Genomic DNA, 144,179 nt, shown 5'->3' with positions numbered 1-144,179 from the left:
TACAAGCAGCAGTCTCACCATGTACTGGCCTCCTTGTCGTTCCACATGCTGTAACTATACTGAAAAAATATAAACACAACATGTAAAGTGTTGGTCCAGCATGCAAAGTGTTGGTTTCATGAGCTGAAATAAAAGATCCCAGAAATGTTCAATACGCACCAAAAGTTTATTTCTCTCTAATTTTGTGCGCACGTTTTTTTTACATGTCTGTTAGTGAGTCTTTCTCCTTTGCCAAGATAATCCATCCACCTGACAGGTGTGGCATATCAAGAAGCTGATTAAACAGCATTATCATTACAAGGCTGCACCTTGTGCTGAGGACAATAAAAGGCCATTGTAAAATGTGCAGCTTTGTCACAGAACACAATGCCACAGATGTCTCAAGTTTTGAGGGAGTGTGCAATTGGCATGGTGACTGCAGGAATGTCCACCAGAGCTGTTGCCAGAGTATTTAATGTTAATTTCCCTACCATAAGCCGCCTCCAACATCGTTTTACAGAAATTGGCAGTATGTCCAACCGGCCTCACAACCACAGACCACATGTAAGCAGTAGCGGTGCGTGGGTACAAACACTGGAGAAAACATAAAAAAAGCCATATTACAACCTATGTGTTGTGATAATTGCGTTGTTTGCTCTATAACCTGTTAATTCATATGCCTTGCGAACATGATATATAGGCTTAAAGGCCGAGACACAATGGCAGAATAAATTCAACCACACCTTTGTTTTAGCACAAAACTGGATAGCAACCTCTGTCCAGTCAAGTCCACAAAGCATATTGCATGTAACAGACAAGAGAGAATACAGTAGACGGCATGCGTCAAACGTTTGATTTATGACCCTATGTCCGCACCCGGTCAGGACATCCTGGCGGGAAGTTATCACGTGGTCATGCCCATATAAGGGCATACTGTTCCTGTTGTCACGTGTTAGAGTGTGTGTTAATTTATGCATATATTGCATCTATTCCTTTGAAGTTGTCATGATGATTTATGTGTAGGGACCTCATTGAACTGGGGGTGATGTGTTTGAACATTTCAAAGAGGATTGCCCCACACCACCTATTTTATTGCCCTTAGGGCTGTTGTCTATGAAACAGGAATGTCCGGGGGTATTGTGTGGGGGCAGAGCATTATAAATAAGACCCAGAACAACACAAGCGACCACGATAAACCACTAAAGAAATTAAACATGGATTTTGTGATCAGTGGCAAAGCAGTAACAACGGAAGCAGGACCACGGTTGAAACATAGAGAAAGGTCTGAGTATAAAGCAACAATATACGATGCTCCAAAAAAGCGGTTTCTAAATGTGTATAGAACCCAAATACTGCCCGCAACTGCGCTGAAAAGATCAAGTGATGATGTCTAATGTACAGCAATGGGGTTATCAGTTTGATTACCAGGCCTGTAGAGTGAAACTCTATACCGTAGCCGAAGGAGAAGAAAATACAGACCAGACTTTAGGACTGGACTACGGGCTTGAAGACTGGCAGGTTTTTCGCAAGGTGGTGTGTTCCGAACTGAGAGTTATCACAAAGGGGTATAGCGTGTTCACGGGCTACGAGACCCGTTGGGAAGGTGCCCCTGACTCCTCAGGAAGAGTATTTCACACGGTGAAAATACAAAGAAAGAAAGGACTTCCATGTGGGTGCGTGGAGTTCTATATCAGCAACGAGGAAGTCCGCAACCAAAACATTCATGATGGTGGCCTGACTGGGGAGTTTAGGTTGCGCATGCTTATTCCTTTTAAAAGTTGGGATCTAATGGAATTGAAAATGTTAGAGTTGTTGGACGCTCTTTTTGTACAGAGCCAACAACGGCAGAGCATTGTTCGGCTAAGGAAGTGCATAATATATACAAATCCTGAGGATTATGATTCAAAGGAACCCCAAGGAGGGTCATCCTCAGAAAGGTCAGCCCCCGAAGAAAACTAAGCACGAGGCTGCGTTAACCACGCCCTGATACCAAAGGACTGGTTCAACAATAAAAGGAGGGCCCTTAAAGCCTCCAGTTCTTCATTTCAGCATATACCATGGATATTCATACACCATACCAGGACTCCGATACGTCATGGGTGCCAGACCCTAAGGACTCTATGCCTCGCAGCCCACCATTCTACTCCCCCCAGGCAAGACCCCCGACACCCCCTACATGTACACAGCCTGAGGATGTGTTTGATGGGGTGGTTAGTACTATTTTTGTGGACATCATCAAGGCTTCTGTAGCCACACTTTTAGACGTGGTGATTGGAGAGTATATAAGAGAAAAATGCATAGGTTGTGAGATCAATCACCCCAGCCAACGACGTCATCCGTGTTTATACGAACCCCCAAGGTACTACTTCTTCAACCATTTTGAGGAGCTGGTGAAAAGACTTTGGTCCAGCCGGTTTATACCTTCGCTGGTCAGTGCCCTGGAGTCTATGGGTCTTGTGCCGTCTATTCCCAGAGTTTACGGGTAACCGAGGCTTTCCTACATGAACTGAAGGAGGTGATCTACATCCATGAGAAACTCAAAGAAATCCGACACACCCTGGTGGACGACAACAAATACAAGGAAGCTGTGGTGGCTGATGTGATGACTTTCTGGCTCAACAAACCGCAAGAGACCGAGTAACAATACATATTTTTATTTAGATGTAAAGCAATGGGTAACTATATGCATACGATGGTAGAGAGAATAAATAAATAAAATATTTTGAGAGAACTTACAGATGTTATGCAGCAAATGATTGAAAATAAAGTGAACAATGTATCGTTCTACACAACACACAATACCTGGGCTAATGCAGAGCGTGTGCTAAAAATGGAGCAAATCATGAATCATGTACGACATACGGGGAGAGCCTACAATGGACACAACTGGTATCCCGTCTTGTGGATGATTCTGAAGAACTAGAAACAACGTTGTCTAAGATTCTACTTTATTTGTTTGAAACACTGTTCAATTGAAACATGTATCATATTAGCTGTATAAATACTTATATAGCGGATGTGTGTGTTTTAAAAATTCAGCGACACAAGCCTGTAAATCTAAACCCAAATATACAGGGTGTTGCATGCTTGGATCGTTGAGAAAATGGGGACTAGTATCCTGCTATCCTACAATCCTGAATTGTCTGTATACATAATACTTGATGTTTGCAAAAATAAAAAATGAAAATGAAATGTTGTCGTTATTTGAAAGGGGCTCATTAATGTTATTGTACCTCAGAGAGGCAAGAAGGATGGCAGAGCAGATGTTGAAAAACATTTATTATACCCACTCTAACCCAGGGTCTTATGGGGGTAAGGAGCGTTTACAGAGAGCTATAGCCGAAGAAACAGGTAGCAGGTTAGGCGCTGCTCAAGTGAATGAATAGTTAGCAGAGCAGGATGCTTACAAGTTTTTTCTACTCATCCCTTGTCCCAGTTTCAGGCGGATCTATGTGACATGCAGGCCCTTGCAGATAAAAATGATGGAAATCGCTACATGCTAACGGTTATAGATATTTTCTCTAAAATAGCATTTGTAAGGGGCTTAAAAAATAAGAGTGGGGCAGAGGTGACCCGGGCCTTTGACTCGAAGAAAGTGCAGACTGACGGCGGAAAATACTTTTTTAATAATACTTTTCAGAAACTCATGAAGAAGCACAATATAGTACATTTTGCTACAGGCTCGGATTTAAAAGCTTCAGTTGTTGAACGCTTTAAAACCTCTCTAGGATAGGGGGCAGCATTTTCACGTTTGGATGAAAAGCATACCCAAATTCAACTGCCAGCTACTCATCCCCAGAAGATAAGATATGCATATTGTTAGTAGATTTGGATAGAAAACACTCTGAAGTTTCTAAAACAGTTTGAATCATGTCTGTGAGTATAACAGAACTTATTTAGCAGGCGAAACCCGAGGACAAACTATTCAGATTTTTTTTACCTAAAGTTGTATTACAAAAGTAGTTTGACATTTTTTGGCAAAGTTTACAGGTAACCTTTGAGATATTTTGTAGTCACGTTTGAGCAATTTGGAAGCCGTGTTTTTCTGGATCAAACGCGCCAAATAAATGGACATTTTGGATATATATCGACGGAATTAATCGAACAAAAGGACCATTTGTGATGTTTATGGGACATATTAGAGTGCCAACAACAGAAGCTCGTCAAAGGTAAGGCATGAATTATATTTTTATTTCTGCGTTTTGTGTCGCTCCTGCAGGGTTGAAATATGCTTTTCTCTCTTTGTTTACTATTATGCTATCCTCAGATAACAGCATTGTTTGCTTTCGCCGAAAGCCTATTTGAATTCTGACAGGTTGGCTGGATTCACAACCAGTGTAGCTTTAATTTGGTAACTTTCATGTGTGATTTAATGAAAGTTTGATTTTTATAGTAATTTTCATAGTAATTAGTTTGAATTTGGCGCTCTGCATTTTCTCTGGCTTTTTGCCAAGTGAGACAGTAGCGTCCCGCCTAAACTCAGATTTTTGGATATAAATATGAACTTTACTGAACAAAACATACATGTATTGTGTAACATGAAGTCCTATGAGTGTCATCTGATGAAGATCATCAAAGGTTAGTGATTCATTTTATCTCTATTTCTGCTTTTTGTTACTCCTCTCTTTGGCTGGAAAAATGGCTGTGTTTTCTGTGGCTATGTACTGAGCTAACATAATCGTTTGGTGTGCTTTCGCCGTAAATCCTTTTTGAAATCGAACACTGTGGTGGGATTAACAACACGTTTATCTTTAAAATGGTGTAAAATACTTGCATGTTTGAGGAATTTAATTATGAGATTTCTGTTGTTTGAATTTGGGGCCCTGCACTTCCACTGGCTGTTGTCATATCGATCCCGTTAGCGGGATTTCAGCCGTAAGAAGTTAAGTACAATTTCGACACATTTCTTTTGGTTTTGTTGACCTCTATTCTGTCTGGGTCAAGAAGTATGCCTTCTCTGTCGTGATAGTCTTGAATGTACTTGTCTTTGCTCTCTTGATCTGTGACCGATGCAGGATAGCCTGAAGCCATTTGCTTGCATCTCAAGAAGGTCTTGATGTACTCTTTAAAAAGAGTGTCTGATTTCCTGGAAAAGTTTCACACTTCAAAGATTTTGGCCACGCGGTACCCCATCTCTAGAGCCTTAGAGAATTCAACTGTGACCCATACACCTGTCAGGGCTCTTTCTTGATCTGAGTGATCACAAGGCTTTTCATGGTTGTTGTTTTCACTGCAGGGGAAAGAAACATTTTTCTTGAGGTCCCTTGTAAGGCCACACTGGTATAAACAAACCCCTAGGAGGGTAGACAGTTGCTTTGATCAGACCAAAATAGTTTTGGGGTAAGTCAAAGTCGTGGTGAATAATTTCAGGATGCCCCATAGGATAGCATGAGGAACTCATTACATGAGGATAAAGGGATGTAAAATCTACATATCCTATTGTCTCGTCGGGTTGTGCTACATATCGCAATGTCAAAGCATTGGTACAGCCTCCATACAAGGCCTGTCGTGGTTCCTGTCACGTGTCAAAGCCGGAAAGGAAGGCTCGAACATGAGGATCAGACTTTTTGAGTGCGGTACACTCATGCTCCCACATCACATTCACTTTCAACCCGTAAGTAGCCTATAAAGATTCCAATTTGTCTTGGAACTCTTGGTACATTTCCCCAAAAGTCTTTTGGGTTAGGACACAGGCACAAAGCAAGATTTACAACCGTGGAAGAAACAACCGTTGTACACAAACACGTTCTCAACACCATCAATCTGTGTGTATCCATCTACATGATAAGGCCCAAACGCCTTCTCACCCCTATTCAAAGCATGTTGAATAAAAATAGCTTTATCCTGGGCCAAGTACTCCAACCATTGAATGGACCCACTAGAGCAGGGGTCGGGAACCTATGGCTCCCGAGCCAGGTGTGGCTCTTTTGATGATTGCATCTGGCTCGCAGATATTTTAATTAAATGATACTGGCCTACGTTGGCCGTTGCTAGGTAAAACAGGTAAACGCCTCCTTTTGAATCAGTCTGCTCGGTCAATAGCTCAAAGCTAACCCTTCGACGAAGAAGATGGCGAAAAGAAAAAAAGATGAGTATCGTACATTTCAGGACGAATGGACCGAAGAATTCGCCTTTGTGGAGAGAGCAGGTTCTGCGGTGTGTCTAATTTGCAATGACAAAATTACATCGATGAAACGGTCGAATGTAAAGCGGCACTTCGACACGCGCCATGCTACCTTTGCATCAAAATACCCTGCGGGAGACAGCAGAAAGAAAGCGTGCCAAGAGCTACTGAGCAGGGTGCAAGCTAGCCAGCAGCAACTCCGCGTATGGACCCGGCAAGGTGACTATAATTCCGCTAGCTTTGCTGGATCTTTAGCAATAGTGAGGAACGGAAAACCATTCACAGATGGCGAGTATGCTAAAACGTTCATGCTGGATGTAGCCAATGAACTTTTTGATGATCTTCTGAACAAAGACAAGATAATTAAACGGATACAAGACATGCCTCTGTCGGCAAGAACTGTTCATGATCGTACCATCGTGATGGCAAACAAAGTGGAGGAAACGCAAGTGAAGGACATAAATGCAGCGCCGTTCTTTTCCCTGGCTTTGGATGAGTCAACAGACGTGAGCCATTTGTCGCAGTTCAGCGTGATTGCAAGATATGCTGTTGGTGACACACTGCGCGAAGAAAGTCTTGCAGTTCTGCCATTAAAAGGGTCCACAAGAGGTGAGGATTTATTTAAGTCTTTCATGGAGTTTGCTCAAGAAAAAAATCTACCTATGGATAAACTTCTCTCAGTGTGTACTGATGGTGCTCCGTGTATGGTGGGGAATAAAAAAGGATTTGTGGCGCTTCTCCGTGAACATGAAAATAGACCCATCCTAAGTTTCCATTGCATTCTACACCAGGAGGCACTTTGTGCTCAGATGTGTGACAGGCAGTTTGGGGAAGTGATGTCGCTGGTCATTCGTGTGATCAACTTTATTGTTGCTCGAGCCTTAAATGATCGCCAGTTTAAAACACTGCTGGATGAAGTTGGAAATAACTATCCTGGTCTGCTTTTGCACAGCAATGTGCGTTGGTTGTGCGTTGGTTGTCAAGAGGGAAGGTGCTTAGCCGTTTTGCGGCTTGCCTGAAAGAAATAAAATATATTATATGGCTCTCACTGAAATAAATTTCAATTTTTTTTGCTTTCATGGCTCTCTCAGTCAAAAAGGTTCCCGACCCCTGCACTAGAGTATGACTTGAATTGGCGTCGGTAGTTATCTGGCGATGGAATAGCGATACATGCTGGAGGTAAAAAGTGTGTACGATAGGTTTTCATGCATGCCGATGCAATAGTTGTACAACTCCAGGGGTCAATGCCTGCATCTTTGATTACCTCTTCTCTGAATCTGAGGCATCCTTCACGAAGTATAACTACATCGTTGTCACAGTATGACTCCATCTCTTTGTGGAAATCAAAAGTGCTGTGACATACTGTCTCGTACCATGTCATGAATCTCTCTCGCTCTTTGGGAGACATCTGATCACACCCGTACATTTCGGGGCTGGGATAAGATCCAATATAATGTAGATTCTCTTCAGATGTGAAGAAATGAGGGAACCAACCTTTCAGAGAGTTTTCAAAACCCAAAGCCTCAGGCATTTGAGCCAATCTCATGGGTAAGAAGCTTAAACTGTCAATGTATCTCTGGTTGAAGGCAGGGTCTAAAAACACAAGATTTGACTACCTTGAGCTATGACACTGGGTGCAACGCCTTGTTGTATCAGAGGGTTCAAAAGAAGATAGGAGTCATAGGCTCTAGAATTGTGAGCTATAAATGTGAAGTTTCTGTTCTGGGGTTTTCTGAAGTGTTTTAGAAAGAGGAGTGCACAATTGGGCCCCTCTGCCGACCACTTTTCACCCTTGAAAGTCATGGTAGATACAAAAATAGGTAAATGAACACCTGATTGCTGATTCTCAAAATCATAAAACATGTATTTCTCTGAATGTTCATCTTCAGCCAAGGGCTGAATATAACACTCGTGTGGCACTTCTTCCTCAGCGTCTCTGCTTTTCAAAGGCCCTTTACAGATTGGGCAATGTATGATTCCACACACATGAAGTTTAGGACGGTCTATTTTAAGGTTGTAATTGCAATGGCATTTTGCACATATCTTGTTAACCTCTCTAGGGTACGTGAGATGGTAGCGTCCCACCTGTTCAACAGCTAGTGAAACTGCAGGGCGCCAAATTCAAAACAGAAATCCCATAATTAAAATTCCTCAAACATTTTTTACACCATTTTAAAGATACACTTGTTGTAAATCCAGCCACAGTGTCCAATTTCAAAAAGGCTTCACGACGAAAGCAAACCAAACGATTATGTTAGGTGAGTGCCTATTCACAGAATAACACAGCCATTTTCCAGCTAAAGAGAGGATTCACAAAAAGCAGAAATATAGATCAAATGAATCACTAACCTTTGATGATCTTCATCAGATGACACTCATAGGACTTCATGTTACACAATATATGTATGTTTTGTTCGGTAAAGTTCATATTTATATCCAAAAATCTGAGTTTACATTGGCGTGTTACGTTCAGAAGTTCCAAAACATCCTTTGATTTTGCAGAGAGCCACATCAATTTACAGGAATATTCATTATAAACATTGCTGTTATGCATGGAATTTTAGATGCTCTTCTCCTTAATGCAACCGATGTGTCAGATTTCAATCAAAAAAGCTTGACGGAAAAAGCAAACCATGCAATAATCTGAGTCGACGCTCAGAGCCCAATCAAGACACAAATATATCCGCCATATTCTGCAGTCAACAGAAGTCAGAAATAACATTATAAACATTCACTTACCTTTGATGATCTTCATCAGAATGCACTCCTAGGAATCCCAGTTCCACAATAAATGTTTGTTTTGTTCGATAATGTCCATCATTTATGTCCAAATTCCTCCTTGTTGTTCTAGCGTTCAGTACACTTTCCAAACTCACGACACGCGGGCAAGTCCAGCGGAAAGTACGGACGAAAAGTTTAAAAAGTTATATTACAGTCCGTAAAAACATGACAAACGAAGTATTGAATCAATCTTTAGGATGTTTTTAAACATAAAATATATTAGACAAAAATATCAAATACATTTCAGATATAATACTATATATTAACAATATTAATTAATTTACAACGGCTTTTTTGACGCTGGCTGTTCTGACGAATCGTGGATACCGTGGGCTCTAGACTTTTTTCACCAGGCATTCCAGATTCTACCTGGCGTGTATCGTTGGAGTCTGAAAAAACATTATTTGTCATTGTTTTAACATATTCAATCATAAAAATTTATAAATAATAATAAAAAATGTATAACTAATGACATATATATATTGGCTTCATACCATGTCCATAGAGCGTCTGTTCTTGAAGCCGTACGTTTTCCGCCCAGTAACACTTCTCGGGCCGGGGTGATTCTGCGCAGTGCACTTGCACCTGAGTTGTGCGTTGCGTCTTGGGTTCGCGAATATGGCGTGATTGGCATGAGGTTCTCGGGGGAGTTGATGGGATGGTTATAGCATCGGTTCTTGGTGTGTTTGAAAAAAACTTTCGTACAGAACGGGAGAATATTGTCTGTTTCATCGGCTCCTCCGTAGTCGTTCAGAGTCCATAATGCAGCAGGGATCCTTCTTGGCGGACTGTCAGCTGTAAACACAAAAATAGATTTTAATATAGAGTGCACACTTTTTGTTTTTAATGTATAAATATTCTTATGGATTTTATTTTTGGACTTACGTCGAAAATAGTGTGATGGTGAAGGGCTTCGTAAATGATCGGGCGCAGTTTGCTTCTGAGAATCCCCATCTAACGCTGTCGTTTCCAAATCAATTATTCCCGGTAGCAACTGGCTAAAGGAAGCATATCCTACAAACGTTAGATAATATTAACATGTATTTATACGAAATATATACATTTTAACTTATAAAAATATGTGCATTTGACATATTACCTAAAAAATCATTGTCCACCCGTTTTAGAATATCTGTAAAAAAAAACATAACTCCTGTTTAATGTTAGAACAATTTCAAATTGCAAAATTCAAACAATTCCCAGAAAAAATACCTAACGCCTCCAAATCTAATATATTATTTTCACTAACTCACCGTTAAAAAGCTCCATTAGGATGGATTCACAGATGATCTTTTAGATGCTCGGTATTCCGCTGTTCTGGGCTGTTGGCCTGGGGTTTGGAGTTGTGCTAAAGCCGTTCCTACAGAATGGATAGAATACGGTCTGTTTCATCAGGACCTATGGCGTGACCGAGAGATAGTAGGGAATGAGTTTACAGAGCGGGGGTGATGTTTTTTCGGGCGACATCCTGTATGCAAAAATGGGCCTGTAGTACCCCATAATGTTTAGAGAACAAAACAATGATTTAAAACAACAGGAGGGTGTCTCGACATGTTGTCTGGCTGTATTGCCTTTATGCTTCATAGCACCTCAGGGGAAACAGCTTGGGGGGTGTCTGATGTAAATTTATAGACCGAGGTGGGGGGACCGTTAGTATCTGTGTTGATTAGAAATAACAATGTTTTAAAACAACAGGGGGCGGTCTAGACATGACATATTCCAGCCTGCGGGTTTTGACTTTTACGCCCCACACATCCTCTGGGGTGAGATAAATACGGATTTGAAAGGCTTGTGTGGTAATGAATCGAAAGTGCCGTTATTGTTTCAAGAGCAATTGAAGAGAAGCCCACACACTTTTTGATGGGGGTAGACAGATATCTGTACATACAGTTTGCATGATAGTGCAAACCTTGGTTTCAAACGCCCCATGCAGAGACACACACCCCCCACTCCCCTTTGTTTTTGAAACACCCACATACATACACGCCCGCAACGCACGCACACACACGTATTTCCCGAAAGCCTTTTTTTTCTCAGACACCAAGGGGAGAGAGGGAGTGTGAAATTCCAGGCTTTTACGGTGAGATACAATTTTAAAACCATTTATTTAATTCAAAATATTTAGTACACGCCTCCCGGGTGGCGCAGTGGTCTAGGGCAATGCATCGCAGCGCTAGCTGCGCCACCAGAGACTCTGGGTTCGCGCCCAGGCTCTGTCGCAGCCGGCCGCGACCGGGAGGTCCGTGGGGCGAAGCACAATTGGCCTAGCGTCATCCGGGTTAGGGAGGGTTTGGCCGGTAGGGATATCCTTATCTCATTGCACGCCAGAGACTCCTGTGGCGGGCCGGGCGCAGTGCGCGCTAACCAAGGGAGCCGGGTGCAAGGTGTTTCCTCCGACACATTGGTGCAGCTGGCTTCCGGGTTGGAGGCGCGCTGTGTTAAGAAGCAGTGCGGCTTGGTTTGGTTGTGTTTCGGAGAACGCATGGCTTTCGACCTTCGTCTCTCCCGAGCCCGTACGGGAGTTGTAGCGATGAGACAAGATAGTAATTACTAGTAATTGGATACCACGAAAATTGGGGAGAAAAGGGGGTAAAAAAAATAAAAAATAAAATAATATACAGTGGGGAGAACAAGTATTTGATACACTGCCGATTTTGCAGGTTTTCCTACTTACAAAGCATGTAGAGGTCTGTAATTTTTTATCATAGGTACACTTCAACTGTGAGAGACGGAATCTAAAACAAAAATCCAGAAAATCACATTGTATGATTTTTAAGTAATTAATTTGCATTTTATTGCATGACATAAGTATTTGATCACCTACCAACCAGTAAGAATTCCGGCTCTCGCAGACCTGTTAGTTTTTCTTTAAGAAGCCCTCCTGTTCTCCACTCATTACCTGTATTAACTGCACCTGTTTGAACTCGTTACCTGTATAAAAGACACCTGTCCACACACTCAATCAAACAGACTCCAACCTCTCCACAATGGCCAAGACCAGAGAGCTGTGTAAGGACATCAGGGATAAAATTGTATACCTGCACAAGGCTGGGATGGGCTACAGGACAATAGGCAAGCAGCTTGGTGAGAAGGCAACAACTGTTGGCGCAATTATTAGAAAATGGAAGAAGTTCAAGATGACGGTCAATCACCCTCAGTCTGGGGCTCCATGCAAGATCTCACCTTGTGGGGCATCAATGATCATGAGGAAGGTGAGGGATCAGCCCAGAACTACACGGCAGGACCTGATCAATGACCTGAAGAGAGCTGGGACCACAGTCTCAAAGAAAACCATTAGTAACACACTACGCTGTCATGGATTAAAATCCTGCAGCGCACGCAAGGTCCCCCTGCTCAAGCCAGCGCATGTCCAGGCCCATTTGAAGTTTGCCAATGACCATCTGGATGATCCAGAGGAGGAATGGAAGAAGGTCATGTGGTCTGATGAGACAAAAATAGAGCTTTTTGGTCTAAACTCCACTCGCCGTGTTTGGAGGAAGAAGAAGGATGAGTACAACCCCAAGAACACCATCCCAACCGTGAAGCATGGAGGTGGAAACATCATTCTTTGGGGATGCTTTTCTGCAAAGGGAACAGGACGACTGCACCGTATTGAGGGGAGGATGGATGGGGCCATGTATCGCGAGATCTTGGCCAACAACCTCCTTCCCTCAGTAAGAGCATTGAAGATGGGTCGTGGCTGGGTCTTCCAGCATGACAACGACCCGAAACACACAGCCATGGCAACTAAGGAGTGGCTCCGTAAGAAGTATCTCAAGGTCCTGGAGTGGCCTAGCCAGTCTCCAGACCTGAACCCAATAGAACATCTTTGGAGGGAGCTGAAAGTCCGTATTGCCCAGCGACAGCCCCGAAACCTGAAGGATCTGGAGAAGGTCTGTATGGAGGAGTGGGCCAAAATCACTGCTGCAGTGTGTGCAAACCTGGTCAAGAACTACAGGAAACGTATGATCTCTGTAATTGCAAACAAAGGTTTCTGTACCAAATATTAAGTTCTGCTTTTCTGATGTATCAAATACTTATGTCATGCAAAAAAATGCAAATTAATTACTTAAAAATCATACAATGTGATTTTCTGGATTTTTGTTTTAGATTCCGTCTCTCACAGTTGAAGTGTACCTATGATAAAAATTACAGACCTCTACATGCTTTGTAAGTTGGAAAACCTGCAAAATCGGCAGTGTATCAAATACTTGTTCTCCCCACTGTATATATATATTTAGTACAGACATTTTAAAACATGCTATAATTAATACAAAACATTTTTACTATTCCTTTCTTACAGAAAAATTGGAAGCTATAGGGTTGTCCCCGACCCCCTGCCCGTCTCTAATTCCCCCCGTTAAAAGGTGAGATACAATTTTAAAGCCATTTATTTAATTCAAAATATTTAGTACATACCTTTTAAAACATGCTATAATTAATACAAAACGTTTTTACTATTCCTTTCTTACAGAAAAATGGGAGGCTATAGGGTTGTCCCTGACCCTCCGTCCGTGTCTAATTCCCCTTTGTCAAGACAGGCTCTCTTGCTCGCTCCAGCATGGTTCCATAAGTTTTCACTCCATGGAGAGATCAAACGTCTTGCATGTAGACCCTGGGTATGTCTTAAGGATAGAAGCGGCCAGCGACGTAATTGTTCACGATTTTGGAATAGACTGTCCAGCTTATTCATCATGGTTATGAATATATGGTAATCACGCCACTTAAAAGCTAAACACTGACATAAAAGTTAACATCCTTGCAGGCTTTGGAAAATACATATGAACTGACAGATTTTGTCGCATTTGTACTATCATATTGTTCACATGCTAAAATTGTCACTTCGGAGTCGGGGCTATACGCCATTAAAGAGATTCTTATGGCTTTCAAATCATCGCGCCTGCACACCAACTCTTCCAAAGCGTAGCCTGGTAGGGTTGTACCACTCAGGGCCTGTTCAATTTGACAGAGCGCTAGCTGTATCTTAAGCCATTCTCTCATATGCAACGCAGGAGAAAAACTCCCGGGTTTTGCTTGATAAAGGGGGTTGGGACCGCTGTCTGTCAAAATCTTCACAGTTGAATCCTCAGGTTGGAATATGTAAGCCATATGTCCATCACTCACATCCAAAACTCCTTTAAAACATTCAGGGGCCTCACACAAAATGTCCTCAATGCTTTTATTATTGGGTTCTTGACAAGAGGTGTATAGTACCCCCAGAATTGGCCTAGTAGACATAATTCTCTGTTTAATGTTCTGGGTTTATTTTTTAAATCGTGTTTAGTGGTCTGGGGCCGCATGTGTTGTTCTGGGTCTTATTTTTAATGCATCTGCCCCCACACAATACCCCCGGACATTCCTGTTTCATAGACAACAGCCCTAAGGGCAATAAAATAGGTGGTGTGGGGCCATCCTCTTTGAAATGTTCAAACACATCCCCCCCAGTTCAATGAGGTCCCTACAGATAAATCATCATGACAACTTCAAAGGAATAGATGCAATATATGCATAAATTAACACACACTCTAACACGTGACAACAGGAACAGGGTGCCCTTATATGGGCATGACCACGTGATAACTTCCCACCAGGATGTCCTGACCGGATGCCCAAATATGGGCATGCACACGTCATCCGGACATAGGGTCATAAATCAAATGTTTGACGCGTGCCGTCTACTGTATTCTCTCTCAGACAGTTACATGACCTACAACATGGTCAAGCAAGTTAATGTCTCTGACATTTTCGGACCACGAAACAACGATTGGTTTAGAACCACAGAGTTACCGCAAGGTGCAAACAAAACAGGAGCTGCCTCCACTATTCCAGCACCATTTCAACATCATCAAATCACCTCTGCTTTGTCTAATAAAGTGATAACTAAAATATACCAAAAACAATTTAGTCCAATCAACGTAAGCTAAATATGATGTGGCTGTCCATGGTTCTGACTTCTGTGTGCGTTTGTATGCGTGTGCTTGCGCGTTCGTACAAGTAGAAAAACATGTTGACTCACCCTACATGTAGAGAAACGCCAATGCCAACCTTCTGTCTTCAATCAATCAAATGTATTTATAAAGCCCTTCTTACATCAGCTGATGTCACAAAGTGCTGTACAGAAACCCAGCCTAAAACCCCAAACAGCAAGCAACGCAGGTGTAGAAGCACGGTGGCTAGGAAAAGCTGTCTAGAAAGGACAGAACCTAGGAAGAAACCTAGAGATAAACTAGGCAATGGGGGGTGGCCAGTCCTCTTCTGGCTGTGCCGGGTAAGATTATAACAGAACATGGCCAAGATGTTCAAATGTTCATAGATGACCAGCCGGGTCAAATAATAATAATCACAGTGGTTGTCGAGGGTGCAACAGGTCAGCACCTCAGGAGTAAATGTCAGTTGTCTTTTCATAGCCGATCATTCAGAGTACAGCAGGTCTGGGACAGGTAGCATGTCCGGTGAACAGGTCAGGGTTCCATAGCTGCAGGCAGAATAGTTGAAACTAGAGCAGCAGCACAGCCAGGTGGACTGGGGACAGCAAGTAGTCATCAGGCCAGGTAGTCCTGAGGCATGGTCCTAGGGCTCAGGTCCTCCGAGAGAGAGAAAGAAAGAGAGACAAAGAGAGAAAGAGAGAGAGAGAGAATTAGAGAGAGCATACTTAAATTAACATAGGACACTGGATAAGACAGGAGAAATACTCTAGATATAAGAACCCCCTCTGCAGTTTAGAAAATGCTGTCATAATGCTGTGCTGATAAACATTTACAATACATGTTTAACTTGTGGTGGTTCTGACTTCTGTGTGCGTTTGTATGCTGCAGCATAAATACTGGCGGCTGAGACAGGAGGGGTTGGGAGACATTGTGGCCCCATCCGACGATACCCCCAGACAGGGCCAAACAGGCAGGATATAACCCCACACACTTTGCCAAAGCACAGCCCCCACACCACTAGAGGGATATCTTCAACCACCAACTTACCATCCTGAAACAAGGTCGAGTATAGCCCACAAAGACCTCCATCATGGCACAACCCAAGGTGGGGGGGGCCAACCCGGACAGGAAGATCACGTCAGTGACTCAATCCACTCAAGTGACGCACCCCTCCCAGGGACGGCATGGAAGAGCACCAGTAAGCCAGTGACTCAGCTCCTGTAATAGGGTTAGAGGCAGAGAATCCCAGTGGAGAGAGGGGAACCGGCCAGGCAGAGAGAGCAAGGGCAGTTTGTTGCTCCAGTGCCTTTACGTTCACTTTCACACTCCTGGGCCAGACTACACTCAATCATAGGACCTACTGAAGAGACGAGTCTTCAATAAAGACTTTAAGGTTGAGACAGAGTCTGCGTCTCTCACATGGATAGGCAGACCATTCCATAAAAATGGAGCTCTATAGGAGAAAGCCCTGCCTCCAGCTGTTTGCTTAGAAATTCTAGGGACAGTTAGGAGGCCTGCGTATTGTGACCGTAGCGTATGTGTAGGTATGTACGGCAGGACCAAATCGGAAAGATAGGTAGGAGCAGGCCCATGTAATGCTTTGTAGGTTAGCAGTAAAACCTTGAAATCATCCCTTGCCTTAACAGGAATCCAGTGTAGAGAGGCTAGCACTGGAGTAATATGATAGCATTTTTGGGTTCTAGACAAGATTCTAGCAGCTGTGTTTAGCACTAACTGAAGTTGATTTAGTGCTTTATCCGGGTAGCCGGAAAGTAGGGGATTGCAGTAGTCTAACCTAGAAGTGACAAAAGCATGGATTAATTTTTCTGCATCATTTTTGGACAGAAAGTTTTTGATTTTTGCAATGTTATGTAGATGGAAGAAAGCTGTCCTTGAAACAGTCTTGATATGTTCGTCAAAAGAGAGATCAGGGTCCAGAGTAACGTGAACAAGTTGAACATGTGCTCCTTATGACCGAATGTAATTTTTTGACCAAGTTACACTTCTCAAAAGTCACCGAATTGGTCGAACGACCCAGGACTCAATTCAACAGGCAGGCCAATGTATTTATTTACCACTAGATGGCAGTTTTTACCGAACTGTTGCAGGTCCACTCATTCATTCAATTCAATTTAATTTCTGTGCCTGTACAAGTTGAGGACCATCCTTATTTGTGTGAACACATCTGTATAATTTAGTGCTTTGGTGCTCACATCATTGCCAATGTATGTACATTGCATGATTGTCATATTTATTGACCCATAACTCCTCCTGCCCTGCAAACTCATCTGTCCTTCTAATAACATGGATGACTAACTGCCTGGCTGGCATGTCATGCTGTGGTGAGCATGCATGTGGGAAAAAAATTGATAGATTATGGTCACGCTCTGATATCCACCAGGCTTAAGCCACTCTGGAAATAAATAAATAAATCACAACTTTTGTGTTGAATTTTCCTGGCTGGTAATCCCTTGGACCTGGTAGCTGCTTGCAAGGTAATTATTTCTGGTAGGCAGCTTCCTGTCTCTCTGCTGTGGGCAAACTGGGTTTAATATTAGAGTCCTTCCAGTTCTACAGAGTACAGTAGCTTCTCCCAGTGAGAGGATGAGTCCAAGAGAAAGGCCTGGAATGAACAAGTTTTTGGTGTACAAGTACTACGGTAACTGAGTCCAGTTTATTTAAAATGAAAAACTGCAATGTCTCCATCCAGTTTGTGTTGCTGATAATGACAAGTAGCCGCTGTAGATGACAAACATATCTACTTAGCAGGAACATATGAGAGTTAGCGTATGCTCTTGCATGTGTACCTGTAGTCTTCTTTCTTACTTTGTCCAAAGAGTGATCATCTGTTGCAGTATTGAGGTTATGGATGTGTATCCATGGGGATGGCAGGGCCTCATGACTCTCTCCATCATGGCCGACTCCGTCCATCATGGCCGACTGTCCCCTGGAGGGTTAGGGAAAAGCTTATCTGTCTTGTCGCTTCGCAGCACGCAGCAGTCAAATCTAATGCTGCAAACTTAGGATGCAAACACATCACTAATGGAGCTACCGCCAGACAGATCTGCACAGGAATCATTATGGTCAGCAATGACATACTGTCAAATCATGAGAAATTACCATATACAAGTGTTCTATACATAGCCTAGGCACCTTTGCCTTGATGGAAAGGAATATTTTTTAGCATTGCCCAGAGGTGGTTTATTCAATTCTTCAAATGTATCATGACCTTGTCAATCAAGTTGTTCTTAATAAATCTATATCATTGTTTAACGTGTCTGTATCAACATCTATTTGAAAAAAGGTAGGTCATTTTGACCCCAGCCAAAAACACCTAATTATGCCGATAGTAATTTAATAGATAGGACCTTTATTTGAATCTACATTTCTCTGGAGACATAATAACAAGTTACCAATACCAGAGGGTGTGTAACAGTACTATTCTTGTGTTGTGCACAATCATCAACAAGGACTCCAGCATGTAGCACCAGTCACCGATTTATTATCTGATGGCAAACAGCAATTTATTCAATGTAGCCACCACAGATCCTCATCCTACTCTGCATGCATTGGTGTGGTGCTTATTGACTGGGGTAACTATAGTTAACTAAAATAATTTGTTTACAACAGGAATACATGAAAACTACAATACGCTAATCATTTCACAAATATACCTGATGGGAAACAGCACGTTATTCAATGCAGCCACCACAGATCCTCATCCTACTCTGCACGCACACAATACATGGAAACCCCCGCAAGACACAGTAAATAACCAGCTATCACTAGCTGAACTTATACTCAACAAAATGCACCACAAATATTCACAAAGGAAACACCATATCATGTACAATATTCCAGCAATGTTTACACACAAATTGATATAACTTGTACATTCCGATCTGCTCTTAGGAGTATAAAAATCATTATTGATGTAAAATGCTTTGCAACAGTTAACTTACCGCTCTGTTTGGCCCTTGTTGACTGGGATGATTCTAACTCAGACACTGCCCCTCTGTAATGATGGGGCGGTGAGTCAGAAGCAGGTGCAGGTGAAACGTTTTAATAAAACAAAAAAACTAAGAACATGACACTAACAAAAGGCAGTACGCCGATATACAAGAACAATGCCAACTGGTGAGTGAACATGGGAGAGTGATATATAAAGGGGAGGAAATGATGAAGATAATGGAGTCCAGGTGTGAATCAATGATTCACAGGTGCGCGTAATGAGTGCTAGATGTGCGTAATGATGAATTGGGGAACAGTAACAGCTAGGGGACTAGGAACCACCGGCCTGAGAAGAAAGACATGAAAAGAGGGTGAGATACGGTAGTGACTGGGTAATTGTAACCTGTATGTCACCTCATTGACCCTCCGAAGAACCTTGAACGGCCACACAAACCGGTGGCTCAGTTTCTTGCCGGGCAGGCGGAGTGGGAGGTTCCTGGTAGAGAGCCAGACGCGATCCCCAGGATGGAACACAGGGGTCTCACTGCGGTCCTGACAGTGACTCCTCAGGAACCTCCCCAGCTCCTGATTCATCCTCTCCACCTGCCCATTAGATTGAGGCCGGTACCCGGATGTGAGGCTAACCATGACCCTGAGCTTCTCCAAGAAGGCCTACTATACTATGGATGTGAATTGGGGGCCACGGTCCGAGACAATGTCCTCCGGAAGGCCACAATGCCGGAAGAGGGCCTCAGCAACCTGGAGAGCAGTGGGAAGACCAGGAAGAGGGATTAATCGACATGACTTGGAGGATCTATCCACTACCATCAGAATGGAGTGGAAACCATCAGAAGGGGAAGCTCAGTAACAAAGTCAATGGATAGATGGGACCAAGGTCGCTGAAGCACGGGAAGCGGAAGGAGTTCCCCTGCTGGAGCATCGGGGCGACTTGGTTTGAGCACACACGGAAAAGGAGTTGACATACCGCGTAACATACTGCATCAAGGTGGGCCACCAGTATTTCTCAGTGATGGAATGGATGGTGCGAGAAATTCCTGGATGTCCAGCGACAACAGCTGTGTGTGCCCAGGTCAGCAGCCGATCCCTTATCCCTGTGGGAACGTATATGCGTGCGGGAGGACAATTCTGGGGTGCAGGCTCCCTCTCTAGAGCCTGGCGGATGTCCACATGACATCTACTGAACCCATGATTCGGGAGGATGGGATTATGGGTGCTCTCTGGACTGGAGCCTCTCCCGAATCGTAGATAGGGGACAGGGCATTGGCCTTGATGTTCTTAGAACCTGGGTTATAGGTCAGCGTGAAGTCAAACCTGGTGAAGAAGAGGGCCCACCTGGCTTGGTGCGGATTCAGTCTCCTCGCTGTCCGTATGTACTCAAGGTTCCGATGGTCGATGAGGATGACGAATGGTTCCTTGATACCCTCCAGCCAGTGTCTCCACTCCTCTAATGCCAACTTCACCATCAACAGTTCCTGATCGCCAACGTCGTAATTCCTCTCTGCGGGGGACAGTTTCTGGGAGAAGAAAGCACAAGGATACAATTTTTGTGGGTCCCCCTGTCTTTGTGACAAAACTGCCTCCACATCCACCTCCAATGCGTCTACCTCAACCACAAAAGGTAGCGTGGGATCTGGGTGTTTTAGCAAGGGGGTGGAGGTGAAACGCCCCTTGAGGAGATGAAAGGCCTCGTTGGATGCTGGAGACCAAATCAACCTATGAGGCCCACCCTTGAGGAGGGAGGTGAGAGGGGCAGCGACGGCGCTGAAGTTCCTGATGAAGCGGCGGTAAAAGTTGGCAAACGCCAAAAAACGCTGTAACCCCTTGATGGTAGTTGGGACTGGCCATGACCTTACCGCATCTACCTTTTTGTCCTTCATCCTCACTCCCTGCGGGCTGATTTGGTAGCCCAAGAAGGAGACAGCCCTCTGGTGGAATTGGCACTTCTCCGCCTTGACGAACAGGTGGTTAGCCAAGAGGCGTTCCAGGACTGCTCGAACGTGAGTGATGTGATCTTCCAGGTTGGTCGAGAAGATCAGGATGTCATCGATGTACACAATCACCTGACGTCCGAGCATGTTCCTGAACACCTCGTTGACGAATGCCTCGAACACTGACTAAGCCAAAAGGCATAACCAAGTACTCGTAGTGACCAGACATCATGCTGAACACCGTCTTCCACTCATCCCCCTCCCGGATGCAAATGAGATTGTAGGCACTCCGCAGGTCCAGTTTGGTGAAGAACCGGGCCCCGCGGAGCTGCTCGATGGCTGATGGCACCAGCGGGAGAGGGTACTGATACTTCGTGGTGATGTCATTGAGTCCATGGTAATCGATACAGCGGCGTAATCCTCCCTTCTTCGCCACAAAGAAGAAACCAGCCGATTCAGGGGACGTGGACCTGCGGATGAAACCCTGTTGGAGCACCTCTTGAATGTAGTCATCCATGGCCTGGGTCTCAGCCACCGACAGAGGGTAGATGCGTCTGCGTGGAGGTGTAACACCGGAAAAACACACAGTTCCAGGGGCGATAAGGAGGGAGACAGTTAGAGTGGGTCTTGGAGAATATCTCTTTAGATCCTGATATTCCTCTGGGATGTTGGGCTGGAGGGCAACCACAGGACTCTCAACCGACGTGGAGCCACAGGGGACAGGAAAGCAGGTTTTCCAGCATTCAGGTGACCGGTCGGTGATTCTCATCCTCGACCATGAGATGGTATGGCTATGGCGCTGAAGCCAAGGCAGGCCGAGAATGATCTTGTGAACTGGTGCACTGGTGATGAAGGGGATGTTTTCCTGGCAATTGGGCTCCACGGTGAGGGTGAGTGGTTGGGTGATGTGTGTGATGGTTCTGGATCCTAGAGGCCGACAGTTAAGACCTTGAACAGGAAATGGAGAGGAGAGCGGGTAGGTAGTAATATTGATAAAGAAGGCAAGTGTCTGATCATAAAGTTCCCCGCGGCGCCGGAATCCACTAAAGTTGTAGACACAGGGCATGAGGGACAGTCAGCCAGAGTGATGGGTACTAAAAAAAAAAGTCTAACAGGAAGAGCAGTAGATGGAATACTCACTCTGGATCCTGGGGATGTAACATCACGTGAAAAGTCCCTCTGCTCTAGTGGATCCCAAAATCGGAAGTAACGGACACCTGGTTCTGGTTCTGTGTTTCCTAGTCTGCCCCAGACTAAGTGCTCCTGCATAGGCTCAAGAGTCACAGCCCCCTTTAGTCTAACAGTTCCAACTTTGTCAGGTACTTCACAGTCTTTCCATCGCCCCACGTTAGCCATCATGCTGATTAGCTTACCCTCCTCACCACTGTCACTCTCAGCAGTGGACACCTTTTTCCAGAAGTCACCAGGTGTCTTCAGCTGGTGAAGGAAATGCTTTAGGATATTACTGCCTAAGATGAGGTCTTCAATCTAGCCTTCAACCACCAATGAATGCATGGCGACACTATAGCCGTACACCTCTTATCTCCAGCTCAAAAACTCCCAAAGGACTCGTCTTCGACCCACCACAACCAACCAAAACCGCCTCTGTAGGACTCAATTAAGAGCTTCCCAACACTATTGCATGCAACAGCTCAGGTAAGACACTAGAGCTCAGGGTACAGGCCATCGACCCACTGTGAAGCATAGCTCTCACTTCCACTTTGCCTCCTATTAACACTTTGACATAAAATAAATCATCATAATGAGAGAGTCTCTGTGTGTTCCCATAAAACCTCACTTTGTTCCTATTCCCTTTTTGGAACTGACGGTTAGACAGTTGTGGCCTCTGCTCCAGCACACGCTCCAGCATTGCAAGGATATGGTCCATCGGCTCAGCAGAGCCCTGAGTAGCCTGGGCTGGGGAAGGCACCGGGTTAGGTGGTACAGTGGCGGGTCTAACAGCAGGCATGGTGGGAGGCGTGACAGCAACAACCTCTTGCTTCAATGTTTTGATGACTGGGGCCACCTTAGATGAGTGTGAGTACCTCTGCTCCCTCCTGTATTTGTCCAGCGTCTCGTGAACATCTGCAGCGGTCCACCGCTGTAATGGCTTGCAACTTAAAGATAAGCGACAGTTCGGCATCAGGGCAATATCTGAGGAACATGACTGAGCTCACGAGATAGGTCTAAAACACTCTTATTCTGTCTCTTCAAACAGTCCTCAGCAACCTCCATTGCCCTGTTCAGTCTGAGCCAACAGTCGAATGGCTGTTCCCGTCAGAGGTATCGGAGGTAACGTGGCATAAAAGTCAGCGAGGGGCATGCTTGAGAAAGCAGTGTCACAGAAATGTTTCAGTATGTCAAAGACAGGACTTGGGCAAGTGCCATGCTCTACCAACTGAGCCACATTATCAAATCACATCACAAACCACTTGATGTCTCAATGTTCTCAATTACTGTATTGTGCATCGTTTTTCTCCATGGTGATGGAAAGTCTACACATACAAACCTAGATGACCAGCCTATGCACAATACAGTAACATGCATTTATGTTAACTGGTTTGTAAGGATGGTAAATTAATACTGCACAAAAAGTGGATGTTTTCCATGTTATTTGATTAAGAAAAATATGCAATTTTATGTGGATGTTTTGTGTCTTTGCCCATAACTTTGCACCTTTTGATGAAAATATTTGAGGACAGAATTGTATTCTTTCTGATTCCATTAGAATGACAATCGCAGAGAAAGGGACAGGGCAACACATCTTAGAATTCCAACTATTGAATCCTGCATAATACTGTTCTTAATTATACAACTACATTTTGGGCCAAAGCGGAGATGCTGATTATTTTTTTGTTGCCAGAGGTACAGATGTCTATATCAGTTCGCTAATACTAGTAAAGGCCCAGTGCACTACTTTTGTTTTATGAATATACATTTTTTATTCAGATTTATCAGGGGGTGTTGCAGCACCCTTAGCAGCCCTACTTCCCGTGGCTATGGATATAGCTTGCATTGTACTTTCCTAAGATTTTACTTTTCTATACTGTATAGCTGTATAGCTGTGTACAAAACCAAAATAACCTTATTTTTGTGCATTTAAAAATCTGTCAATGGTATAGAAAGTCTTCCAATGGTATACATAATTGATAGAACTGCAATACATAACTCAGATATGCTCTGAATCTACACAGAGAGCGGAATTGGTTTGTATTCCACCCAAAAGTTATTCTAGGTCAAATCTAAAAAACTATTTATTTGAATCAATGTTTCTCTGGAGACATAATATTAAGTTATAAATATCCTCAGAGGGTGGGGAGGGACCTGTGTCAGTGATCTCGAGATAGAGATCACCTGCAGAGGTGTAGTACTTTGTGTACTCGCATATGATTATTACTGGTTATTGTTGGTATGACCTTGTACAGAAGTACATACACTGCCGGTCAAAAGTTTTAGAATGATTACTCGTTCAAGGGTTTTTCTTTTTCATTTGACTATTTTCTACATTGTAGAATAATAGTGATGACATCAAATCTATGAAATAACATAATAATCATGTAGTAACCAAAAAAGTGTTAAACAAATCGAAATATATTTTATTTTTGAGATTCTTCAAATAGCCACCCTTCGCCTTGATTAAATATTTCTACTGTAAATGTTATATACAGTGCATTCAGGAAGTATTCAGACCCTTTGACTTTTTCCTCATTTAGTTATGTTAAAGCCTTATTCTAAAATTGATTAAATGATTATTTTTTCCTCATCAATCTACACACAATAACCTATAATGACAAGGCGAAAGCAGCTTTTTAGAATTTTTGCTAATTTATTACAAATAAAAACAGAAATACCTTATTTACATAAGTATTCAGACCCTTTGCTATGAGACTTAATATTGAGCTCAGGTGCATCCTGTTTCCATTGATAATCCTTGAAATGTTTCTACAACTTTATTGGAGTCTACCTGTGGTAAATTAAATTGATTGGACACGATTTGGAAAGGCACACACCTGTCTATATAAGGTCCCACAGTTGACAGTGAATGTCAGAGCAAAAACCAAGCCATGAGGTCGAAGGAATTGTCCGTAGAGCGCTGAGACAAGATTGTGTCGAGGCACAGATCTGGGGAAGGGTACCAACAAATGTCTGAAGGTCCCCAAGAACAAGGTGGCCTCCATCATTCTTGAATGGAAGATGTTTAGAACCACCAAGACTCTTCCTACAGCTGGCTGCCCAGACAAACTGAGCAATCGGGGGAGAATGGCCTTGGTCAGGGAGGTGACCAAGAACCCGATGGTCACTCTGACAGAGCTCCAGAGTTCCTCTGTTGAGATGGAGGAACCTTCTAGAAGGACAACCATCACTGCAGCACTCCACCAATCAGGCCTTTATGGTAGAGTGGCCAGATGGAAGCCTCTCCTCAGTAAAAGGCACATGACAGCCCACTTGGCATTTATCAAAAGGAACCTAAAGACTCTCAGACCATGAGAAACAAGATTCTCTGGTGTGATGAAACCAATATTGAACTCTTTTGCTTGAATGCCAAACGTCACATCTGGAGGAAACCTGGCACCATCCCTACAGTGAAGCATGATGGTGGCAGCATCATGCTGTGGGGATGTTTTTCAGCGGCAGGGACTGGGAGACTAGTCAGGATCGAGGGAAAGATGAACGGAGCAAAGTACAGAGAGATCCTTAATGAAAACCTTCTCCAGAGCGCTCAGGACAGACTGGGGAGAAGATTCACCTTCCATTAGGACAACGACCCTAAGCACACAGCCAAGACAATGCAGGAGTGGCTTCGGGATAAGTCTCTGAATGTCCTTGAGTGGCTCAGCCAGAGCCAGGACTTGAACCCGATCGAACATCTCTGGAGAGACATGAAAACAGCTGTGCAGCGACGCTCCCCATCCAACCTGACAGAGCTTGAGAGGATCTGCAGAGAAGAATGGGAAACTCCCCAAATACAGGTGGCCAAGCTTGTAGTGTCATAACCAAGAAGACTCAAGCCTGTAATCGCTGCCAAAGGTGCTTCAACAAAGTACTGAGTAAAGGGTCTGAACACTTATGCAAAGGTGATATTCCAGATTTTAATAAACAAATTGCTGAAATCATGAAAACCTGTTTTGCTTTGTCATTTTGGGATATTGTGTGTAGATTGATGAGGGAATTTATTTTTAAAATACATTTTAGAATAAGGCTGTAACATAACAAAATGTGGAAAAAGTAAAGCGGTCTGAATACTTTCCGAATGCACTGTTTGCATTGAACCCATCTTCTTGGATAGATTCAATAAGTGTTGAGTGTGAGAGAGAAAGAGGCTTTCTCTGGCAGACTATCAGCTGTGTGTAGCCTTGTCCTCTTTGCCTCGGTGTGGATGATTTCTCTGTAGTCCAGGATTACCCCAGGGATTAGCAGCCCTGCCGGGCGGCACACTGGCAGCTTCCATCGATGGGAGAGATGACAGTTTCCATCATCATGTAGTCCCAACTCCAAACCTCCGGTACACTGGGACTTAAAATGAATCAACATCAGATTACATGGGCAGGACGGCAGGGGGAGAAGGAGTCACCCATCACAAACACAGTACAGATTAAGAAGTTGAACAAGCTCTCTCCTCAGCTCTCAGGGTGTGTACAACTAGACTAGAGGATGGGGACTGTCTTCTTATGGCCCAGTTTGGGTTAGTTCACAATCACATAGCTATAAGAAACCCCTACTGTAAAGGGTGAGTAAAATAAAACAACATGCTCGAATAAATATATAAGACTCATAATCGTCTTCATATTCTGTATTGATGGATCCACTCAGTATTTTTGATATATGAGTTTGCCCAAAACAATACAGCCAAGGTAGACACCCCTCTCTGTAGTCAGTGACAATGATAGTTAATGTGTCTAGTCTCTGACATTGACACGAAAATTAGTTTCAACACTTGAACAAGGTGCGTGGGAAGGCACTCCCCAACATCAGCTACCTCCATCTGTCAAATAGAATAATGATATACTGTACATTGAAAACACATTGTTTCCCTTGGCATCCACATCTATCAGCAGCTTATGGACACTATTCTATTCCCACTCTGGCAGAGCTCTGCTGCTATAGCTTTGACATCCATCAATGACAACAGAACCCAACTAAGTTATAAGTTGTATTTCCTGAGGCACTGCTGTTCTTGCAAAGTTTTTTTCTCCAGTGTTGCTTTTTTCTTATGCAAGGATGTGAGGTTGACCATGCGCTAGGATTTTAACAAGGAGTAGGCTTACGAAGTAGATGTGTTTTTTCTTGCCCAGAGTGAGGCTTTCATTTGAAAGGTGATGATAATAAGACCACTGTAACGGCTGTCGCTCTCCTCATCCTCGGATGAGGTGAGGAGAGAAGGATCTTCAGACCAAAATGCGGTTTGCGGGAAATAAGCCATCTTTTTATTTATAAACGAAAACTGATGAAGAATGGCAATACGAAAAAACAAACACTTTAACAAACTTACAAAATAACAAAACGACGTTGACGAAACCTGAACATAAACTTACATAACTAAACATAAACTTACGTACAGGAAACAGACGACATCGAAACGAAAACGAAAACAAACAAACGCTACAGTCCCATGTGGTACGAACATAACATACGGACACAGGAGACAATCACCCACAACGAACACTGTGACAACGCCTACCTAAATATGACTCTTAATTAGAGGAACGCCAAACACCTGCCTCTAATTAAGAGCCATACCAGGCAACCCAAAACCAACACAGAAACAGAAAACATAGAATGCCCACCCAACCTCACGTCCTGACCAACTAACACACAAAAACTAACATAAATAGGTCAGGAACGTGACAGTACCCCCCCCACAAGGTGCGAACTCCGGACGCACCAGCACAAAATCTAGGGGAGGGTCTGGGTGGGCATCTAACCACGGTGGTGGTTCAGGCTCGGGGCGCGGTTCCCACCCCACCATAATCCATCCTAACTTCCTCCCTCCAAGAATGTCCACCCTCTTTTGACCCCCACAAGATTCCCTTAACAACATATCTAATAGGGACAACCCCGGGACAGAGAGATAAATCAAGAAAGAGGGATAGATAAGAATATAGAGATAGATGAAGATAGAGAGGGAGATTAGGATAGAGGGGCAACTCCGGACTGAAAGGCAGCTCCGGACAGAGAGACAGCTCTGGACTGATGGGCAGTTCTGGGTATCCAGCCTTTTCAGGCTGAAGGGCAGCTCATGGCTGACTGACGAATCTCGATGCTCATGGCTGGCTGACGGCTCTCGACGCTCATGGCAGGCTGACGGCTCTCGACGCTCATGGCAGGCTGACGGCTCTCGACGCTCATGGCAGGCTGACGGCTCTCGACGCTCATGGCAGGCTGACGGCTCTCGACGCTCATGGCAGGCTGACGGCTCTCGACGCTCATGGCTCTCTGACGGCTCTCGACGCTCATGGCTCTCTGACGGCTCTCGACGCTCATGGCTCTCTGACGGCTCTGGCTGCTCATGGCTCTCTAACGGCTCTGGCTGCTCATGGCTCTCTGACGGCTCTGGCTGCTCATGGCTCTCTGACGGCTCTGGCTGCTCATGGCTCTCTGACGGCTCTGGCTGCTCATGGCTCTCTGACGGCTCTGGCTGCTCATGGCTCTCTGACGGCTCTGGCAGATCCTGTCTGATTGGCGGCTCTGGCAGATCCTGTCTGGTTGGCGGCTCTGGCAGATCCTGTCTGGTTGGCGGCTCTGGCAGATCCTGTCTAGTTGGCGGCTCTGGCAGATCCTGTCTAGTTGGCGGCTCTGGCAGATCCTGTCTGGCGGGCGGCTCTAGCGGCTCCTGTCTGGCTGACGGCTCTAGCGGCTCCTGTCTGGCGGATGGCTCTGTAGGCTCATGGCAGACGGGCGGCTTTGCAGGCTCATGGCAGACGGGCGGCTTTGCAGGCTCCTGGCAGACGGATGGCTCAGATGGCGCTGGGGAGACGGATGGCTCAGATGGCGCTGGGGAGACGGATGGCTCAGATGGCGCTGGGGAGACGGATGGCTCAGATGGCGCTGGGGAGACGGATGGCTCAGATGGCGCTGGGGAGACGGATGGCTCAGATGGCGCTGGGGAGACGGATGGCTCTGGCCGGATACGGCGCACTGTAGACCTGGTGCGTGGTGCCGGAACTGGAGGCACCGTGCTAATGATAAGCACCTTCCTACTAGTGCGGGGAGCAGGGACAGGGCACACTGGACTCTCAAAGCCCACTCTATACCTGGTGCGAGGTACCGGCACTGGTGACACCGGGCTGAGGGCAAGCACATCAGGATTAGTAGGGGGAGAAGAAACAGTGTGTACAGGGCTCTGGAGACGCACTGGTAGCTTAGTGCGTGGGGCCGGAACTGGAGGCACCGGGCTAGATACACGCACTACAGGGAGAGTGCGTGGAGGAGGAACAGGGCTCAGGATACGCACTGGTAGCCTAGTGCGTAGTGTAGACACTGTAGGTACTAGGCTGGGGCGGGGAGGTGGTGCCGGAAATACCGGACCGTGGAGGCGTACTGGCACTCTTGAGCATTGAGCTTGCCCAACCTTACCTGGTTGAATACTCCCGGTTGCCCGACCAGTGCGGGGAGGTGGAATAACCCGCACCGGGCTATGTAGGCGAACCGGGGAAACCATGCGTAAGGCAGGTGCCATGTATGCCGGCCCGAGGAGACGCACTGGAGACCAGACGCGTTGAGCCGGCCTCATGACACCTGGCTCAATACTCAATCTAGCCCTACCAGTGCGGGGAGGTGGAATAACCCGCACTGGGCTATGCACTCGTACAGGAGACACCGTGCGCTCTACTGCGTAACACGGCGCCTGCCCGTACTCCCGCTCTCCACGGTAAGCCTGGGAAGTGGGCGCAGGTCTCCTACCTGCCCTTGGCCCACTATCTCCTAGCCCCCCCCCAAGAAATTTTTGGGAATTACTTACGGGCTTTTTTGGCTTCCGTGCCAGACGCGTTCCCTCATAGCTCCGGTTCCTCTCTCCGGTAGCCTCTGCTCTCCTCAGTGCCTCCACCTGTTCCCATGGCTTTTCGGGCTTCCAGCCACGTCTCCTTGCTGCCTCCTCAAACCACCGCTCCTGGGCTTTAGCTGCCTCCCTCTCTTCCTGGGAACGGCGATTTTCTCCTGCCTTAGCCCAGGGACCTTCTCCATTCATTATCTGCTCCCATGTCCAGAAATCCTTGTTTTTCTCCTGTCCCTTACTCCGTTTATTTTTCCCTTGCCGCTTGGTCTTAGCGTGGTGGTGGGTGATTCTGTAACGGCTGTCGCTCTCCTCATCCTCGGATGAGGTGAGGAGAGAAGGATCTTCAGACCAAAATGCGGTTTGCGGGAAATAAGCCATCTTTTTATTTATAAACGAAAACTGATGAAGAATGGCAATACGAAAAAACAAACACTTTAACAAACTTACAAAATAACAAAACGACGTTGACGAAACCTGAACATAAACTTACATAACTAAACATAAACTTACGTACAGGAAACAGACGACATCGAAACGAAAACGAAAACAAACAAACGCTACAGTCCCATGTGGTACGAACATAACATACGGACACAGGAGACAATCACCCACAACGAACACTGTGACAACGCCTACCTAAATATGACTCTTAATTAGAGGAACGCCAAACACCTGCCTCTAATTAAGAGCCATACCAGGCAACCCAAAACCAACACAGAAACAGAAAACATAGAATGCCCACCCAACCTCACGTCCTGACCAACTAACACACAAAAACTAACATAAATAGGTCAGGAACGTGACAACCACGAAACTGTACAGGTATTTTCAAAGCAATAAACAGGACAAGAAAACTTAAGGGCAAACTGAACTTAATCAAATAAATTGAGCTCTATCAAAAGAAAACCCAGGCTACAATAATACCTGAACACCCGGCAGCATGCCAACCTTACCCTGACACACACACACACACACACACACTCTCTCTCTCTCTCTCTCTCTCTCTCTCTCTCTCTCTCTCTCTCTCTCTCTCTCTCTCTCTCTCTCCAAGATATGACAGCACACATCTCAATTAAGTTGTGAAACCATCAGTGGCAATTTTAGCATGTAAATCTTGGTGGGGCAAACAAAAACAACAATTGGAGGATGCATGCCAGCAAAGCTACAACACAACACTGAAAAATACATTAATTGTACTATAACGGTGACAAATGGTGCCCACAAACTGTTAGGGCCTACATAAAGCTGTCCCAACAGCAGAGTCCCAACAGCAGTCCCAACACCTTACCACTGCTACAACTGAATATCAGCGGAGCCTTGTCTAGCAGCGAAACAGTTCATTCAGCCTCATTTACTTCCTTTAAAAAAAACATGGCTGACTTGCTTAAACAAATGTGGTTTCTACCGACAATTGAGATTTACAAACTATGGCATAAGGGGACTACGAGCGGATAAGAGGCAATCCGTAATTTCGATTAAGACATTAATGAGCTAGCTGTCACATGGAATGACGCTGGAGAGACGAAGCAGGTACGGGGAGTCAAACATTTAATACGGAACGGACATGGAATGAGACAGGAACAGCATCAGCAAACAGGTAACACAAACAAAAGACAATTAATGCAGCAGCGGGGAACAGAGCAAGGGAACTGACAAATATAGGGGAGAAAATAAACAGATGATGAGTGAGTCCAGGTGAGTCCAATATCGCTGAAGCGCGTGACGAGGGAAGGCAGGTGTGAGTAGTAGATGATAGGAGTGAGTGATGCGTAGTAGATGATAGGGGGGGCAGACGTGACACGAGCTAGGACGGACGTAGTCAATATAACTATTTGTTCAGCACTTTTGAAATGTACAGCGAGAGAATTCAGAACATGGGCCATTCTTACAACGTTCTCTCTGTACACCAAGTCAGAACCGTAGGATAAATAAAGGGGGCATGTAAGCAGACGATGAAAGCTCTTATAATATTCAACGATTATATTTCTCTAAAACCGGTTATAGGCTACATGTGCACCATCAAGTCAGAACAGGAAAATAGACCAAATTATCAGGGTGAGGCACATGGGCTACTAACAGCTTACTACACAACATACACTTACTTTTACTTTCTTAGCTACAGTATACATATATCCCTGGCATATTACATAATTTATGCAGTACCATACAAGACATTTTTGGACTCACCTTGTTGTGCTGTGCTCACTTGAACAGGAAGGTGGTGCGGCGGTCCTTCGTGGGAAAATGTTGTCATCAAACTTTGTCATCAAAGTTTGGCATTCTCTGAATTTATGGTGCTTTCAAAACAACTGGGAACTCTGGAAAAAAAACAAGGTTGAATAATGATGACGTCAGTGATCTTCAGGTCGTAGCTCTGAGTTCCCAATTTACAATTCCGAGTTGGATGACCAGAACTCGTTTTTTCCCATGAGTTCCCAGTTGTCAGATTTTTCAGTTCTGAGTTAACAGTTGTTTTGAGCACGGCAGAAATAATGCTCGATTGACAGCATGGACAATGTTAAATGTGTATAATTTTAAGCTTGGAAAAGAGACCCTTCAATCCAGAATTGGGACCACACATCCACTCCACTGAATAGCAGGCTAGTGATTGCTTTGCAATGCTTCCAGTTAGCCACTGATTCCTTCCAAACCACTCATTGCTGAATTTGCAATTTCCAACTTGTTGTGAAATGTTTATGTTCAACGGCCGATGAGCACCGATATGTTTTATCTATAATTTCTCTTCATATGAGGATTGAAAAGGATTATCCACTAGATTGCCGACGTGATTCTTGATCATGACTGCTTGCTAGCTAAGATTTTGAAAGTATGATGTTGACATGATCAGTCCAATCAAAGCTACGGTAGATATAACGTGATTTGACGTTCTTATATCTGTGGCCAATGACCTTGAGCCTTCTTGGATGGTCACTTCTAATGTAAATCTATGGCAGCACGCAAGGGGGCTTGAACTTTCTAGCTGTAGATTTTGCAGTGAAGTAGTGACCCCATGAGTGACAGAACACTGAGCCAATCACTGCGCAAATAGAGAAGATCACCTACCCCTACACTCTGTATTTTCTGCTGGCTGCCCTTCCAGCACAGAAAGCACTGAGCTAGGCTGAAATACCTGCATTTTGGAGCTGCCTTATTCAAGAAAGCAAAGAAGAGACCATGTTTTTTATGCGGCTTTATTAACTCAATATAATTGTTTTTACATTGTTTGCAAACTGATATGTGACACGTATTAATTCACAAAATAACATGCAAAACAGGCAAATAAAAACACATTATTTTAAATGTTTTGCTAAACAGGTGGGTCTCTGTCTCTGTTTCTTTAGCTTAACCTTCACAATGTAATAGATAAACATGATCACATTTTCTGATCATCAAATTAATCAAAATAAGGAGTTATTTTAACGGGAGACACACAACAGTAGGTTCCGGCGCCAAACCAATTACTGACGTGCCTAAATCAAACTTTTAACATTTTTATTTTCTCTTTTACGTTTGATTCTATCAACACATCCATAAAACAAATAAATGTTATTCTCATCCTAAACCATGTACCGTTTGTCATGTATGGTCATTTATAATAGGCTTTAGATTAAGTGACGGAGGACATAGGACAATCGTCACAAAGGGTCATCTCATTTTCAATATTTTTCATAGAAAACGTGCGATGTGCTAGGAACACAAGCATTTTGCTACACCCGCAATAACATCTGCTAAATATGTGTGTGTGACCAATACAATTTGATTTGATTTTTGTCAGTGTGTGTGTATTTGTTAGTGGTTGTCTGTTTTCAGAAGCTGAGAGTTTGTGAAAGTTGTGCGTAGTTAGCTTGTACTCCATGGTGCAGCTTTAGGTAAATAGAGGATCTAAATGACCCTACGGCACCACAGCACTACAGCAGCAGAGCCCAGGTACTGTACCATCATACCACCACCACACAGTTTATCACAGAGCTGCAGCGAGGGGAGAGGTGTAGCTCAATGTAGCTTGTGGCATCTTCCCCCTGACTCTCTATCCGTGAAGTCTAGTACACAATTAATTAAGCGTGACCATAGAGAGTCTGTTAGCTATTGCCATAGTGGAGCACCTCAACCCCAACCCAATTCCTGAATAAATATGAAATGTGTGTGTGTGTTCCCTGGCATCTGCTTTGGATGCTTGACTTGAACAAGCCCCTCACTGCTCACAGGGTGCTCCAATACAGGGGAGTACAGCTGCAAGCGACAGCAGTTACAGCAGTGTTGAAAACATCAGTACCTCTTGCTGCAAGAGCTTGCCAGAGTAGGGAAGATTAATCATAACATGAGAGGTACGGAGTGCTTTTGAAGCTTTGTTCACTTTGTTACATATCCTAATCCAATATCTGCACACCCCGAGCACAATGTTTGTTGGGTTAACCCACAGTCTAAAACTGTTGCCAAAGCTTTAGGAGAATATCAACATTACTGTGGTTGACACAAATATTTAACTTCCATGCAGTATGCCATAGACCTGTCTTACTCTTGACAACTTTGTCAAAATCTAGAGTTCTCTGTATTCTAATGAAATGACAACCCTTTAGACAATGAGCTCCAAACACTGATAATTGCTGATGTAACTGACTGCAAGGAATATAGGCATGTAAAATACTCCAAATCCACCAACATACAGTGGACTACTCTTATAATTCCTCATCTATAGCCAACAGGGGGCACTAGAATTCCACCACTATAGCATTAACAGTAGGCGTTCACAACAGCATGGTTTAGCCTCATTTACCTCATGCATTTACAGATGAGCCAATCAGAGATGGAGAGCATCATGTCCACCATGTCCATCACATTCGTATTGCCCCACTTATAAAAGTTTAGGAAAGTTATGGCAATATGTCATGATATATCCCACCCAGATTCAAAACTGGACAGGAAGGAAAATCTCCCCCTAAAATAATTGAACAAATAATTGGAGAAAAGTAAAATTTTTAAAGAGCACCCTCTACTCTAAAACCTACAATGGGATATTGTCAAAACCCCAAATAAGTAATTTATGTTCTGGTCTAACAGGCTATAGTCGACTGGTCAGTGTAATTAGCAGCATGTACAGTAGTCAGGCTATTTGTGTACATCATCCGTAGTCCATCTATCTCCTCATCATGGATGTGGAATCCCAAATTATCATGGTTTTGTTTTTAATTTACAGATGCTGTTAAATCCTGTCGCCACCGCATAGGACGTGCTCTGACCGGATGACATGATGCCTTTAGTGCCCCAAGGATTGTGCACAAGGCAGTCGATGATCTGTGAATCTCACTGTACATTGCAGCGGCGTCCCGACGATGGTCAAAGTTGGGTAGACGTCTGAGTCTGGGAGCGGATGCAAAGACTTCAAAATGAATCAGATGGAGTTTCTCTATCAAATAATCGCATTCAATACGGCGGCATAAGGGATAAAGTTCAAAAGAAAAACAAAGAAGAAACTACGTTGATCGCAATCTGATCAAGGACTTGGACAGGACGTCTCCAAACTCGTTACGCAGAACTTTTCCAAATTTGAGACCGTATCTGATAGCTCAATGCATAGTTTATGTGACACACGGAGTGCACACGACAAGGCTGTATTCTTCTTACAGGTGTGATTTTGTAGGCTACCCTAGGCAAGTTCACTTCCTGGGTAGAAATGAATGAAGTATACCATTATTCACTTTGTTGAAACTCCGAGCCTGGGAATTTACATGTAATAAAGTGACAGTTGGATGCCAAAATGAGTGTTTACTCTCATATCTGGAGGATTTTACAGATATTCCTAGCGACGATTGTCACAATTGTCACGCAAGGTATGTACCATACAAAAAGGGTTTACAATCAGCCTGAGTGACTATCTGCATATTCTATTCTATTTGTATGTTTTTGTTTGGTACATATTTAATTGCAGACTCTTTATGATGTTGAAATAGTATAAATGATTATTTAGGTTTATTTGTATTCCATTAGATAATGTGTAACAAACGAGTATATTATATGATCAAGGAGCTGATATGAGATAGACAGTATACCCGTGTGGTTAAAAATGTATTTAACTTTTATAGTTTCCTCTGAAATGTTATGCCGTACTTTTATGAATACAATACGCACACTGCCATCAGTCAATTGGCTTTGCAACATAGTTACAGACTGCAATTTCACCATGATAACTGGTCATTGTGGTCAACTGCCCTTATATGACACAAAAAGTCCCATTTGTCCAGTGAATAAGACAATGGCTTGAAATGAGTGTGCCTAGTCCAGTTTAGGTGCCACTCAGTTTTGTGAGAATACTGGTATACAGGTACAGTAGGCCAAGTAGATCCACCTTAGTCTAATTACTCCAAAGTGCATGTTAAGACTAATCGATCTTATTAAGTCTTGATTATTACTTAGAGTTTATGTTATTGAGGGTTAGTGCGGATGTAACTTGCATTTAGATTAGCAAACCTTATAAGGATGAGAATGTTTTTGATTATGTACTGTGTACCAGTACTTTATGGGACATTTGGCACTGTCATTAGGTTATGAAATGGACACACATTTCAAAATGTAAAAAAAAAAATCCTTAGTTTAGTCTCAGTGTGCAGCAGAGCTGAAAAGGAGTTTCAGTGCATATTAGCAGAAGTCCAGAACACATTATTGTACTCATTCACATCACCTCAGTAATGAAATGGACAGGACCCTGTGAACTTTGATTAAAAACCCAGCAAATATTCCACATCACAAAGGCATTTGCTGAAAAGCTTTTAACTGCCTTAAAGACAGCTATTTCCAGACGATGTGGCCTTCCTGAATTATAATAAACAGACTGGATAAAGAGGACAAAAAGGGAGAAATCCTGATAAAACCAGCTTTAAGAGTCTCATTGGATATAGCAATCCCTACCAATCCCCACACAGGCCTAAGCATCTCCCTCCCTTCCTCTCCCTTTCTGTACACATATGATCAGTGCTCTATCACGTTTCTATCTTTATGTAGCGGTTGCAGGGACATAGGGTCTTTTCAACAAGTAAACCATTGCTATTAGGAGAGCTTTCTCCCTAAAATACTTAGGTCATGCCTGACTTTTCCTCTGGGGAGAGGACACAGGCAATATGGAAGTAAACAACGTCTTTACCTAAAATTACAGACTCTATTCAACACTTCAAGTGGAATAAGTGAGACATCTGTGTCATGTCTCTGTCATGCCATTTGAAGTCGGATCACGTACAGGCTGTTCTTCACAAGTATAAACATTCATTATAGCACATTAGAATGCATGGAGTTAAACTGTTACTTTTCTTTCAAAACACCATGCAGCATAGGCCAGGTTTGTTTGGTTTGTGGTCCTCTTAAATCTGTGGGTTCCATCAAGACAAACTCAAGTTGAATAGCTTGTCTGAGCGTGATAGATAATTCTGTATTAAAAGAGACATTGACATGTATACTTGTTGGTCTCAATATAATGCTGCTGAAAATAGCATAGAATGACAGCATGGGTAATCTTTTGTTTCCTAGTAACAACAAATAGCCTACTGTAATTGCACAGTAGCCTACAGTAAGTACAGAGCTTATACTCTTAAGTGAGCAATCCTGTGCTGTCCAGACATTGGTCAGCTGGCAGCTTTACCACTACTGGGAACAATGCCAAGCAGACCTACATACACGTATAACCATGCCATTAATTAGCTTTTGCCTCAGTCTCCTCACTTTTCTAGCGGCCTTAATTGTTTGACTGTGTCCAGTGATCCTAATGGTACTGTAACCCTGTTGTTACCCCCAACTTTAGAACATCGGGCCTAATGTAGTCCTGTCCTTCTCCCTGTTCCTTGTGTTCTAATGCCTTGATTATTTTCTGTATCTAACAGGCCAACAAGTAGTGACTTATTCTGAGAAAAGGTACCTGAAGATTATGTTTAAAGGTCGCCTCAGTCTTGTTTAATCAGATCTGAAAATCTCTCTCCCTCTCCCTCGTTTCATTTCTAATATACTATATATAAATTGCTTAATGCAATTGCAGTTTCATATTCTCAAGAAATATAGCCTATCCTATTGTACAAATGTAACCTATACACAGATGTTTTCATTTGGAATCAACTGTAGAATTTGTAACATAGATTTGATTAACAGCATATTATGTTGTGCTCAGCATATGGATTCGGTTGTGCATTGGATGTCTCATAGTAGCGTGGGGAATGCAAAATGGGTCAACTTTGAGCAATCTTTATCTCCTAAATGTTTTGGCATTCAGGTCCAAAAAGTAACTTTCTGATCACTTCTACCATGGGCAAACATATGGTAGAGGGTTTCGTTCAAATAAAAAAGGGGTGTAGTCAAAAAGGGATTGAAATGATTTAGAATGATCCAAGAGGGAAAACAACAATGTCAATGGAGACAAGTGAATTTCTGCAGACCAGAATAGATATTGTTCTTCTGGACAGGAAAATAGAAAAGTCAAAGATGTCAGTCTCCAAGTTGGGGGATTGGAGCAGCTATGTACTGAAACAGCTGGTGGAGGAATTTGGCTCCTTCTTTATCAGCTGGATGCAAATCGTTTATCATGGCGAGAGAGGAAATACAGTACATACGCACGACATATACTGTAGCTTCACAGTGGAGAATCACAGTGGAGAATCAGTGATTATTGTCTCAGCAAATGCTACTGTTAACATACAGTATATACTCACTAGTGCATTATTTGCATTGAGCACAATTAGATTTCAGAGCTAACTCAAGTGTTCTTAAATACATTGGGGAGCACAGATGACCAGTCAAACCCAGCTTGAGAAAGATATAATAGCATGTGATATGTGTTGCCACAGTTGCAGCACATCACCCTCCTGCAGAGATGCCAAAGCAGAAAAGGCCCAGTGAGTGTTTATTCACAGTGGTGGGAAATACTGCCAGCTCTGGTATTAAACAGCACATCTGTCAATGGCCACTGGTGGAGCTAAGGGGGAGGCAGCCCCTGCCCCAGCCCAGGAAGATGATTGAGATACTGTACATGTCTGTGTGAGAAAAACAACAACATCCATTTGTGTTTCTCTTTGGGGGTCACTCCGTAGACTTGTCTCCGTTGTGACACACAAACTGTTTCCCTGACTACGTAAAGCTCTCCAACCACTGCACAGGTGTCTGCTTGGTGATAAAAGCAGGTCGAAGGAGGGATGATGTAGAGACCTGTCACACGCCACAGACCGTGAGGGACAAGACTTAGTTTGACTTAGTTTACAAAAAGCTCCAAGCCCTCCTCCTCCTCAGGAAAAATAACCATCAACAATCCAGTGACAGACATGTCATTCTCTCTGGCATCTTTTGTCATAATTTGACAAATGGAACAGAAAGGTGTGTCACTACACATGCAGATAACATTATAGGAAATTAATATTATGGACATTTTGGGGGGGAATCTCTCTAAACTCTGTGGTAAGGACACATATTTTTTTTTTTTTCACCTTTATTTAACCAGGTAGGCTAGTTGAGAACAAGTTCTCATTTGCAACTGCGACCTGGCCAAGATAAAGCACAGCAATTCGACACATACAACAACACAGAGTTACACATGGAATAAACAAAACATACAGTCAATAAAACAGTAGAAAAATAAGTCTATATACAATGTGAGCAAATGAGGTGAGATAAGGGAGGTAAAGGCAAAAAAAAGGCCATGGTGGCGAGGTAAATACAATATAGCAAGTTATACACTGGAATGGTAGATTTGCAGTGGAAGAATGTGCAAAGTAGAAATAGAAATAATGGGGTGCAAAGGAGCAAAATAAATAAATAAATACAGTAGGGGAAGAGGTAGTTGTTTGGGCTAAACTATAGATAGGCTATGTACAGGTAATATACAGTAATCTGTGAGCTGCTCTGACAGCTGGTGCTTAAAGCTAGTGAGGGAGATAAGTGTTTCCAGCTTCAGAGATTTTTGCAGTTCGTTCCAATCATTGGCAGCAGAGAACTGGAAGGAAAGACAACCAAAGGAGGAATTGGCTTTGGGGATGACCAGTGAGATATACCTGCTGGAGCGCGTGCTACGAGTGGGTGCTGCTATGGTGACCAGTGAGCTGAGATAAGGCGGGGCTTTACCTAGCAGAGACTTGTAGATAACCTGTAGCCAGTGGGTTTGGCGACGAGTATGAAGCGAGGGCCAACCAACGAGAGCGTACAGGTCGCAATGGTGGGTAGTGTATGGGGCTTTGGTGACAAAACGGATGGCACTGTGATAGACTGCATCCAGTTTGTTGAGTAGAGTGTTGGAGGCTATTTTATAGATGACATCACCGAAGTCGAGGATCGGTAGGATGGTCAGTTTTACGTTTGGCAGCATGAGTGAAGGATGCTTTGTTGCGATATAGGAAGCCGATTCTAGATTTCATTTTGGATTGGAGATGCTTAATGTGAGTCTGGAAGAAGAGTTTACAGTCTATCCAGACACCTAGGTATTTGTAGTTGTCCACGTATTCTAAGTCAGAGCCGTCCAGAGTAGTGATGCTGGACGGGCGAGCAGGTACGGGCAGTGATCGGTTGAATAGCATGCATTTAGTTTTACTTGCATTTAAGAGCAGTTGGAGGCCACGGAATGAGAGTTGTATTGCATTGAAGATCGTCTGGAGGTTAGTTAACACAGTGTCCAAAGAGGGGCCAGAAGTATACAGAATGGTGTCGTCTGCGTAGAGGTGTATCAGAGAATCACCAGCAGCAAGAGCAACATCATTGATGTATACAGAGAAGAGAGTCGGCCCGAGGATTGTACCCTGTGGCACCCCCATAGAGACTGCCAGAGGTCCGGACAACGGGCCCTCCGATTTGACACACTGAACTCTATCAGAGAAGTAGTTGGTGAACCAGGCGATGCAATCATTTGAGAAACCAAGGCTGTTGAGTCTGCCAATAAGAATGTGGTGATTGACAGAGTCGAAAGCCTTGGCCAGGTCGATGAATAGGGCTGCGCAGTAATGTCTCTTATCGATGGTGGTTATGATGTCATTTAGGACCTTGAGCGTGGCTGAGGTGCACCCATGACCAACTCTGAAACCAGATTGCATAGCGGAGAAGGTACGGTGGAATTCGAAATGGTCGGTAATCTGTTTGTTAACTTGGCTTTCGAAGACCTTATAAAGACAGGGTGGGATAGATATAGGTCTGTAGCAGTTTGGGTCTAGAGTGTCGCCCCCTTTGAAGAGGGGAATGACCGCAGCAGCTTTCCAATCTTTGGGAATCTCAGACAATACGAAGGAGAGGTTGAACAGGTTAGTAATAGGGGTTGCAACAATTTCGGCAGATAATTTTTGAAAGAGAGGGTCCAGATTGCCTAGCCCGGCTGATTTGTAGGGGTCCAGATTTTGCAGCTCTTTCAGAACATCAGCTATCTGGATTTGGGTGAAGGAGAAATGGTGGGGGCTTTTGGCGGGTTGCTGTGGAGGGTGCCGGGCAGTTTCCCGGGGTAGGGGTAGCTAGGTGGAAAGCATGGCCAGCCGTAGAGAAATGCTTATTGAAATTCTCAATTATAGTGGATTTATCGGTGGTGACAGTGTTTCCTAGCCTCAGAGCAGTGGGCAGCTGGGAGGAGGTGCTCTTATTCTCCATGGACTTTACAGTGTCCCAGAACTTTTCTGAGTTAGTACTACAGGATGCAAATTTATGTTTGAAAAAGCTAGCCTTAGCTTTCCTAACTGCCTGTGTATATTTGTTCCTAACTTCCCTGAAAAGTTGCATATCACGGGGGCTATTCGATGCTAATGCAGAACGCCACAGGATGTTTTTGTGCTGGTCAAGGGCAGACAGGTCTGGAGTGAACCAAGGACTATATCTATCCTAGTTCTACATTTTTTGAATGGGGCATGCTTATTTAAGATGGTGAGGAAGGCACTTTTAAAGAATAGCCAGGCATCATCTACTGACGGGATGAGGTCAATGTCATTCCAGGATACCCCGGCCAGGTCGATTAGAAAGGCCTGCTCGCAGAAGTGTTTTAGGGAGCGTTTGACAGTGATGAGTGGTGGTCGTTTGGTCGCAGACCCATTACGGATGCAGGCAATGAGGCAGTGATCGCTGAGATCTTGATTGAAAACAGCAGAGGTGTATTTGGAGGGCGAGTTAGTTAGGATGACATCTATGAGGGTGCCCGTGTTTACGGATTTGGAGTTGTACCTGGTAGGTTCATTGATAATTTGTGTGAGATTGAGGGCATCAAGCTTAGATTGTAGGATGGCCGGGGTGTTAAGCATGTCCCAGTTTAGGTCACCTAGTAGCACGAGCTCAGAAGATAGATGGGGGGAAATCAATTCACATATGGTATAGAGGGCACAGCTGGGAGCTTGTTTCTGGAAAGGTGAATTTTTAGAAGTAGAAGCTCGAATTGTTTGGGTACAGACTTGGATAGTAATACAGAACTCTGCAGGCTATCTTTGCAGTAGATTGCAACACCGCCCCCGTTGGCAGTTCTATCTTGGCGGAAAATGTTATAGTTAGCGATGGAGATCTCAGGGTTTTTGGTGGTTTTCCTAAGCCAGGATTCAGACACGGCTAAGACATCCGGGTTGGCAGAGTGTGCTAAAGCAGTGAGTTAAACAAACTTAGGGAGTAGGCTTGTTTATGACAGTTATAAGATCAACAGTAGTTGTAAAGAGGGACATTATTGATTATAGCTACAAACAGTTGACTCATCACTGGCACATAAGATGCATGCATTGTGTATTAGTTCATAATTCATGAATTAATAAAATTACGTTATATTACAAGGCTCAGATGCTCTGTCCTCTGGGCAGAATAGAATGTGGCAATTTGTCATGAACAAGCACCTGATTTTATTTTGTGTCATTATACTGCAAAATCAAGCTATAGGTCTACACTTAAGAGGAGAATAGACTGTTTCATACTTTTTTTAACAGACAGTTTATTAGCAAAGCCAGAGTGCTGTTGAGTGCCATTGAGTATGAGATCATCTCAGTTAATGAGCACATACCAGGCTGCTTCTCTCTCTCTCTCCCACCAAGTAGGCCAATTAGCCTCCCATTGACAGTGCAGCCTCAGGTCAGCAGCCATAATGTGTAATCTATCAAAATGGGGGCAAATGAGAGTGGATGCTGGCCTGTGGACCTGCGCCTCAGTTCACTTCCAGAGAGACAGTTGTGTCATACCCCTCATGCTTTTATGCCGGATCAGAGGGCTCTAATGCTGTTGTCCCCCTCGACACCCTCACCCTACTCCAAACACACACACCATGAACATGCTGCCCTGTGTAGGACCAGATCAGCCTCCACCTAGGTAGGTCAAGTTGTTTTAAGGCATACAAGTCAATATAGCTGGAATTACATCATTTACAGGGAGTAATCCCATTTAATTAATCTCTGATACAGTAAAACCTGCCAATAAATAATATGTGCTTTCATGCATGTCATCGGATCATGCAGATATTATTGCTTGCTACTTTGCCATTTGGTTTTACATAAAAGTTTTGATCTGAAAGAAGAGGGAGGATGAAAGTCAAGTCACTTCTGCAAAGCACAACAGAAAACACACCTCTTTTAACAGGGAAATCATAATGAGTAATAGAACACACCTGAGTGTCATAATTGTCTCTAGGACAGTCTCTGCCTCCCTCTGGTGACAGGTGGAACCATGACACCAAGTGTTCATGACAGGTAGTCCGTCCCGCACTTTGGTCATTTTCACTAGAAATCACTCTCATTTGGGAATGGGATTGACTTGATTTGGATGATGGATGATATCAAGGGAATGTAGTCTGTTCTGCTGCTGTCCCACCAGTGCTCCTTTGCCACTGCATCACACACAGTAATACTCTTAGCTGCTCCTGGTATGATTTCTAATATAAAGACCCTCTTGTATACTATGGGAATTTGAAGATTAAGTAAATGGTCACTTTAATGATGATGTCCCATCTAGTTGATCAGCTTGCCTCAAGTCTAGTTCCTGGAAATCTCTGGATGGTTTCTTTTTGGCAATTCCCATTAAACTAATAATTTATTGGGATATCTTTGTACTCAGGTAATTATTATGATTTTGTACTTAATGATTGAGGCCAGCTATTATTCCTGTCCACTTGATATAACCATGAAACAATGGATCCTGTTATAAAACTCCTGACCCCGATTGTGGTAGGTAGCCCAGAGTTGAGAGAAACTGACCAGTAGCCGGAAGGCTTGTTAATGCCGGGCCGTAGGCTATTAACAGAGGTTAAGGGTCTCTAGTGACTCACTAGTCCATCCAAAATGATGAACATGAATTTCCTCTACATGTCATCAAAACAACACTGTCTGTTAACCTAAGGGTAATGTTTTGTCTTTTGCTTTCCCACAGAGATGGACAGCCGGGAGATGTCAGACAACACTAAGAGCTCTCTGCCATTCCCTGTGTTCCTTCCAGTGAACTACCAGGTGAAAGACGTAGATTACTTATTTTTGAAGGAGGCCGGTCAGGACATCATGAGGAACTCCAGCATGCAGACACAGACACAGCCATTTGTCATCCTGAGAGCCAGCCGGCCTCCTGCTGTCAATGCCAGCTATGGGCCCCTGTCCACAGAGCAGCCTGTCCCTCTAGACCTGGTCCAGTCTGTGCAGCTGTTCCGGGCCCCGGGGGTATTCACCTACAACTGGAAGGTCCAGTCCTTTGTGCTGACCCCTCGGGTCTACTCCTCCATGCCCAAGGTGCGGGTGTTGTTCTATGTGGCTGGGAGGGACTGGGACAGGGGAACAGATGGGCTAAAGGATGAGTTGCCCTGTGTTACGGTGTTTGCCTTCTGGCAGACTCAGGAGGTGAGGGGCTCCTGTGCCCTTGGAGGTCTGAGGGGCACATGCATGGCTGAGCTGGAGCCTGTAGCCAGCTGGTTCAGTCCCGCAGCAGAGAGCTCTAGCCCGGGGAGGTTGGACCCAACAGAGGTAAACACAGTAGAGCTGTACTACCATGCCCGGCCCAGTGCATATGGGGAGTGCAGGGAGGGCGATTGGGATCGCTGGGGCAGCTCAGAGCAGCAGCAGGCTGAGTACATCCCTGTGACTCCCATGCAGAGGATTAGCAGTGTGCGCCTCCTTCAGGTGCCCAAGGGAGCTCCATCTCTGTCTCAACTCAAGCTGGGAAAGGCTGTTGTCATCCAGACTTCCTCCAAACCCCTGAAGAAGACAGATATCGCCACTTTCTACATCCTCACGGCCAGCTCCTCCTCCCTGGAGAACTTCACTATGCGGTGAGTTTCAGATGTCATGTTTGATGTTTTCACTCATACTAACCTTGTCTTTTTATTACGTCGTCAATTATTATAAAACAATTAGTTATCTTGAATATTCAGAATTCCAAATGCAAATGCAACTATTTACCCATTAAATAAAGGAAAAACTATAGTGAGGTGCTTATCAGACCAATAATTGTCCTGCAGCGCACTGTGGTTATAATTGGTTAATAACAGTTAACCCTATTTGCTGAAGTACTGCCAATGTATTGCACAGTAGCCTTACTTATCTAGTCGATTTGGCCACACGTACCCAAACCCTGTCCGTTAGAAATATCCAATGGGATTTGAAGTGGATTAAAGTATTTCTCTGAAAATATGATAGATTTTTGCGTTCTTACAGGGAATTGAGGCAGATTATTGAAGTTAAATTGAAAAATAGTGGAGAGTAATGATATTCAGAGCTACAGTGGCAAGAAAAAGTATGTAAACCCTTTGGAATTACCTGGATTTCTGCATAAATTGGTCATCAAATTTGATCTGATCTTCATCTAAGTCACAACAACAGACAAACATAGTGTGCTTAAACTAAAAACACAGAAATTATTGTATTTTTCTTGTCTATATTGAATACATCATTTAAACATTCACAGTGTAGGTTGGTAAAGTATGTGAACCCCTAGGCTAAGAACTTCTCAAAAAGCTAATTGGAGTCAGGGGTCAGCTAACCTGGAGTCCAATCAATGAGGCGAGATTGGAGATGTTGGTTAGAGCTGCCTTGCCCTATAAAAAACACTCACAAAATTTGAGTTTGTTATTCACAAGAACCATTGCCTGATGTGAACCATTTCTAAAAGCCTTGATGTTCAACAGTCCACAGTAAGACAAATTGTTTATGAATGGAGAAAGTTCAGCACTGTTGCTACTCTCCCTGGGAGTGGCTGTTCAGCTAAAGACTTACAGAAATCTCTGGAACATGCTAACATCTCATGAAAACGTATAATTGTTTTTGTGTTATTAGTTTAAGCAGACTGTGTTTGTCTATTGTTGTGACCTAGATGAAGATCAGATCAAGTTTTATGACCAATTTATGCAGAAATCCAGGTATTTCCAAAGGGTTCACATACTTTTTCTTGCCACTGTATTTCAACTTCCCATGCAGTCATCAAGAGTCTCTGTGTCACTGTGATGGAGATAAAGTGTGCTCAGATGTAGCTTTCTAGTGGCTCATTATCTGACTGATGTAAAAGGATTGCGTACAGTGTGCTGTGCGTCTTATTATAATGACTGCATATGTGTATAGTGGGGATTACAGGCAAAGCCCAATTTCATCATTTCAAGGCAGTGCTCGTTCATTATGTTAAATGTCCTGGTTGTACTCGAGGACAGAGCACTTGCACACTACAGAGCTTCAACATCATAGTGTGACAGCCACGCATGTAGGGTTTATATCCATAATGCTGAGAATTTTTGTCTGACTAATATTTTTCTCCGCTCATACAGGAGCAATACAGGCCTAGTGCACTAATTTGGTGGGAAAAAATATTTGATTTAGATTTCTCAGGGGGTGCTGCAGCACCCTCAGCACCCCTACTTCCCGTGGCTATATGTTCACACAGCTGCCTGACCCTTTTGATTCTTTACACTAGGCATTGAAACTTATGGTTTCAAGGACTCTCAGGGCCGAGGTAATAAGGATGGAGTTGGCCTCTCTTTAGTTCCCTCGTTTATCATCTTTAGATTGAGGTGTTTCTGACAGCATTTTCATAGACTTGTCTATAATGTGTGCAATATAAATTATCTCCACACAGCCTTCAATATCGCCACATCATCCTTATTCACAGCCAAACCCCTGCCTAGACCAATGTATTTTCACTGATGAACACATACAGTTGAAGTCAGAAGTTTACATACACCTTAGCCAAATGCATTTTAACTCAGTATTTCACAATTCCTGACATTTAATCCTAGTAAAAATTCCCCTTCTTAGGTCAGTTAGGATCACCACTTTATTTTAAGAATGTGAAATGTCAGAATAATAGTAGAGAGAATAATTTATTTCAGCTTTTATTTCTTTCATCACATTCCCAGTGGGTCAGAAGTTTACCTACACTCAATTAGTATTTAGTATCATTGCCTTTAAATTGTTTAATGTGGGTCAAATGTTTCAGGTAGCCTTCCACAAGCTTCCCACAATAAGTTGGATGAATTTTGGCCCATTCCTCCTGACAGAGGTGGTGTAACTGAGTCAGGTTTGTAGGCTTCCTTGCTCGCACACGCTTTTTCAGTTCTGCCCACAAATGTTCTATAGGATTGAGATCAGGGCTTTGTGATGGCCACTCCAATACCTTGACTTTGTTTTCCTTAAGCCATTTTGCCACAAATTTGGAAGTATGCTTGGGGTCATTGTCCATTTGGAAGACCCATTTGCGACCAAGCTTCCTGACTGATGTCTTAAGATGTTGCTTCAATATATCCACATCATTTTCCTACCTCATGATGCCATCTATTTTGTGAAGTGCACCAGTCCCTCCTGCAGCAAAGCACCCCCACAACATGATGCTGCCACCCCCGTGCTTCACGGTTGGGATGAGGTTCTTCGGCTTGCAAGCCTCCCCCTTTTTACCCCCAAACATAACGATGGTCATTATGGCCAAACAGTTCTATTTTTGTTTCATCAGACCAGAGGACATTTCTCCAAAAAGTACGATCTTTGTCCCCATGTGCAGTTGTAAACCGTAGTCTGGCTTTTTTATGGCGGTTTTGGAGCAGTGGCTTCTTCCTTGTTGATCGGCCTTTCAGGTTATGTCGATATAGGACTCGTTTTACTGTGGATATAGATACTTTTGTACCTGTTTCCTCCAGCATCTTCACAAGGTCCTTTGCTGGTGTTCTGGGATTGATTTGCACTTTTCGCGCCAAAGTACGTTCATCTCTAGGAGACAGAATGCGTCTTCTTCCTGAGCGGTATGACGGCTGCGTGGTCCCATGGTGTTTATACTTGCGTACTATTGTTTGTACAGATGAACGTGGTACCTTCAGGCGTTTGGAAATTGCTCTCAAGGATGAACCAGACTTGTGGAGGTCTACAATTTTTTTCTGAGGTCTTGGCTGATTTCTTTTGGTTTTCCCATGATTTAAAGCAAAGAGGCACTGAGTTTGAAGGTAGGTATTGAAATACATCCACAGGTCCACCTCCAATTGACTCAAATGATGTCAATTAGCCTATCAGAAGCTTCTAAAGCGATGACATCATTTTCTGGAATTTTCAAAGCTGTTTAAAGGCACAGTCAACTTAGTGTATGTAAACTTCTGACCCACTGGAATTGTGATGCAGTGAATTATAAGTGAAATAATCTGTCTGTAAATAATTGTTGGAAAAATGACTAGTGCACAAAGAAGATGTCCTAACCGACTTGCCAAAACTATAGTTTTTTAATTAACAAGAAATGTGTGGAGTGGTTGAAAAACAAGTTTTAATGACTCCAATCTAAGTGTATGTAAACTTCCGACTTCAACTGTAGCTATCTTCATCAAGGGTTGCTGTCAACACAGGTGGAGATTTACGCTGTCTTGGTTAGAGATAGTACTTTTTCTCCTGCTACTGTATTTCCTCCACACTACTGTATGTGGTAAATTATGGCCATGTCAGGGGTTCCAAAACTCTATTTACTCAATATGTCACAATTATTTATTTGTGTTGCATGTATTCTGGAGTTTATTTGATGGTATCAGGAGTAGTGATGCACCGATATGACATTTTTGGGCGATACCGATATCTGATATTTTCCTTGCCCCCCAAAAAACGATACCAATAACCAATATTACATTTTTTGCATCCTTTAAGCATTCTAGTACAGTTAAATAGTTAACACACACACATGGACACAGAGGTCTAAGGCACTGCATCTCAGTGCAAGAGGCATCACTACAGTCCCTGGTTCGAATCCAGGCTGTATCACATCCGGCCGTGATTGGGAGTCCCATAGTGTGGCGCACAATTGGCCCAGCGTTGTCCGGGTTTGGCCGGGGTAGGCCGCCATTGTAAATAAGAATTTGTTCTTAACTGACTTGCCTAGTTAAATTGACAGTGTGAAATCACCTCCCCAGTCAGCCTATTGTGTGTATTGATGTTCATATTGCACTGTACAGCTTTACTTAATGATTGGGGATCAATGAAATGGGGTATCAGTCTACTCAAAACCCAATATAGGCGGGCTGAACAACAGATTTTTACCTTGTCAGCTCGGGGATTCAATCCAGCAACCTTTCGGTTACTGGCCCAATGCTCTAATCACTAGGCTACCTGCCGCCACAAAGATAAGCGATAAGAGCTACAACATTAATATTTGCGTAAACTCTTCACAGTTATGTTCTGTGGATGTCACCGGGTAGACTGATACCCCATTTCATTGCTTCACATTCCAACCTTGTTTAACATTATCTAGTCTAAATATGGCATGATTCCACCAATTGTAACCTTCTGCATCACTTTCAAAGAGGTACTTTTATTTTGAAGGCAAACCGCAAAGTCCACTATTGTGCCTAATCCTTACTGTGGCTAGCTTCACAGCTGGCTAGCTATTTATTTCCATGAACTAAAGTTCAACTTCAATAGGCGAACAACAAGTGGCTACCTAGCTAATACTTACTCACAAGGATTCCTAAATCATTGCTAAGAATAATGAAAATGACTGCAGTTTCTACTGGTCATTGTCTTCAGGCTGGTTGTATTGGTGCTAGCTAGGTACCAAGCTAAAGCTAGCTACCCCAGAAGTTGCTGTTGAACAAATAATGCTTTATTACCAACACGGTATTGTAAACACATCGTTCGTGGCCGGTATTTGCTTGTTTGTAGACTTTTTTGTACAGCTTTGACAGTGCTACTGATAGTAGTGGTGGTGCTTGGCTTGCACGTGCAAATTCAGAACACACAACATTCTATAATAGAACTGTGTTATTTGACGTGTCAAATTAAAAGCTTATTTAACGTGTCAAATAGTGTTATTCGACTCTTTTGTCTTTTTTGACACGCAAGACCCAAACAGCGTTTCATAGTATGTTGTAAAGCTAATAGCAGTGACGCTATTACTGTGTAACTCCGGTAGGGCAACATGTGTACCAGTGCTCGAACAGTCGGCGAAAGCCAACATCACCCACAACAGAGAACTGTTGATTGTCAAGGACAGTGAATGCTATTATCTTGGCGTTAATGGATTTCACCTTTGAGTTGTCTCACTGAAATTCTTACTCTTTCAAATGACTGCTCGACTTGTTGACTGCTCAATCCACACAGCAGACATTGTGGGCTAGGTTAGGAATGCTGTGTTGCACGTGTAGCGCAACATTTTACATGGCGGTATTATGTCATGTACCCACGTTATATAGGTATGCACATCAGCTTTGACATCGGTTTTGTACATCGGCGTTAAACTAGACATCGGGCCAATACTGATGTTGGCATTTTTAGCTAATATCGTCCGATTCCGATATATTCACCGATAAATCATGCATCCCTAACCAGGAGTAAATGTTTGCCAAAGTCCTACCTTTGCTGCTATAACAGCCTCCACTCTTCTGGGAAGGCTTTCCACTAGCTGTTGGAACATTGCTGTGGAGACTTGCCCCCATTCAGCCACAAGAGCAGTAGTGAGGTTGGGCACTGATGTTGGGAGATTAGGCCTGGCTCCTAGTCGGTGTTCCAATTCATCCCAAAGTTGTTCAATGGTGTTGAGGTCAGAGCTCTGTGCAGGTTCTTCCACACCTATTTCGAAAAACCATTTCTGTATGAACATTGTCATGCTGAAACAGGAAAGGGCCTTCCCCAAACTCTTGCCACAAAGTTGGAAGCACAGAATTGTCTAGAATGTCATTGTATGCTGTAGCATTAAGATTTCCTTTCACTTGAACCACCAAACTGTACGATTGCCACTATGCATTGGGGCAGGTAGTGTTCTCCTGTCATCTGCCAAACCCAGATTCGTCCGTCGGACTGCCAGATGGTGAAACGTGATTCATCACTCCAGAGAACGCGTTTCTACGGCTCCAGATTCCAATGGTGGCGAGCTTTACACCAATCCAGCCAAGGCTTGGCATTGGGCATTGTGATCTTAGGCTTGTGTGCTTTTTGTCCATGTAGCGTATCTCCCCCATCTCCCCCACAGAGATCTCATTCCCCCAGAAGTTGAGAGGTAAACTCTGCAGCAGTCGGACTCTGTTCACACCCTACAAGGTTCCCTAGCCTCCCTCACATTCACAGGGGCCTTCATTAGGCTGAAAAGGGGATGGCCCAAAAATTATTATTCAGCTGACCCTTCATTTAACCAGATGGGAATGGTGCCTGGAGGAGACCAATATTAAGTCAGTCAGTGCTGAGCGTTGCATGCATGCACCTCACTTCCTATTGGAGAATCTCAAATTAAGGCCAAAGTACAGATGGAAGGTGTAGCTGTGGGAGTTGGTCTCTCCCTCAGCTTCAATAGGTCCCTGTACACGTACAATGCTGCTATTCCCAGAGCACACTGACAGGAACATGCGCTGTTCTGATTTAATGCTTTAGGTGAGATTTATTAGAGTCAACAGTTGGTAGAGCATAGCGCTTGCAACACCAGGGTTATGGTTTCCCATGGGGACCAGTAAGAAGAAGTATGAAAATGTATACAATAATGTAAATCACTCTTTGCCAAAGCAACAATAGTATGTTAATAAGAGGGGGAGAAGAAAAGAGAGGAAAAAAGGAGAAATGTAGCATTCTTCTTCATAATTTAAGTGTTTATTATCTATGACGATAAGCTGGATGGAAATGTGTTTTTTTCCTGTGTTTGAGGAAGGGGATAAGAGAACCTCAAGGTCCCCAGTTCAAATCCCGCCTCAGCCAGAAAAAAAAATTTCTAAACAAACCCTATAGTCTCCAAAAGTGTTTTGTTTTTCACATAAGTGAATTTGAGATCACCTGAGTTAATGGAACGATTATGGTAGCATAAACATAACATATAGAAGTGTTGTTCTAATGAGGTTGGTTTATTACCATACTATACTCCTGTTACCTTGTTTATGCAATTACTATCTTAAATGATCAGTTATCTGTTATGGTTTCTTGTGGACTGCATATTACCTGATATAATTATGAATACATCACATCCCACTGGGCACAGATGTCAATTAAACGTCTATTCGACATTGGTTCAACGTAATTTAATTGAAATGACGTGGAAACAACGTTGGTCGACACCCGCTTAGAGTTTTTTTGGTGGAACTGCGTTAGAGCTGTCTACAAGCAGCTCCTTGTGTTACCTTATCGCCTACACTGCCTTCGGATGCAACGAAACCACCCAACTTTATATCTGACAAATTCCATAAAGCCATGTTAGAAGTTCCACCAGCCTCGTTGCAAGTTCAAACACTTGAGTGCATGAGGTTCAATTGTAGACTATAGGCAATGGTGGAAAATATTCCTAAATGTCATACTTGAGTAAAAGTATAGATACCTTAATAGAAAGTTACTCAAGTAAAAGTGAAAGTCACCCAGTAAAATACTACTAGAGTAAAATTCAAAATGTATTTGGTTTAAAATATACTTTAGTATCAAAAGTAAAAGTATAAATAATTTCAAATTCCTTATATTAAGCAATCCAGACTGCACCATTTGTTTGTTATCAAAATGTACTGATAGCCATGGGCACACTCCAACACTCAGACATCATTTACACATGAAGCATTTGTGTTTAGTGAGTCCACCAGATCAGAGGCAGTAGGGATGACCAGGGATGATCTCTTGAAAACGTGCGTGAATTGGACCATTTTCCTGTCCTGCTAAGCATTTAAAATGTAACGAACACTTTTGGGTGTCAGGGAAAATGTATAGAGTAAAAAGTACATCATTTTCTTTAGGAATGTAGTGAAGTAAAAGTAAAAGTTGTCAAAAATATAAATAGTAAATAAATAGACACCCCCCAAAAAACGACTTAAGTGTAACGCTTGTCGTGGTTGGAAGAAGAGGAGGACCAATGCGCAGCGTGGTAAGTGTCCATATTGTATTAATACGAAAAATGAACACTGAACAAAAACAATAAAACGTAAATCGAACACTCCTGTACTGTGAAACAAAAACACAGAACAGAAAAATGTCACCCACAAAACACAATGAAAAACAGGCTACCTAAATATGGCTCCCAATCAGAGACAACAACTGACACCTGCCTCTGATTGAGAACCATACTAGGCCAAACACATAGAAATAGAACAATAGAACAAAACATAGAAAAAACGACATAGAATGCCCACCCCAACTCACGCCCTGACCAAACTAAAATACAGACATAACAAAGGACCTAAGGTCAGAACGTGACATTAAGTATATTTTTACTTAAGTAGTTTACACCACTGGCTATAGGCCCTACTCCTGATTAGACTGATAGGCTTTAAATCCCCCCATTCAAATTATCATGAAAATTATGAAGTTAACTATACTTTCTATCGCCATTTTTTACTTTTAACTTCTAACGCAGTAGGGATAATAACCCACTGGGCACAGACTTAAATTCCACATTGGTTCAACATAATTTCATTGAATTGACGTGGAAACAAAGTTGATTCAACCAGTGTGTGCCCAGTGGGAAGGAACACACAAGACACACAAGGGCAACTACGGGTTAACGCTCGATCGAGCCCCTAATTTTAGAAAGAAGATAAAAAGCAGAGTCTATATGGAAACTAGTGACACGTTGCCACTTATCAAACCAAGTTTTTTGCATGGATGGATTTGGCTGGCAGCAGACTGGGCTGTGGGTGAAGCAGGCCTGGTACTGGTGGCAGCAGGCTTAGCACTGGAGGAAGCAGGTTGGGTCCATTGCATAGTCCTCAAAATCAGTCTCTTCCAAGTCAGGGTCCATGTCCTCCAGGCCTTCCCAGTCCACACACCAATCAGCTCTCCTGAAAACAAAAAAGGCAACAGAATGCAAAACAAGAAAAATAGATGAATATGATTACGCACAATATCTTCATCAAATCGAAACACTGACCCATAGTTTTGTTTCTGCCATGTTTTAGTGGATGTAATGATATTAGTTAAGAAATGACAGTGTGTTATGTACTGTCTCTTAAAGGCTATAGCAGAGGAGACCTGGTGCCCTGAGGTCTTCACAGTGGTGTGTGACGCTATAGGCTGTGTCTTTCTTCCAAAGAATGAGAAGCTATACATGATTGGGTTTTGAAACATGGACATGGAGATGGTGATTGGACATGGTTGACAGCCTAACGTGAGTAAAATAGAGCCATAAGAGAGCCTGCTAAATGACAGACGTGTAATGTAAATGTCTTAGTAATGTAAATGTTTTTCGATAAAAATGTGTTTCTCTACTACTTCTAATTATTTATTTATCTTATGTTTTTCTAATGTCGAACTCATTTGTGTGGCAACTCATTTGAATGAGATTAATTTAAATCAAGTTGACAGCTGCCTCTCTCTTCCTGTTCTACTCTCATGTGTTGGAATCTATGTATACTTAAGCAGTGGGGCTGAAAATAAGCCTTTTCCCTGGGTTCTCTCTCTCTCTCACCCACCCCAGTGCCCATGTATCTTAATCCCTTTTGCTTTAGTTTGAATTCAAATTGCCTCTTGCTCACAGTCTCTGCCTCATGGGGTCAATGGTCACATAACAACAACAAGGAGAGTAAAGGAACAGGAGCAATGGTAGGAGCTCCTCTCATCTACCTCATGTCATTTCTCCTCTCCTCTCCCTCAAGTCATTTCTCCTCTCCTCTCCCTCATGTCATTTCTCCTCTCCTCTCCCTCAAGTCATTTCTCCTCTCCTCTCCCTCATGTCATTTCTCCTCTCCTCTCCCTCATGTCATTTCTCCTCTCCTCTCCCTCAAGTCATTTCTCCTCTCCTCTCCCTCAAGTCATTTCTCCTCTCCTCTCCCTCATGTCATTTCTCCTCTCCTCTCCCTCATGTCATTTCTCCTCTCATCTCCCTCATGTCATTTCTCCTCTCCTCTCCCTCATGTCATTTCTCCCCTCCTCTCCCTCATGTCATTTCTCCCCTCCTCTCCCTCATGTCATTTCTCCTCTCCTCTCCCTCATGTCATTTCTCCTCTCCTCTCCCTCAAGTAATTTCTCCTCTCCTCTCCCTCAAGTCATTTCTCCTCTCCTCTCCCTCAAGTCATTTCTCCTCTCCTCTCCCTCATGTCATTTCTCCCCTCCTCTCCCTCATGTCATTTCTCCTCTCCTCTCCCTCATGTCATTTCTCCTCTCCTCTACCTCATGTCATTTCTCCTCTCCTCTCCCTCATGTCATTTCTCCTCTCCTCTCCCTCATGTCATTTCTCCTCTCCTCTCCCTCATGTCATTTCTCCTCTCCTCTCCCTCATGTCATTTCTCCTCTCCTCTCCCTCATGTCATTTCTCCTCTCCTCTCCCTCATGTCATTTCTCCTCTCCTCTCCCTCATGTCATTTCTCCTCTCCTCTACCTCATGTCATTTCTCCTCTCCCTCATGTCATTTCTCCTCTCCTCTCCCTCATGTCATTTCTCCTCTCCTCTCCCTCAAGTCATTTCTCCTCTCCTCTACCTCATGTCATTTCTCCTCTCCTCTCCCTCAAGTCATTTCTCCTCTCCTCTCCCTCATGTCATTTCTCCTCTCCTCTCCCTCAAGTCATTTCTCCTCTCCTCTCCCTCATGTCATTTCTCCTCTCCTCTCCCTCATGTCATTTCTCCTCTCCTCTCCCTCAAGTCATTTCTCCTCTCCTCTCCCTCATGTCATTTCTCCTCTCCTCTCCCTCATGTCATTTCTCCTCTCCTCTCCCTCATGTCATTTCTCCTCTCCTCTCCCTCAAGTCATTTCTCCTCTCATCTACCTCATGTCATTTCTCCTCTCCTCTCCCTCAAGTCATTTCTCCTCTCCTCTCCCTCAAGTCATTTCTCCTCTCCTCTACCTCAAGTCATTTCTCCTCTCCCCTGTAACTTGAATCACCTTGCCTCTCATAAACAGAGGAGTACATCTGTGTGTATGTGTATGTGTCTGTCTCTGTACTGTTCACCACCCTGCCAACACAGCCTGTGTTCTAGCCCTCCTTTTCATCATCATGCAGCCAGTGTCTCTTCTAGTCTGGGCCTAAGCAGCTGTCTGGCTGTTTTGTCACTGTTCAAGTGTCCCAATAAGTCAGGCTTAATGCTCAGTCGTCAACATGATGATCCCAGTGTTGGTGATAGCTAGTGACAAGAGGACCAGGGATCTAATCAGTGTGATAACATGGTCAAACCATACCTGATAGTTTCATTAGATTTCCATTAGATGTTATTTTTGCAGGTGTCAACTCTCTATTACAGCTTTATTACCGGTCATATTGACAATGTAATGCCATGCCATCACCTCCCTATGCTGCATAGTCAAATTATTATTATTGTTTTTAATTTTATTTAACTAGGCAAGTCAGTTAAGAACAAATTATTATTTATAATGACAGTCTACCCTGACCAAACCTTCCCCTAAGGTGCTGGGCCAATTGTGCGCAGCCCTATGGGACTCCCGATCACGATACAGCCCGGGATCGAACCAGGGTCTGTAGTGACGTCTCTAGCACTGCGATGTAGTGCCTTAGACCGCTGTGCCGCTTGGGAGCCCCAATTACATGAGGGGGAATCAGATTGCTATAGGAAATGTGTTTAGTCTGTGCACCATGAGCTAGCTAGTGTACAGATTGAGTTGGCAAACCCCAGATCACAGCCTCTTTTTTTAGGCAATGATTAAATGATTAAATCGTGATGATATCTGATCAAACACCATTTAATAATTTTTTCTCTGATAACATGTATTTTATTCAAAGACAGCCTCATGGATAAAAACCAATAAGCTTTGCTATCCGGTGGATGCAGTCAGTGGGCTACCGATCATTCATCTGTCTGACAAATAGGACTTTTTCATCCCATTTGCTGTGTTTTATTCCTGGCCATCTGGCGTTAACATTGCCCTAAAAGTCTCTCTAACTCCCTAAACTGCCCCATAAGTATGACAAGCACGTCATTGATGACTGGCGGAGCATCAGAGTGGCTGAACGATGGTTATTTGCTTGCATAATTAAAGATTGCATCTGTTTGAGATTGCATTTGCGTTCAGTATTGGCCCCATGTCTCTGCAGTGATTTATCTGTAGAGAGCCAGGGATGTGAAGGCAGAGTGAATCAGGGGAGGATTGTAACCCCTGGGCAGCAGTAGAACAGGTGGGCCTGCCTGCAGAATGGGTCTTACTGGGAACACTGCTCTCGGCTTTCCTCAAGACCAGGTCAATTCATGATGGGGAGCATCATGCCCATACTGACTGATGCTGTATTAGATGTATTTTATATTCATACAATCATCCATAGAATCATATACTTACATTTAATGATTGTGTTATTGGTATTTTAACAACAATATTGGTACTATTGGTCCAAGAGTGGCATTTCATTACTCACAAACAGCAACTAAAATGTTGAATTATATGGCAAACTATTCTACATTTAAGATTGTTTGCTTGATTTTCAGGGTCTTAGCCATTATTCACTCTCTCTGTTTTGTCTGAAACAAATAAGGCTTAGAGAGAAGAGCAAACAAGCACAAGGGAGGGGGTTGCTGCCTGGAGCGGACCAGGGGCCGAGGGCTGCCATGAGTGTGTGTGACAGAGGTGAGGGAGGCCATGGCTTCCTGTGGCAGTGTGGTTATGGGGAGGTTGGGTGGTGGGGAACCGGTATGCAAAATACACAGCGTTAGTCCGCCACCCAAACCTCACTTGGAGAGAAGTGAGATGGATGGTAGGTGCAGCACCTGAGAGCTGATTTTCTCACACACTGTCAGTTCCAGTCTATGGGCCAATCTATCTTCCCTGCCCTGGTGCCTCGGTGCCTCGTCCTCCTCCTGCCCCCCCAGTCAGCGTTGGCTAACCACAGCCACCGACTGCTATGGTTCCTGCAAAAAAAACTCCACCCTTAGAACCCAGAGGGCATGGAGGAGAAAAGGCTTCAGATAGGTAATCTTGTAACAATCTGTTTTTATTAAGTAAATCCCACACCAGTTTTTTTTTTACAAACTCCAGTCCTCAAGTACCCCCAACAGCACATATTTTTGTTGTAGCCCTGGACAAGTACATCGGATTCACCTTGTCAACTAATCATCAATCGTCAAATTTACTTTAGACAGATGGCAATGTTGTCAATAGCTAGCAAAGTTCGTCAAAAATAGCTGGCAATGCTAACGTTAGCTAGCTAAAATCCGGTGGTCAATCTTAGCTAGCTAGCTAAAGTCAATCTGGTGACATCACAATGACGACAAAAGGTTTTCCTACTAATTATTTGCCTCCTTTAGGAATGTAATTGTATTTCCAAGCCACCGTAATGGATTTTAGATTCAATCTTCATCAGCGCCAATTGACACTGCATTGAGTAGAATGCTCAGTCGTGCTTCAGTCCTATTAACTAATGTTACGAAACGTACAACCCATGAATAGCATGAGTGGGTGGATTTAGAATGCCATTACTAGATTAACTGTGCTCAGAGGTTTTCTAACTTCTTATTACAAGAAGTGTGTCATCAGTACATATTTTTTTTGTAATACATGCCATTTCAGTGATGGTAGATAATAGCATTGTTGGTATTATCACTATGACTCCAGCAAATCCTTATGAGACATACTGATGCTGTGACCTGTTCCTATAGTTACTGCTAAACTAACATAAGTTAATGTGGGGGCAGGATGTTATGGTTTTTTATCTCAAGTTATTAAATGATTTTTAATAGCATTTCAGGTACTGTTAGTTAGTTAGTACTATACCTTTATCCCAGAGGTTGTAGAGGCCTCAAGGTTACCTGTCTTCCTGACTCCAGGAGTGTTGTTGTGGTCAGGAAAGATGTATGGTGACAGGCATGTCCCCTTTAACCCAGTCACCCCCACTCACAGTCCCTGTCCCCCTGTTAATCAGAGGGTGCTGCGCTGCTCCTCTTCTCCCCTTTTTGCTGTTTGCAACTCTTTTTACATTATCCAGCCCCATTGGGGATGTGTAATTCTCCTCTAATCGTTAAACCTTCCTTTGCCAGTCTAGTAAGTACTGTTAGCACTTTGTCGGATAGAGATTGTAGCAGTAACATGGAAGGATCAGTGAAATTTTGCTGGAATGTCTGAGTCCCTGTCTCACAAGTACCACAAGTATGTCCCCTCACGTTGAGAGAGAGAGAGAGAGAGAGAGAGAGAGAGAGAGAGAGAGAGAGAGAGAGAGAGAGAGAGAGAGAGAGAGAGAGAGAGAGAGAGAGAGAGAGAGAGAGAGAGAGAGAGAGAGAGAGAGAGAGAGAGAGAGAGAGAGAGAGAGAGAGAGAGAGAGAGAGAGAGACGAAGGCATTGTGTCATTTCAGTGCGCCATGTGGCAGCATCACAGGACAATTTCAGCAACCTCCATGCCAAGATTAGTTCTCCCTTGAGCTTTCAACGGGTGCATCAGATTTCATCTAGGAAGAGCTGTATGTGCAGATGCTCTTACACTACACACATATGCATAGACACACATACACACACCACACATGCACACTTATAAACACAAAACACAAATTACAATAACTCAAATTTGTTTTTAAATAGGATGAGTACATTCGTTTTTGTGCATGGCAGTAGCATGAATACAGCATCTGTCTATGACCTTGAATGTACACTCCCCCCCTCAACCAGGAGGGGAAGTAGGGAAGATCAGATGGATGCTTATATTGTAGATTATACCCCCCCTCCCTCCCCCCAGAGACCCATAATGCGCTCAGCATTTGTTTTACTGCCATAATGTATATCTGTAAGAGTCTGGGATTAACCCCTGAGAAGCGTTAGGCTACACATGACGTTACACATAACAATACAGAGTCCCAGATAACAACAAATGTTCCCACAACTTTCGAGAACGTTCGCTTAAGTGTTGCATTAGGTCATTTGCTAAAATGTTCATATGAATGTTCCCGTGATGTGCAAGGAATGTTTCCCAGAGACCATTCCCTTAATGTCAAATGGAATTTACCCAGAACGTGGTAACATTGTTCTCAGAACTTAAGATATTAATGTTCTAGACACGTTTCATGGGAATGTTGCAAGAAAATTTGTGTCCAGTTTTCTGTGGGTTAGGAGAATATTCCATCAACGTCACACCAAATATACACAGAACATGGTTGCCATGTTCTTAGTACATAAGATATTAATGTTCTAGACACGTTAAATGAGAACGGTGCAAGAACATTCATGTGTCCAGTTTTCTGTGGGTTAGGATGATATTCCATTAACATCCCACCAAATATACAAAGAACATGGTGGCCAAGTTTTCAGTATAATGAAAAGCATGAGCTGGCGCACACCCAGAAAATGTTTGTGTGCTGAGGTGCTGACTAACGGTGAGTAAACTGTAGGCTATAAAAATAAAGAGTTGCACACTCTATATACAAGCTCCAAGTAATGTATTGGGTAAACCACCAACGTTTCTGCGTCACTGAGCCTTCTTCAGGGAATATTCCATCAACATCCCACTAAACATACACGGGACATGGTTGCCATGTTTAGAGAACATAAGATTTTAATGTTCTAGACACAATTCATGGGAACCTGGCAAAAACATTGTGTCCAGTTCAGTAAATCTCAGCTCTGTTAAAACTACACTCAAGAAAAACTTGTATTAATCATAGTGATTAAGGAGTATCATTAAAGCAGGTTAATATTCTCCACCAACATTTAACAGCTATACAGAAAGCCCTTAAATTGTTGAAATTAGTCAATCAAATCAATAATGAGAGAATAGTCAAAAGATCTGATACCTTACAAGGATAGGGTGGCGTAGCAGGAAGATCGGGAATCTGTGAACTAAGAGATTGTGAGTTCATATCCCAGTTAAGGCAGTGGTGGGCCGTCAGGGCCTGCAAGGCCTTCTCTGCTGGCCTAAACATCATCAGAATATATATATTTTTTAAATATATTTTCCCACAAATATGTATTAAATTATTCCCCAGAGTAAGAGTTATACTCTTAATTTCATAGCTTTCCTCTTGGTTGCACTGCTTCCAGCCCCAGGTTGAGATTTGGAGGGCTGGTCTTTATGTTAGATCTTTTATCCAATCATATTCAGCCATCATGTGTTGCCAGGGGTCTAAAATCTGCCCTCAGGCCTTCAGAATCAACAGTGCGGGCGCTTGTAGCTTAAAGTGAATGGAAATAAAAAATTTGTGTCAACCAATCAGCGTTAGAGTTGGCTATTGTACGCCTGCTGGCTGGCTCCAGTGTTACACAGGAGCCAGCTAGCAGGCGTAGTGCGTCCACGTCTTTTGATTGGATTACCAATATTGAGAGGCAGGTCCTATGGGCAGGTCTATGCAGATCTAGGAAACTGAATTTGATAAACGAATTAATTCGCGTTCTACTAAGCTGTTTTTTCAACCCACAATGGCGGAAGGAGTAGAAGATATCGATTTGGTCGAGGATATAATTATAACGCCATTCTCAAGACGAACTTTTCAAGAAAAGTTAGACATTGTAAGGAGAGGTCGCCCGACGCCACAAAGCCTGTCACAGGCGGGAAAGGGGTTCGTTCGCTCGCCACTTTCAAAGTTTCAACTACGAGCGCTGTCAATTGCTCACAGGCTCCGAGAAGCACTGCAAACTGTACTGCTGGGAATGCCTATTATTTGCAAGTGATCGATTTGGTGTTTGGAGCCACACTGGCTTTGCAAACTTGAGTTGTCTGTTAAACACTGTTTACCCAAAAATGTCAATTTGTCAATTTCAAGGTGACGCAACGCCTGGTTATACTGCGTTTCTGTCTAAATGTATAGTGTCTAGAGCCATGGCATAATGATGGTAATAAGAGGTGGATTAATTCGGGTGGGACTGTGTAGTACCTCACTGAAGGCCTAGGCCCCAGGCCCACGGCACGCCACTGAGTTAAGGACATGTTGAATAATAATGACTATGAAAACGCACAATATAATCATGTATGTCAAATATGTCAATTGAAAACATTGTATGTTAAAAGCACTTTGAGCGAGCATCTCAAACAGAGCTGTGAATAGATCAGTGTTTCACCAGTCAGGGCCTTGATGGGCTTGGCAACAGTAACAAGTTTCTTTGGGACCAGGTGATATCCTGACAACTGATACACTGAAATATTGCAAGGTTCCCACGAAATGTGTCTAGAACATTAATATATAATATTGTGAGAACATGGCAACAATGTTCTGTGTATGTTTGGTGGAACATTGATGGGATATTCTCCTAACTGGACACATTAATGTTCTTGCAATGTCTCCTAAAACTAATCTACAACATTAATGTTGTATATTCTGAGAACATTGTAACCACGTTCTAGGTAAATTCTGCTTTTCATTAAGATAATGTTCTCCTAACTTTAACACCAAAACATGCAAAAAAGATTCTCAGAAGGTTTTTGCTAACATAGATAGAATGTTCCCCTAACTAACAGAAACTGGACACTCAAACATTAGTGGTGTAACGGTCGTCTTGTGGTGAATGAGCGGACCAAAGCGCAGCGTGAAATGTTGACATAATGATTTATTTAAACAAACGACGAAACACGAAATTACACTTGATAACCAATCACAGCCATCTTTTTACCAGCAGAGGGCGACCATTTTGAATCCATTTTCAAGTTCACTCTTTTGGTAATGCTTACAAATTGGACCATAACTCTAAAAGTAGCAGAGATCCCATTCTGGAGCTTTGAAATGCCCGTAGAGTATACTATGTGCAACAATATATTGAACATTTTTATTTATTTTCTTCAATATTCATTAATTAATGTAACAAAATAGTTATTGAAATAAAAATACTACTCATATAATAAAGCAAGCGGTAAAGCTTCATATGCTTTTTAGCACCTACAGATTAAGAGTATTAATGGAGTTCAGGCCATGAAACTGTGTGTATAGTAAGTTAGAAAGGTTGACCTAATCAGATAATAGGAGCAGGGTCAGGCTCAGGACAATGAAAATGGACGGGTTGTGATTCTGACATCTAGCTAAACAAAGAGAGGACCATGGACATTCCACAGGGGAAAGGAGGGAAACTCATTGGGGTCATAAAATGTATAGCTGGGGAGGTGACACCTACAAGAGGGTGGTGACCAAAAGGAGGGAAGATTATAAGATGTTTTGTGAACTTTCTAAATCAAATCAAAGTTTATTTGTCACGTGCGCCGAATACAACAGGTGTAGGTAGACCTTACAGTGAAATGCTTACCTATAGGCTCTAACCAATAGTGCCAAAAAGGTATTAGGTGAACAATAGGTAAGTAAAAAAATAAAACAACAGTAAAACAACAGGCTATATACAGTAGCGAGGCTATAAAAGTAGCGAGGCTACAAACAGACACCGGTTAGTCAGGCTGACTGAGGTAGTATGTACATGTCGATATGGTTAAAGTGACTATGCATATATGATGAACAGAGAGTAGCAGTAGTGTAAAAGAGGGGTTGGCGGGTGGCGGGTGGCGGGACACAATGCAAATAGCCCGGTTAGCCAATGTGAGGGACCACTGGTTGGTCGGCCCAATTGAGGTAGTATGTACATGAATGTATAGTTAAAGTGGCTATGCATATATGAAAAACAGAGAGTAGCAGCAGCGTCAAAAGAGGGGTTTGGGGGGGGGGCGCACACAATGCAAATAGTCCGGGTAGCCATTTGATTACCTGTTCAGGAGTCTTATGGCTTGGGGGTAAAAACTGTTGAGAAGGCTTTTTGTCCTAGAATTGGCACTCCGGTGCCGCTTGCCATGGGGTAGTAGAGAGAACAGTCTATGACTGGGGTGGCTGGGGTCTTTGACAATTTTTAGGGCCTTCCTCTGACACAGCCTGGTGTAGAGGTCCTGGATGGCAGGCAGCTTAACCCCAGTGATGTACTGGGCCGTACACACTACCCACTGTGGTGCCTTGCGGTCAGAGGCCGAGCAGTTACCGTACCAGGCAGTGATACAACCAGTCAGGATGCTCTCGATGTTGCAGCTGTAGAACCTTTTGAGTATCTCTGTCTTGGTGTGTTTGGACCATTCTAGTTTGTTGTTGATGTGGACACCAAGGAACTTGAGGCTCCACTACAGCCCCATCGATGAGAATGGGGGCGTGCTCGGTCCTCCTTTTTCTGTAGTCCACAATCATCTCCTTAGTCTTGGTTACGTTGAGGGATAGATTGTTATTCTGGCACCACCCGGCCAGGTCTCTGACCTCCTGCCTATAGGCTGTCTCGTCGTTGTCGGTAATCAGGCCTACCACTGTTGTGTCGTCTGCAAACTTAATGATGGTGTTGGAGTCGTGCCTGGCCATGCAGTCGTGGGTGAACAGGGAGTACAGGAGGGGACTGAGCACGCACCCCTGGGGAGCTCCAGTGTTGAGAATCAGCGTGGCAGATGTGTTGCTACCTGACTGTATCCTTGGTTTTAAACACTTGAAACTTCTCTTGAGCTTTTGGTCTCAATTCCTTATTGCAAAGAGGTTGCAATAGCATTTTTCTTTTTAACATAGTCTTAAAAGAGGCCTGAGTAAGGCCAAAATGTCACAAATGTTTCAACTTCAATTAATTATTTCTCAATTATGCTTTAAGATACATGTCAAATATATGTCAACAAAGGTTCCACCGAAGGTTCCTTCTATTGATTAAATTTTTTTGAAAATCCCCAAAATCTTTTTTGTTCTAGTTTTGTTAGTAATCACCCTACTATAGTGATAATATTAAGCACTATAATAATATTTTATGAAGAAACAACTTGATGGTGCTCAATTGTTATAGAAACATGCTTTGAATGGCTCTAAAGAGAGACAAATGAGTGCGGTGTTGTAATCCTGTACAGTGTCAGATGATGGACAGTGGGATGCCTCTCCTGCACAACACTATGGAGGCTTTCATGTATATATCTAACCTACCTCCACTCTTACGCTACACTAACTCCCTTGTAGGACCTTTTACACTAGTCATTAATTGCAGAGTAATGTTTTGAATTAGCATTCAGCTCCCTAGTGTGGCTGTCTACTGGAACAGTGTAAGTGTTCAGCTGCATTAGATAATGCTTATCATTTACAAATGAGAGGCCAGCAGGCCAACAAGCCATTAGTACACCATGAATAATTTGTGTACGAGACAGGAACAAAGAGGCCCATAGTATATGAGGAATACTAAACATTCAAAATGCATTTTTCCTCAGTCTATTGAAACCTATCCCCAGGGATTTGCACAATCCTCTTAAATTGCAGGGCTTTGCTCTGAGCAAAGTGGACTCTGATTGACTGAAGGTCTTAGGAATGAATAATTTCAAGGCCCCAAGCTATGGGAGCCAACATCATGTTAGCCATGTCCACTGGACTTACTGCTAGGTGTAGGATTTAGAGTTTACTTTCTAGTTACCTTGGTTTGTTTAACATGTGTCTTATTCCTGTCTCTCTTTTTATTGTCTCCATTGTTAGAGCGATTGTAAAAAAAGGAGTGTCGTTTCGCACAGCAACACCCAGTAACTCGTTGTTGTGGGACATCACGCTGGACTCTGGAGCAGATGGCACCATCGCTGTTGTTTGTCAGAGGAAATCTGCCATACCTGGAAAAAGGCAAGTCTGCTGAACATACACAACATTCCCCCCAATATACTATCAGTGAACGCCATTAAACCCACTATGTGTTCAACCATTGGCTGGACCCTTCATGTTTGGCTGCTCATAGACAGCTTTACACATACTCTTGAATAAACATTACTGTACTGTATAAGGTGTTAATGCCATGGGTTTGTTAGTTAATTAATTTTAATAGTAGTGTACATGATACAGAGGGTTAGTTACTTCCATTTTGCCTGAGTAAGTTGAAAATAGTTTGCAAAATAGTATGTGATACAATGAGTAGGCTAACGACTAGAATAAATAACACTCACACACAATGGCATTTTGACTGGGGCTTAGGCTATCTGACCTGAGAAGAAATCTGATGCTATACAAGCACAGGTCTACTGCTGAGAAAAGCTTAAGTAAATCTGCTTCTTAAAGAGGCCACTGTCCTCACAAGTCATTAAGTAGTGCTACGTCTGTAAGAAAATCTCTGGAAGTCTCTAATTGCTTATCTACACTGAGTGTACAAAACATTAAGGATACCTGCTCTTTCCATGACATAGACTGACCAGGTGATTCCAGGTGAAAGCTGTGATCTCTTATTGAAGTCACTTGTTAAATCCACTTCAATCAGTGTAGATGAAGGGGAAGATACAGGTTAAGGAAGGATTTTTAAGCCTTGAGACAATTGAGACATGGATTGTGTATGTGTGGGCAAGACAAAATGGGCAAGACAAATTATTTACAGTGCCCTTGAACGGGGTAGGGTAGTAGGTGCCAGGCATTCTTGACGTTCCTGACACCGGTTTGTGTCAAGAACTCCAACACTGCTGGGTTTTCACTCTTAACAAAGGGTGGTTGGGGGGGGGGGGGGGGGGGGGGGGTTCTTAATGTTAGGAAGGTGTTTTTTATGTTTTGTGTATAGTTCACATGAAGGGGCTCCCGAGTGGTGCAGTGGTCTAAGACACTGCATCTCAGTACAAGAGGTGTCACTGTAGTCCCTGGTTTGAATCTAGGCTGCATCACATCTGGCTGTGATTGGGAGTCCCATTGGGCGGCGCAATTGGCCCAGCGTCGGGGTAGGCCGTCATTGTAAATAAGAATTTGTTCTTAACTGACTTGCTTAGTTAAATAAAAAAAAGTATTTCTGTTCCCTTTTCAGTATATTAAAGTATTTCTGTTCCCTTTTCAGTATATTAAAGTATTTCTGTTCCCTTTTCAGTATATTAAAGTGTTTCTGTCTCCTTTGCAGTATGTTGTTAAGACTTTGGGCAAATACTAAACAATTATTATTATTAACAATTAATTAAACATTAGTGTGCCCAGTCAATGTGAATATGTGGCTTTGTTAATACCTCTTCCGTTCCTAGAAGCCTGTGGGATCTGTTTCTGGTACCATTGCTGCTGTCACAAAGACATCTGGAGTCATGGTGCTCTTTCTGAAGTGTAACCTTTACCTTGCTTGAGGACAATACACCAGATGTAGGAATCTGTCCATGAAGGAACAGGACCTTCCATTGACATTCCATGTATTTGACCAACTCTGTGACTTGGCTGACCTTTATGATCTGGTGTGGCTCCAGGTATTTATAGCCTATGAGATGTTCCTGTGAATTTAAAGGTGGTACATCTTTGTATTTTGTCATTTTAATTGAAGCATTATGGCGTCCATGATTGCATTGAGCGTGGCAAGCAGGAAACACTTCACACTGATAAGCACGGAGTGATAGAAACACTGACCTGGTAAAAGGTCAGTTATTATTGTGTCGACCTCATTTTCTTGTTTTCCCCATGTGATGGGGATTAGTCCATTCTTTATCAAAGAAGTTTTTGTGAACATATTTGTGGATGAAGAATCGTTTGTTAGGGATAATCCATCTTAAAATGTAATTTAACTTACTAGACCCCCTGCAGGGGCTGTCTAATGTCACACATCTTTGGGTTTTTTATGGACTTTGTCTCTCAGCTTCCTAGCGCACTGTGAGTGTTTATGCGGCTATCTGGATATTAAGGAATTTTTATCCTCTGTTTGACAATACATTGCAACAGATCATCAGACTTAAGATGGCCACTTAGTGAGAGTGCTGTCCCTTTAATAATCTGGGGTTTGGAGTACTTCACTGCTTCACCCACAAGAATGACAGAAGGCTATAATGGTGTCCCCCTTTTCACTGTAATGCCAGATTAAAACAGCAAAATCCGTTTTAATGTATACTTTAGGGGATAGAGACCCTCTTGCACATCTTGTTTTGATACTAGACTAAAACACTGTTACGGTTGGTTTGTGTTTCAGTGTGTTTTTGTGCAATATTCTAAGATTATTCAATTACAGTAAATCTCTCTTGTTACGTCTTTACATATGGTGTGCAGAATTAAAAAAGCTCTTAGAGAAATGATAGAGAACTCATCAGAAGTAGCTTTGTGCTTGCATTTGGCTTTGAAGGGACACACACAGTACATTTTAAAATATTTGACAGTTGGTTGTGTGTAAGTGTTTGATGTGGCGAAGGTGTGCCACCCTCCCTTCGACCGTCTTACTTGAGAGTGAGTGGATGTGGTCCTATTCAGTAGTGTGTTTCACAGGGAGTTGCAATGACAAAGGGATAGGATGGATACTCTTTATTGTCAATGTTCCAGCTGCGCAAATTGTGCAATATTCCAGCTGCGTAATATTACAAGTCAAGGGAGATCTCATGAATTCATGGCACCTCACTTGACTCCGAGTTCAAAGTCCATAGTTAAAAGCTGTCTAAACCCATCACCGCACTTACCCATTCTTGTAAATCCCCATGTTTATGATGATGATCTAAAGTACTGTCAGTTAAAACAGGCCGAACACTTTCAGTAATGCTTTAAAGATGTTTCGCTTTAGACTTTGAACCGATTCATCAGATTAGAGGGGATCCTATCCAAGTCCTATTCAAGGCATTATCATATACATTGAGAGGATCAGGCTATCAGAGAACTTTGCTGCTACAAGCTATCTATCCTATTTAGCCCATGCGTGCATTCTCCTTCAGCCTGATGCCTGCAGTGGCATGTGTGTCTGTTCAGGGGTAATAGGTTTCAGTGGAGCCGGGAGATTGTCCATCTCATTAATCTGTCTCACAATCAAATCCCTGATGCTCATTTGACATGCTCAGCTAGTCATACCTTACATGTGCACAAACAATGTGATTACTTTACAGTAACAGGAAATTAATGTGGGAAAGAATATTAAATGACACCCTCTATGTGGATAATCTTGTTTTATGCTACTGGCGGTGAGAAGATAAAGTGTTTTGTTGTTATTTTGATGAAGGACAAAAGACCAAGGAAATAAGTCATTATTGGATATTAAAACAGACTGAAAAAAACTATAAATGAAAAACAGAATCATAAATGAGTTGTTTTCTTATTAGGCATGTGTAGGAAGTCACTTTGACAATGCTGGTTTTGTTTATTATACTAAACATACGGTACATGTAAGACATAAGCTTTTACAATGCAGTGAAGTCTATCACAGATTGAAGGTTAGGGTTAATAAACTGGATTCCTCCTGTTTTCCTCCTCGGTTTAAACAACGCTTCGGAATCAGAATCACCTTTATTCACCAAGTACATTTACATACACTCCACATTTTACTTGGTGATATGGTGCTGCTAGTGATTGACAACATTTAGAGATAAAATACAGACAGGGAAGTTTAAACAAAGTGTACATACATTATATACAACTAGGGCGAGTGAGCATAGAGCTATAAGAGGATGAGCAGTGGATATACAGTGGTTGTGCAATTTTACAATATCAGTTTGAATACAGTACCAGTCAAAAGTCCGGACACACCTACTCATTCAACGGTTTTTCTTTATTTTTTACTATTTTCTACATTGTAGAATAATAGTGAAAACATCAAATATTGAAATAACACATGGAATCACGTAGTAACCAAAAATGTGTTAAACAAATCAAAATATATTTTATATTTTATACTCTTCAAAATAGCCACCCTTTGCCTTGATGACAGCTTTGCACACTCTTGGCGTTCTCTCAACCAGCTTCATGAGGAATGCTTTTCCAACAGTCTTGAAGGAGTTCCCACATAACCTGATCACTTGTTGGCTGCATTTCCTTCACTCTGTGGTCCAACTCATCCCCAACCATCTCAATTGGGTTGAGGGCGGGTGATTGTGGAGGCCAGGTCATCTGATGCAGCACCATTAGCCAAAGTACAGTCATTGGATAATGAAATAGACTAACTACGATCACGTATATCCTACCTTCGGGACATAAAAAACTGTAATATCTTATGTTTCAGCGAGTCGTGGCAAAACAACGACATGAATAACATACAGCTGGCAGGTTTTACGCTGTATCGGCAGCATAGAACAGCCGCCTCTGGTAAGACAAGGGGTGGCGGTCTATGTATATTTGTAAACAACAGCTGGTGCACGAAATCTAATGAAGTCTCAAGGTTTTGCTCGCCTGAGGTAGAGTATCTCATGATAAGCTGTAGAACACACTATTTACCAAGAGAGTTTTCATTTATATTCTTTGTAGCTGTCTATTTACCACCACAAACCGATGCTGGCACTAAGACCACACTCAATGAACTGTATACAGCCATAAGCAAACAGGAAAACACTCATCCAGAGGCGGCGCTCCTAGTGGCCGGAGACTTAAATGCAAGGAAACTTAAATCCGTTTGACCTCATTTCTACCATCATGTTAAATGTGCAACCAGAGTGAAAAAAACTATAGACCACTCCACACACAAAGATGCGTACAAAGCTCTCCCTCGACCTCCATTTAGCAAATCTGACCATAATGCTATCCTCCTGATTCCTGCTTACAAGCAAAAACTAAAGCAGGAAGGACCAGTGACTCGGTCAATAAAATAGTGGTCAGATGAAGCAGATGCTAAGCTACAAAACTGTTTTTTGTTTTGTAGTCCAGCACAGACTGGAATATGTTCCGGTATTCTTCCGATGGCATTGAGGAGTGCACCACATCAGTCACTGTCTTCATCAATAAGTGCATCAATGACGTCGTCCCCACAGTGATTGTACGTACATACCCCAACCAGAAGCCATGGATTACAGGCCACATCCGCACTGAGCTAAAGGGTAGAGCTGCCGCTTTCAAGGAGCAGGACTCTAACCCGGAAGCTTATAACAAATCCTGCTAGGACCTCCGACGAACCATCAATGCAGGACTAAGATTGAATCGTACTACACTGGCTCTGACGCTCGTCAGATGTGGCAGGGCTTGCAAACTATTACAGACTACAAAGGGAAGCACAGCCACGAGCTGCCCAGTGACAAGAGTCTACCAGATGAGCTAAATTAATTCTATGCTTGCTTCGAGGCAAGCAACACTGAAACATGAATGAGAGCATCAGCTGTTCCGGACAACTGTGTGATCATGCTCTCCGTAGCCGAAGTGAATAAGACCTTTAAACAGGTCAACATTCACAGGGCCAGATGGATTACCAGGACGTGCACTCTGAGCATGCGCTGACCAACTGGCAAGTGTCTTCACTGACATTTTCAACCTGTCCCTGTATGTTTCAAGCAGACCACCATAGTCCCTGTGCCCAAGAACACTAAGGTAACCTGCCTAAATGACTACCGATCCGTAGTACTCACGTATGTAGCCATGAAGTGCTTTGAAAGGCTGGTCATGGCTCACATCAACATCATTATCCCAGAAACCCTAGATCCACTCTAATTTGCGTATCGCCCCCAACAGATCCACAGATGATGCAATCTCTATTCCACTCCACACTTCCCTTTCCCACCTGGACAAAAGGAACACCTATGTGAGAATACTATTCATTGAATATAGCTCAGTGTTCAACACCATAGTGCCCTCAAAGTTCCTCACTAAGATAAGAACGTGGGACTAAACACCTCCCTCTGCAACTGGATCCTGGACTTCCTGATGGGTAGGTAACAACACATCCGCCACGCTGATCATCAACAGGGGGGCTCCTGAAGGGTGTGTGCTCAGTCCCCTCCTGTACTCCCTGTTAACTCATGACTCCAACACCATCATTAAGTTTGCAGATGATACAACAGGCCTGATCACCAACAACGATGAGACAGCCTATAGGAAGGAGGTCAGAGACATAGCCGTGTGGTGCCAGAATAACAACCTCTCCATCAATGTGAACAAGACAAAGGAGATGATTGTGGACTACAGGAAAAGGAGGACCGAGCACGCCCCCATTCTCATCGACGGGGCTGTAGTGGAGCAGGTTGAGAGCTTCAAGTTCCTTGGTGTCCACATCACCAACAAACTATCATGGTCCAAACACACCAAGACAGTTGTGAAGAGGGCACGACAAAGCCTATTTATAAGGGCACAAGGCGAGACCCAGATGCAGACACAGGAGACAGATGGTTGACTCCAAGATGTTTATTAACAATCCAAAAGGGGTAGGCAGGAGAATGGTCGTGGACAGGCAAAAGGTCGAAACCAGTTCAGAGATCCAGAGGTACAGAATGGCAGGCAGGCTCGAGGTCAGGGCAGGCAGAATGGTCAGGCATGCGGAAATGGAGTCCAGAAAACAGGCAAAGGTCAAAACCGGGAGGACTAGTAGAAGAGAATAGAAAAGTAGCAGCACGGGAAAAAACACGCTGGTTGACTTGAATATAAGACGAACTGGCACAGAGAGACAGGAAACACAGGGATAAATACACCAGGGAAAATAAGCGACACCTGGAGTGGGTGGAGACAATCACAAGGACACGTGAAACAGATCAGAATGTGACACTATTCCCCCTCAGGAGACCGAAAAGATTTGGCATGGGTCCTCAGAGTTCTACAGCTGCACCATCGAGAGCATCCTGACTGGTTGCATCACAGCCAGGTATTGCAACTGCTTGGCCTCCAACCGCAAGGCACTACAAAGGGTAAGCTTCCTGCCATCCAGGACCTCCTATACCAGGCGGTGTCAGAGGAAGGCACCAAAATTGTCAAAGACTCCAGCCACCCTAGTCATAGACTGTTCTCTCTGCTACCGCACGGCACACGGTACCTGAGCACCAAGTCTAGGTCCAAAAAGCTTCTTAACAGCTTCTACCCCCAAGCCATAAGACTCATGAACAGCTACTCAAATGGCTACCCAGACTATTTGCATTGCCACCCCCCCCCCCCCCCCCTTTTACGCTGCTGCTACTCTCTGTTTATTATCTATGCATAGTCACTTTAACTCTACCTACATGTACATAGTACCTCAATTACCTCAACTAACCAGTGCCCATGCACCTTGACTCCGGTACCCTCTGTATATAGCCTTGCTACTGTTATTTTACTGCTGCTCTTTAATTATTTGTTACTTTTTTTATTTATTTTTTTAAAAACTTTTTGCCAACATCCGGTGAAATTGCAGAGCGCGAAATTCAAACTACAGTATTATAAATATTTAACTTTCATAAAATCACAAGTGTAATGCATCAAAATAAAGCTGAACTTCTTGTTAATCCAGCCGCGGTATCAGATTTCAAAAAGGCTTTACGGCGAAAGCAAACCATGCGATTATCTGAGGACATCGACCCGCTACAAACACATGAAAAACATATTTCAACCAGGCAGGTGCGACACAAAAGTCAGACATATCGATATAAAAAATGCCTTACCTTTGATGATCTTTTTCTGTTGGCACTCCAAAAGGTCCCAGTTTCATCACAAATGGTCCTTTTGTTCGATAATGTCCTTCTTTATATCCATAATAACTCAGTTTAGCTGGCGCGCTTCAGTCAATAATCCACCCAGTTTCCCTCCATTAAAATGCATACAAAATGAATCCCAAACGTTACTAATAAACTTTTCCAAACAAGTCAAACAACGTTTATAATCAAACCTTAGGTACCCTAATACGTAAATAAACGATACAATTTAAGACGGAGAATCGTTATTGTCTTTACCGGAGAAAAATACCAAAGAACTCGTTCTCTTCCACACGCTTGGAAACACTACAGCCAAAATGGGAGCCACCTAGAAAAACTACAATTTCTGGCTCATTTTTCCAAAAACCAACCTGAAACTTTTTCTAAAGACTGTTGACATCTAGTGGAAGCCCTAGGAACTGCAATCGGGCACGATTTTGCCCTATTATAAAAGTGGCAGTCATTGAAATCAGTGGTAGGATGAAACATTTTTTTGGGGGGGGGATGGTTTGTCCTCTGAGTTTTGCCTTCCATTTCAGTTCTGTTATACTCACAGACATTATCACAGACAACAGTTTTAGAAACTTTAGAGTGGTTTCTATCCAAATCTACCAACTATATGCATATCCTAGCGTCTTGACCTGAGTAGCAGGCAGTTTACTTTGGGCACGCTTTTCATCCGGACGTCAAAATACCGGCCCCTATCCCAAAGAAGTTTTAAGGGCTTGTAAGTAAGCATTTCACTGTAAGGTCTACTACACCTGTTGTATTCGGCGATGTGACAAATACAATTTGATTAGATTTGATCACTCTCCTTCTTGGTCAAATAGCCCTTACACAGCCTAGAGGTGTGTTTTGGGTCATTGTCCTGTTTAAAAACAAATGATAGTCCCACAAAGCGCAATCCAGATAGAATGGCGTATTGCTGCAGAATGCTGTGGTAGCCATGCTGGTTAAATGTGCCTTGAATTCTAAATAAATCACAGACAGTGTCACCAGCAAAGCATCCCCACATCATCACACCTCCGCCTCCATGCTTCACGGTGGGAACCACACATGCAGAGATCATCCGTTCGCCCACTATGCATCTCACAAAGACACATCAGTTGGAGCCAAAAATCTCAAATTTGAACTCATCAGACCAAAGGACAGATTTCCACTGGTCTAATGTCCATTGCTCGTGTTTCTTGGCCCAAGCAAGTCTCTTCCTCTTATTAGTACTCTGGTGGTGGTTTCTTTGCAGCAATTTGATCATGAAGGCCTGATTAATGCAGTCTCCTCTGAACAGTTGACGTTGACATGTGTCTGTTAGTTGAGCTCTGTGAAGCATTTATTTTGGCTGCAATCTGAGGTGAAGTTAACCCTAATGAACTTATCCTCTGCAGCAGAGGTAACTCTAGGTCTTCCTTTCCTGTGGCGGTCCTCATGAGACCAGTTTCGTCATAGCGCTTGATGGTTTTTGGGACTGCACTTGAAGAAACTTTCAAAGTTCTTGAAATGTTCCGCATTGACTGACCTTCATGTCTTATTAAAGTAATGATGGACTGTAATTTCTCTTTGCTTATTTGAGCTGTTCTTGCCATAATATGGACTTGGTCTTTTACCAAATAGGGCTATCTTCTGTAAAACACCCTTACCTTGTCACAACACAACTGATTGGCTCAAACACATTAAGAGGGAAAGAAATTCCACAAATTAACGTTTAACAAGGCGCACCTGTTAATTGAAATGTATTCCAGGTGACTACCTGATCTTTCCTGCATGCTTCCTTGCCCTGCAGTCATGCAGGACCTCGATGGAGGGCAGGTGGCAGCCGATGACCCTCTGCAACCTGGACGATGCTTTGCAGTCTGTCATTGGAGCATATACAATTGATAACAGCCTATAGTGTGTCCCATTGCATATCTGACTGAGGAACCCAGATCCTCCCACCCTCCTCTTTCTGTTCTTTATCGCTTTGCATTTTTCTGTTTACTCTGTGGTTGATGTGTCAGGATCACTGCTGTGCCACCTTGATTACTTTGGGCTTGGCTGTCCCACCTTGCTTGCTTTTCCTTTCTTTTTAAATGCTCACTACCTGTCCCTCTGTAATGTTTATCTCACCGTACTACAGTCACATACTGTATGTATTCTATGTAGTATCAAAGATAATAGCTTGAGCTGAGTGTGTTCCTCTGGCAGTGAGATTCCTCGTCTGATCCTGACTCTTCTATCTTCTCTCAGGCTGGACAGCAGTCTACTGGAGGTGCTACAGATGGACTTTGAGGTAGAGGAGCTGAGCAGCCAATCAGACAGCCAGGTGATCACATGGCACCTGGAGTTGCCACCAAACAACAGGGATGGGGGACAGAAAGAAGGTTCCATGAGGATCTACACAACCCAGAGAGACTTTGTGGGCCTAGCCCCACTTGTCATGGTGAGCACGGACTAACAATTAATTTCTAGCATCCATATGCATATAGTACTTTCACTTGTGACATTTGCTATTGCAAATGTTGTCTTTGGTCTTGGATGTGGCCTCCAGCGTGTGGGTACTGTGACCTAATGCACTCTGTATTCTTGACATTCAAATCACATTGTATTGGTCACATACACATATTTAGCAGATATTATTGCTGGTGTAGCGAAATGCTAATTGATGCCTGTGACATGATTTACCAGGAGGTTGTCAATCTTTGACAGCTGCTTCTCTATTTTTTATTTGTCTGTTTGTGTGTTGTATCTTTTAATATAGGACCCCTGCAATTAATCCATCATATAATCTCTGTCACTAAATAGTGGATGTTATAAATTGTGGGAGCAATTTGCATTACAATATCCAATCTGCCATTAGCCCTTTGTGCTACTACAATCAAGGGGCCCTTGACTTTTAAGCCATTATTGTTTGTTTTCATGAGAGATTTACAATATCTGCCTAGTAATATTTTCAACATCATATCTTTCAAAATGTTCCATCTTTTATGATAATTTGTTTGTCCATTTACTTACCAAAAATTATTTAATAGATATTTGTAAATTCCTGTTTGAGAACAGTAAAAACATTGACTGTCGTTCAGTCACTCTGTCTGTATCATACAATAGACAGTATTTTGAATATGATACAGTTGAAAGGCACTGAAATATAAAGGCATTGGAAACTTGATTTTGGTTTGAAATTTGACACAGCCTGGTCTCATAGACTATATGTAACATAGTAAATGTAAATCCGGCACACTCAAATTAGTATAATATGTATGATTTGGTATGGTTACATAAGACAGAGGCTAGGGCTACTTAAGGAGGGTGTTTGGTGGATGTGTCACGAGAACGTCTAAGAACCCAACGGTTGTGTGTTCGAATCTCATCACGGACAACCTTATAATTTTAGCTAATTAGTAACTTTTCAACTACTTTTTAGCTACTTTGCAACTACTTAGCATGTTATCTAACCATTTCCCTAACCTTAACCCTTTTAGCTAACTCTCCCTTAACCTTTTAACCTAACTCCTAACCTTAACCCTAAGCCCTATCCCTAACCCCTAGCCTAGCTAATGTTAGCCAGCTAGCTAATGTTGGCGCTAGCCAGCTCGCTAAAATTAGCCACAAATTGGAATTCATAACATATTATTTTTGTATCATCATTTGTAACATATTGTACATTTAGAAAATGTGTAACAAATGTTACTTTTGGCTAAATCATAACATATCATACAAAATGTAATTTGTAACGTATCATACAAAATGGATGATGGACATCCACAAATTAACACATATCATACAAATGGAGAGTCTCGGATTTACCTACAAAATAATACGAAATGCTCTGAGACTAGGTTGTTTGATATGGTCCATCTCAATCATGGATTAGATGGTGACCTCAGTCTGCGAGCCATACATGAGGAGATTTGATGTTTGGCCAGAGGGGGCATTAGGTCTAGACTGATCTAGCACTCATTACTATGCTGTTGAATGTTGTTCAATACTGGTTGGAGCTATAGTTATATTGCCAATAAAATAAGGATTTATACTGATTGCTTGTATTTCCTGGCACAGATGTGGTTTCTGGAATTTTGATATCACAGTTTAATTCCAAAATCTATATTTCTACCAGCGATGGGAACTCATAACGTCAGGTCGTGTTTCCACAAGCAATCCTCCCTTGCTCCCGCTTCCTACATACAACAAGCCTACAGTGCCTTCAGAAAGTATTCAAACCCCTTATCTTTTTACACATTTTGTTGTGTTACAGCCTGAATTTAAAATTCATTAAATTGAGATTTTGTGTCACTGGCTCGCACAAAATACCCTATAATGTAATTGTGTTTTTAGAAATGAATAAAAAATTAAAAGCTGAAATGTCATGAGTCAATAAGTATTCAACCCCTCTGGGGGTTGATGGCAAGCCTAAATAAGTTTAGGAGTAAAAATGTGCGAAAACGTGTTTTCAATTGAGTCCATTTATTTTGAATTCAGGCTGTATCATAACAAAATGTGGAATAAGTCAAGGGGTATGAATACTTTCTGAAGGCACTGTATATATTAAGCATCAGTAGTTAGGGGGTTAATATCTCATTAAAACTACACTGAGTGTACAAAACATGCTCTTTCCATGACAAAGACTGACCAGGTAAATCCAGTTGACAGCTATGATCCCTTATTGATGTTAAATCCACTTCAATCAGTGTAGATGAAGGGGAGGAGACAGGTTAAAGAAGGAGTTTTAAGCCTTGAGACAATTGAGACGTGGATTGTATATGTGTGCCAATGAGAGGGTGAATGGGCAAAACAAAAGATTTAAGTGCCTTTGAACAGGGTATGCTAGTAGGTGCCAGTTTGAGTGTGTTAAGAACTGCAATGCTGCTGGGTTTTTCACACTCAACAGTTTCCATTGTGCATCAAGAATGGTCCAACACCCAAAGGACATCCAGCCAACTTGACACAACTGTGGGAGGCATTGGAGTCAGCATGCCTGTGGAACGCCTTCGATGCCTTATAGAATCCATTACCCCAACGAATTGAGTCTGTTCTGAGGGCAAAATGGGGTTCAACTCACTATTAGGAAGGTGTTCCTAATGTTTTGTACACTTAGTGTATAGCCAGACTGATGATGTGTTCCCTTTAGGACTCAGCGATCCTGAACACGGCTGTGCTAACTGGGAAGAAGGTGGTGATGCCTGTCAGGACCGTGGCTGTGGAGGAGGACGGGTCAGTCACTGATGTCTCAGACTTCACCGACTGCAGCTCCACTGATGAGGACATCCTGAAGGTACAGTACAGCAGGCTGCCTGCCACTTGATGCCACAGTGGTACCTAGCATTTACAGTTGTGTAGAAGGTGTATTTGTTTTAAAACCTCATCTTAGTGGTGGAAGTACTTGGCACTTTAACACACACAACAAAAAGAAAGTGAGAGTGTGTTTCTTCAAGGTCTGGACATGAAGATGTCAGACTGAGAGTTGCTAAACACAGAGCATTGCAACACAGAGGTTTTGGGGCTACTCTAACATTCACCTTCATTTCTTTCACTGAGAGCAACTTTAATGTACATACACTCTTAGAAAAAAGGGTTCCAAAAGGGTTCTTTGGCTGTCCTCATAGAACATTTTTGGTTCCAGGAAGAACACGTTTGCACATAGGAGAACCCTTTCCACAGAGGGTTCTACATGGAACACGTTTGGGTTCTACCCGGAACCAAAAAGGGTTCTTCAAAGGGTTCTCCTATGGGGACCTTTTTTGTACAGGTGTCAGTGCCATGACAGGTACTTTGCAGATCTGTGGTGTGAACAAACATGTCCAATAACCAAGGAGGTGATTTGAGGTCATATGAAGCCCAGACTGTTTTGACTGTGGTTAGGAGGGAGTATAGTGCTGGATGTATGTTTGTCCTGTCTGGCTGCAATGAGACAGGAGGGCCATTTAGTGTGGGTGTAAGAGGGGAGGAGAGACTGCTAAAGGCAAAGAAGTTGTACGAAAGTCACCTCTCCACATTCTCTCTACCACATAAGAAAACGAAGAGTGAGTGACACTCCAGTGATGTCCTCCATCAAGCCAATCAGCTGATGAAATGGACACATAACAGGAAATGACAGGGAAACAAAGTAAAGACTAACCTCATATTCCTTTTTGTTATTGTTGCACAATGTCACTTTGTTATTACAGCCATTCGGCCAGTATAAGTATAATTATACAATATAACAAATGCTTATCTGTCACGAGCGTCGTCGGTGGAAATGACAGGACCAAGGTGCAGCGTGGTGAGCGTACATTTCTTTTAATGTTATAAATGTCACCAACAAAACAAGAAATACCAAAACCGACTGTGACGCTGACTAGGGCTATACAAGCCACTAACACAGACAACTACCCACAGCTAAGGTGGATAAACAGGCTGCCTAAGTATGATTCCCAATCAGAGACAACGATAGACAGCTGTCCCTGATTGAGAACCATACCCGGCCAAAACATAGAAACAGAAAACATAGAAATAAAGAAACTAGAATGCCCACCCTAGTCACACCCTAGTCACAAAGCCTCTCTATGGCCAGGGCGTGACATTATCCAAGACACATTTCTTTGTTGTTATTCTGTATTTTAGGAGATCCATTAGTACATGACCACTGGAAATATGTAGTGTCTGTTGTGTAATGTAATATAATGTTTTAGATATGAGATCAGTGGGATTATGATAGTGGCAACAGAATGTAAATCACTGTTCATGCATTTTAAAAAATGTATGACCCTTTATAGTTTCCCCAAGCTGTCTGTGTTTGTTTGCTGATCATATAGCAGTAAGTTTGAGTCGCAAAATTTGCCCTAAGCTTCTTCGTTTAGCGGCTCTACTCAGATATCTTTGCTCTTATGATGCAAGTGAAAAAAAGTATGAGATCTGCAGAGTGATAAATGGCAAGGCTTTATTCCATAAAAATAATTTTGGGCTGAAATGCCAAAACAAGGTCAAATCTGTGATGATAAAGAGGCTTTTAAGAAGTATGGAAACATTTGCCTTGTCAGTTATGTGTGAAGAGAGTAATGGGTACTTTTGTGAAAAAACAATGAGATGAAGATTAATCTGGCACATCAAATATCAAAATCAAGAACAATGACTAATGGTTATTAATAAAAGTCTATTCTCTGTACATTTTTAGGATCTGGTGTTATGAATACAGTGCAACCTTTTAGGATCTGGTGTTATGAATACAGTATACTCACTGTAACCTTTGATGGTTATTTGGAAGATCACTAATCCATGCAGTTGGTACCCACCCTGTCAGCACAGTTACTGATAAATGTTTGTGAGTCGAGAGAAAGATGAAATTCATCTTGTTGACCTAAAAGAGAGATATTTTCACTGCTATGCCACTTGTCTTTCATCACTTCACACACTGTCATTTGTCTTTCTTCACTTCACTCAGTATCAAGGCAGAGTGAGAACATCTCTCTTTCAGGTCAACAAGATGAATTTCATTTGCATCTTTCACTCGACTCACAAACATTTATCAGTAACATCAAATGAAACGTAACTTTCAGACACGTTACAACACTGAATTATATTCTGTGCTATATTCTGTGCTCCATTTTGAGATTGTGTCTTTGGAGCCTTGCAGGAGACTTGGCTCTGCACTGCAAAACTCAACATCGATATAAAAGTATCCTCTGTAGCTCAGTTGGTAGAGCATGGCGCTTGCAATGTCAGGATTTTAGTTTTTTTATTTAACCTTTATTTAAGTAGGCAAGTCAGTTAAGAACAACATTTTATTTACAATGACAGCCTACCCCGGCCAAACCCGGACCAAGTGTGCACCGTCCTATGGTACTCCCAATCACGGCTGGATGTGATGCAGCCTGGATTCGAACCAGGGACTGCAGTGACGCCTCTTAGCACTGAGATGCAGTGCCTTAGACCGCTGCGAAACTCGGGAGGATAGAAAGTTTGATTCCCGGGACAACTGTACTTAAATTATATGTACGCATGACTGTGAATAAAAGTGTCTGCTAAATGGCATATATTATTATATACACTATATACACAAAACCATTCGTGGATTTGGCTATTTCATCTACACCCGTTGCTGACAGTTGTATAAAATCAAGCACACCGCCATGCAATCTCCATAGACAAACATTGGCAGTAGAATGGCCGGTACTGAGGAGCTCAGTGACTTTCAACGTGGCACCGTGATAGGATGCCACCTTTCCAACAAGTCAGTTGGTCAAATGTCTGCCTTGCTAGAGCTTCCCTGGTCAATTGTAATTGTTATTGTGAAGTGGAAACGTCCAGGAGCAACAACGGCTCAGTTGTGAAGTGGTAGGCCACACAAGCTCACAGAATGGGACGACTGAGTGCTGAGGTGCGTAGCGCACAAAAATTGCCTGTCCTCTGTTGCAACACTCACTACCGAGTTCCAAACTGCCTCTGGAAGCAACATCAGCACAAGGACTGTGCGTCGGGAGTTTCATGAAATGGGTCTCCATAGCCGAGCAACCGCGCACAAGCCTAAGATCACCATGCACAATGCCAAGCGTCAGTTGGAGTGGTGTAAAGCTCACCGCCATTGAACTCTGGAGCGTCTGATGGACGAATCTAGGTTTGGCAGATGCCAAGAGAATGCTACCTGCTCGAATGCATAGTGCCAACTGTAAAGTTTGGTGGAGGAGGAATAATGGTCTGGGGCTGTTTTTCATGGTTCGGGCTAGGCGTCTTAGTTCCAGTGAAGGGAAATCTTAACGCTACAGCATACAATGACATTCTAGACGATTCTTTGTCAACCGACTTTGTGGCAACAGTTTGGGAAGGCCCTTTCCTGTTTCAGCATAACAATGCCTCCGTGCACAAAGCGAGGTGTATATAGAAATGGTTTGTCGAGATCAGTGTGGAAGAACTTGACTGGCCTGCACAGAGCCCTGACCTCAACCCCATCGAAAACCTTTGGGATGAATTGGAATGCCAACTGTGAGCCAGGCCTAATCGCCCAACATCAGTGCCCAACCACACTAATGCTCTTGTAGCTGAATGCTGCAGGGACTTGCTTTCAACTTCCAACATCCAGTGGAAAGCCTTCCCGGAAGTGTCGAGGCTGTTATAGCAGCAAAGGAGGTATCAACTCCATATTAATGTCCATGATTTTGGAATGAGATGTTCGATGAGCAGGTGTCCACATACTTATGGTAATGTAGTGTATATTAAATATTTTGGGGAAATGATTTGATTATGTTGCCATGTTAATATGGAAGGGTTTGTGACTCAATGAGCGTTAACTAATATGGCGTATTTTGGAGATGAGAGGACGAGGACTCTTACCTGGGAGCCTCAGGCTGAACAGATGCTCTCAGATTAAGGATGATTGTCTGACCTCGTCTACCGCCTGGATGAAAACTCTTGATGATCTCATTGAAAAAAGATCAGTGCATAATAGCACGGACAGTTGTTCATAACTTTGCATAACTGCATTGTGGGCCCTAATGTTACATAAGTGCTTGATTAGATGAGGTAGCTGCAGCACCTTTCTACTCCCTTTCCAACTCAATTCTCCATGTTGAATCGGGGTAGAGTCATTTAACCAGAACACCATTTTAGTTAATGAGTGCAAGGTAATTATTGTCACAGGATGTCACAGGACCCCCCACAACCAACAGGACATTACTCTGACAGTCCATCTTCTAATTGCTAAATTCATGAATAGGTAGATAAGCAATCTCTGCCATTTGCATTCCTCCTTGAGCTGTCTGTCAAAGTCAGTGACATTTTTTTCTGCTACCCTGAGCACTTACGGGAGCCAATGACAACTGTATTTCAATGCTCCGTAAATTATCCAATTGATTAAAGCAAGGGATGTTGATAGAACCAAGCCGACTGCGCTGTGTCTTCCAGGGTTTCAAAAAGCACATGAGATTTGTCAATGGGCTGACAGAAACTACTCGCCAAGGTTACATTCAATTAAAATGTAATGAATGTGTTTTCTGTGTGTTTTGATGTCCAATATAGCACAGTGTGTTATTGGATTAACATACATTTGCAATGTTATATCTTGTTATGGCCCGTGCTTTGTGTTTAGTGTGAATGTTTATTACAGCTGTTTGACTATTATTTTACTATATTATTACCATAGTGGAGCAAGTTACAGCAGAACGATTTGTTGAGTTCATTAAAGCTTAGGCAACTATTTGTCTATGTTAAGGATAACTTAGAGCCTGGTTTCATTATCTCTCCTTTTCATTAGTGTAGCTAAGCATCTCATATAAAATCTCTGTGTCATATAATGACCAGAACAGTCACATTTTCACACCATTTGATTTACAAATGAATGCTATATTATTTAAAAACTGTACATACAGTAGTTTTATTGAGAAGACCATATTCTAATACAGAATAGCCAATGGTGGAAAAAGTACTACATTGTCATACTTGAGTAAAAGTAAAGATAGAAAATAGAAAATGACTCTAGTAAAAGTCACCCAGAAAAATACTACTTGAGTAAAAGTTTTTGGTTATCAAAAGTAAATGGAATTGCTAAAATGTACTTAAGTATCAAAAGTAAAAGTATAAATTATTTCAAATTCCTTATATTAAGAAAACCAGACGGCACAATTTTATTTTATTTTGTTGATGGATAGCCAGGGGCACACTCCAACACTCAGACATAATTTACAAACGAAGCATTTGTGTTTAGTGAGTCTGCCAGATCAGATGCAGTAGGGATGACCAGGGATGTTATCTTGATAAGTGTGTGAATAGGACAATTTTCCTGTCAAAATGTAATGAATACTTTTAGGTGTCAGGGAAAATGTATGGAGTAAAAAGTACATTATTTTCTTTCGGGAATGTAGTGAAGTAAAAGTTGCCAAAAATATGAATAGTAAAGTAAAGTACAGTTACCCCCCAAAAATACTTCAGTAGTACTTTAAAGTATTTTTTACTTAAGTACTTTACTCCACTGAGTATTTACCCATGAATATCATATGATAGGAAATGTATGTTTTTGGTTAGACCTGTTTTGATGATTTAGCCATTGTTATTTTTTTTGCTCCTCCTGTGTACAGGTGTCAGACAGGTGTGACTATGTGTTTGTGAATGGGAAGGAGATGAAAGGCAAGGTGGGGATGATGGTGAACTTCACCTACAGCTACCTGAGTGCTCAGCTGGAGATGAACGTGTGGATCCCACGGCTGCCCCTCCAGATCGAGGTGTCTGACACAGAGCTCAGCCAGATCAAGGGGTGGAGAGTGCCCATCATCACCACCAAGAGGTACAGTAGGACCCACAAAACAGCCACCCCCATTCCTGTCACACAGTAAAACCTCCACCCACTGTACATACTAGTGTACGTACATACTGTAGGTACAGGGGGTAAAGGGACCAGTATAGAGGTCTAGTTGCCTGAAAGGCAGCCTTAGCTCTAAAATGAGTCTACATTTTTACCAAAAATAATACTTTGCAAAGAGCTCAGGCTTGTGTTTTAATACCATTACGTAATGTATTACCATACCTCAATGTGATCCGATTTTATTTTTTTATTTTTTTATTTGGATCTACAGAGTAAGAGAATGACAATGACAAACAGTGATGAGATTAACAGGGAAGAGTCTGTGTGCGTGCATGCCCGGGGGTGTTGAGACAGGTGTGCCCTGTGCTGTAACATAATACAGTGTTTCTCTTCATTCCCTAGGCTCAGCTGGAACAGCGAGGAGAAGGAGGAGGATAAGAAGGGCAAAGGCTGCATGTTACAGTTCCAGCATGCCCTGGTGCGTGTGATCACACACTTCATAGCCGAGCAGTCGGACCCCCGGGAGCCACAGGCCTACTTCCTGGGCTCAGACTGGCAGGTGGACGTTACCAGGCTGGTGCGTTACTTCCTCAAGGTGGAGGACCCTCGCATCGCCAGACTGCAGGCAGGCAGGGTGCTGTCAGGACGAGACGTGGGGAGCACCTCCATCCAGGTATGGTAACCATCAGGTCTGATTGGAAGCATGGCTGATTGCCTGTTTAACTGGGCCTTCTTCCAGAGATGTGACATTATATATTGACATGATATGATATCTAATGCTGTCTGTGTTTTGTGCCTGAGCAGGTGTTCTCCCCCATGTCTGACTCGATCCTGGCAGAGAAGACTGTGACGGTGGTAGATGACAAAGTGACCATCACAGAGCTGGGGGTGCAGCTGGTCACTGGCCTGGCTCTGTCCCTGCAGCTCAGCCCAGGAAGCAACAGGGCCATCCTCGCCACGGCAACCACACAGGAAGTACTGCAGAGCCCCAAACAGGTGCCGTTTACAATCTTCTTGAATGTCAATCAGATCAGACACCGGTGCACTGTAGAGTTTAATAATATTCAATTCAAGTTTAAAAAAATCTTGCTTTGTTCTCATCAGGAGGCTGTGGTTAGTTCCTGGGTCCAATTCAGCGATGACTCCATGACCCCTCTGGACATCTATGACCCTGCCTACTACCGTGTGACGGTGACCTCTCTGGATGAGGGCGTGGTGTCGGTGCAGAGCTCCCCTCTTGCAGTGGTGGCAGAGGGTGAGGGACAGGGAGTACTGGTCAGGGTTGAGATGGCCATCTGCGAGGCCTGCCAGAAGTCCAAACGGAAGAGCACCCTTGCCGTGGGCAGTGGCAGCCTCAAGGTCAAGTTCCAGGTCAACAGCCGGCGCTTTGACAGCAGCAACAGCAGCAGCAGTAGTGGAGGTGGAGGTGGGGTTGGCAGTGGCAGAAGTAAGGACAGCAGCAGTGACTATGGGAATGATGGGGAGGAGGTGGACAGTGAGAGGAAGCAGCAGAAGCCCCAGCAGACCCTGCCCAGTAGCTCTGCCTCTGAGCGGGAGGAGAGTGCCATGCGCAAGGTCACCACCACCGCCAAATCCACCGAGCGTGACTCCGTTCCAGGCGTTTCCAGTGATGGAAACCGCCAAGGCGGTGTAGGCGGAGTCATTGAAACAGGACGTTTCTTAAATGCTGGAACCCTCAACAGCCCTGCCAGCCCTATCAATGACAGTGATTATAGCAGCCCTAGTGACTATAGGACAGCTGAAGGGACAGACAGTGGGCTAGTTGAAGATATAGGTAGTGTTGCAGTCAGTAGCACTGTGAAAGCACCTGGTAACCTGGTCAACTACAATAACTTCCCCTCTCAGGAGGAGGTGCCTGACCAGGAGCCAATGGGGGTGGACATGGGCAGCGAGGACATGCTATCCAACCGGCCTCTCTCAGACCTGGAGATTGGCATGTACGCCCTGCTGGGGGTCTTCTGTCTGGCCATCCTGGTCTTCCTGGTGAACTGCATCTCCTATGTGGTAAAGTTCAGGCACAAACAGCCCCCCTCTCATGGCCAAGAGCCCACGGAGCACAGGCACGACTGGGTGTGGCTGGGCACGGACGCTGAGCTGGTGATGAACGTGCCTGGCAGTCCTCCCCAGCAAGACAACCACAGCGCCACCACAGTCATAGACATTGGGTCTGATAAGACTGCCTCTCTGCCCAGGCGACCCAGCTGCCTAGTTTCCTCCAGCCCCTCCTCTCCTCTGGGCTGTGGGGGCTCCCTCAGGGCCAAGCCCATGAACCGCAACGAGTCCATCCATTCGCCCACCAGCAAGAGGAAGAGGGTCCAGTTCACCACCTTTGCCTCTCTGGACCGTCAGCACTCCCCACACCCCCCCAGAGAGAACGGCCATGGGATCCACTGGGTGGGGAAGGAGGAGAACTGTGTTGAACCCCAAGTGCCCATCACAGAGCCCGTGGACCATTTATAATACGTATCGGGACCGTTTCACCCCAACTGTGGGTGTGTATGTGGCTTCGATCACCTCAATGCCTTTATTCATGGATAAAAGCAGACAATATAAGGAGCATCACTACTACTGGTTATACTTATTCATTATATGTGATTACGCAAAGATCCTTCTTCGTTTCAATATCTGTAAAGGCTTCTTACTGTACATGTAAATATCTCAAATGGTTTGCGAGATACATTTTTATATTAGATATTGGACAAAATTCTGTGAATAAGTGTGAGGATGCTTGTCATAAACCGACTGATGGCACTTTGTGAGGTGGAGAGAGGTTTAACCGTTTGACTAGTTGAAAGATTTATTTTTACAAAGCTTATAGACACAAAAGCCTCTTTTGTACCTGGCGCTAACATGTGTCTTTTTTCCTGATTTGTCCACATTCTGATTGTGCCCACATTTTCAGAAATATGTCTACACATGGTATTGAAAGGTGTGTCATATCTGTCCGCATTGTGACGAGATTTCCTGGTCCCTCTCTTCTCTGTATGCAAATAGTTTGACAGCTGTTCTTTCAAAATTATATATTTTTTATTTTAAGACCCATATTGATGCCATAAGTCAATAATTTTAGAAAGCGGGATCCGTCCACACTTGTAAGGAATCAGCGGGTAACTGACTACCTCCAAAGGTGGTTAGGAAGATCAGATTACAATGCATATTTTAATTGTCTACACCTGTCTGAAAATGTGGGCACAATCAGAATGTGGACTAGATCAGGACAAAGAATGCATGTTAGAACCAAGTATAAACAGGGCTAAAGAGAGTCTTTGTTGCATGTGAACATTTTTATTCTCTTACCTTTTACACTCACATGGTGGTATCCCCCTCACACATAAACGGACACGCTTTACAAACAGTTTATCCAGAGTGATTATATGAGCCACTCCTAAAGGTACTAAACATAAGCAAGTGGTATTTTTCTATATGCACTGTTTATGTCTTCATATTGTGTACATTCATGTTTGATTTGTTTTTTAATTGTGTCTGATATGATTTTTCATTAAAGATATATCTCAATGATGTGTGTATTCCATAGAGTTCCACTATTATATATTTAGTTCTATGGTATTTATCATGTGATCTATCCGATGATTGTAGACTAGATACTGCACTCGACTAATCTGTTAGTCCTAGAACTCTTGATTTATTTTGCAGTCAGGGGCTAATTCTGATTTAGGAATTTACGCCTTTCCTACGCACGCCTTCCCTACACACTTCTCAGTATTTGGTAATCACACTCTGCAGGTATGGCTACCTACTGCTGAAAACCCTCCCGCTTGCTGGCCAACAGATTTTCTGGCTAATAGATTTTCTGGCTGAGTTTTCATTTAATAGGGTTTTCAGTACATTTATCTTTAATTTAAAAATGGTGTATCTTTAATTAGGATTTTGTCGACAGCCTCAATAGAATACATAGAGAGAATGTGTTCAGAATATATGATCAATGAAAGAATGCTATCTATGCATCTTCATCTCCGATTTAGCACCAACTGGTAGATTTAAAAACCCTCTGATTTTGTAAACTCAGCAAAAAAAGAAACGTTCTCTCACTGTCAACTGCGTTTATTTTCAGCAAACTTAACATGTGTAAATATTTGTATGAACATAACAAGATTCAACAAGTGAGACATAAACTGAACAAGTTCCACAGACATGTGACTAACAGAAATGGAATAATGTGTCCCTGAACAAAGGGGAGGTCAAAAGTAACAGTCAGTATCTGGTGTGGCCACCAGCTGCATTAAGTACTGCAGTGCATCTCCTCCTCATGGACTGCACCAGATTTGCCAGTTCTTGCTATGAGATGTTACCCCACTCTTCCACCAAGGCACCTGAGAGTTCCCGGACATTTCTGGGGGGAATGGCTCTAGCCCTCACCCTCCGATCCAATAGGTCCCAGACGTGCTCAATGGGATTGAGACCCGGGCTCTTCGCTGGCCATGACAGAACACTGACATTCCTGTCTTGCAGGAAATCACACACAGAATGAGCAGTATGGCTGGTGGCATTGTCATGCTGGAGGGTCATGTCAGGATGAGCCTGCAGGAAGGGTACCACATGAGGGAGGAGGATGTCTTCCCTGTAACGCACAGCGTTTAGATTGCCTGCAATGACAACAAACTCAGTCCGATGATGCTGTGACACACCGCCCCAGACCATGACGGACCCTCCACTTCTAAATCGATCCCGCTCCAGAGTACAGGCCTCGGTGTAACGCTCACTCCTTCGACGATAAACGCGAATCCGACCATCACCCCGGTGGAACAAAACCTTGACTCGTCAGTGAATAGCACTTTTTGCCAGTCCTGTCTGGTCCAGTGACGGGGGGGTTTGTGCCAACAGGTGACGTTGTTGCCGGTGATGTCTGGTGAGGACCTGCCTTACAACAGGCCTATAAGCCCTCAGTCCAGCCTCTCTCAGCCTATTGCGGACAGTCTGAGCACTGATGGAGGGATTGTGCATTCCTGGTGTAACTCGGGCAGTTATTGTTGCTACCATGTACCTGTCACCCAGGTGTGATGTTCGGATGTACTGATCCGGTGCAGTTGTTGTTACACATGGTCTGCCACTGCGAGGACGATCAGCTGTCCGTCCTGTCTCCCTGTAGCGCTGTCTTAGGCGTCTCACAGTACGGACATTGCAATTTATTGCCCTGGCCACATCTGCAGTCCTCATGCCTCCTTGCAGCATGCTTAAGGCACGTTCACACAGATGAGCAGGGACCCTGGGCATCTTTCTTTTGGTGTTTTTCAGAGTCAGTAGAAAGGCCTCTTTAGCGTCTTAAGTTTTCATAACTGTGACCTTAATTGCCTACCGTCTGTAAGCTGTCTTATCGACCGTTCCACAGGTGCATGTTCATTAATTGTTTATGGTTCATTGAACAAGCATGGAAAACAGTGTTTAAACCCTTTACAATGAAGATCTGTGAAGTTATTTGGATTTTTACGAATTATCTTTGAAAGACAGGGTCCTGAAAAAGGGCTGTTTCTTTTTTGCTGAGTTAAAATGGTGTGTCTCAGATTTCTGTACAGAATAATACAAAATGCTCTGAGACCAGGTTATTGGCTTAGATCGCCTTAAATTACCTCACTATAAAACAATAACCGGTTCTATGTACACAGCTGGATTTTTTGAACGTCCATTATACACTAAACAACAAGTGAGCAGAGGATGCAATTTGTCCGTTGTGCATCTCACTCACACAAAGTTCAGTGGGATCAATAACAGGGAACTTGGGGACATTTATAATGGACACCTGTCAGCTCTAGTCTGGTGAGGAGTGGTTGGGAGGAGACATAAGTCATGGAGGGTGTAATCTGTGACCAGGGACCTGTTTGAAGTGTAAAGCTGTCAGCCACAAACAGATTGGCCCTCCTGATTTGTCGACCAATGCACCAGACCCCAGGCCCCACAAATCACGCCCAGGCACCCAGGGACAGGGGGACGAGGGGGCTGGGGTCACAGCCTGGTGTCACCTGAGTAGGCCTGGGCCTGGGGCTAAGGTAAGACGCTGGACATAGGGTGTCTGTCGGCTCCTGAAGAACTATGGGGAAGGTTGTGTACGTGACTCTGTCTGACACTTTGAAATAAGTTATGTAACATTATAACTTTACACATATGTTGTTTGTGTCTGTGTAGACTGGGTTTGTTTCTACAGTATGTGTATGTCTGGAGTGCCACCAAAAAGACTGACTCGTTGCTGTACAGTTGTTTGCAGACACTGACGAGGGCGAGTCTAATGTTTCTAATATTTGTCCCATTGGGGACACACTGGTTGAATCAACATTGTTTGCACATCATTTCAATTAAATGACATTGAATCAACATGGTATAGACGTTTAATTGATGTTGTGCCCAGTGGGGTTTGTATATCTCTTCTCCATCGTGCCGATGCCTACAGCAGGTTGCTATAAACCAGGGCCTCTGACCTTTCACATCAGCTTGTTAAGCATTGAGACTGATGTGTCAGCCGACATCACACTACAGTGTCACGAGCCCACATCATCACCCCGCCCCCTATGTAAGGGCACAGCTCCTACTGTGGTGATTGGCAGAGCTGCTAACCTGTCACAACCCCATTTGATTTACAGAGAAGGTGAACACTCTCCTGCTTTATTTGGGATAAGATTGCATGCTCCTGCTCTTGATACTAGGTCACATGAAGTGACCCATCTCGTGCAAAAAGTGACTGTATCTCGTGCAAAAATATAAAAATTAATGAGTGAATCCCATTGGGAACAAGAGAGAGCAGAAAATTATTTTACTTTATTATAAATCAAACTTTGCTCTCCCTTACCGTAACTAGGCCTGTAGGAGCTTACTCTCCTAACAACTTCCTGGAGACGTTGTGCTGACCTAATTAGCTGCTCAAACATGAAGTCACCGACCGGTTACACAAACTTCTATCCTTTTCCCACAGCTGTCTTGCCTTGACTTCACCATTGAATTGACTAGAACCCCACCTGACTGTAACAAGTGTTTGTGTTGATAAGGTTCACCTATTGTTTCATTTCTGCTTCCCACGTTTCTGTTAATGAGCAACACACCTGTTTTCAGACTGAGGTCTCCTCTAGATTTTCACAAACATTTATTGTTGTACGAAGGAAGATGGTAAAATCCTTCACCGTGCACTGCTACACACCACATCAAGGACAGTCAAAAACTTTGACTTTATTTCTCAGATGGAGAAATGGTTCATTGAACAAGCATGGGAACCAGTGTTTAAACCCTTTACAATGAAGATCTGTGAAGATATTTGGGTTTTTACAAATTATCTTTGAAAGACAGGGTCCTGAAAAGGGACGTTTCTTTTTTTTGCTGAGATTAGATTATTTAGGCAAATTGTAGGGTTAGTAAAGTATAAATCATACAAAAAAATTGTTTGGAGAGACTTTACGCACTAAATATATTGATGAATCAAAAATACAGTGGTTTGATTCATCCTGAAAGATGTCCATTTCAAGTTCAATTCATTAAATATTGGAAGGTGGGAAAAAAGTGTTGAATAGTCCTATAAATCTACCCAATTCTCATTAATCATGAAACTGTAAGACGTCGTGAACCATGCACCAGCCTTCAGGTTTAACCTGCTAGGTGTGGTCTGAATTCCATAATGATTGAAATAGGCTACATGTCCCAAATTATTGCTTAATATGATCCACTAATGCTAGCACGGATGTGACAGAAGAAAGAAAGGTAAGCGGAATGGAATGACGCAAAATGTAAGCTACAAATTGAAAACTTAAGTTACAATAATAAATATATGTGTATTACTGAGGGTGCCTCTCAATAGTGGCTAATATTTAACATTATTCACCTTGTAAAATAAAACTGAGAAAAGGCCATAATTAAAACATTCTAAAGCGCATACATCAAGGTTTAGTCTCACAGAAGACTATAGCTTGGGTGTCCAAATTTCATCCATGCAAATTATGAGGGCACACAATAGAAATTCTGAAGAAAGGTGGAGCCATTTATAGCCTACTTCACAGTGGAAAAGGGGCTGCAATACATGTCATGTGGGTATGATTTTCCGTTTGCTTCAATATGGCTGGTTTCACATTCGTCTCCAGAGACCATAAGGCAAAATCATCTAAAACAAATGCTGTGTATTTACAATCCCCTTCTCCAAATGGATTACTCATTTACCTAGCTCTTATCAATAGCCCTTATCCATTTATACATTACAGTGCATGAAGAATGCTGTTATTTCTATCAGAAAAAAATAAAGTAAATGCTTTTTCCTTGGAACCGGTAGATTCACTTGACCTTATTCATGGTTTCCTGGCACATTTCTCGGGAATTAAGTCAAAGTCAGAATATGGTGTATCTGTAGACACCTCCACCTGACCTTCATTTATTTGATTTCCACCTTAAACGAATAGTGGGTGAATAGCATGCTATTCTCATGCTTAAGTTCATGGTCAGAATAGCATAGAGAAAAGCACATAAAAAGGGAATTGTGTATAAAAAGGGAATTAAATTCCATTGGCGCCCACTTAACTCGGTCCGGAATCTGGGACCTAACGAATAGCAGGTGAATAGCACACAATTCTCATGATTAAGTTCAAGGTCAGAATATGCATAGAGAGAAAAGTGCATAAAAGGGAATATGTTCCAAATCGGGTCGGGATCGGGCCTCTATGAATGACCATTTCTAGACAGGATTTATTCTTGACTAATTCTATTATTTTTAAGCTTCGCATTTTAGAGACAGTTTCACCCCATGCACCATGTCACAGTATGAATTAGGCTACTGTAAATGTTGATGCGTTTTTAAAAATCAAATCTATAGGTAGTTTACATTCACTGCACGAAAATATAAACGTAACATGTAAAGTGTTGGTATCATGTTTCATGACCTGAAATGAAAGATTTTGTACACAAATGTGTTTACATCCATGTTAGTGAGCGTTTATTCTTTGCCAAGATAATCCATCCACCTGATAGGTGTGGCATATCAAGAAGCTGATTGAACAGCATAATCATTACACAGGTGCACCTTGTGCTGGGAGAAAAGAAGGCCACTCTAAAATGTGTAGCTTTGTCACACAAAACAATGCCACAATGCCATTACGCCTACTCCCGCTCCCCCTCTCAAGCACTCGATGTCGCCGGTCTACTAACCACCTGTCCTGACAACCATCATTATGTACACCTGCTCCCCATCATTACGCACACCTGCTACCCATCATTATGCACACCTAAGTCACATTCTCAAGTTGAGGGAGTGTGCAATTGGCATGCTGACTGCAGGAATGTCCACCTGAGTGTTTGCCAGATAATTGAATGTTAATATCTCGACCATAAACTGCTGTCAACGTTGTTTTAGAGAATTTGGCAGTACGTCCAACCGGCCTCACAACCACAGACCAGGTGTATGGTGTTGTGTGAGTGAATGGTTTACTGATGTCAATGTTGTGAACAGAGTGCCCCATGGTGGCGGTGGGTTTATGGTATGGGCAGGCATAAGCTAAGGACAACAAACATAATTGCATTTTATCGATGGCAATTTGAACGCAGCGATACTGTGACAAGATCCTAAGGCCCATTGTGAGACCCATTTTGTTTTTGTGTCTGTGACCAAAAGATGCATTTCTGTATTCCCAGTCATGTGAAATCCAGAGATTAGAGATTAGGGCCAAATGAATTTATTTCAATTGACTGATTTCCTTATGAACTGTAACTCTTTGTAAAATCTTTGAAATTGTTGCATGTTGATTTTTATGTTTTTGTTCAGAATAGTTGTTGAAATTGTTAGACTGAGACAGTCTACGGCAGGCCAAAACCCTGTCTAAAATATTCTGCAAAGGACATTTGATTGATCCTTTAAATGCACACAATACTTCCTCTGTATGCTCATTGGGGACACAAGCTTTTGAGTGAAGTAAAATGAATGTTGCCACCTCTGTGTTGTCCTCTGTAAATGTATACATTTTACAAACATAAGAATGAGAGAACTTTCCTTTCTCTGACTTGCAGGAAAGATAATAATTTCAGACAACAAATTAGATCGACCTTTAGTGCGCAGTTACCCTTTGGAACTAGATCGAGTATCCATAGTAGGGACTTTGAGTGTGAGTAATCTTGCACGACACAAACCTCTGCACTTTGAAAAATGTATGCTACTGTAGGTGGACACTGAGGTACTGTAGTGTCTGAGTTATACATTGTAGGACCATTGGCAACCTAAATCTGGAGGACTTTCATGGAGACGTTGACTGATTATGACCTCAATTTGTTCGATGATACATTTTTAAGGATAGACACCTAAACAAAAGCAACGCATCATTTAACCATATTTTATTGAAAATTATACATCAGTAAAAAGCAGAATATACATATTTTTCATAGATTAACTTTCATTACAACATGTCAATAAATAAGTAAAAAATGTTTTTCTGTAGGCTACTTGGAATATATCAAGCAAAGTAAGCATGAGAGAGTAGCAGCACAGAACATATTTCTTTCAATGGACACCAATTCACCCAGTATTTTCAATAAGACTACTGTTGTGCTTTGAATAAAAGTTAACATCCACCTCCAGTACCAAAAGTACATTTGGCTAATCAAGTTTGATTGTGCAGTGTAGATTTTTACAGATACCTGTAAAAAAGACAAGCGATGAGGACACCTGCTCATCGAACATCTCATTCCAAATTCATAGGCATTAATATTGAGTTGGTCCCCCTTTTCCTGCTATGACCTCCACTCATCTGAGAAGGCTTTCCACTAGATGTTGGAACATTGCTGCAGGGACTTGCTTCCATTCAGCCGCAAGAGCATTAGTGTAGTCGGGCAATGATGTTGGGCGATTGGGCGATTAGGCTTGCACTCTGCGTTCCAATTCATCCCAAAATTGTTCGACGGGGTTGAGGTCAGGGCTCTGTGCAGGCCAGTCAAGTTCTTCCACACCGATCTCGACAAACCATTTTTGTATGGACCTTGCTTTGTGCACGGGGGCATTGTCATGCTGAAACAGGAAAGGGCCTTCCCCAAACTGTTGCCACAAGGTTGGAAGCCCAGAATAGTCTAGAATCCCATAGTATGCTGTAGTGTTAAGATTTCTCTTCACTGGAACTAAGGGGCCTAGACTGAACCACGGAAAACAGCCCTAGACCCTTATTCCTAATCAACCAAACTTTATAGTTGGCACTATGCATTCGGGCAGGTAGCGTTCTCCTGGCATCCGCCAAACCCAGATTCATCGTTCGGACTGCCAGATGGTGAAGTGTGATTCATCACTCCAGAGAATGCGTTTCCACTGCTCCAGAGTCCAATGGTGGCAAGCTTTACACCGCCCCATCGGACGCATGGCATTGCACATGGTGATCTTAGGCTTATGTATGGCTGCTCGGACATGGAAACCCATTTCATGAAGCTCCCGACGAACAGTTCTTGTGCTGACGTTGCTTCCAGAAAAAGTTTGGAATTCAGTAGTGAGTGTTGCGCCCTACGAGCTTCAGCACTTGGCGGTCCCGTTCTGTGAGCTTGTGTGGCCTACTACTTTGTGGCTGAGCTGTTGTAGCTCCTAGACCTTCAACTTAACAGCACTTACAGTTGACCAGGGCAGCTCTAACAGGGCAGACATTTGACGAACTGAGGTCCTATGAAAGTGCCACATTGAAAGTCACTGAGCTCTTCAGTACGGGCCATTTTACTGCCAATGTTTGTCTATGGAGATTCCATGGCTGTGTGCTCAATTGTATACACCTGTCAGCAATGGGTGTGGCTGAATTAACCAAATGTACTAATTTGAAGGGGTGTCCTCCTACTTTTGGCCATGTTGTGTACCTGATCATTAAAGCAATGCCTCTCTTTTGGCCTTTCTGATTTAAGTGTAACCCAGCTGTAACTCTGCGTAGTTAGGGAACAGCAGAGTTCATATATGAGCACACGGCGATGTGTTAAGCCCCAGATGGAGAGAAGGTCTAGGTCAGCATTGGTGTTATTCCTGAGAGACAGTAGGGCTGCCTCAGCCTCAGTGCAGTATGTCCACCAGCCTCTGGTAGGCCTCCCTCTCATGGTCCAGGCAGTGGTGCTCCTCAACATAGCGCTTCCCATTCCTCACCAAAAGCTCCCGCAGCTCCCCATCTACCAGCACCCTCTGGGACACATGCACAAATTCCTGGAGGAGGAGGGACAAGTACAATCAACGCTTCAGTATAAATATTTACTAGTATTTCATCCCAAAGTAAACTACTTGCTAAAAAAATTGTTATGAAACAAGCCTCTAAGAGCCCATGAAAGCAGTGAGTTTATGAGGTGTAACCAACCATAGCAGTGAATAACATGAGGGAGTGTTGCTATTCTGAAAGGTAAACTCATATTGAATATGCTTTGCCTTGCTAATTGATGGAGACATCTGTGACCAGTTCCAAATAGGCCTGTGCAATGGCCCTTTGCAACCTATTCTGATGTGTGCTGCTTCCTATTTGCTTATGAAGGGAGTAGAACACAAACAGTGTCTGTCTGATGCTATTTAATGGCCCTGCCACACCAGCTGTCAGGATGAGATGGAGGAGATGGGGAGAAATATCAAGCAATTATGAAATGAGTAATGACATTATCCCTGAGCGCCGGTGGAAATGTTTGGAGCCCATAAGGTCCTTTTTGGGTTCTGGCAGCTCATTTAGTGGCCTGGGAGGCTGGGACCAGACCCGTAACATAATACAGACTCACACAGCCGTTCAGTGAGCACTCCTGCCCCCGGCACTGCAGCCAAGATCTCCTAGAGCAGAGAACCTTGTGGGTAAACAGAGCTGCAGCCAACGCCAGAACAGCAGGCTGTTTCACTTCACTCAAGTGATGTGATCATGTTTGGAGGGCATCTTCATTTGAGATGGAGCCATACGAGGAAGCCATTAATTCCCAGCAATAAATACAATAAAATTGTATTAGTCACATACACAATTTACAGCAGGTATAAAAGTGCAGTGAAATGCTTTTGTGCTAGCTCCCTCAACCATGCAGTACATTAAGCAATATAAATAACAATAAAAGAGTCAAGTCAAAAATAAGAAGTGTTAGAAGTAATAGAAGAGGTAGTATGCATAGTAATAATGCACTGTATTTAAAAATATGAAGTGGGTAATGACTTGGTCGCACAGTAGAACAAATAGTATACAGTGCATTCAGAAAGTATTCAGACCCCTTGAGTTTTTCTACATTTTGTTACGTTACGGCCTTACTCTAAAACGGATTTAAATGTTTTTTTCCCTCATCAATCTACACACAATACCCCATAATGACAAAGCAAAAACAGAGTTTTAGAAATGTTTGCAAAGAAATGTAAAAAAAAATGAAGAAATATCACATTTACATAAGTATTCAGACCCTTTAATCAGTACGTTGTTGAAGCACCTTTGGTAGAGATTACAGCCTCAAATCTTTTTGGTATGATGCTACAAGCTTGGCACACCTGTATTTGGGGAGTTTCTCCCATTATTCTATTGCAGGTTCGGGTTCTTGGTCACCTCCCTGACCAAGACCCTTCTCCCCCGATTTCTCAGTTTGGCTGGGCGGTCAGCTCTAAGAAGAGTCTCGGTGGTTTCAAACTTCTTCCATTTAAGAATGATGTAGGCAACTGTGTTCTTGGGGACCTTCACTGCTGCAGAAATGTTTTGGTACCCTTCCCCAGCTCTGTGCCTCGACACAATACTCTCTCGGATCTCTACGGCAATTCCTTCGACCTCATGGCTTGGTTTTTGCTCTGATGGAAAAAGGATGCACCTGAGCTCAATTTTGAGTCTCATAGCAAAGGGTCTGAATAATTCTGTAATTAAGTTTTTTTTAATTTTTTTTACCTGTTTTCACTTCATCATTATGGGGTATTGTGTTCAGATTGAAGAGGAACATTTTTTATTTAATCCATTTTAGAATAAGGCTGTAACGTAACAAAATGTGGATAAAGTCAAGGGGTCTGAATACTTTCCAAAAGCACTGTGTAACAGAACACCAGCGTGGTGTGTGTGTGTGTGTGTGTGTGTGTGTGTGTGTGTGTGTGTGTGTGTGTGTGTGTGTGTGTGTGTGTGTGTGTGTGTGTGTGTGTGTGTGTGTGTGTGTGTGTGTGTGTGTGTGTGTGTGTGTGTGTGTGTGAGAAAGAGTCCTGAGTGCATGTATATGCTTGTGTGTGTGTTTATGGGTGTTTGTGTGTGCGAGTGTGTGTTTGTGTGTAAGTTTGTGTGTAATGGTTGGGTGTGTTGGTCAGTGAAAATAATCTCTAAGGTGCAGATAGTCCTTAAGGTTCAAATAGTCTCTAAGGTGCAGGTCTGTGCAAGGTGACAGCTAGGGTTAGCTGTTCAACAGCCTGATGGCCTGGTGGTAGAAGCTGTCACGGAGCCTGTTGGACCACGACCTGATGCTCTGATACCTCTTGCCAGATGGTAACATAGTGAACAATCTGTGGCTTGGTTGACTGGAATCCTTGACGATCTTTCAGGCCTTCCTCAGACCGCCTGGTGTAGATGTCTTGGAGGGCAGGGAGCTCGCCACCAGTGATGTATTTGGCCGTCTGTTCCACCCTCTGTAGAGCCTTCCGGGCTGAGGGTGGTGCAGTTGCTGTACAAGGCAGTGCTGGAGCCGGCCAAGACCCTCTAGATTTTGCAGCTGTAGAACTTCTTGAGGATCTAAGGGCACATGCTGAGTTTGGAGCTTGGAGGGGACTGTGGTGTTGAAAGCTGAGCTGTAGTTGAGGAGCAGCATTCCACATAGGTGTCTGCTTGTCCAAGTGGGATAGAGCATTGTGGATCTTTTTGGGCTGTATGCAAATTGGACGTGGCCCAGGGAGTCAGGTAAGGTGGAGCTGGTATGGTCCTTGACCAGTTTCTTAGTTTGCTTGGGTATAGACAAAATGGTGGACATCTTGAAGCATGTGGTGATCACAGACTGTTACAGGGAGAGATTGAATATGTCCGTAAACACTCCTGCCAGCTGGTCTTTGCATGCTCTGACGACGCGCCCGGGGATACCGTCTGGGCCGGCTGATTTGCGAGTATGCACACGCTTGAAGGCCTTAGGTCGGCCACAGATATCGAGAGCTCACTGTCCTCTTCAGCAGTGGGGGCTCTCGTAGGAGGATCAGTGTTGATTACCTGTAAGCGAGCATAGAAAGTGTTTAGCTCGTCTTGGAAAGAGGCATCGGTGTTTGCCACGCAGCTGGTTTTCCCTTTGAAGTCCGTAATGGTTTCTAGTCCTTGCCACATGCATCTCGCGTCGGAGCCGTTGAAATGCGATTCCATGTCCCTGTACTGAAACAAAAGACTGCAACATCGGCTAGGCGCTAGCAAGAGGGAAACCATCGTTGGCGCCATCTTGCTGGTTAATACAATTAAAGGTCAAGTTATGAGCAGTATGCTATAACCAATGGACTCTATAATAAATATACTACAGTCGTTCTGGCTCCAGGCATTCAAGTGCTTGATCTATAGTGCCTTTCCAACACTCTTGAGGAGTGTTTGTTGTGTATCAAACGAACAAGTCTACACCACAAATGAATGAATGGCTGATAACACAATGCCAGCGCTGGGAAAGGCTTGTGCAACATGCAAATTATCCTGTGTGAGAAAGTTGTGTCAGCCAGAGAGAGTTCCAATTGAAACTTGCTAGAGGTCATGGTTTAGCTTACCCTCGTCTCTGCAGCCATCTGTGTGTGAGGTTCACCGTTAGAGGGATTTCTCCATGGCTCAGCTGAGCACATGCGTCGTGACCTCCCCCGGAGAGGTGAGCTATGCATTCCTAGTTTGTTAATTTAGCCTAGCAGATGCTCTTATATTCCCATGCCCTAATCACAGTTAACACAAATATGTTGTAACAACAATATCATTGAGTAAAATAGAATAAATTAGAAAATGATAGTTTCCCAAATTAAAAAAGTTACAAGTGCATTACCTGATAATATGTGGTTGCTGTGTTGAATGGCTTTTTCTCAAAATCATTGATGATCAGATACTTCAGTTGTAGCTGGTTCTGTTGTTCTACATTTTTGAAGTTGCCAGACAACTTTAGCACTGTTCCAAACTTAGACTATCCTCATTTTTAACAATAGCCTGTATAGATATCAAAACGTCTCCGGTGCTGCAGCATAAGCTCATTTGTTGTCATGCTCTGTTGTGGTATTAAAAAAAATATTCTGCTTGTCTCCAGTCATGTGAAATGAGGTATAATTGCATGAAATGCGTTTATAAAAGGCAGTTTTTTTTCTCAGACCGCAAATAAGATAAATTCATGCAGTGCTTTTATTATAATGGATATCTTTTCACCTTTGTCTGCGGTGGTTTGTGAATCCACAACCTTTTGGCTACTTTGTCATGTAATGCTTAAAAAACATATAACAGTTTCTAAAACTGCATATCTGTCACAAACGCCAGGAGTGGTGGGTGCAGAGTCAGATGCAGAGAGCAGAGGATACTGGGGAAACCGACTTTATTAGGATCCCAAAACGAACGCCCAAAACAACGGGTGAAAATCGACAGAAAATAGTCCGACCCAGCACTGGGCACAAACGGACAGGAACACAAACACGCACACCCTGACTAACAGAAAAACAATCCCGCACAAAAATAGGCGGGCCTAACAGGCTTAAATAGACATGAATCAAGATACAAAATAAGAGACAGGTGCAACCAATAAGACCAAACTAACAGAAAAGGAAAATGGGATCAGTGGCGGCTAGTAGACCGGCGACGACAACCGCCGAGCGCCGCCCGAACAGGCAGGGGAGCCACCTTCGGTGGGAGTCGTGACAATATCTAAGGCTCTGGTCTGTACTAGGAGTGAGGTTAAATGGTTGGCATGTTCTCTGCTATCCACTTTATGTTTTAATTAATATTTTGGGTATAGGGCAGGGTCACTTTTTTTTTTTTCAAGCGCTCAGGTAGGGTCGGGTAAAAATATATTTTACTGAAGAGAGGGCCATCCGTTTTCATTTCAGAGAGATCCTATTTTCTCCAGGTATCCCTCATTATAAATAATGTCCCTTATCTCATGGCATCATAGTAGCATCACGCTAATGTTGCCCTCCTTCCTGCAACCACGCCAGGCTGAGAATGTACCCCTTGCCGGCTGACACCTACCTTTACTCTTTTCACATCAAACCTCTCTTTGAGCAGTTAAAGAGACCCTTCAAGGAACTCTCTTTTTCTCCACATGCTTGGTTGCTAATGTGCACCATTATACTGTATAGTTCAGTGGATACTGTTGTATCTTGACTCTTTCACCTGAGTGTACATTCTCACGAAAGTCTAAGCTTCTGAGACATGTCAAATTATGGTTGTAATTTTAAGCCTTATAAAAAACAATAGCATGAGGAGAGTGTGTCTAGTACAGTAGGTTAATCCTCAGAAACAGCAGACTGTGTCAGAGGAAAGACAGTCCCATTCTAAGTGGGTCTGATACACCTCAGTGGTCGTAAGCCTCTCTCATCATACCTAAGTAGCCAAGTAGCCAAAAGTGCTGCTATGCTCAGTTATGTTGCTACTGCTGGTGGTTATGTCTTTCTTCTGCATTTCTTCTGTACCTCCAGATCCATTGCCTGAACAATACAGAACATGAAACAGACACAGCTACATCAAACCTCACACTCCTGACAACTGCTATTGTTAGCTAGCTAGATGCCTATCTGCATCCAGCCCTTTATTGACTTTACTTGTAGGTATCCCCTTGGGACTTCATTGTAATTAATTCAGGTAATACCTCCTCAGCAGGTTGTTGAAGTGAAACATGCTAATCAGGGTTTAAACCTTCTGTGGGTCGTTTTAATCCACAGTAATTTAAACAGATGAACAGGATTACACCCCATTCTCTATGAGAAGAATAAAAAAGATAGTATGACAAGCTATTAATTATTATAATTGCTCTGGCACCGATCAGATAACACTCGAAGCAAATAATGAGGTTCCCAGGTTGGAGTAGTAATGAATATTGGTGCCTTGAAAGAACTACACATTACACCAACATATTATATTCTAAGCTGGATTCAAATTATACATTGTGATATATTTTTTGGGCGAAGCATGCCACTGAAAATTATGACAATGATGACTATGATGATAAAAATATGTCTGCTGACTATAGTGATCCCTCACTCTCCGAGGACATCCCCTCTGATACTGAACTGTTAACCAGGCTCCTGTCCTGGGCCAGGTAGACCCCTGATGACCTGGAGAAACACAGCAGTAGCAGCGCACTGTGTGACACAGGGCTCACCACAGGGCTCACCACGGGACTCACCTCGGGGCTCACCTCGGGGCTCACCACAGGACTCACCACAGGACACCACAGGACTCACCACAGGACTCACCTCGGGGCTCACCTCACACAGCAGTGAATAATGGGCAGGAGGAGTGGCAGGTGCAGGGCGTGATGCACGGCATGATGCATGATAACAAGCTAGATTACCTCTTTTTAATTTGCATTCTGCTAACACTACAGCAGACATAAGCAACGTTTGTTTACATGCTCTCTTGGGTCACAAGGGATAAAGCGTAAGATAAGCCATGCGGGGCGTCTTTGAATTTCTCTCAGGAATGGCAGGCTCTAGATCAGTTTGGCAGATCTTTAGTCAGCCCTAAAGTTCTACTTAACTGATAACCATGAAAGAACAGTTTTAAAGGCTTTACCTTTTACTGATTGCTTTTACTTCTTCAATAAAAAAAAGAATCAATCTAAGACAAAAATCAGAGAAAATAACCATTTTAAAATATACCTTTTGACATGATTAATCTGTTGGTAAATAGTGTCTACATTCCAGTCAAAGCAGGTTAGACTTTATGCTGTTTAAATATATATTAATCTTGAGCATTTGTTTATTTTTCAAGAATGTATTGAAATAGATGCAGTGCACTCTACAAAAGGAATATGTGACTTCTTTGGGAAGAGGACTGTTCTGATCTGTACTGAATACTGTAGGCTACAGAGACGTAAAAGTTAGATAGGAAACAGTAGCCTAGGTACTGCATAGTGCATACTTCTACCTTTTTACAGTTCTGGGTCCATACCTCTACCCTCCATGAGATAATGACAGCCATGCCTTAATCATGACCATAAGATACACAACAATGGCACAGCTTATCATTTCTAACATAGCCAAATCATTCTCTGAAAATCCTGTATTTTCAGAGATTAATCCTGTATTTTCAGAGATTGGGGTCAGGGTGGGGTGCCCAATCTGATTAATTGTGCTGTGGGATCTGCGTGCATTAGCTGGCCCACTGCAAAGTCCTAGCAGCATAGCAATTTAGGTCAAAGATGCTGCAAGCAAGCTGCTGTTATCTTTTCTTTGTTTTATTGTCATGCTTATCGCTTTCAGAATTTAAATGTGATATTTGATGCGCATGTGTATCACATGCAAATAATCTTACTTGAAAATACTCATCGTCCAGAAACAATGCTGGGATTTACAAAGATAGAAGGGTCAGGGAGACAATATAAAGTATGACATCAGTGATTACTAATCAATGACAGTCATGATACAGATATCAATATAGTAACTTTAGTGGACAGAATAACAGAACCTGTGTGAAATTGTTTGCAGAAAGACATCATCATTCGCGTATATAACCCCCCTTCCCTGATCAACCTTAAACAACTCCATTATCTTGCATTCAATAATTAGCAATACATCTCCAGCATACTGTTATGTTTAAAACAGATGGATATGTTGTTGTTTTCATATCTAAGTGTGAGCACAGACACCACTGTGGTTCATTTGATGTCGTCTACATGAATCACGAAAGGCTCTGCTTTCACTCAATCTTTTTATCAAACAACAACACAAACTACAACAGAGCAGGAAGCACCAGTAAAACATCAGTTTAGACAGTGGTGTACCCCTGGCCAATTCTACTCAAAGGCGCCTTCGAACACAAAACACAATATGCAGTGTATTCGGAAAGTGTTCAGACCCCTTCGCTTTTTCCACGTTTTGTTATGTTACAGCCTTAGTCTAAACTCAGCAAAAAAAGAAACAGCCCTTTTTCAGGACCCTGTCTTTCAAAGATAATTCGTAAAAATCCAAGTAACTTCACATATCTTCATTGTAAAGGGTTTAAACACTGTTTCCCATGCTTGCTCAATGAACCATAAACAATTAATGAACATGCACCTGTTGAACGGTCGTTAAGACACTAACAGCTTACAGGCGGTAGGCAATTAAGGTCACAGTTATGAAAACTTAGGACACTAAAGAGGCCTTTCTACTGACTCTGAAAAACACCAAAAGAAAGATGCCCAGGGTCCCTGTTCATCTGTGTGAATGTGCATTAGGCATGGTGCAAGGAGGCATGAGGATTGCAGATCTGGATAAATTGCAATGTCCGTACTGTGAAACACCAAAGACAGCGCTACAGGGAGACAGGACGGACAGCTGATCGTCTTCGCAGTGGCAGACCACGTGTAACAACACCTGCACAGGATCGGTATATCCGAACATCACACCTGGGTGACAGGTACAGGATGGCAACATTAACTGCCCGAGTTACACCAGGAATGCACAATCCCTCCATCAGTGCTCAGACTGTTCGCAATAGGCTGAGAGAGGCTGGACTGAGTGCTTGTAGGCCTGTTGTAAAGCAGGTCTTCACCAGACATCACCAGCAACAACGTTGCCTATGGGCACAAACCCACCGTCGCTGGATCAGACAGGACTGGCAAAAAGTGCTCTTCATTGACGAGTCGCGGTTTTGTTCCACCAGGGGTGATGGTCGGATTCGCTTTTATCTGCGAATGGTTGAGCGTTACACTGAGGCCTGTACTCTGGAGCGGGATCGATTTAGAGGTGGAGGGTCCGTCGTGGTCTGGGGCGGTGTGTCACAGCATCGGACTGAGCTTGTTGTCATTGCAGGTAATCTCAACGCTGTGCGTTGCAGGTAAGACATCATCCTCCTCCCTCATGTGGTACCCTTCCTGCAGACTCATCCTGACATGACCCTCCAGCATGACAATGCCACCAGCCATACTGATCATTCTGTGCGTGAATTCCTGCAAGACAGGAATGTCAGTGTTCTGCCATGGCCAGCGAAGAGCCCGGATCTCAATCCCATTGAGCACGTCTGGGACTTATTGGATCAGAGGGTGAGGGCTAGGGCCATTCCCCCCATAAATGTCTGGGAACTTGCAGGTGCCTTGGTGGAAGAGTGGGGTAACATCTCTCAGCAAGAACTGGCAAATCTGGTGCAGTCCATGAGGACGAGATGCACTGCAGTACTTAATGCAGCTGGTGGCCACACCAGATACTGACTGTTACTTTTGATTTTGACCCCCCCTTTGTTCAGGAACACATTATTCCATTTCCGTTAGTCACATGTCTGTGTAACTTGTTATGTTCATACAAATATTTACACATGTTAAGTTTGCTGAAAATAAACACAGTTGACAGTGAGAGGACGTTTATGAGTTTATAATGGATTAAATCAATAAAAAATCCTCATAAATCTACACACAATACCCCATAATAAGAAAGCAAAAACAGGTTTTTAGAAATGTTTTCATATTTATTTAATATAAAATATTTATTTAAAATAAGTATTCAGACCTTTTGCTATGAGACTCGAAATTGAGCTCAGGTGCATCCTGTTTCCATTGATCATCCTTAAGATGTTTCTACAATTTGATTGGAGTCCACCTGTGGTAAATTCAATTGATTGGACATGATTTGGAAAGGCACACCTGTCCGGGACAGGATTGTGTCAAGGCACAGATCTGGGGAATGGTACTAAAACATTTCTCCAGCATTGAAGGTCCCCAAGACTCTTCCTAGAGTTGGCCGCCCGGCCAAACTGAGCAATCGGGGGAGAAGGGCCTTGGTCAGGGAGGTGACCAAGAACACGATGGTCACTCTGACAGAGCTCCAGAGTTCCTCTGTGGAGATGGGAGAACCTTTCAGAAGGACAAACATCTCTGCAGCACTCCACCAATCAGGCCTTTACAGTAGAGTGTCCTGACGGAAGCCACTCCTCCGTAAAAGGCACATGACAGCCTACTAGAAGTTTGCCAAAGCTACCAAAAGGAATCTCAGACCATGAGAAACAAGATTCTCTGGTCTGATGAAACCAAGATTGAACTCTTTGGCCTGAATGACAAGCGTCACGTCTGGAGGAAACCAGGCAACGCTCATCACCTGGCCAATACCATCAATACGGTGAAGCATGGTGGTGGCAGCATCATGCTGTGGGGATGTTTTTCAGTGGCAGGGACTGGGAGACTAGTCAGGATCGAGAAAAAGATGAACGGAGCAAAGTACAGAGAGATCCTTGATGAAAACCTGCTCCAGAGCTCTCAGGACCTCAGACTGGGGCAAAGGTTCACCTTCCAACAAGACAAGGACCCTAAGCACACATTCAAGACAACGGAGGAGTGGCTTCGGAACAAGACTCTGAATGTCCTTGAGTGGCCCAGCCAGAGCCTGGACTTGAACCCAATTGAACATCTCTGGAGAGACCTGAAAATAGCTGTGCAGCGACACTCTCCATCCAACCTGACAGCGCTTGAGAGGATCTGCAGAGAAGAATGGGAGAAACTCCTCAAATACAGGGGTGCCAAACTTGTAGCGTCATACCCAAGAAAACCCGAGGCTGTAATCACTACCAAAGGTGCTTCAACAAAGTACTGAGTAAAGGGTCTGAATAATTATGTACATGTAATATTTTTATACATTTGCAAACATTCCTAAAAAACGTTTTTTTGCTTTGTCATTATGATGTATTGTGTGTAGATTGTTGAGGGAAAGAAACAATTTTATCAATTTTAGAATAAGGCTGTAACATAGCAAAATATGGAAAAAGTAAACGGGTCTAAATACGTTACGAATGCACTGGAGCCTAACTTTTTATGATACTGTTGTATTAGAGAGAGTTACAAAAAGTTTGAGTAGGGGGAAAAACAGGCTAAATGATTTGATGGTGTATTTAAAGCAGTATGTAATCAATAGGAAATGGCCAATGGTGAAGATCACACAGGGAAACAGAGCAGGAGTAAAAGTACCAAGGTGGCCATTGATACAGCCACTCTTTGGCAGCACTTCTCAGAAGATCAATAATCAAGCACGGAAAGTAGACTGCTTTCAAATCAGTGGAAAACTTTCTGGTTTTTAGTGCTGGGGGTAAGAACTAACTCTTACCATTGATAAGAGTGAACCCGACCTGAGGACTATTTTGCAGTGGCTCTCTACTTATCCTCCTTCCCAGACATCCTGTGTGGCCCTCGGCGTGACTGTGCCAGGACCTCTCATTAACAGTGGTGGAAAAAGTACCTAATTGTCATACTTGAGTGAAAGTAAAGATACCTTAAAAGAAAAGGACACAAGTTAAAGTAAAAGTCACCCAGTAAAATTCTTCTTGAGTAAAGTCTAAAATTATTTGGTTTAAAATATACTTAAGTATCAAAAGTAAAAGTATAAATAATTAAAAAATCTTTATATTAAGCAAACCAGATGGCACCATTTTCTTGTTTTTTAAATTTGCGAATAGCCAGGGGCACACTCCAACCTTCAGACATAATTTACAAACGAAGCATGTGTGTTTAGTGAGTCTGCCAGATTAGAGGCAGTAGGGATGACCAGGGATGTTCTGTTGATACGTGCGTGTATTGGACCATTTCCGTGTCCTGCTAAGCATTCAAAATGTAACAAGTAGTTTTGGGTGTCAAGGAAAATGTATGGAGTACAAAGTACAATATTTTCTTAAGGAATGTAGTGAAGTAAAACTAAAAGTTGTAAAAAATATAAATAGTAAAGTACAGATACCCCCCAAAAACTACTTAAGTAGTACTTTAAAGTATTTTTACTTAAGTACTTTACACCACTGCTCATTAATACCATTGCCCTCAGTTAACACACAATACTGTACGTGACAGAGAGAGAGAGTGACATCAGTGGCCTGATCCCATGCTACCCTTTATGACACTGGTGCCCAGTGGAGTGTGACCTTACCCCAGGCAGGGTAGAAACCCCCGATGGGCCAGACCATAATCTAGCCCAACAGATGTCCCGGTGCTGTGGCTCGTCAAGCGGTTGCACTGCAGCACCACAGTGGGCTGGCTGCTCTGAGAGAACAGGCAGGGTGGGAGTCAGGCAGGTGGGTCAGCTCAGCACTGAAACGGTAACTTGCCCCTGGCTCCTAAGGGTGCAGCTCGGGAGACGCTCAATGTCGCCCGTTATTCCAGTTTAATGCCGGCTAATGCTGTTATCTATGCTACATCCAATTAGAGGTACCTTTGACCTGGCTCCGGAGGCACGTTGCAGTCCATGCAATGATCTGCTCTAACAGACAAAAGCAGACAGTAAAGGAGGAACAGGAGGTTTGACCTCTCAGCTGTACAATCACCTTGATCCTATTATGGTCATTCACCTTAAGCCCGATAATGATGAGCACTACCAGGGGATTCTCAGTGTGCCACTCTGAAAGACATCAACCAGAGACAGTGGCTGACAGCCAACCAGAATTCAAGTTACTTTCTTTCCCTTTGCTTCTGTGTGGCAATGCAAATATAAGAATAGCTCAGGTACCAGATTAGATAATGTAATTGTGGCAGGGCTTCTGTCCAGTGAAAGTCAAGGCAGAGGATGTATTTAGGGCAGCATATTGGGGCTACGGGGTAATCCTGAGGTTGCCTCCAGCAGATTGAAGGATCCTCTCTCTCCCTCCTCAGGCCAAGGACCAGCAGGAACACATACACGTCCTCAGGCTGTCACGATCGTCGTGGTAATCATACTCGGACCAAGGAGCAGCGTACGTAGAGTTCCACATGTTAATTAATTGAAACTCACAAAAACAATAAAGAGCAACGAAACGTGACGTTCTGTAGAGCTCACAGGCATCAACACGAAAACAAGATCCCACAAAAACCAGTGGGGAAATGGCTGCCTAAATATGATCCCCAATCAGAGACAACGATAAACAGCTGCCTCTGATTGGGAACCATACCAGGCCAACATAGAAATAAATGCACTAGATCACCCACCCAAGTCACACCCCGACCTAACCAAAATAGAGAATAAAAAGGCTCTCTATGGTCAGGGCGTGACACAGGCCACAGACCAGCAGGAACACATGCAGGTCCTCAGGCCACAGAACAGCAGAAACAGATGCAGGTCCTCAGGCCACAGAACAGCAGGAACACATGCAGGTCCTCAGGCCACAGACCAGCAGGAACACATGCACATCCTCCCCACTCACACCTGGGAACAGACAGACAGGCACACAGACAGATGGCAGAGTGTATCACAACCCATTATAATGAACAGCGAAACTACCACAGCAGATAATGAGAGCCATTCATCAGCCAAGGTCATGAGGAGAAGGAGACAGCAGTGACTAATGCTCTAACATAACTCTTAGATCACAGTAGAAACATCGACGGAGAAGAGAAGTGGTGGAAGTTGGGAAGTTGTACTACAAGCTGTGAGTCATGCAAACAAAACAACTACAGACAAATCAGTTTCATCGAAATGTACAATACAGAATTTGGGAGTCACATTGATGCATTGCATTCCTAAATTGAATTTGACTGACTCAATATCAGACTAACCACATCAGTGTTTTTGTAAAGCGACCTTAATTGAGACGCAGACTTAATCTTCTCTTTTCCCAGATCATCCACCTTCCATGCTCAACCCCTACCCCCCTCCCCCAGATTAGTGGGGGACTGGCTGGCCTGCAGTGGGCCTGGACTTCCATGCCAGCTACCACTGCACCTGGTCTGCCAAGAAGATCAAAACACAATTTCCCTAAATAACTCCTGGCCCTAATAACACACTTTGGCCTACTAGGCACTGCAGTGTGACTCTCTGTCAACAGTATGACACTCCTAGTAGCATTACCCATGTGCCATTCAACGTGACAAAAGGGACCAGCAATGGTAGAAATTCTGCTACAGTAAGTATAATGAGTTGTTTAGGACAAAGTCTTTCAGGAGAATGCAGGACTGTAGGTAGGGGGTTACTGTTGTGTCAAGGTATAGGTTGCAGGCACCCAGGATACAATTGAGAGTGCCCTTACCAGAAACAACCTATAGAAATTCACAGAATTCAATTTCTGTGTCGAGGTATTCTCCAATTCCCACACTTGAACTCTTGGTTTATAATTATCTATAATGACTAATTCTCTAATTTAGAATATAATAAAATGGATAATAGATATTATTATAATATAATATTACACATTAATATGGTTATAAGATAATAATAGGTTACCAATCAATTCGTAACAAATCTATACCTTATTAAGTACACATACCATTCACTGAGTGTACAAAACATTATGAACACCTACTCTTTCCATGACATAGACTGACCAGGTGAATCAAGGTTAGAGCTATGATCCCTTATTGATGTCAGTTAAATCCACTTAAAATCAGTGTAGATGAAGGGGAGGAGACAGGTTAAATAAGGATTTTTAAGCCTTGAGACAATTGAGATGCTTTTTCTATGTGTGCCATGCAGAGGGTGAATGGGCAAGACAAAATATTTAGGTGCCTTTGAATGGGGTATGGTAGTAGGTCTCAGGAACACTGGTTTGACACAACTGTGGGAAGCATTGGAGTCAACATGGGCCAGCATCCCCGGGGAACGCTTTCGACACCTTGTAGAGTCCATGCCCCTATGAATTAAGGGTTTTCTGAGGGCAAAAGAGGGTGGGGATGCAACTCAATATCTTAATGTTTTGTACACTCAGTGTACATACTAACCCCTAACATAGACTCACAATAAAATATGATTTCACTCACAAGCAAATAAATACAATTGCTTGCACATACACAGAGCCAGTAAACACGTGACCATGCTCCAGTCAAATCCCTTCCTACCGGTCTAGATAAGGCCAGATCAGGAGGATAAGGCAGCTCTTTTAACGCTATTACAGAACATCTTAAAATGACAGTACAGAGTGTGACAGGCATGCCACTGACCCTAGACCTGCTGGAGCTGAGGGAGGAAGCAAGGACCCTACAGTATCACAGCTTCAATTAATATAAAACAAAGCAATAAAAAAGCTGTGTAACCTGGGGTATTGGTTTGTGAGATCAGCAAAATCTCCAGTCCGTGCAGCAGACGCCTCTGCAGCAGGGACATGGAAACCTGGTGCTGCAGCAATGCTTGGTTTCTCCTTCGCTCTCTCAACCTGTTCTTGTGACTTTCTTACCGCTTGCAAGGGCCTTGTGAAATGTTCACAGGTCTATGATGCAATAGAGAAAAAATACAATGTTAGATTTGAACTGAATTGCATCCCACCAATTCAGGGGAGGACAAACGGTGTCAGTTAGGGTATAACCTTTTCACAACTTCAGATCAAATCAAATACAACAGTATTTGAACAAAACAGTACACTCCCGCTCTCCCCTTACAGTGAAATGCTTACTTACAAGGTTAACCAACAAATGCAGTTTTAAGAAAAAATAAGTGTTAAGTAAAAAATAGATAAGTACAAAATAAAAAATAACAGTAACAATAATTAAAGAGCAGCAGTAAAATAACAATAGCGAGGCTATATACAGGGGATACCGGTACAGAGTCAATGTGCGGGGGCACCGGTTAGTCGAGGTAATTGAGGTAATATGTACATGTAGGTAGAGTTAAAGTGACTATGCACAGATAATAAACAGAGACTAGCAGCAGCTTAAAGGGGGGGGGGGGGGGCAATGCAAATAGTCCAGGTAGCCATTTGATTAGTTGTTCAGCAGTCTTATGGCTTGTGGATAGAAGCTGTTAAGAAGTCTTTTGGACGTAGACTTGGCACTCCGCTACCGCTTCCCGTGCGGTAGCAGAGAGAACTGTCTATGACTAGGGAGTCTTTGACCATTTTTAGGGCCTTCCTCTGACACCGCCTGGTATAGAGGTCCTGGATGGCAGGAAGCTTGGCTCCAGTGATGTACTGGGCCGTGCGCACTACCCTCTGTAACGCCTTGCGGTCGGGGGCCGAGCAGTTGCCGTACCATGCAACCAGTCAGGAAGCTCTCGATTATGCAGCTGTAGAATTCTTTGAGGATCTGAGAACCCATGCCAAATATTTTCTAGAGGGAAACAGAGAAAGAATGGAGGAAAATGTATTTGCAGGCCTGTAAAAGCAAGCAGAAGAACTCAAAATAAATAGAGAAAATAAAATTCCCCGGAGATTTAGAAACTATTCATCTTTCTGAAAGGGAGAAACCGAATTGGATAAATTGTCTGTTGTGCCTGCAGCATTTTTTTGGGCCTGTCTCCTGTCCCTTGTATCGCAGAAACACTGTTTTGTTCTTCTGCCTTTGATATTGAGGGACACTTTGCATAGCTCCCTGTCATTGCTGTGTGTGTGTGTGTGTGTGTGTGTGTGTGTGTGTGTGTGTGTGTGTGTGTGTGTGTGTGTGTGTGTGTGTGTGTGTGTGTGTGTGTGTGTGTGTGTGTGTGTGTGTGTGTTCCGCGGCTCTTGTCAGTACGTCTGGAGGCTGCCACAGTTTGAGACACACTGAACACAGAGGCTAAATAAGAGCTTCTGAAACACTGCAGCTTTCAAACATTATTTAAACTGAATTTAGGGCAAATTATAGGGAGTTAGACTTGGAACTGATTTCCACCAAGAATATTCCCAATAACTGCAAGGAAATATACGACTCTTACACACTTTTTACTCTCCAGATGTGGCAGCACTGGAGGAAATCAACAGAATATTGTTAATAATTGTGGCAGATAAACAAACCTATTTTAGCTAAACAAATGCCACACACCCCATGCCTTTTCAGAAGAGACTGTGCAGTTTGGATCTGCCTCTAAAGGAGGTTGGTGACGGCATATTCCTTCTGGACAGACTCAGGAACCCCCTTCCTGTCTCTATAGTGTAAAACCTGCTCCACCTCAGAAGACCCCCTGCCTGTACCCGGCCCTCACTCCCACTCTCCCCCGTCACTCACCAGCTTGCTCTCCCCGGCCCTGCACCCATCTACCCCCTCCACACAGTGCACTAAGCAGGGGGGCAACACACTCCACTAATACTGGGCCTCTTAGATGGACCTGCAGCCTCTGGATTCTCCTAACACTACACTCTGCCCTTGGAGGCTTCACCACAACCAAAGGGTAACACAGAGAGAGACACATCTTCAATCAGGCAGCTGGGATGCCTGGGCCTCTGTCATGTTTCACTGAGGAGGTATCTTGGAGTGTGCTCCCTGTGCCAAGACTCTTCCCCCACACACATTTGGAGCTTAAATGGGCCTATTCTAACCTGCCTACAATACAAGAGAAGAGTTTTAGGTATCTGTCATTTTTATACTGTGTGTCATTGTGCAATCGCACGGGAGGGCAAAACAAGCCCTGTTTGGCAGAACATGCTCTGATTTACTCTGAACAAAACAAAAACAAATGGAAACAAAATAATATTGAAAAAGAAAACAGGCAGATGAGAAAGTGTCCCCCACTGTGCCTGAGTGTGAAGACATGGAGGGGATAAATGTTGACAGGACAGGCTAAGGGTTTGATCTCTTTCTGATACTGGAGGCGTTGATTCTACCAGCGCGTTTTGTTGTGTCTGAGAAGAGCCGAGAAATAAAGTTATGAAGGATGAATATGAATTATTCTGGGAAGAGAAATAGGGCCTCAGCGTGTCAAGGCTCAAAAGAGGGACAAGAACAACTAATCTGGTAAACAACATGGACACAAAGGCATCTAACAAGGGTCTAAGAACAACCACAAGACTGCATTAAAATCAACTCCCTTTCAGACACTGAAAAAAAATTCAATCTTACCAATTTGAAACTCTTAATTAATTCTGGTTGACATGTTACAAGGTACTCTATGCTTTCTCAGACATACACGCAGAGAAACACACATGCAGTCAATTTCACACATTTAGATTAGAAAGTATTAAACTACAAAGAATCATACAGAAGCTATATTACATAGAAAACACAACAGCTGAGCTGCAGAGACTCTTCTCTCATATATATTGATTGGGGTAGTGACTGTTGGGCAATTCCACGCCAGGGAGGCCCAAAATATTTGGGGTATGTTCTCAAATTATTTGTGGTACAAATGTAAAAAGCATATCAAATATCCTTCCTCCCAATGAAGTTTCTATGTGAGAATTGCCAGGACAATCTGAGAAACCCAAAATATTTTCGGGCCTTCCTGGAGTGGACTCGCCCTGTTGGCAATCAGTACTACTTGCACCAGTGTAGAAACCTGGCGAGGAATAGCCCTGTATGAGAGAGCTATTAATCACAGGGTGTTGGAGAGCTGCATCCCTGAACAGCTCTGAGCTCTGATGTACCTGGGATGGAAATCGTCCCACAATTTTAAATTTAAAGTCAGGGCTGTGGGGAAGCTGCTTGGAGTAATGACATACATTTACTATGGTGGTGAGATGAGGGGCTGACAGAGAGAGATGGGGGGGGGGGAAAGAAAGAGATGAGTAGAAAGAGAGACAGCGAGACAGAGAGAGTGATAGAGAGAGAGAGCGAGAGAGAGACACAGACAGACTGATAGAGAGAGAGAGAGAGCGAGAGAGAGACACAGACAGAGAGAGAGAGAGAGAGAGAGAGAGAGAGAGAGAGAGATTGCTTTAATGTATTGTTGTTCTGATTAATATTGTTGTTGTAGCTGTTATTAATGGTAATCCCATGTCCACTACTACTATTATTATTGCTGTTAATCCCACCATTTATTTATATATAAATATATATATATTTTGTGTATATATATACATATATATTTTATTTAAATTTTTCGATATGTATACTTTGACAATGTAAGTAATAATAACTTGCCATGTCAATAAAGTCAATTGAATTGAATTGAATTGAGAGAGAGAGAGAGAGAGAGAGAGAGAGAGAGAGAGAGAGAGAGAGAGAGAGAGAGAGAGAGAGAGAGAGAGAGAGAGAGAGAGACACAGACCGAGAGAGAGACACAGAGAGAGAGACACAGAGAGAGAGAGAGAGAGAGAGAGAGAGAGAGAGAGAGAGAGAGAGAGAGAGAGAGAGAGAGAGAGAGAGAGAGAGAGAGAGAGAGAGAGAGACAGAGAGAGAGAGAGAGAGAGAGAGAGAGAGAGAGAGAGAGAGAGAGAGAGAGAGAGAGAGAGAGACACAGAGAGAGACACAGAGAGAGAGACACAGAGAGAGAGACACAGAGAGAGACACAGAGAGAGAGAGAGAGAGAGAGAGAGAGAGAGAGAGAGAGAGAGAGAGAGAGAGAGAGAGAGAGAGAGAGAGAGAGAGACAGATAAATAATAATATATATATAGATAAAGAATGCAAAAATCTAAGAAATAAATTGAGGAACCTGTCCAACCAAAAACATAGAGACCCGGAAAACCTGAGTCTACGCCTTCACTATGGCGAATCACTAAAACAATACAGAAATACACTACGGAAAAAGAAGGAACAGCACGTCAGAAATCAGCTCAATGTAATTGAAGACTCCATAGACTCTAACCAATTCTGGGAAAATTGGAAAACACTAAACAAACAACAACACGAAGAATTATCTATCCAAAATGGAGATGTATGGGTAAACCACTTCTCCAATCTTTTTGGCTCTATAACAAAGAATAAAGAACAAAAACATATACATGATCAAATACAAATCCTAGAATCAACTATTAAAGACTACCAGAACCCATTGGATTCTCCAATTACCTTGAATGAGTTACAGGACAAAATAAAAACCCTCAAACCCAAAAAGGCCTGTGGTGTTGATGGTATCCTTAATGAAATGATCAAATATACAGACAACAAATTCCAATTGGCTATACTAAAACTCTTTAACATCGTCCTTAGCTCTGGCATCTTCCCCAATATTTGGAACCAAGGACTGATCACCCCAATCCACAAAAGTGGAGACAAATTTGACCCCAATAACTACCGTGGAATATGCGTCAACAGTAACCTTGGGAAAATACTCTGCATTATCATTAACAGCAGACTCGTACATTTCCTCAATGAAAACAATGTACTGAGCAAATGTCAAATTGGCTTTTTACCAAATTACCGTACAACAGACCATGTATTCACCCTACACACCCTAATTGACAACCAAACAAACCAAAACAAAGGCAAAGTCTTCTCATGCTTTGTTGATTTCAAAAAAGCCTTCGACTCAATTTGGCATGAGGGTCTGCTATACAAATTGATGGAAAGTGGTGTTGGGGGTAAAACATACGACATTATAAAATCCATGTACACAAACAACAAGTGTGCGGTTAAAATTGGCAAAAAACACACACATTTCTTCACACAGGGTCGTGGGGTGAGACAGGGATGCAGCTTAAGCCCCACCCTCTTCAACATATATATCAACGAATTGGCGCGGGCACTAGAACAGTCTGCAGCACCCGGTCTCACCCTACTAGAATCCGAAGTCAAATGTCTACTGTTTGCTGATGATCTGGTGCTTCTGTCACCAACCAAGGAGGGCCTACAGCAGCACCTAGATCTTCTGCACAGATTCTGTCAGACCTGGGCCCTGACAGTAAATCTCAGTAAGACCAAAATAATGGTGTTCCAAAAAAGGTCCAGTCACCAGGACCACAAATTCCATCTAGACACCGTTGCCCTAGAGCACACAAAAAACTATACATACCTCGGCCTAAACATCAGCACCACAGGTAACTTCCACAAAGCTGTGAACGATCTGAGAGACAAGGCAAGAAGGGCCTTCTATGCCATCAAAAGGAACATAAATTTCAACATACCAATTAGGATCTGGCTAAAAATACTTGAATCAGTCATAGAGCCCATTGCCCTTTATGGTTGTGAGGTCTGGGGTCCGCTCACCAACCAAGATTTCACAAAATGGGACAAACACCAAATTGAGACTCTGCATGCAGAATTCTGCAAAAATATCCTCCGTGTACAACGTAGAACACCAAATAATGCATGCAGAGCAGAATTAGGCCGATACCCACTAATTATCAAAATCCAGAAAAGAGCCGTTAAATTCTACAACCACCTAAAAGGAAGCGATTCCCAAACCTTCCATAACAAAGCCATCACCTACAGAGAGATGAACCTGGAGAAGAGTCCCCTAAGCAAGCTGGTCCTAGGGCTCTGTTCACAAACACAAACACACCCCACAGAGCCCCAGGACAACAGCACAATTAGACCCAACCAAATCATGAGAAAACAAAAAGATAATTACTTGACACATTGGAAAGAATTAACAAAAAAACAGAGCAAACTAGAATGCTATTTGGCCCTAAACAGAGAGTACACAGTGGCAGAATACCTGACCACTGTGACTGACCCAAACTTAAGGAAAGCTTTGACTATGTACAGACTCAGTGAGCATAGCCTTGCTATTGAGAAAGGCCGCCGTAGGCAGACATGGCTCTCAAGAGAAGACAGGCTATGTGCACACTGCCCACAAAATGAGGTGGAAACTGAGCTGCACTTCCTAACCTCCTGCCCAATGTATGACCATATTAGAGAGACATATTTCCCTCAGATTACACAGATCCACAAAGAATTCGAAAACAAATCCAATTTTGATAAACTCCCATATCTACTTGGTGAAATTCCACAGTGTGCCATCACAGCAGCAAGATTTGTGACCTGTTGCCACAAGAAAAGGGCAACCAGTGAAGAACAAACACCACTGTAAATACAACCCATATTTATGTTTATTTATTTTAACTTGTGTGCTTTAACCATTTGTACATTGTTACAACACTGCATATATATAATATGACATTTGTAATGTCTTTATTGTTTTGAAACTTCTGTATGTGTAATGTTTACTGTTCATTTTTATTGTTTATTTGACTTTTGTATATTACCTACCTCACTTGCTTTGGCAATGTTAACACATGTTTCCCATGCCAATAAAGCCCCTTGAATTGAATTGAATTGAATTGAATTGACAGACAGAGAGAGAGAGAGAGAGAGAGAGAGAGAGAGAGAGAGAGAGAGAGAGAGAGAGAGAGAGAGAGAGAGAGAGAGAGAGAGAGAGAGAGAGAGAGAGAGACACAGACCGAGAGAGAGACACAGAGAGAGAGACACAGAGAGAGAGAGAGAGAGAGAGAGAGAGAGAGAGAGAGAGAGAGAGAGAGAGAGAGAGAGAGAGAGAGAGAGAGAGAGAGAGACACAGACCGAGAGAGAGACACAGAGAGAGAGAGACACAGAGAGAGAGACACAGAGAGAGAGAGAGAGAGAGAGAGAGAGAGAGAGAGAGAGAGAGAGAGAGAGAGAGAGAGAGAGAGAGAGAGAGAGAGAGAGAGAGAGAGAGAGAGAGAGAGAGAGAGAGAGAGAGAAAGAAAGAAAGAAAGAAAGAAAGAAAGAAAGAAAGAAAGAAATTTGTCTTTTGTCTCCAGGTTAACTGTTGTGAAAAAGGGACAGCACCTTAGTTCCTTAGAAATTCACACCAGCTGAAGCTCTGAGCTTCAGAACCAAAGAAAATAGTGTGTCTGCGAAAGATCATTGTAATGAGTTACAGTATCATCAGTTTGGCCTCCTCCAAATAAACAGGCTAATGTGCTCTGAATATCTGTGCAACTTATCACACATACTCCACATGGGGTGATGAAAATAGCAACCACTGTGTGACATATAAATGAGGTAAAATGACACACCTGGGAACGCTACCTGCTGACAGGAGTATAACACGCATGAGTCATTGCGGTTTTCTCCGGGTGTTTTTTTGTCATTGACACTCCAACATGTTTAGTGGGTAATACAGTTGGTTAGCAGATCTGGTCTGTTTCGGTGGGGTTGAGCCGGGGCACTATTGGCTCAGCAGATTTGTGGCTTGGAGACCTACACTGCTCTGTGCTGCTTTGGGCTGACCCATGTGGTGTGACAGACAGCCAATGGCAAGAGCGACTCAAAATACTCTACTGCAGCAAGTTATAATTGTGGGAGAACTGCTAAAGCTGCTTAATGCAACAGCAAATACTGCCACAGACAGATAGGGAAGCACAGCTATTGGCAATGAATATTTCATCCTGCAGAGCTTACCTTGAGGCTGGACGTAGACTTTGCTGCTTTCGGACAGCTGGGGGAATGAAAACAGAGGATATGATATTGGCAAAAATACCGAAAGTTTAATGAAACAATTTAAACAAACTACATGATTTGCATGGTAAGACATACCCCATTGAGTAGCACTAAGCAGTATGGAGACATTTTCATAATGGATCAAATTTCCCCCACAGATAACCGTGAGCAATAATTTGTGTTTATGTAAAGTGTATGGTTATCAAATATTGTCATTAGGTGGTACCTAAATTATTATATTGATATAGGAGAAATGGACAATCACAGCAAATGTATATTTCTTGGTAGTCTAATTCAACCATGGCATATTTTTATACAGTCACCGCCTCAAAATAAGCAGAAATAGTCATCCCAGGAAGAGGGGGTGAGCCCATGCAAATAACTCACAGTTGATGTAAAGGAAATTGACTGGATGTTATCACACAGAGTTAGGCTAGATCAATCCCCCATGTGTGTTTTCTGTCTGAATTAAAAGTGCGGCCCATCCTCCCTGCGCCTGTCCTGCCCGCATGCTGTCACTGCTAGATGACAGAGATAAAGAATGCCATTCTCCTCAACCTGCAGCACACGGCTGGAATCTAATCTGGAAATAAAACATGGTAATATTGTTTTCGTGCCACACTATTATGGAATGGGGCAAGATATTGTAGTAAAACCCTTCTGTTTATTTATTGAAGCTGTCAGGGCCCTGCTGTCTCTTGATGTGCTGTAAATTGGAAGTGAAAAACATTTCACTCGCTCGCTTCCACAATGACCTCTGAGATGTCTTGCTCTTTTAGACTGACATTATTTCGCACAAAATCAGCACATAATGCAGTTACGACTGCCTCAATACAGATGTACATTAGAACTTTCATATGTGAGCACTGTACTAGGAATAGTAGTGAAAACTGATAAATGAATCATAGCTACCAGAAATACTTCAGCCTCTTCTTTCAATTTGTTAGTAAACGCAACAGCAAATCAATAATATATCTCATTTTAAAGTAAACAGTTACAAGGGCCTATGGACAGCAGCATGCATATCTCTTTCCTCATCATGATAATACAATTGCATTTTAGGGTTGGCATCTATGTCACTTATTACCAAACAATAACAGTTGAGAAAATGTCAGAGCAGAAATCAAAGGCGAATGACAGCAACTCCATAAAAACTTCCTAACTGAGGACGAGTAGGTGAGGGTGGAGAAGCTGCTGCTTCTGGTTTGAGAAGCAAGGATTTCTGCATGAATATACTAAGAATACAAAGGGAATGTTGAACAAAAGACAGTAGTGCTCTTTATTGCTTAAGGATTTTGAATTGGGCCAACAGGTTCTAGTTATGGATGACTGAATTTCATGATCAAGGTTCGTGAGGACAGGCAGTAGCAGCAGGGGATCCTCTGACTGAGACGTTTGAAGTCATGGGACCCAGATTGCACCAGTACTCCCCAGAGGCAATTATCCCTTTACACTCATAGTAGATGGGTGTCTTACTGCCTATACAAATCTAACAACTCCCTTGAAAATAAAAGACGCAAAGTTATCTGTGAAATGAGAGGTATAGGCCCAGATATTGATGAGTCAATGCACCGCTAGCCAGCAGAATTAGTGGCAGGGCGGGATCTCAAGAAGAGAGAACCACAAACAGCACAGCTGGGGTTAGCTTCCCTGGTAAGCTGGGGTTAGCTTCCCTGGTAAACTGGGGTTAGCTTCCCTGGTAAGCTGGGGTTAGCTTCCCTGGTAAGCTGGGGTTAGCTTCCCTGGTAAGCTGGGGTTAGCTTCCCTGGTAAACTGGGGTTAGCTTCCCTGGTAAGACAGTTCAACACACTCTGTTTCATGCCAGTAATCCATATCCTAGGTCTCCTAGTGGTAGCTCAAAGTAGGCCTAATCCTCTCTTTATTTTCCCACACATTATTTTGGTTCTTAATGGGAACTACTATGGTGCGTTATGCACTACTGAGACTATAGAAAGTGATAGATTGTAAATAAGTGCTGTTTGTGGGATGTAGAATGATGGCTCAAGTCTCTGGGATGTTTTGTCTTACAAAGTCATAGTGAAAGAGAAAAGTGTTATGCTGAAATTGAGTGTGTCGGTTTGAAAAAGTGTCTGTGTACTCCCGGTGACTGGAGACCTCCAACATGTTATCTGGAGCAATAGTAGGATGAGAACAGGAAGTGGCACAAAGGATGATTCAACTATTGTCAGACGGGGTCTTAAATCAGGGTGAAAGTCAACCACAGTGGAAAACTGCTGAAGTAGTTTGGGGGGGAGGGGAGTGGAAGAAAATCCTACGCCACTCGAGACGTACAGTATGTATACAGCTGTGCCACTCGAGGGGCGCGCATTACAGCTGTTGCGTATTTGGTATTAAAACTTCACTCTGAGTTTTGACTTTTTGTGTTAAATAAGGTTATTGCATATTGAATTTAACTTATCATTAGTAACATAGTGCAGTCATGGCAGCAATGATACAAGTGTTGTGTCTGTATGGTTATATTTTTCAGATCAACTGCATGGGCTTTTTGGCTTTTTGGTACCGAAGCCCCAAGTCTGGCACCAAAAGGCTCCTGAACAGCTTCTACCCCCAAGCCATAAAACTGCTGAACTGTTAATGAAATGGCTACCCAGACTATTTGCATTGACCCCCTTTTTTTTCACTGACTCTCTTGCACTGGCTCTATGCACACTCACTGGACTCTACCCACACACTCACTACACTGACACTCAAATACACACACACACACACACACACACACACACACACACACACACACACACACACACACACACACACACACACACACACACACACACACACACACACACACACACACACACACACACACACACACACACACACACACTGGGATGTATAGTGGCCGTTTTACAGGCTCCTGACCAATTATGCTATTTTGTGTGCTTTCTTTTCTGTGATTTAAACTTTTTTTGTACATAATGTCTCCACCATCGTTTCCCATGGCCGAAATAATTCTACTTCAATGACTCGGCCGCGCAGGACATATTGCTCACCCGGGAACAGACCCTAATCCCTGACACTTGGAAGAGGAAAAGACGGGGATATAGAGGCCGATGTCAGGGCAGCCTGATGAAACTACGGCGGTGAGCAAATAAACCACCACTACCCTCTGTTCTATCGGCGAATGTACAAACTAAACAAACTAAACAAGCTCCGTTCGAGACTATCCTATCAACTGGACCAAAAAAACGGTAATATCCTATGCTTCACAGAGTCGTGGCTGAACGAGGACATGGTTGTTTTTTCTATGCATCAGCAGGACAGAATAACAGTGTCTTGTAAACTCAAAGGTGGGGGAGTGTGTCTCTTTGTTAACAACAGCTGGTGCTCAATATCTAATATTAAGGAAGTTTCGAGGTTCTGCTCGCCTGAGTTAGAATACCTCATGATGTAGACCACACTATTTACCAAGAGAGTTTTCAACTATATTTTTCGTAGCCATCTATTTACCACCACAAACCAATGCTGGCACAAAAACCTCACTTTACGAGCTATATAGGGCCATAAGCCAACAAGAAAATGCTGATTCAGAGGCAGCGCTTCTAGTGGTCGGTGATTTTAATACAGGAAAACTTAAATCTGTTTTACCTAATTTCATCTGTGCAACTAGAGGGAACAAATCTCTAGTGCACCTTTACTCCACACACAGAGACGCATACAAAGCTCTCCCTAGTCCTCCATTTGGCAAATCTGACGATAACTTTATCCTCCTGATTCCTGCTTACAAGCAAAAGTTCAAACAGGAAGTACCAGTGACGCACTCAATTCGGAAGCTGTCCGTTGAAGCAGGTGTTAAGCTACAGGACTGTTTTGCAAGCACAGACTGGAATATGTTCCATGATTTATCCGATGGCTTTGAGGAGTTTACCACATCAGTCACCGGCTTCATTAATAAGTGCATCGATGACCATGTTCCCACAGTGACCGTACTTACATATCCCAACCAAAAGCCATGGATTACAGGCAACATCCGCACTGAGCTAAAGGCTAGAGCTGCTGCTTTCAAGGAGCTTGACACTAACAAGGACGCTTACAAGAAATCCAACTACACCCTCAGACGAACCATCAAACTGGCAAAATCGCCAATACAGGACTAAGACTGATTCCTACTACACCAGCTCCGGTGCTCGTCGGATGTGGTAGGGCTTACAAATTATCACAGATTACAAAGGGAATCCCAGCCACGAGCTTCCCAGTGACACAAGTCTACCAGATGAGCTAAATGCCTTCTATGCTCGCTTCAAGGTAAGCAACACTGAACCAAGAGTGAGAGCACCAGCTATTCCGGACGACTGTGCGATCATGCTCTCCGTAGCTGATGTGAGTAAGACCTTTAAACAGGTCAACAGTCACAAGGCAGCAGGGCCAGATGGATTACCAGGACGCGTACTCAGCTGGCAAGAGTCTTCACTGACATATTCAACCTCTCCCTGACCCAGTATGTAATACATACATGCTTCAAGCAGACCACCATAGTCCCTGTGCCCAAGAACGTCAATGGCTTACATCAACACCATCATCCCAGACACCCTGGACCCACTCCAATCCCCATACCATCCCAACAGATCCACAAGTTACACAATCTCTATTGCACACCACACTGCCACACTGACAAAAGGAATACCTACATGAGAATGCTGTTCTCAGCGTTCAACACCATATTGCCCTCAAAGCTCATCCCTAATCTAAGGTCCCTGGGACTGGATCTTGGACTACCTGACGGGCCACCCCCAGATGAACAACACATCTGCCATGCTCAGGGGGCCCCTCAGGGGTGCATGCTTAGTACCCTCCTGTACTCCCTGTTAACTCACAACTGCGTGAGTTAAGTTCACCGATGACACGACGATGGTGGACTACAGGAAAAAGAGGGCCAAGCACGCTCCCCATTCACATTGACGAGGCTGTAGTGGAGCGGGTCGAGAGCTTCAAGTTCCTCGGTGTCCACATCACTAAGGATCTATCATGGTCCAAACACACCAACACAGTTGTGAAGAGGGCACGACAACACATCTTCCCTCTCAGGAGGTTGAAAACATTTGGCATGGGCCCTCAGATCCTTGAAAAGTTATACAGTTGCACCATCGAGAACATCTTGACTGGCTGCATCACCGCTTGGTATGGTAACTACTTGGCATCTGACCACAATGCGGTACAGAGGGTAGTGCGTACGGCCCAATAGATCGCTGGGGCTGAGCTCCCTGACATCCATGATCTCTATACAAGGCAGTCAGAGGAAGGCCCAAACATTTTTTCAAGACTCCAGCCACCCAAGCCACAGATTGCTCTCTCTGTTACCGCACAGCAAGTCTGGAACCATCAGGACCCTGAACAGCTTCTACCCTCAAGCCATAAGATTTCGAAACAAGACTGATGAATTGCTAATCAAATAGCTACCCGTAGTAACAGCATTTTGCACTAGCTTTCTTGCACTGAATCTATGCACACACACTCGACTCCAACCACACACACTCGACTCCAACCACACACTCACAAATACTTACACTGACATCCCAACACACACACACATAACATGCAAACATATGCATACTGACACCACACACACACACACACACACTTTGAAACTCACAACATACGCTGCTGCTACTGTCTATTATCTATCCTGTTGCCTAGTCACTTTACCCCTACCTTTATGTACCGTACATAGCTATCTCAGTTACCTCGTACCCCTGCACATCAACTCGGAACACCTGCTCTTTCCATGAAATAGACTGACCAAGTGAAAGCTATAATCCCTTATTGATGTCACTTGATATCAACTGCTTAGGGATTTCACCATGAGGCCAATGGTGACTTTAAAACAGTTACAGAGTTTAATGGCTGTGATAGGAGAAAACTGAGGATGGATCAACAACATTGTAGATACTCCACAATACTAACCTAATTGACAGAAGGAAGCCTGTACAGAATAAAACTATTCCAAAACATACATCCTGTTTGCAACAAGGCACTAAAGTAATACTGCAAACAATGGGGAAAAGAAATACCTTTTTGTCCTGAAAACAAAGTGTTATGTTTGAGGCAAATCCAATACATCACATTACTGAGTACCACTCACCATATGTTCAAGCATGGTGGTGGCTGCATCATGTTGTAGGTATGCTTGTAATCATTAAGGACTAGGGAGTTTTTCAGGATTAAAACGAAATCAAATGGAGCTAAGCACAGGCAAAATCCTAGTGGAGACCCTGGTTCAGTGTGCTTTCCACCAGACACTGGGAGATGAATTGACCTTTCTGCTGGGAAATTTTTTTAATCTACACTGGAGTTGCTTAACAAGAAGACAGTGAATGTTCCTGAGTTGCTGAGTTACATCTTTGACTTAAATCTACTTGAATATCTATGGAAAGCTTTTAGAGACGTACACAGTGTAAGAATATTTTAAGATAAAGAACAACGCAGGGTACTAACGGTCAATAGGGAATTAACGATCAATGGAAATAGTTGGTTTTCAGTTCAACATCTGTTTAGAATCTGTGTAGGAATGTCAGTCCTGGACTCATAGCTACGTATATCACAATTTCATTGGTCTGAATTTTGGCCATTGGCCCAATTTTACTGCAAGGAATTCTAATTGGTCAACCACAGGCTAGGGTTGGGGGTAATAAATTACACCCTGTTTCCTTGTTCTGTTGAGAAAGTCACTGAGGACAGGGGAGAATGAACCATCTTCTTCCCAACATAACATCCATGATTTGTCCTCCTTGAATAAACCTATTTTTCGCCCCCTGATTTGCTTTGGGCTCTGTGTTATTGAAGAATAACATCAACTGCTAACACCAGAAAAAATCACAGCTGAAATCACTGCCAAAGGTGCTTCTATTGACTCAGGGGTGTGAATACGTATGTAAAATAGATATTTCTGAACTAAATTTTCAATAAATTAGCAAACATTTCGAAAAACAACTTTTCACTTTGTCATTATGGGGTATAATGTGTAGATGGGTGAGAAGAAAAAAACAATTTAATAAATTTTGTATTCAGGCTGTAACACAACAAAATGTGGAATAAGTCAAGGGGTATGAATACTTTCTAAAGGTATTGTAAGTGCCTTTGAACGGGGTGTGGTAGTAGGTGCCATGCGCACCGGTTTGTGTCAAGAACTGCAACGCTACTGGGGTTTTCAACAGTTTCCCGTGTGTATCAAGAATGGTCCACCACCCAAAGGACATCCAGCCAACTTGACACAACTGTAGGAAGCATTGGAGTCAATATGGGTCAGCATCCCTGTGGAACTCTTGACACCTTGTTTAGTCCATGCCCGACAAATTGAGGCTGTTCTGAGGGCAGCCTCAATTGACTCTGGAATTTTGGAAAAGGACGCGCATGTAAGCATTTCACTGTTAGTCTTTAAAAAAAAATGTTTTCACCTTTATTTAGCCAGGTAGGCCAGTTGAGAACAAATTCTCATTTACAACTGCGACCTGGCCAAGATAAAGCAAAGCAGTGCGACAAAAACAACAACACAGAGTTACACATAAACAAACGTACAGTCAATAACACAATAGAAAAATCTATTTACAGTGTGTGGAAATGTAGAAGAGTAGGGAGGTAAGGTAATACATAGGCCATAGAGGTGAAATAATTACAAATTAGCATTAACACTGGAGTGATAGATGTGCAGATGATGTGCAAGTAGAGATACTGGGGTGCAAAAGAGCAAGAGGATAAATAACAATATGGGGATGAGGTAGTTGGGTGTGCTATTTACAGATTGGCTGTGTACAGGTACAGTGATCGGTAAGCTGCTCTGACAGCTGATGCTTAAAGTTGGAGAGGGAGATATAAGACTCCAGCTTCAGTGATTTTGCAATTTGTTCTAGTCATTGGCAGCAGAGAACTGGAAGGAAAGGACACCAAAGTAAGTGTTGGCTTTGGGGATGACCAGTGAAATATCCCTGCTGGAGCGTGTGCTACGGGTGGGTGTTGCTATGGTGACCAGTGAGATGAGATAAGGCGCGGCTTTACCTAGCAAAGACTTATAGATGACCTGGAGCCAGTGGGTTTGGCGACAAATATGTAGTGAGGGCCAGCCAACGAGAGCATACAGGTCGCAGTGGTGGGTAGTATATGGGGCTTTCGGTGACAAAACGGATGGCACTGTGATAGACTACATCCAGTTCGCTGAGTAGAGTGTTGGATGCGATTTTGTAAATGACATCGCCGAAGTCAAGGATCGGTAGGATGGTCAGTTTTATGAAGGTATGTTTGGCAGCATGAGTGAAGGAGGCTTTGTTGCGAAATAGGAAACCGATTCTAGATTTAATTTTGGATTGGAGATGCTTAATGTGAGTCTGGAAGGAGAGTTTACAGTCCTACCAGACACCTAGGTATTTGTAGTTGTCCACATATTCTAATTCAGAACGTCCACAGTAGTGATACTAGTCGGGCGGGAGGGTGCGGGCAGCAATCGGTTGAAGAGCATCCACTTCGTTTTACTAGCATTTAAAAGCAGTTGGAGGCCATGGAAGGAGTGTTGTATGGCATTGAAGCTCGTTTGAAGGTTTGTTAGCACGGTGTCCAAAGAAGGGCCAGATGTATACAGAATGGTGTCGTCTGTGTAGAGGTGGATCAGAGAATCACCAGCAGCAAGAGCAACATCATTGATATATACAGAGAAAAGAGTCTGCCCGAGAATTGAACCCTGTGGCACCCCCACAGAGACTGCCAGAGGTCCGGACAACAGGCCCTCCGATTTGACACACTAAACTCTATCTGAGTAGTTGGTGAACCATGCGAGGCAGTCATTGAGTCTGCCGATAAGAATGTGGTGATTGACAGAGTTGAAAGCCTTGGCCAGGTCGATGAAGACGGCTGCACAGTACTGTCTTTTATTGATGGACATTATGATATCGTTTAGGACCTTGAGCGTGGCTGATGTGCACCCATGACCAGCTTGGAAACCAGATTGCATAGTGGAGAAGGTACGGTGGGATTCGAAATGGTCGGTGATCTGTTTGTTAACTTGGCTTTCGAAGATTTTAGAAAAGCAGGGCAGGATGGATATAGGTCTATAACAGTTTGGGTCTAGAGTGTCTCCCCCTTTGAAGAGGGGGATGACTGTGGCAGTGTCAGGACCCGGTGCGAGAAACAGTCACTAATAATCGGCAGAACCCAGAAGATGAGGCAGACACAGCAGTACTAGAGATGGTGGTTTAATAAAAGAACAAGATCTTCAGGCAAAGAATATAAATCCACAACGTCCAAAATAAAGCCAAGAGGCAAAAAATGGATATCTTCCAAAATACAAAGAAAATCCATAAAGTGGTAAGAACAGCAAGGGAAAAAACAAACCTCAAAAGACTAATCCAAAAATACACAAGAACAAAACCAGAGAACCTCTGGAAAATCCAACAAGAGAAAATATATGTTCACAACAAGGCTTGGGCTGGGGCTGGGTGCTAACATACAAACACTGAGCAAAGAACTGAGGAACACACAGGGTTTAAATACCAACAAGGGAACGACACACAGGTGCAAACAATAATAGAGCAAGGAAAAAACAAAAGGTTCAAAAAAGGTGCAATGGGGACATCTAGTGACAAAAACCAGAACAGTCCTGGCCAAAACCTGACAGGCAGCTTTCCAATCTTTGGGGATCTCAGACGATACGAAAGAGAGGTTGAATAGGCTAGTAATCGTGGTTGCAACAATTTTGGTGGATAATTTTAGATCGAGAGGGTCCAGATTGTCTAGCCCAGCTGATTTGTAGGGATCCAGATTTTGCAGCTCTTTCAGAACATCAGCTGTCTGGATTTGGGTGAAGGAGAAGTGGGGTTTTGGGCTTGGGCAAGTTGCTGCAGGTGGTGCTGAGATGTTGGCCGGGGTAGGGGTAGCCAGGTGGAAAGCATGGCCAGCCGTAGAAAAATGCTTATTGAAATTATCGATTATCGTAGATTTATCGGCGGTGACAGAATAAAAGGAGCAGATTTCTGGGTGTGGAAGACTAGATTCAAGGCATAATGTACAGACAAGGGTATGGTAAGATGTGAGTACAGTGGAGGTAAACCTAGGCATTAGTGACAATGAGAGAGGTTTGTCTCTCGAGGCACCATATAAGCCAGATTTAAGCCAGCATGTGTGGGGAGTGGAACAAAAGGGATAGCTAAGGCATTTTGGGCAGGGCTGGAGGCTCTACAGTGAAATAAGACAATAATCACTAACCAAAACAGCAATAGACAAGGCATATTGACATTAGGGAGAGGCATGTGTAGCCGAGTGATCATAGGGTCCAGTGAGTAGCTAGGCAAGCTGGAGATACGGCGATTCAGACAGCTAGCGGCCCGGGGCAAGCAGGCTAGCAGATGGGCCTCCGGAGGACGTTGCAACGGAAGAGCCAGTTGAAACCCCCTCGGACGGTTACGTCGGCAGACCAGTCATGATGGATCGGCGGGGCTCCGTGTCGGCAGTAAAAGGATCCAGGCCAATTGGCAAAAGAGGTATTGTAGCCCAAGAATTGGCTGATGGACCTCTTCGGCTAGCCGGGAGATGCTAGCTTCAGGCTAACTGGTGCTTGCTTCGGGACAGAGACGTTAGTCAGGAGTAGCCAGGAGTAGTCTACACCTGTTGTCTACGAAGCACGTGCCAAATAAAATTATACTTTATTTTATTTGACACACACACAAAACACACAGACACATGCATATTGACGTCACTCACACACTCACAGACACACTTTCACACACATTGCCGCTACTCTGTTTATTATCTATCCTCATTGCCTAGTCACTTTTAACCTTGCCTGGAAACCTTTGCATTGAATTCTACGTTGGGCAGAAATGAGAACGTTTCCTCTCGTGACCTTTACAAGCCAGAACGTTGTATCAAATGATATTGTTATGTACTTAACCGGTTGTCCATGCGGTTGGTCCAAGGGCTGTTACTCTGACCATATTACCGCCACACTGGCAGTCATGAGTCATGGCCGCAGTAAAATTCCAGTGACCTTTGGGTCACGGTAATCTCGTTTTATGCACTCTGGACATGCATTGGTAGGACCCAATTCACCAACCACCATCAGGTCGCTAATGGCCTGGTACTCAGGGCTCTATTGTCTCGCTAACCATTCTGACATAAATGCAAATGCGTTCCAAAATCACATCAAACACTTATCATCATAACAGTGACTGTGATTGATCAATTTGAAGAAAGAAGTTCAACAATAGGTTGAAACTGAGAAGACAACATGGTTGTTGTGGATGCTGTTTTAAAGACTAACACAACCGTGCTTTCTAAGGTGATGGTGAATTCAAAAAACCCATACGCATATTAGAAGTTATGCACATTAGAGATATGCACATGCATAGGCCTATACATGAGCCCAAACCCCCCCCCCCAAAAATCCTGAATTAAAATAATGATTGTGCAGTTATACAATAGCCTACATAGCTTACTGCATATTACGCACAGCAGAAAAATAGAAACATTTGGTACATAATTGGTCTAGCATATTGTCCAAAATTGAATTGATTGATTTTGAATAGCCTAGTAATAGGGAACTCTTTATATTTTCATAATTAATAGGCTGACATATTACCTTTAGCTACAGAATATCTCACCAACGTGCGTTTCCACCTCCTCTCTGTCCTTCATTCCTTTCTCGAGCACACAGATAGAGGGGCTGTCAACAGTTTAATTAAATATGTTTTGTTGTGAAAACATGTTACTATCACGTTCCTGAACTGATTTCACTTGGTTTTCCAAATTAAGCACTGGGTAGCTGCAGGAGCAGGGTTGGAGAGGCCATGGCATCCAGAGTTTGGGTGGAATATCACCTGTCCTGCAGCTAGAGGCTGCATACTCCTCAAACAGTGGTTGATGTGTGGGGTGAAATAACCGGCATAGCATACCTGGCATGATTGAAAAACCAACATTCGCTATTCAACATGTATTTTTTTCCCTGGCCCTGTTTCTTCCCAGTTGATAATGGGCCATTCGAAATCTAAAATAATTGTACATATTGTTAAAGACAAGGTTAAATTGAGAGTAATCTGATGGGTGAAAATGATTGCTTGATGAGAGAACAGCGTGTGCAGCCTGAGGTAAGGAACAGAGCGCAAGCTTTTTTTGTGACTTTCTCAAATCATTAATAGCTTATGGTCACATCATGCAGCCCATATATGTTTGGATTTCTAAGACATTCTAAAGTTTGTATCATTCACAACTACAGTTGCCAAATAATTACATATCTAGCATATAGGACCTGTTTCAAATTATCACTTTTACGCTCAACATAGCCACTTCATATGTGCACTCAGAATGGGAAAAATATCCTTTCTATTTTATTCAGCTGTTAAATTATATTTTTCTTATTATAAAATCATATAATATAAAATAATGGCATGGGACTTATAAGCATATCTTGTTTGCTAAATGAACAAGCCTGCAGCCGATGGCATGGCGCATAGCCAGATTGTCAGGTTCTTGATAATGGACGGACCAAGGCGCAGCGTGTGTAGAATTCCACATCTTTATTACGTGAAACTTCAAACAAAAAAAACAATAAACCAACAACGAAAACGTGACATCAGTGGTGCAACAAGCACAAACACAATATCCCACAACCCAGGTGGGAACAATGGAGAACTTAAGTATGATCCCCAATTAGAGACAATGATAATCAGCTACCTCTAATTGGGAACCATACCAAGTACACCAACATAGAAATAGGAAAACTAGAACACCCCCCTAGTCACGCCCTGACCTACAACACCATAGAGAACCAAGGGCTCTCTATGGTCAGGGCGTGACACAGATAACATACTGTAGGACAACTCATATTCTGTTTTTCTGAAATACATTTTCTTCATATCATAATGTTTCTTTAGACCTGCCTAAAATAAATTATGGATTTATTGTGATGGTATATATTAAATTGATTTATTAGACTTTTTAAATGTAGACGTTCCAAAGGTGCGGCTTGTATGAGTGGAGATGCTAAAGGTGTTTGTTAATTAACTGTCAATTACCGTGAGACCGGCAGTCTTTTGCATGACAATAACTAGCTGAAAAAATGTCATGACCGCCACAGCCTCATCTTTTCAAAGCGCTTGTAGTGCATTCAGATGCCTGTCACCTGAAGCATATATAGAACCATGTAAAGACATGCACAAGCCTGGCAAGTATGCATGCCTCTCGTGCATGTATTTTTATCTGTGTGCATGCTTCAGGTGATAGAAATCTGAATGCACTACCAGAGATTTGAAAAGTTGATGTACTTATACTTTCCTGTGGATATACTGTCTCACATTCCTACCGCCAAAAGGACCAACCGCACAGACAACCAGCTTGTACAGGTCATGAGAGGAAACTTTCCTGATTCTAACGCTCATTTCTGGCTGACGTAGAATTCAATGTAATTCAACGTTGGGTTTCTAGGCAACTTTTACCCCTACCTACATGTAATGTACTGTACATATTACCTCAATCACCGCTTACCCTCAGCACATTGACTCGGTACCGGTACTCCTTGAATATAGCCTTGTTATTGTTATTTTATTGTGTTACTATTTCCTTACTATTTATTTTTTTGCTAATGTTTGTACTTTTTGACTCTGCATTGTTGGGAAAGGGCTCGTAAGAAAATATTAAAGTCTACAACCTTTTTATTCAGCGCATGTGACAAATACAATTCTATTTGATTTTTGGTAATGTGTTCAGGGGTAGGCTTACTTAAAAATAACATAAAATCAAGGGAACTGCCCATAGCACAGTATTTGAAAATGGTTAGCGTGCCATGCAGTCAGCATAATCTGTGGTTCTACTGGACATGAATGGTTTCCCTTCATATATCTCGAATCTGAGAGGCGTGCCTTTGTTACCCTTTCTATGAGCTTATAATATAAACTACAACGTGAAAGGTACAGTTTACTTCACTTTAATCATGTCAGCACATGTAACAGCCCTTTTTTTGTTTTTATTCTTCCTCTCCCCAATTCACTTAAACTATATCTCTTTATTTCCCATGGGTTTCACCAGAGTACCCCCTAGTGGCTGGAATACAACTGTATTAAGCGCCTTACAACACCCCCCCCTGCAAAAACGAAATGTTGTCAAAATCATTTCACATATATACACATCTGAACATCTCTAGTTTGTATCCTGATAAGAGCTTGGCAGCCCTAAAGTGTTATAGGTGAGAATGTCTCTGGGCCTCCTCTGCCGGGCTGAACGGCGGGGCAAGATCATGGGTGAATCCAATGAATCAGTGTCCACTTCATCATGACATGATTGAGTCTCTGAGCCCTCAGCTGTTTCCATATTTACCCCTGTCATCTCTGGGCTCTCTCTGAGGACTGGCTGGCACTCCTTCACAGTCATGTCAGTCTGACCCCGTTCCTCACCATTATCTGATACTAGTTGTGTGCTACTCTGTCTGCTCTCTTCATCCCTACGTGGCCTATTAATGAAAACTGGATAAGAATCCTCATCTGAGCTCTCAGACTCAGGACGTTCCCATTTTGCTGCTTTTGCTGGGGTGGTTCCCTTTTCCACAGACCTCTACTGGGTGTTTCAACAGGTTCTTCAAATGGTAGGGAATTACATGACTTGAGCATATTGCGATGCAGAACCCGGGCCCAGCCTGTACCCCTCTCGGGTTTGACCTCATAGACAGGGCTGTCATCACCTTTCCTGGTTACCACCACATGTATTTGGTCCTCCCAGTGTGATCTTAGCTTTCCCGGCCCCCCACGTTCTGATATGTTCCTCACCAGTACACGATCCACTGAGACCAGAACCAAACTCATTTTCTTCCGATCGTAGTAGGCTTTTCCCTTTGCTGTTGATTTCTCCAGGTTTCTAATGGCGATGTCATAGGCTTCCGCCATCTGTTGCTGCCACTTCTTAGCATAATCCTGGTATGATTTCTCCTTTTCTTTATCTGTAATCCAAAGACAAGGTCAACAGGTAGCAGTGGAGACCTTCCAAATAGCAGGAAATACGGTGAGAACCCAGTAGCATCACTGGTGATACAATTATACTCAGATAATCACCCCAGTTGGCCTTTTTCTCTTCAACTACTGTGCGCAACATTGACAACAGTGTACAGTTAAATCTCTTCACCGGATTCCCCGGTGGATGATATGGAGAGGTTCTGGAATTGGCTATTCCCGTACAGTTCTGCAAGGCTCTGAATAACTGATTTTCAAACTCTCTTCCCTGATTTTGATGGATTTTTTAAACAAAGCCAAACTTTGGGAAAAAATTATCGAAAAGCTTTTTTGCTGCAGTTTTCCCTGACTTATTTCTGGTGGGGTAGGCTTGTGCAAATGTTGTAAAGTTATCTAAAATAACAAAAATGTACTCGTAGCCCCATCTGCTTTTCTCCAAATGCACATAGTCAATCTCGAAAGGAGCTGTAGCTTGTACATGTTGCATTGGGGCCCTAGTTATTACACTGGATTTCATTTGTTTGATACACTTACACACTTTAGTGATAAAGTGTTCAATGTCATGTTGCATGTGCGGCCAATAAAAGCGTTCTCGTGCTAAGTTCAACACTCTTTCTGTTCCTAGATGGGCCATTTCAGTGTGTAAGTACTTGTAAATCAGTGTTCTATACTGACTTGGTACCACAACTTGTGTCCTTTTTGCTGTTTTCCTTTGTAATAATCCATCTGGTGAGACATGGAGCCTGTTCCACTCTTGCAGTAACTGTTTGACTTTGTATGACTCTTGTTGACATTCTGTTGGTTTAGGCTTAGTCCTTTGACTTTTCAGTTCCAAGATTCTCCATACAGCTGCATCCTTTAACTGAGCCTGCATGAGATCGTGTGGAGACAGTTGGTCTGTAACTGTTCCCCCCCACCATGACAGCTCATCTTGCACTGATGGCTTTAGTGTGACCGCGGATATCCAAGTTGCACAGTCATTCTGTTGTGTCTGAAGAATATTGAGTGTTGCTTTTACCATCTCAAGTGAGTGTCTCTCTGTGCATTCTTCCATGTAATGTTCAGCATGCAAAGGAGAGCGTGACAGAAAGTCTGCGTCAGTGTTTACCTTTCCAGGACGATACTTCAGTGTGAGATTAAAGTCAGACAGCTCTGCCACCCAGCGATGACTGGTGGCATTCAGTCTTGCTGTAGTTAGTACATATGTCAAGGGGTTATTATCACTGTACACTGTCACAGAGGGAGCATAAAATAGGTAATCTCAGAACCGCTCAGTCACTGCCCATTTGAGGGCCAAGAATTCCAGTTTCCCTGAGTGAAGGTGATAGTTTCTCTCTGCTTGAGGCAGGGTGCGGGAGCCATATTCAATGACCCTCAGTTTGCCACTTTGTCGTCAGTATAACACACCTTCCAATCCCTCTTCGGAGGCATCAACATGCAGGATAAAACGGTCCTTGAAATCTGGGTAAGCAAGCACAGGTGAATTAGTCAACACACTCACCAAGTGTTCTAATGCTCTCTGGTGAGCATCCTCCCATATAACTTTCTGGTGGGGCAGAGCTTGTCCCGACTGCATAGCTACCTTGGTCCTTCACTTCCCGGATGCTGGGGTCTCCGACTTCACTGCTAGTAAGTCATAGAGACATTTAGCATTTTGTGAAAAGTTCTGTACATAACCCTTATAGTACCCTAGAAACCCCAGTAGTTTCCTCAGCTCTCTCACGTTTGTTGGTGGCCTGTTTACCAGTTCTTGCACCGCTACAATTTCTTTAACATCCATTCTGTAACCCTCAGCAGAAATTATTTTTCCTAAAAAACGGACCTCATTCTTGAATAGGTCCCACTTATCAGCCCTGTGTTTAATACCCCATTTATTTTGCTGCCTGAGTACCTGACAGACATCTTCCACATGTTGTTCAAATGACTGACTAAAAATAAGAACATCATCCAAATATGGTATACAGATATCTCTTATACCCGTTAAACTTTCCTCCATGCTCCGTTGGAAGGCAGAGGGACTGTTTGATAAGCCAAAGGAAATTCTATTCCATTCATATAAGGCCCAAGGGGTGCTGAAGGCAGTGTATTTTCTGGACTCCTCTCCCACAAAGCCTTGGTGGTATGCCTTTCCTGGATCTAAAACTGTAAACCATGAGTTTCCTCCCAAACCATCAAGTATTTCCTGTACATGGGGTATGGGATGCCTGTCCAGAACATTATTCTTGTTCAATCCCCTGTAATCAACACAAAGTCTTAAACTCCCATCCTTTTTCCGTACATAGACCAGAGGTGATGCGTATGATGAAGTTGATTTCTTGTTTAAGTTTTTGTTCAGGAGCCCCTGAAGGTGGCTTTTCACCTTAGCATACAAGGGGCGTGGCACACCGTTGTATCTCTTTGCCACTGGTATGTTATCAGTCAATGTTATCTCCACTCTGAGATTTTCAATACACCCTATGTCCATGTCATCTTTGGCAAAAACAGCTGATTCCTCTCTGAGCATCTGTTTGACTAATTCTTGTTGTTCTTGGCTCAAGTGCTGAACATCTACAGGTGGGTCCCACCACTCTATGTGACATTGTCAGGGCCAGGATCCGGTGGGGATCTGTCCTGAATCTGTGCTATGGTAACCTTTTCTCCACCTTTTCTCCACTGGGCACAGGAACCTGGTGACACGCTACTACTCTCTGTAATGCCCCTATCACTGTTTGTCTTGGTAAGGTAATGTCATGTTTGGTAGTATTCACCACTGCAATGTCAACTTTCGAGATGTGTAACGTTCTTCGTCGGGCGAAAGAGAGGAGGACCAAGATGCAGCGTGGTGAGTATTCATTTTAATAAGAATACTTAAACAACGAACAAAACAATAAACCGACAAATGAACGAAAACGTAACAGTCCCGTATGGTGACCACAAACACAGGAACACAGGAACAATCACCCACAACCCACAATACAAAACAGGCAACCTAAATATGACTCCCAATCAGAGACAACGACTGACACCTGCCTCTGATTGAGAACCATATCAGGCCAAACACATAGAAATAGACAAACTAGACATACAACATAGAATGCCCACTCACATCACACCCTGACCAAACAAAACATAGAAACATACAAAGCAAACTATGGTCAGGGCGTGACAAGATGGCCGTTTTGATGTTTCACAACCTGACTTTGTAGGTCCAGGCCACAGATCACTCTCTCGTCCGGTTCAAAAAACACAATTTCATAATTGAAGGGGGCCTCTCTTGGGGTACAGGGATGAATCCATTTTGTTTGTCCACCTGGAATGACAACGTCACATCTGCCTGCTTTAATCAAGCATTCCTCCGTGTACTCTGAGTGCTGAAACAGATTGAGTAGAGTCTTTGCCTTTCCCTGTCCTAGCTTAAGTGCATTTCTAAGCATCTTTACTGTATACATCAGCTCTGAGGGCTCCTTGTTTCTTTTTGTTTTAACTATTTCTTCAATTACATTAAACGCAATGATTGGATTCCCCAGTCTTTAATTTGTGACTAATATCGGAACCCTCAACTGTTTTCCTGCAATTATAAGGGCACAAGGCGAGACCCAGATGCAGACACGGGAGGCAGGTGGTTTGAGTCTTTAATATTTATTAGAATCCAAAAGGGGTAGGCAAGAGAATGGTCGTGGACAGGCAAAAGGTCAAAACCAGTTCAGAGTCCAGGAGGTACAGAGTGGCAGGCAGGCTCGAGGTCAGGGCAGGCCGAATGGCCTGGCAGGCGGGTACGGAGTCCAGTAAACAGGCAAGGGTCAAAACCAGGAGGACTAGCAAAAAGGGAATAGAATCAGGAGTACGGGAAAACACGCTGGTTGACTTGAAAGACATACAAGACAAACTGGCACAGAGAGACAGGAAACACAGGGATAAATACACCAGGGAAAATAAGCAACACCTGAAGGGGGTGGGGACATTCACAAGGACAGGTGAAACAGATCAGGGTGTGACAGCAATGACCTAAGCTTTGGCATCAAGCAAACAAACAAAAAAAATCCATCCAACCCAGAAAGGGAATTTCATTGCCATTGGCTGCCCTCAGATCCAGTTTCTCTGTATTGCCCATGATTTCTGCCAGTGGTCTAATTTGTGTGTGTGACAAACTACGTTTTCTCCATTCCTCACTTATGATGGATACCTGAGCCCCTGTGTTCCATAGTGCTAGGGTCTACACCCTTCATATAACACCACACTTGACATTTTTTACCAATGAGCTGTGCTATATTACAATGTCCTGTGATAGCTGGGGTAGTTAGCCCCCATTCTCTCTGTGTCATGGGACAAGGGGCGTTGTGGTCAGTCTTGCGGGCAGTCTTACATGTATGTTGGTGCTGTTTCCAATGATCCTGTTGGCACACATTGGAACAATAGGCAGCTTTATGACACAATGAACACAACTTAAACTCTAAGGTGCTCTACCTTTGCACTGCAGCCACTGCAACACTGGATGGAACTAGATGTATCTGAGGTCACTCCCCGTTCCATGGTTGTGACCCCCAGGCGTTTCCCGATGGATGTGCGTTGCCCTACATCCTACTGCCTACTGCCCAATGGCTATCACTGCCACATTTGTAGCAATGATGGCAAGTCTCCCTGTCGGTTGGACTTGGTCTTCTGTTGGAGCGATTCCTAACTGAACTGTCACCCTGGCCCTGCACTGACTGTACGAATGAGGCTACCTGACAGGTCAGTTCTTTGATTGCTTTTATTGCTCGCATCAATTTTACTCAGGAGAGGATTGTATTTCTTTTGTTTTCGGACTGTGGTCTGGGAGGGCTCTGCCTGTGCACATTCCTCTCCGCTATCCCCGTTATCCTCACTCTGTACTGCGTTCACTCGTGTGGGTGTGAACTTACGTGAAATCCAGGCCTTTTGCATGAGTTCACTTTCATTGCCCTGGGCAATTTACATTTTCTGAAGCAACAGTTCATAACTGGTGTTAATATTCTGGAGGTGCACTCTCATCTCTGCCCTGACATCATCATTTGTTAATCCTGTAACAATGGCCTGCAGGCATTGGCTCTTGACTAACTCTGTGCCATATTTCAGTCCTGATTGGGCACGAGCTGAGGCTGATAACACTTTCTGTTTCAGGTCAACGACTCGGACTAGGAAGTCCAAGGCAGAATCTCCCGGCTCTTGCGTTGCTTTAGTCAACTTGTGATACAGTTCAGTAGCATCCTTCTCTGCATAATGTGTCCTCAAGATTTGCCTTAGTGCATAGAGTGTCATGTCTGTTTTCCCCTCCAGATAACTCCTCATATTAAGCCCTGGGCTCACAGCTCTGATTACTGCTGCTTCTACTGCTGCCTTTATTTCTTTATTTCACATGGGCTTCACCAGAGTACCCCCTAGTGGCTGGAATACAACTGTATTAAGCCCCTTACACCTTCACTTGGCTTTCAGCAGCACCTTCTCCATAACTGCATGTTTCTGCTCAACTTTCACATCTTCATTAATGTCCGTTCCCCTGAAGACTACTCCTAAGGGCACTTGGAAATCAGGGGGAAAAGTAAAAACAAATTACAAGGCCTTTATTTTTGAAAATTATGATCTTGATCAAGTTGAAGGAGTTGGAACCTTTATCCTTATATTACATTTACATTTACATTTTAGTCATTTAGCAGACGCTCTTATCCAGAGCGACTTACAGTAGAGTGCATACATTTTTACATACTGAGACAAGGATATCCCTACCGGCCAAGAGTAGACGCTCTTATCCAGAGCGACTTACAGTAGAGCGTCTGCTAAATGACTAAAATGTTTATTATTTTTTTTAATTACATTTTTACATACTGAGACAAGGATATCCCTACCGGCCAAACCCTCCCTACCTGCCAAACCCTCCCTAACCCGGACGACGCTATGCCAATTGTGCGTCGCCCCACGGATCTCCCGGTTGCGGCCGGCTGCGACAGAGCCTGGGCGCGAACCCAGAGACTCTGGTGGCGCAGCTAGCACTGCGATGCAGTGCCCTAGACCACTGCGCCACCCGGGAGACATTATTATTATTATTATTATTAGAGATATTATTAGCTAGCTAGTTAACTATCAATGACATTATCAGTACAATTCACCTAAATTAAAGGGTGAATCAATAAGGGAATAGAAAAAGATGATAAGAGGATAATATAACTTCACTTAGAAGGAGCCTGCCTCGTTTGAACAGGTAAATGGCAATAGCACCCTCAAAGGTTGGCTTCTGCTCTGTCAAACTGGCCACCAACGAATGGAAATCCGTGGCATCTCGAAGCTCACAGGTGTGACCAACAGATTCAATGTGTGCCCTGAATTCAAACAATTGTAGCGAACAAGTTGGCTAGCACTATATACCGTGCTATGTCTTGAAGTGTAAGTTTACTGGCTAGCTAGATGTATGAGCACTGATCCAGCTGGTTAGTTATAAAATAATGTTATATTAGTGTAGAACTACCTGAGTTACAAGCTCAGCTGTTTAACCAGCCCAGCCTCACATTCAATTCGCGCATATATGTACAAAATGTATTTCAGCAGATTTCGTGCGTTTTTGTGCATTTTTGGGGTGGTTCAATTCGTTTGAAAATACACAAATTTCTGTGCTACTTAATTCGTGCGAAAAGACACGAATTTAACCAGTAGGCGACACACAAGCCGTTGCAACAACCATAGACGCGATCGCCTGTATTTATTTATTTTACGTTATGAATATATAGATATTTTGTCTTTTTTTAACCATATAACCATAAGAGGTTATATATATATATTGTCTTTTTTTAATCCCTATTAAAACATTGTGGTTTTATGCCTATATGTACTGTTTTCGATTTTTCTGAACAGACTTTTCAGTATAGAATGAATGTAAGCAATGCATGATGGTTAATGGTGTTTTATTCGGTTGTAGTTCCATGTATTTCTTAAAAAATAAACGTGTAAACCATTTTTATAGACCAGAATGTAACTGAAAATACAATGGCAGCCTTGCCATTGTCCATCAATAACAAAACATTTTTTTTTCGTATAACATTTGGGGAAACGTATGCAGTCATTGTAGTCTTACATTTTGTTGGCCAACCAAAATTACCAAAACGTTAACCCGTAATAAGGCTAGGGTGGCTGAGTGTAAATACATGGCTCTGAGTGTAAGCACCTTTTCACTAGAAACGTTCTTGTGTTCAAATTACCGTCAGTGCGAAATAGCTAGAAAGCTTTCGTATTTCCACTTGGCTGCACCTACGGTTACGATAACGATAAATCAAGTGCAATACCTGCGTCGACCTGTGTCGAGCAGCAAAACACCGGAAAGCTTCTAGCCTACCGGAAAGTTACAAGAAGAACAAGAATAGTTACCTCGTCCGGACATGTGACACTCTGGATGCCCCCTAAAAGCAATTTCAACCGTTTTGAAAAATGACGCCTGGTAACCCCAAAAAAATACCAGGTGCACGAAAAGTTTGGACTTAGAATATTTTTTGAAAACCTCCATAAATCACTCAGGCCATTGACTCGAGAAGAATAAACATAAAATATTTTCCAGAAGAAAAAATATAGAATATTTTTTGAAAACCTCCATAAATCACTCAGGCCAGCACCCATTGATTTGGGGCGGTAGTATAGCGCTCCCAGAGCGGGTATGGAAGTCTGGATCCCCCCTAAAAGCATTTAAGGCTCTGTGTGTCTTTAAGCACCATACTTTTTCACTCCATCCTTGCTGTGTGTGTGTGTGTGTGTGTGTGTGTGTGTGAGAGCTTTTCTTTGACATCTGTTTAGAGAAATTACTGATTTACAGTTCATGAGGGTTGACCGATTCACACATTTAAAGTTTTGGAAAGATCTGACTTTTTTAAACCTTCGAAACAGCACCTATGACCCCATTTTAAGGCACTTCCGGTTGGCACAGGAAGCTATAAGTAAAGTACACAGGGTTGAATGCACTATATATCACAAACTGCTGGTTGGGTATGGCAAAACACTTTTAGGGTGATTTTATCACTTCCGGTTGCTCCAGGAAGCTTAGAATCAACACAGGTAGACCTCATAGTGGCTTGATGGATTGTCATTGAAGACAGGTTCATAAGACATTCATAACCCACACAGGCTTCAGGTTGAATTTAGGGGTGCAGGCAATGTGTTCCTATGGGGTGAGATGTCATTGTAAACTGTTTGATGTAAACACCTTCTTTTAACTGTTAAGGGTTAATGCCACACGGTCAAGGTTAGGCTTGCACAGAGACCTTAGGAACGTTCCTGAGGTCAAATTGTGCTTCTAAACCTTAACAGTTCTCTCTCTGTCTCCCAAAAGCAAAAGACTTGAAATGTAGGTCAAGGGTCATCTTCTTGTCACTGTAGCTGCGCTCAGACCGAGCAAGCTACGGTCAAGCGGGGCATCTCGTTGAACTCGGCACGGCCTGGAGACTATGGTGATGTCATTTTTAGTGGTGATTTCAGAATGCTATTTTGGTGGTTTTTCACTGTTGAAACATATTGCAAATGCACAAAAGTCAACTAGCAAGTCAGTGTCCATCAGCCAATTAGATATTTTCAGACACCAAACTGATACCATCTGACTCCAAACTCACTTTTTCCAACTCGTTTAGAAGCCAACTATCACATATTTCAGAGCAGGCCCAAAATTCACAGCGCCTTCCATTTAAACCATAATAAAACAAATAATACGTAGTTATGTTCTAGCTGCGGGTCCAGTTCTCACATTATGTTTAGCCCTATGTGAGGCGACCTCGAATCCCAAGTTTCGGCTCGATAGGTCATTCGGTGCCCGAGCAAAACCTTAATTGGTGCTGAAATTCCACTTTTTTCCAAGCCTTGCTACGGGGTCCTTGAATGAGCTATCGGACAGAAATGTTGGGGTCCGTCTCTATGGGCCGAGCCGGTTTCAATGCACCTAGTCTTGCAACTCTGGCACTTTTCTAAATGTCACCATTTTCGTAATGCTCAAAATGAATTGAAGTCAATGCAAATGCACAAGGCTTTTTAATCGGTCCGAGAACCTTCTAGAGCCACATAACTCACCGTGCTTAATCGACCTGAGCTCTAGAACAGGTTTGTAAAGTTTCAGAACTCTAGGTCTGACGATTCTTTAAAAGTTCGAACAAAAGTAACTATTGCAGGCACTGTCTGCCTCTAAGCCCCTCAGTGTGTCACTCCATCCTTTCTGTGTGGGTGTGTAAATTTTTCCTTGAAATCTGATGGGATGAATGACTGATTTACAGTTCATGAGGGTTGCCTATTCACATATATTAAGTTTTGGAAAGATTTGACTTTTTTAACCCTTCGAAACAGCCCTTTTGACACCAATTATGGTACTTCCGGTTGGCACAGGAAGCTGAAAGTAAACACTTATCCTCATTGGAGTGGGCTTTTACAGAATCCTGGGTTTTAAGTCTATACCTTAAGAACTCACTGATTTACATAGGGTTGAATGCACTATTTCTCTCAAACTGCAGGTTGGGTATGGCAAACACTTTTAGGGTGATTTAACCACTTCCGGTTGCTCCAGGAAGCTTAGAATCGACACAGGTAGACCTCATAGTGGCCTGATGGATTGTCATCGAAGACAGGTTCATAAGGCATTATTAACCCACATAGGCTTCAGGTTGAATTTAGGGGAGCAGGCAATGTATTCCTATGGGGAGACATGTCATTGTAAACTGTTTGATGTAAACACCTTCTTTTAACTGTTAAGGGTTAATGCCACACGGTCAATGTTAGGCTTGCACAGATCGGGAGGACCTTAGGAACGTTCCTGAGGTCAAATTGTACTTCTAACCTTAACGGTTCTCTCTCTGTCTCCCAAAAGCAAAAAAATATGAAATTGAGGTCAAAGGGTCATTTGGGTCCTTCTTCTTGTCCCTGTCGCTGCACTCAGACCGAGCGAGCTACGGTCAAGCGGGGCATCTCG

At 43.1% G+C, this 144,179-nt stretch overlaps 1 protein-coding gene across 1 annotated transcript; it reads left to right on the top strand.

Annotated features, from left to right (window-relative positions):
• The first annotated feature begins 34,607 nt into the window (after positions 1-34,607).
• On the top strand, positions 34,608-87,899 carry LOC139576867 (transmembrane protein 132D-like). The gene is made up of 9 exons (XM_071403413.1): positions 34,608-35,534; positions 44,026-44,911; positions 65,343-65,480; positions 75,347-75,539; positions 78,225-78,368; positions 84,139-84,344; positions 84,765-85,035; positions 85,167-85,358; positions 85,467-87,899. The coding sequence occupies exons 1-9, from the start codon at positions 35,462-35,464 to the stop codon at positions 86,841-86,843; spliced, it is 3,480 nt and encodes a 1,159-aa protein (XP_071259514.1). The 5' UTR covers positions 34,608-35,461; the 3' UTR covers positions 86,844-87,899.
• Positions 87,900-144,179: the final 56,280 nt, after the last annotated feature.

This window comes from Salvelinus alpinus, chromosome 5, assembly GCF_045679555.1.
Source record: "Salvelinus alpinus chromosome 5, SLU_Salpinus.1, whole genome shotgun sequence".
Taxonomy (NCBI): Eukaryota; Metazoa; Chordata; class Actinopteri; order Salmoniformes; family Salmonidae; genus Salvelinus; species Salvelinus alpinus.
Note: the sequence above shows the minus strand (reverse complement) of the source record. Positions and strands in the feature narration are given on the sequence as shown.

Bases quoted from the DNA above. Each gene is read 5' to 3' on its own strand.
- LOC139576867 (XM_071403413.1), top strand. From the start codon at position 35,462: ATGAGTGTTTACTCTCATATCTGGAGGATTTTACAGATATTCCTAGCG. The intron at 65,481-75,346 runs GCAAGTCTGCTG...ATCTTCTCTCAG, and splicing joins TCTGCCATACCTGGAAAAAG to GCTGGACAGCAGTCTACTGG. The intron at 75,540-78,224 runs GTGAGCACGGAC...TGTTCCCTTTAG, and splicing joins GCCTAGCCCCACTTGTCATG to GACTCAGCGATCCTGAACAC.